Below are 112,543 nucleotides of genomic sequence, written 5' to 3'. Positions count from 1 at the left end.
CTCTTCGTCTGCAGAAAACGCAAAGTGAAAAGTGAAAACTCGGAAAATTCATAAGAATCATAGTTTGTCGGAAAAGCCCTGCAAAAGCCTGCACTTTGGCGTATTTTTTTTTTTTCCTTTATTTTTCCTTTCCATCATAACAATACTATTCTTTCATAATGTCCATCAAGCCGACACGCTCAAGTCTCGGGCCTAAGGTCCTTGCCAGCGGGTCGCGTTCAGTTCCTGGATCTAGGGACTCTTCTCCTATTGAGATGATATCCTCCGAAATAACCATTACAATGCCCGATAAGGTCCCACAAAGAATTTTATCTCCCACTGAGGAGTCTTTACGATTAATGGAAAAGGCTGTTGAAGCACTTAATAGTGCAGGAAACTTGAGGAAAGGAATCAAGCAAGAGGTGGTTGCCTCTCTAAAGGGCCTTGACAAAATCGTCAGGCAACTAGCTGCAGAGGAAAACAGTTCAACCGCTGCCAGTTTCTCCAGCCTTGAGAGGGCTGTCAAGGACCAAACGGCAATGATATCCGCCCTTCCAACCTTGCAGGCCCTGGAAAATTTTCTCAACAGCGCCAAAGTACCACCTTCTTCTGTTATGACGCCGCCGATGCCTAAGATGAGCTACGCTCTTATCGTCAAATCCAACGATCCTAATAAAAAAGGGGAGGAAATCGAGGGTATTGTGAAACGAAGCGTGAATGTTCGTACCACGGGCATAGGCGTTTCAGGGTTTAGGAAAATTAACAACCAGCAAGTTCTTATTAATTGCTCTTCCAAAAAGGACCAGGAAAAAATGATTCATGAAATAAAAAATAAAACATCGAACTTGCTAGTGGAAGAGGGAAAGAGGAAAAAACCACTTATAGTTTTTAAGGGTCTCATAAAAGACGTCACCCAGGAGGATATAAACGAGTCTATGAATACGCAAAATGGTGGCCTGAACGTTCCAAATGGGGACCTCACGATAAAATTCAAGAAAAGAAACAGGAATGCCCTTCTTTCAAATGTCGTCTGTGAAGTAAGTCCATCTACCTGGCGAGCTATTACTCAAGCCAAGAAAGTTAATATTGGTTACCAAAGAGTTGTGGTGGAGGACGAGAGTCCTTTAGTGCAGTGTTATAAATGTCTATCGTTTGGGCACGTACGAAAGTACTGCAACCGTGAGGAAATGTGCGCATATTGCACCCTTAACCACTCCACTAAGGACTGTCCTACCAAAGAGCAGGGTCATCCTATTTGTCACAATTGTACCGTTAAAAATACTGAAAATAACAGCCATTTCGCTACTAGCAAGCTGTGCCCATTACGATCCATCATGGATCAAAGGGCAAGAGAAAGGGTGGAATACCTCTGCTAAGGGCGGCCAGAATGTGATAAATAATAATGTAATTAAAATAGTTCAGTGGAATATGGGAAGATGTAAAGCGGCGCAGGAAGAAGCATTCTCTGAAGTCGATAAATTGCCTGACATATTTTTTGATCCAAGAACCATACACAGGAAGTGATGGAAAGGTATCGATTCCTGGTTTTGTAGTTTTTCAAGCCTTAAACGAGCAAGAGAAAGTTTGTAAAGCGGCTATTGTGATTTGCAACAAAAAAATAAGTGGGTTGTTTCTTACAAAATACAGTACTACTAACGAGGTGTTCGTTGAAATAAATATCAATAGCGGAAATGTTACCACAACGAATGAGAACATCGTCATTGCGTCCGTATACGTAGAACCAACCACGGAAATAGAAAACATTACAGTTGTCTTGAAAAAACTAATAAACAAAAAAATGATCGTCGGAGGAGATTTCAATGCAAAAAATATATGGTGGGGCAGCAACAGAACTGACCGTCGGGGTGATGTGCTTGCTTCGTTTATGGCCGAAACAGATATGCATGTAAATAACATAGGTAACGATCCAACTTTTGAAACTTACAGATGTAATCGACATATATGTAGCACTATAGATATAACAATAACAACTTCAACAGCTTTGAATTTAGTCGAAAATTGGACAGTGATGAGGAATATGTATTACATGAGTGACCACAATCCAATATGTTTTAATATTATTACAAATCCTTTTCTTCCATGTCAAAATAAAACATCCATTTATTATACAAAAAAGGCAAACTGGGAAAAATTTGTAAAGACACTTAAGGAAGAATTTACCAAATCTAAAATAACTGTTGACATATTTGTAAATTTAAACGATAAACACGAACTCGAAAAAATAATAGACAAATTTCATGACTGTTTGACAAAGTCATGCCAGAAACATATTCCGCTTAGAAAAGAATCCCAACATAGAAGTTGTCCATGGTGGAATCCAAACTTAAAGAATATAAAAATGGAATTAAGAAAAACAAAACATAAATTGGAAAACTCTAGCTTTAAAAACAGGCCAGCAATACTTATAAAATATCTTGATTTGAAGCAATTCTACAAAAAAGCCATAAGTAATGCAAAAACAGAATCATGGAGGCAATATTGTTCTATTCAAAACAAAGAAACAGCATGGACAGCAATCCATAGAGTATTAACAAAACAAAGAGTAAAACTGCCTACTGCCACTCTCAAAGACGGGAATGAACAATTGGAAACAGCAGAAAGAACCGCTCAGAGGCTAGTTGACAGATTCTTTCCTGATGATGTAGAACAAGAAGATAATGATGAGCAATCAGAAATTAGAAGTTCAATAACAAACGAAATATTTTTAAATTATCAAGAAGATCCTCCATTTACAGATAGCGAAATACTAGAAATTTTTCAAAACTTGAATCCTAAGAAAGCCCCCGGACGTGATCACTTGACAGCAGATATTTGCCTTCATACTTATATGTCGAATCCTGATCTTATAAGAGAGATATTCAATGCTTGTTTACGAATTAAACATTTTCCGACGCGGTGGAAAATTGCTTTTATAGTGGTTATCCCGAAACCAGGAAAAGACGACCATTCGGACGTAAGTTCATATCGCCCCATAGGACTTTTACCAGTTTTAGGCAAAATTATGGAAAGGCTTATGATAAATAGAATCAACTGGAATCTGCATAATACAAAACAACTCAGTGATCTCCAATACGGATTCACTCCGCAAAAATCGACGGAAGATGCACTCAACGCATCAATAGAAACTTTGAAGAAAGCTTTAAGATGTAAAAAAGTAGCTGTAGCTATTTCACTGGACATCAAGGGTGCATTTGATAATGCGTGGTGGCCCTTTCTTCTTCTGCAGTTAAAAAATAAGAAATGTCCGGTGAATTTGTATATGCTTGTTAAAAGTTACTTGAAAAATAGAAAAATTCAACTCACCCATTATAATACTGCAATAGAGAAGAAAACTACAAAAGGATGTGTCCAGGGATCAGCGTGCGGCCCAAGTTTCTGGAATGTAATAATTGATGACATTCTACGAATAACGTTTGACGGCAATGTAGAAATCAGGGCATTTGCAGATGATATTTTCCTCATCATTGTTGCTGATAATGAAAATGAGTTGCAAACAAATGCGAATAAGGCATTAGAAAAAATAGTAGTATGGGAAAAGAAAACTAAATTGCACTTTTCACAAGAAAAAACCAACGCCATGTTTGTTACGCGAAAGAAAATTATACCTCCCATTATTCATATGAGAAATTGTGAAATTAAGTTTGTCGATTATTTTAAGATATTGGGGGTAACTATTGACAGAAACCTAAATTGGTCTAGGCATATAAATAACACTTGCAAAAAAATTGCAGCTTACACAAACAAATTAATCAGAGCAGCAAAACCAACTTGGGGCGCATCACCGGAAGTCATACAACAAATTTACCATGGAGCTATAGTTCCGTTGGCAACTTACGCATCTAGTATTTGGGTTGAAGCAGCGGAAAGAAAATGCAATGTTAAAAAACTAAATGCTGTACAAAGACAGATCGCAATCAGATGTTGCAAAGGTTACCGCTCGATATCTATGATTTCGGCACAAGTGCTTAGTATTTTCATGCCACTTGACATCAAGATTAAAGAACAGGCAGAATTATACAGTGTTAAACGCACGAAACAACTCAAATGCCTTCCGAATGACCGAAATTATCAAGGAGTAATTGACATTCATACACTTCCTCACCCAGCCACTCGAATAAATGCAAAATACATTTACTATGATGAAAAAATTCCAATACCAGGCCCAAATGAATTAACAATTTACACAGATGGAAGTCTATTGGATGGGAGGGTTGGCGCTGCTTTTGTTCCTTTTGAAGGAGAAAAAGAGCTACCGGCAAGGAAAATTAAGCTAGAAAATTACTGTTCTGTATTTCAAGCGGAACTTCTAGCTATAAATGAAGCAATTTTGTATGTGCTAAAGAAACCAAAAAATAGATGGGAAAATATAACAATATTGACTGACTGCAGATCAGGAGTAGACAGTTTAAGAGATAGAAAATCAACAAACCCTTTAATAGTGAGCATCAAACGCAAAGCAGAAGAACTAGATACAAGACAACAATCTCTTATAGTAGGATGGATAAGAGGACACAAAGGAATAAAAGGTAATGAAGCAGCGGATGGCAAAGCAAAAGAAGCAACAAAAAAGAAAACAGCTAGTGAATATGATAAATTTCCGATCAGCTTTGCTAAAAAGACAATAAGGCAGCGATCATTAGAAATGTGGAACGCGAGGTACATCAATTCAAGTAACGGAAAAATAACAAAATTATTTTTCAACTCTATATACGAAAGATTTAAATCTATTGGATTATTTAAACTAAATTTCGAACTAACACAAATTTTGACTGGACACGGGAGAATGAATCAGTACCTGCATAGATTTAAAATAAAAAATTCTGACACATGCCCATGTGATAATGTTTCGATCCAAGATGTTCCTCACCTGATAATTGAATGCCCGATCTTCAGTAAAGATAAACATGATTTGGAAACAATGCTGGGAGAAGATCTAAATATATCGAAATTAAATGAAGTAATTACGAATCCAGAAACTGCAGGAATATTTGTAGAATTTTTGAGGAAAATTGTAATAAAAATAAAATTCATAAATGAAAAGAGCGAAAGCCAATTTTGAAAAAGAAAAAAAAAAAAAAAAAAAAAAAAAAAAAAAAAAAAAAAAAAAAAAAAAAAAAATTAATAAATATTTGAAAAAATGAACAAATAATAAACATGAAAATAAATAATAAAAGTGCCGAAGCCTTGTACATTACACGCAAGGCGGTAAACAATAAAACCAGAAAAAAAAAAAAAAAAAAAAAACCTAACCTAACCTAACCTAACCTAACCTAACCTAACCTAACCTAACCTAACCTAACCTAACCTAACCTAACCTAACCTAACCTAACCTAACCTAACCTAACCTAACCTAACCTAACCTAACCTAACCTAACCTAACCTAACCTAACCTAACCTAACCTAACCTAACCTAACCTAACCTAACCTAACCTAACCTAACCTAACCTAACCTAACCTAACCTAACCTAACCTAACCTAACCTAACCTAACCTAACCTAACCTAACCTAACCTAACCTAACCTAACCTAACCTAACCTAACCTAACCTAACCTAACCTAACCTAACCTAACCTAACCTAACCTAACCTAACCTAACCTAACCTAACCTAACCTAACCTAACCTAACCTAACCTAACCTAACCTAACCTAACCTAACCTAACCTAACCTAACCTAACCTAACCTAACCTAACCTAACCTAACCTAACCTTAATATTAAGAAATTCACAATCACGACCCCCCGAGACGCTTAAATTCAACGGCGTTCAAACCACCTCAGCGCAGGAGTCGGCAACTGAGCTTCTTAAACATTTCTTTCCGGATGATACCACGCACGGTGAAACAAGCGAGCAACTCGAAATTAGGCAAAATATAGCAAAAAATCTACTAGCCGATAATGATATGCCTTTTACGTTATTAGAAATAAGAAATATTCTATTTAGTTTAAATTCCAGTAAAGCACCGGGCCGCGATCATTTCACTGCAGACATTTGCCAAAAAACATTCGAATGCATTCCGAACACCATTCATAGCATATTTAATGCGAGTCTGAGACTCGGCTGCTTCCCAGCACTATGGAAAATTGCCAGAGTAAAAGTAATCCCAAAACCAGGTAAGGAAGATTACGGAGACGTGTCTTCATATAGGCCAATCGGTCTTTTACCCGTATTTGGAAAGGTCTTAGAAAAACTTCTAATCAAAAGAATCTCATGGAGATTCAATAAACTTGAAAAACTAAGCCCTAATCAATACGGATTTACCCAACAAAAGAGTGCCGAAGACGCTATGGTGAACGCGGTCACTCTCATTAAAGAAGCAACAAAGAATGGTTACCATGTCTGTGCTATATCTTTAGATATTAAAGGGGCCTTCGATAACGCTTGGTGGCCCCATATTTTAAATCAATTAACAAAACTTGAGTGCCCGAAGAACATATTCAATGTCTTCCAAGACTACCACTCCGACAGGATGGTAGAAGTTAAATACGCTGGCGCATACTCAAATAAAAGTTCAAACAAAGGTTGCATACAGGGATCTGCTTGTGGACCGGTGCTTTGGAATATCGTCCTAGACGAACTTTTACAGTTAAGTTATCACTGCAATGTTCATTTACAAGCATTTGCAGATGATGTCCTAGTTTTAATAAAGCACAAAGATACGAACTTATTGGAACAAATAACAAACGAAACTCTCTCCTTAGTCACTTCTTGGGGAGACAAAGTAAAATTAAAATTTTCCGAAGAAAAAACAAATGCTCTATTTATAACTAAGAGAAAAGCACAACCTCCAAATATATTTATGAGAGGAAAAAGGCTTTATTTTGTCAAAGATTGTAAAATCCTTGGTGTAGTTCTGGACGAAAATCTAAATTGGAGTAAACACGTTGACTCAATAACAAAAAAAGCAGCGAAAATAGCAAATCGCCTAACATTCATGGCCAAACCGACATGGGGACTCAGCCCAGAAATAGTAAGAACGATTTATAGCGGGGTAGTAGAACCCACTATTACTTATGCTGCCGCGGTATGGTCAGAAGCAGCAAAGAGGAAAAATATCCAGACAAAACTAAATAGAATTCAACGGTCAATGGGAATAAGAATAAGCAAAGCATATAGAACTACATCCCTCACCTCGGTCCAGGCAATTGCAGGACTCATGCCATTGGATATTAGAATTAAAGAGATTAGCGATATCTATTACACAAAATTGAACCATACTATCATAAATGCTCCAAACGACATATTGTATCAAGGAAGGATCGCCTATACAGATCTTCCACATCCAAGCAAACAAGTGGGCTTATCTACTGGGCATCCAGAAACGTACGCCAGACTTGAATTTCCAGAGGATGAAATAGACATCTACACGGACGGCAGTAAAACTGGAGGGAAAGTGGGCGCTGCCTTCGCCGCATTTGACAATTCCGGAGAGTTGTACAGTAAGAAGCTTCCCATGGCAGACTACTGCACGGTATTCCAAGCCGAACTCTTCGCAATTGTGAAGGCACTAGAATGGGTCACTAGCAAAAAGAAAAACTGGAAGACTGTCAACTTATTGTCAGATTCAAAAAGCTCTATTCAGGCGCTAGATGATGGATCGCCTAACAATCCCATGGTATTCTGCATACAAGAATCTTCGAGAAATCTCGAGAAAAGAGGCATTGAATGCAAATTCTTGTGGATACGTGGTCATAACGGTCTCTCTGGAAATGATAGAGCTGACGAGTTAGCGAAAGATGCAGCCTTACACGTAAAAACTGTAAAGCTATACACAAAGTTTCCACTAAGCTACGCAAAAAGGGAACTAAGAGAAAAGTCTCTCGAAGAATGGGAAAACCGATACCAAACAAGCTCTACTGGGTCAGTAACTAAATATTTCTTTGAAAATTTAAATGACTGCAAACAATTTGGCAAAGCAAACAAACACACCTTTGAATTAACACAAATTCTCACAGGTCACGGTGCTACACTTTCGTATCTTCACAGATTTAAATTGAAGAGTAGCAGTGCCTGCCCATGCGATACGCTAAGCGAGCAAAATGTCCAACATCTTCTCCTTCACTGCCCAATGTTTGCGAAAGAAAGGTATGATTTGGAAAAAGAGTGCAACAAAAGAAAAATTGCAATTGAAGATTTTCGGACAGTTCTACAGCACAGCATATTGTCCCAAAAGTTCGTGTCTTACGCTAAACTAATAATAGAAAAAATAAGGCCAATGAACAAGTAATGGGGCAGGTACCCAAAACTTTTCAACTGTGATATGCATGCACTAACAATAGACATAGCTATATTTTATATTTAAATTGCTATAGTTTAACCATTTTACAGTTGTTACTGTTATTTTGTTACTTGTTGTTACTTGTTGCTTTGACTGACTCTGTAATGTAACTTTTGTTACATTATTGTTTTGAAGTTGATATGTAACTTTTGCTACATATATATTGTTATGAAGTAGGTGCGTAACTTTTGTTAAGTATCTATTGTTAAATAACTTATTGTTACAAATTATTATGTAACTTTCGTTACATTTATTGTTATTATGTTATAGAAATATAAATTTATGTTAATCCCTTTCCAGTCAAGGTTTTACATGGTTCCCTTGACAACGGTGCTGATTCCAATTCCGAGTCTCGACATGCGCACGTGTTGCTGGATATGTTGTGGTGACTAAGTTAGTGTACGCAGAGCGCACTTGGCAAAAACCGCAAGGTGACCGCCTGTGCATGAAGCGTGACACTGGACTGGGAATCGCGACATTGTTTAGTAAAACGTGGGCGGGCGGGACGAAGATGGATAGGCACTAGACGAATGTCGGAAAGTGCAAATAGTCCATGTCACAGCTTCAACACAAAACATAAACACATAAAATCATACACAAAGCACTAACAAAAATAACAGCCCAAAAATATCACCTTGTATAGTTATAAGCAAGGGATATCAAATAACACAACAAAGAAAAAAAAAAAAAAAAAACCTAACCTAACCTAACCTAACCTAACCTAACCTAACCTAACCTAACCTAACCTAACCTAACCTAACCTAACCTAACCTAACCTAACCTAACCTAACCTAACCTAACCTAACCTAACCTAACCTAACCTAACCTAACCTAACCTAACCTAACCTAACCTAACCTAACCTAACCTAACCTAACCTAACCTAACCTAACCTAACCTAACCTAACCTAACCTAACCTAACCTAACCTAACCTAACCTAACCTAACCTAACCTAACCTAACCTAACCTAACCTAACCTAACCTAACCTAACCTAACCTAACCTAACCTAACCTAACCTAACCTAACCTAACCTAACCTAACCTAACCTAACCTAACCTAACCTAACCTAACCTAACCTAACCAACCTAACCTAACCTAATCATTATTATTCTAGCATTTTAAACTTAAAAGTTTGGAACAGGACAGGTCACGACGTAACAGGACAGGACAAGACAATAAATTCTAGCCTTTTTTACTTTTATTGGCACAGAAGAAGACAAGACAAGAGACAGGACAGGACAGGACACGACGAATCAGGACAGGACAGGACAGGACAAGACAATTAATTGGTTACAATATTACACGTACAGAAAACAAAAAAAAATATATTAGGTAGGACAGTTAGAATAAATTATCATTATTTTTTTCAATTAGGTTTCTAGCATTTTTAACTTAAAAGTTCGGAACAGGACAGGACAGGACTGAAGAAGACAAGACAAAACAGTTCAGGACAGGACAAGACAGGACAGGACAGGACACGACATAACAGGACAGGACATGACAGAAGAAGACAAGACAAGACAGGACTGGACAGGACACGACGTAACAGGACAGGACAGGACAGGACAAATTGGTTACAATTTAAACAAAAAAACTAAATAAAAAGTATAAGACAGTTAGATGACAAGACACGACATAACTCTTTTACTTATATCGGCACAGGTCAAGACAGGAAAGGACAGGACAGGACAGGACACGACATAACAGGACAGGACAGGACAGAAGAAGACAATGTCTTGTCAGACAGGACATGACAGGACAGAAGAAGACAAGACAAGACAGGACTGGACAGGACACGACGTAACAGGACAGGACAGGAAAGAAGAGGACAGGACAAAACAGAAGAAGACAAGACAAGACAGAACAGGACAGGACAGGACACGACGTAACAAGACAGGACAGGACTCCTGAGAACAGGGCAGGATAGGACAGGACAAGACAATTAATTGGTTACAATATTACACGTACAGAAAACCAAAAAAAATATATTAGGTAGGACAGTAAGAATAAATTATCATTATTTTTTTCAATTAGGTTTCTAGCATTTTAAATTTAAAAGTTTGGAACAGGACAGGTCAGGACAGAACAGGACAGGACAGGAGAGAAGAAGACAAGACAGAAGACGACGGAACAGGAGAGGACAGGACAGGACAAGACAATAAATTCTAGCCTTTTTTACTTTTATTGGCACAGGACAGGAAAGGACAGGAAAGGACAGGACAGGACAGGACAGGACAGAAGAAGACAATACAGAACAGGGCAGGACAGGACACGACGTAACAAGACAGGACAGGACTCCTGAGAACAGAGCAGGATAGGACAGGACAAGACAATTAATTGGTTACAATATTACACGTACAGAAAACAAAAAAAAATATATTAGGTAGGACAGTTAGAATAAATTATCATTATTTTTTTCAATTACGTTTCTAGCATTTTTAACTTAAAAGTTCGGAACAGGACAGGACAGGACAGAAGAAGACAAGACAAAACAGTTCAGGACAGGACAAGACAGGACAGGACAGGACAGGACACGACATAACAGGACAGGACATGACAGAAGAAGACAAGACAGAACAGGGCAGGACAGGACACGACGTAACAAGACAGGACAGGACTCCTGAGAACAGAGCAGGATAGGACAGGACAAGACAATTAATTGGTTACAATATTACACGTACAGAAAACAAAAAAAAATATATTAGGTAGGACAGTTAGAATAAATTATCATTATTTTTTTCAATTACGTTTCTAGCATTTTTAACTTAAAAGTTCGGAACAGGACAGGACAGGACAGAAGAAGACAAGACAAAACAGTTCAGGACAGGACAAGACAGGACAGGACAGGACAGGACACGACATAACAGGACAGGACATGACAGAAGAAGACAAGACAGAAGACGACGGAACAGGAGAGGACAGGACAGGACAAGACAATAAATTCTAGCCTTTTTTACTTTTATTGGCACAGGACAGGAAAGGACAGGAAAGGACAGGACAGGACAGGACAGGACAGAAGAAGACAAGACAGAACAGGGCAGGACAGGACACGACGTAACAAGACAGGACAGGACTCCTGAGAACAGAGCAGGATAGGACAGGACAAGACAATTAATTGGTTACAATATTACACGTACAGAAAACAAAAAAAAATATATTAGGTAGGACAGTTAGAATAAATTATCATTATTTTTTTCAATTACGTTTCTAGCATTTTTAACTTAAAAGTTCGGAACAGGACAGGACAGGACAGAAGAAGACAAGACAAAACAGTTCAGGACAGGACAAGACAGGACAGGACAGGACAGGACACGACATAACAGGACAGGACATGACAGAAGAAGACAAGACAGAACAGGGCAGGACAGGACACGACGTAACAAGACAGGACAGGACTCCTGAGAACAGGGCAGGATAGGACAGGACAAGACAATTAATTGGTTACAATATTACACGTACAGAAAACAAAAAAAAATATATTAGGTAGGACAGTTAGAATAAATTATCATTATTTTTTTCAATTAGGTTTCTAGCATTTTTAACTTAAAAGTTCGGAACAGGACAGGACAGGACAGAAGAAGACAAGACAAAACAGTTCAGGACAGGACAAGACAGGACAGGACAGGACAGGACACGACATAACAGGACAGGACATGACAGAAGAAGACAAGACAAGACAGGACTGGACAGGACACGACGTAACAGGACAGGACAGGACAAATTGGTTACAATTTAAACAAAAAAACAAAATAAAAAGTATAAGGTCGGACAGTTAGATGACAAGACACGACATAACTCTTTTACTTTTATCGGCACAGGTCAAGACAGGAAAGGACAGGACAGGACAGGACACGACATAACAGGACAGGACAGGACAGAAGAAGACAAGACAAAACAGGACAGGACAGGACACGACGTAACAGGACAGGACAAGACAATAAATTCTAGCCTTTTTTTACTTTTATTGGCACAGAAGAAGACAAGACAGGACAGGACAGGACAAAACAATAAATTCTAGCCTTTTTTACTTTTATTGGGACAGGACAGGAAAGGACAGGACAGGACAGGACACGACACGACACGACATAACAGGACAGGACAGGACAGGACAGGACAGGACAGGACAGGACAGAAGAAGACCAGACAAGACAGGACAGGACAGGACACGACGTAACAGGACAGGACAGGACACGACGTAACAGGACAGGACAGGACAGGACAAATTGGTTACAATTTAAACAAAAAAACTAAATAAAAAGTATAAGGTCGGACAGTTAGATGAAATCATTATTAATAATTTCAATTAGGGTTCTAGCATTTTAAACTTTTATTAGAACAGGACAGGACAGTACAGAAGAGGACAGGACAGAACAGGGCAGGACAGGACACGACGTAACAAGACAGGACAGGACTCCTGAGAACAGGGCAGGATAGGACAGGACAAGACAATTAATTGGTTACAATATTACACGTACAGAAAACAAAAAAAAATATATTAGGTAGGACAGTTAGAATAAATTATCATTATTTTTTTCAATTAGGTTTCTAGCATTTTTAACTTAAAAGTTCGGAACAGGACAGGACAGGACAGAAGAAGACAAGACAAAACAGTTCAGGACAGGACAAGACAGGACAGGACAAGGACAGGACACGACATAACAGGACAGGACATGACAGAAGAAGACAAGACAAGACAGGACTGGACAGGACACGACGTAACAGGACAGGACAGGACAAATTGGTTACAATTTAAACAAAAAAACAAAATAAAAAGTATAAGGTCGGACAGTTAGATGACAAGACACGACATAACTCTTTTACTTTTATCGGCACAGGTCAAGACAGGAAAGGACAGGACAGGACAGGACACGACATAACAGGACAGGACAGGACAGAAGAAGACAAGACAAAACAGGACAGGACAGGACACGACGTAACAGGACAGGACAAGACAATAAATTCTAGCCTTTTTTACTTTTATTGGCACAGGACAGGACAGGACAGGACAGGACAGGACAGGACAGAAGAAGACCAGACAAGACAGGACAGGACAGGACACGACGTAACAGGACAGGACAGGACACGACGTAACAGGACAGGACAGGAAAGGACAGGACAGGACAAGACAAGACAGGACAGGACAGGACACGACGAAACAGGAGAGGACAGGACAGGACAAGACAATAAATTCTAGCCTTTTTTACTTTTATTGGCACAGGACAGGACTGGACAGGACACGACGTAACAGGACAGGACAGGAAAGAACAGGACAGGACAAATTGGTTACAATATAAACAAAAAAACAAAATAAAAAGTATTAGGTCGGACAGTTAGATGAAATTATTATTATTAATTTCAATTAGGGTTCTAGCATTTTAAACTTTTATTAGAACAGGACAGGACAGGACAGGACAGGATAGGACAGGACAGGATAGAAGAGGAAAGGACAGGACAGGACAGGACAGGATAGGACAGGACAGGACACGACATAACAAGACAGGACAGGACTCCTGAGAACAGGGCAGGATAGGACAGGACAAGACAATTAATTGGTTACAATATTACACATACAGAAAACAAAAAAAAATATATTAGGTAGGACAGTAAGAATAAATTATCATTATTTTTTTCAATTAGGTTTCTAGCATTTTAAACTTAAAAGTTTGGAACAGGACAGGTCAGGACAGAACAGGACAGGACAGGACAGGACAGGACAGGACAGGACACGACATAACAGGAAAGGTCAGGACAGGACAGGATAGGACAATAAATTCTAGCATTTTAGACTTTTATTGGAACAGGACGGGACAGGACAGAACAGGACAGGACAGGACAAATTGGTTACAATATAAACAAAAAAACAAAAAAAAAAGTATAAGGTCGGACAGTTAGATGAAATTATAATTATTAATTTCAATTAGGGTTCTAGCATTTTTAACTTTTATTAGAACAGGACAGGACAGGACAGAAGAGGACAGGACAAAACAGAGGAGGACAGGACAGGACAGGACAAGACAAAAGTGGACAAGACAGGACAGGTCAGTACAAGACAGGACAGGACAGGACAGGACAGAACAAGACAAAAAGGAACAGGAGAGGACAAGACAATTAATTGATTACAATATAAAATAAACAAAAAGAAATATTAGGTAGGACCGTTAGATTAAATTATAATTATTATTTTCAATAAGGGTTCTAGCATTTTTAACTTAAAAGTTTGCAACAGGACAGGACAGGACAGGATAGGACAGGACAGGACACGACATAACAGGAAAGGTCAGGACAGGACAGGACAAGACAATAAATTGTAGCATTTTAAACTTTTATTGGAACAGGACAGGACAGGACAAATTGGTTACAATATAAACAAAAAAACAAAATAAAAAGTATTAGGTCGGACAGTTAGATGAAATTATTATTATTAATTTCAATTAGGGTTCTAGCATTTTAAACTTTTATTAGAACAGGACAGGACAGGACAGGACAGGATAGGACAGGACAGGATAGAAGAGGAAAGGACAGGACAGGACAGGACAGGATAGGACAGGACAGGACACGACATAACAAGACAGGACAGGACTCCTGAGAACAGGGCAGGATAGGACAGGACAAGACAATTAATTGGTTACAATATTACACATACAGAAAACAAAAAAAAATATATTAGGTAGGACAGTAAGAATAAATTATCATTATTTTTTTCAATTAGGTTTCTAGCATTTTAAACTTAAAAGTTTGGAACAGGACAGGTCAGGACAGAACAGGACAGGACAGGACAGGACAGGACAGGACAGGACACGACATAACAGGAAAGGTCAGGACAGGACAGGATAGGACAATAAATTCTAGCATTTTAGACTTTTATTGGAACAGGACGGGACAGGACAGAACAGGACAGGACAGGACAAATTGGTTACAATATAAACAAAAAACAAAAAAAAAAGTATAAGGTCGGACAGTTAGATGAAATTATAATTATTAATTTCAATTAGGGTTCTAGCATTTTTAACTTTTATTAGAACAGGACAGGACAGGACAGAAGAGGACAGGACAAAACAGAGGAGGACAGGACAGGACAGGACAAGACAAAAGTGGACAAGACAGGACAGGTCAGTACAAGACAGGACAGGACAGGACAGGACAGAACAAGACAAAAAGGAACAGGAGAGGACAAGACAATTAATTGATTACAATATAAAATAAACAAAAAGAAATATTAGGTAGGACCGTTAGATTAAATTATAATTATTATTTTCAATAAGGGTTCTAGCATTTTTAACTTAAAAGTTTGCAACAGGACAGGACAGGACAGGATAGGACAGGACAGGACACGACATAACAGGAAAGGTCAGGACAGGACAGGACAAGACAATAAATTGTAGCATTTTAAACTTTTATTGGAACAGGACAGGACAGGACAAATTGGTTACAATATAAACAAAAAACAAAAAAAAAGTATTAGGTCGGACAGTTAGATGAAATTATAATTATTTATTTCAATTAGGGTTCTAGCATTTTAAACTTTTTTTTAGAACCAAATTCATGTGTATTGAAAGCAAAATACAAAACTATTGTGTTTTTGAACACTGTTTTTTTCTAATCAGTGTGAACTCGGATATGAAACTAGAAATAAAAATGAAGTAAGGCTGCCATTTAGCAAGAAAACGAAGACACAGAACTCGCTGGTGCACCGAGGTGGACAGTTTAAGGAAATACCATTAGAAATAAGAGAACAAAAAAATCATTTTATTTGCATGTAAGTTAATAAAACATGTGTGTAGCAGATAAGTTTTCTCTTTAAAAGTAATTGCATTCGAGTTGGTCTTGAAGAAGTTTTATTTAGGTGTACGAATGTTGTTTAGAAATGTTAATAATTAGTAAATGTTTTAAAAACAATTAGATAGAGGTTAGTATATTAGCACATTCATGTATTATGTTTGTACTATTTAAGGACAAAACCAAAAAAAAACAAAAAAATATTAAAACCCATAACTTTATCAGACAAGAAAAGCACGAATATAAAAATGTAAAGTTTTGAAGTGACAGAGGCAATGTAGCATAATGTATTTCTCCATATTAAATCAGAGCTACAGACAGTATTACACAAATTAAATATTACAGTTTTGAAAAAATGCCTTAAAAGTATCGAATATTTCAATATATATATACATTTATATTTATTTTAATTTTATTTATGAAAAATATAAAAGGTACATATCTTAGATATTATACTCCTAGGAGTTTAAAAAAAACTCATTTGGGACCGTAAATAAAAGGAAACATTTTTGTGACAATACATAATATCATACATAGTGAATACATCCGAAATAGTAAGAAAACAAAAATAAACATAAAGCATAGTACTTTACACCATCTATATAAATAACATTAATAACCATCACTATCAAAAAGATTTAAGTTATATTTTTAATTGCGACACTTTTGGATTTGCTATTCGATTTTTCGTGTTTTAATATTTATTTAAAATTCGTTGAGCAAAACTTGGGTACATGAAAATTCCCTGATTTACGCGTTATTATTATTATTTTCGAAATATTATTTTATTAAATTATTTTATTGAAATACACCATTTCTTTCTCAACAGTCCCCTAGGTAAAACCTGTGTGAAGGAATATTTATTTTATTTTTTAAAAAAAAGTAATAATAACAACAAAAAAATACGAAAAATATATAATTTAAAAACACTTTTTCTAAAGAAAAATTACCAAAAAATAGTTTTCACAATAATAATAATATTTCGAGTACAATACATAAGTTTTTATGTATTTTTTTTAGTAAGTGTATACAATAATGCATTATAAGAATAGGCATATTTATTTTATATATTTTTAATTAATATTTTTCTTTCATTTTTCATTCTTCATAAACATTTTGAAAAAAAACAACGCATTAACCGAAAAATACGAAAATACACAAAATTTCAAAATTTAGAGATCGACAGGGCGGGTCCAATTACATACCACCGTTTAGTTTTTTTGTCTGTTTGATTATTTCAATAATAAATTTAGCTGTATCTGTTCTGGTATCGGAATGATTTAAAAGTTCGGATATATTTTCTGTCATTATAATGTTAGTCTTGAGTTTGTTTTCAAGGTTATATCTCTGGAGTGCATGCATTGGACAGAATATTAAGAGATGCTCCACGGTTTGTTCCGTCATGGTGTCACACGGGTAATAATTGTCATCTCTTATTTTAAATCGATGTAGATAACTACGTATGCATCCATGACCCGAAAAAGCTTGTGTTAATTCGTAAGATGGTGTGGCGCCTCCGTCATAAACAATCCTCAAGGACCTACCGAGGAGCGAAACCAGCAAGCGAACGCAGCTCGTTAAATTACCAGCCTGCTGTTCTATACCCAGCCGGAAACAGAGGGCGACCAGAACAAAGGCTATAAAAGGCGCGGAGTTCAAGGCCCGTCCTTCTCTCCTTGTCCGAAACTCGACTGCCGTACTTCCTTACATAAAATTAGTCTTCTATAAAACACGTGTTAGATATAAATTCGAAGTAAGTTAGATTTCATTAAACGTGTAATAAAATATCTTTGTATTACACGCCAGTTTTCTTATAAAATAAATAGTGTTATCCATGTAAGTAAGCCGTTCTTATTTCTTGTGTGATAATATATATGTGAATCCTTTTCCCCGCCACCTTCTGAAAAGAACGTAGTAGGGTGTCGAGCGAGAGACCATAAGGCACCGACGGGACCGATTGCAGGCTCCAGCAGGGACGCGAGGCCCCGAGCGGACGATTGCCTAATCCTACCTCCCGCACACGCCTGTGCGTATAAAAGTTACACACAGCGTGTGCAGAGAGACCCCGACAGGTAAGCCAAAGGCCACGACCCCCACAATGGTGTTACGCTTTTCCAAAATACTTTTAATTCCTTTAAACTTCTGAAAAGTTTCCCAAGCCATTTATCAGCAAATTCCATTTCATATATCTCTTGCCATTTTTGTTGAGTGTTTGAATAAAGAATTTGTTTGATGTGACTGATAGGTATTTTTTCGTATATTGGCTTAGTTTTTTTAACAGTCGCTGCCTTAGCAAGTTCATCCGCACGCTTATTTCCAACATTTCCAACATGTGCTCTCACCCAATGAAACTTAATGTGTACGTTTCGAGAACTAAGGGTAAATATGTGTTCTTGAATTCCGTTGATAATTTCATTTGTCGAAAATGCAGATCTGAGTGCCTGAAGGCCAGACATGCTGTCGCTGTGTATTGTTATTATAGCAGGATTAATAATATTCTTTTTCACCCATAATAGTGCACATTCAACTGCTACTAGCTCTGCCTGAAAAACAGAGCACTCGTTTCCCAATTTAAGTTTTTTTAAGTCAAATTCATCTGTTCCTTTATATACAACGAATGCTGCACCCACAAGTCCATTCAGCTTGCTACCATCAGTGTATATATTTATTTTGTAAACATACTCAATAAAACCTTGCAAAAACCAAATACAAGGTATAAAACATCTGTAACTATAAAAAAAAAAAAAAAAACCTAACCTAACCTAACCTAACCTAACCTAGTTGCAGTTCGACCGCCGCACCGCGAGGAGCGACTGGAGCAAAGAAGCTCCCATCGCTGGATTCAATATTAAATAAATACACGCTCGTTTGTCTACCTTTCGATGCCAAAAAGTCTTAAGTGCCATTCAGTGTCTGTCCTTCGTCTTGAGCAGTCGTCTCGTGTTTGAGAGCTCCTGTTTTTGAAAAATAATCGTAATCAAAATTACATTTTTTTTTATTTTTTTTTGTTTATTTTTCCATACTGTTACATATTATGCATGTATTAAATTACATATTTTATACATTATATTTATTAAACATTAGAAGAGAAAAAGAGAAAAAATACATATTCTAAAAATAAACATAGCCTTAAATTTGGAAAAAATGCCCACACAGACTTAAACGTCTGAGCGTGGGCCATTCCTTTTTTATTGTTTTTGGTGAATTTTTTGGTATACAAACACAAATATGACAATGCCATTAAAAATCATACAGAAATAACAGGAAAATGACATAAACAATGTAATTAAGACATCAAAGTTTAGAATATGCTGTTGTACGACTCTTTCACAATAGGTGTATATCTGTATTTTCCATGCTGATCCAAGTCCTCAAAGCCGCTTTAAACTTTGGAAGGGATTCTATATTTTGTATTTCCTTGGGTAGGAGATTAAAAGATCTTGGACCAACATGGAAAGAGTGTCTCTGTGCGAACTTAGTTCTGCATCCTGGAACCGACAGTACACTTTCTGATCTGCTACTAGTCCTATTTAAATTATTGCCAAACAATTCCCTATTTTTGTGTACATATTTTAAGCATTGTAATAAATATAACTTTTTTAGATTAAGGAGTCCGCTCTCTATGTACAATTCGTTACTAGGAAATAGTCTATGCTTTTTGTACATTATCTTAACTATACTCTTCTGTGCGATTTCTACAGGGTGACTACGTGCGTCCAAAACTCCACCCCATCCAATTATGCCGTATGTAACAGAAGACTGAATTAGAGCGTAATACAGCATTTTTAATTTTTCATAAGTTAAAATATTTTTTAATCTTTGGAAAACGTAAGATAAATATCTGATTTTGTCTGTTAATTTAGCTATATGTGTTTCCCATTTTAGCCTATAATCTATGTGGATACCCAGATATTTATAACTTTCACCTGAGCTATTTTGTAACACTTACTACAGATATCTATATTACAATTTAAATCGTGTATTTTAATTGACAAATTTTGTGAAGGGCCAGTCTTATTAGAGATTTGAAAGGGCAAATACATGGTTTTTTCTTGATTTAAACTAAGCAAATTATTTTCCAACCAGTTATTAACTATTGTTATACTTTTTGTAGCATCACTAAATGTTAACTCCCATGTTTTATTATATACTATAATAGCAGTGTCATCAGCATAGGACAATATTTCTCCGTCTACTTTTAAATCACATAGTTCGTTTAAGTATATTAAAAATAATAGAGGACCTAAAATTGTCCCTTGTGGAACACCATGTTGTTGTTCTCTTTGCAAGCTAATTTCATTTTCTATTTTTGTATTTTGTGTCCAATTAAATAGGTAACTAGTTAATAACTTATGACATTTATTTTTTATACCAATGTTTTTTAATTTATTTGATAATTTAATTAAGTTAACGGTATCAAAGGCTTTTTTAAGATCAAGGAAAATTACCAAACATTTATATTTATTATCTATTGCGGAATATATTTCTCTAGTTAATTTATAAATTGCATCATCAGTGCTAAATTTTTTTCGGAAGCCAAATTGATTATGAGAGATTTTCTTATGACCTTCTAGATAATCCATGATTCTGTTTTTTAGACATTTTTCAAAATTTTTAGATATATTTGAGGTAAGAGCAATTGGACGATAGTTATCTGTTTTAGAAGCTGAGCCATTTTTGTGAATTGGTACTATTGTAGATAATTTAAATGATTTCGGATAGATTCCATTTTCTAGACATATGTTGTAAATATATTGCAAAGGCTTAGATACATTATTTTTAATTTTTTTAAGTGTTTCTACAGAAATATTATCGGGACCTTTAGACTGGTCTTTTTTTAAATTGCTAATAATTTTTATGATTTCCTCTTCTTCGATTTTTTTAAAGCTAGAGAGAATATTTAAGTCGGGGTTATCATTTCCGTCTGTGGTATCTATTAATGTATTATTCAATTGTTTTTGTAGTTTAATGTTGGAGTAAATTATGTTATCTGCAACGCCGACAAAATAATCATTAAAAGTGTTTGCAATTTTATCAGGTTCGGTAATTTCTTCATTAGCATTTATTATTTTTTTATGGATAAACAGCCTTTAATTTTTCTATTTGTTATTTCATTGATTATTTCCCATTGTTTTTTAGAATTACCATTTGCTAGTCCAAATGGCTTAATATAATATTTTTCTTTACAGTTTTTTATAATTCGCCCGACTAAGTTTCTATAGAGATTATATTTATTTTTTAACGTGTTCTTTTCTGTAGTGTTATTTACGATACATAAGTTTTGGTATTTTTTCCAATTATTGTACATTTTATTTCTATTTTTTATGGAAATAATTAGCCCAGGTGTTATCCAAGGTTTTATTTTTTTTAATTTTGTTTTCCTAATTTCCTCAATTTTATCTTCTGAGTTTACAATGTAATTATTAAGAATCATATAAAAATTTTCAAGACTTTCGTCTGGGTTAGTATTATGAAAAACTTGATCCCACGTTTCTTGGCACAAACAGTTATTTAATTTAATATAATTTATATTTTTTCTTTCTTGATTCGTTTTATAAATGAGTTTATTTATAGTATTCTTGTGTCCATATATAGTGGGAAAATGGTCTGTTATGTCAATTTTGAAAGTTGCCGCAAACATTATCACAGTTTTTCTAGATTTCATGAATATATGATCGAGACATGTTTTACTGTTGTTATGTATTCGTGTGGGTGAATTTATGTAAAAATTGTAGCCGTTATTGTACAGCAAGTCTAGGTAATTGTTTATCTCTGTATTCTTATATGTTTCACTCAATATATCCAAGTTAATGTCCCCTATAATAAAAGAAAATATATAATTATTATTATTCTCCATAAATGATTGCAGACTTTTTATGAATAGTTTGGCATCGAGTGATGGTGATCTGTAAATTGCCAGAACTGAGTATTTTTCACCGTGTTTTTTAAATGATAAATGTGTGGTATTAGCATGGGTAATCTCATTTTGATTTATTTGAACTTCTTCTAAGTTCTCGTGAAAAAAAATGTATATTCCATCGTGTGTTAAATAAGTGTTTAGTGTTTTGTGAATTTTTCGTAAGTGAAAAATAACATTTTCTTTTCAGTGAAAAGTCGGAAAAACTTTAAGACCCCTGTTTTGTCGGAAAAGCCCGGGAAATTCTACTTTCGTTTTGCTAGACGTTTTCCATGCGAAGAGGTTTTCTGGTTGACGGCGCGTTTAAATCCTTTGAAAATAACAAAAGTGTTTCCAGTTCTGAAATTTTTAGTTTGTAGAAAGTAAAAAATTTCTTTAAGTGAAAAGTCGGAAAATTCTGGAACACCTTCTTTTTCGGAAAGGCCCGGGAAATCACCGGCAAATCTCGGGAAATTCCATTTTTGTTTTGTTAGTCGTTTTTCTCGCATTGAGGTTTTCTGCTTGCCGGCGCGTTTGAATTCTTTCCTTAAAGCATTTTGTGAGTTTACCCACTATTCAGTTTTCGGTTTTTTTTTTTTTAATTTTGTCACTTTCGACGGTGCTCAATATCACTTAACCACCATGTCTGTTAAGCCAACTCGCCCTAGCCTAGGGCCCAAGATCCTTGCGAGTGGATCCCGGTCAATTCCTGGATCAAGGGACTCATCCCCGATTTCTGGGACTTTCGTCGCGCCTGATAGGAGACCCTTTAATACTAGACAGGTTCTTCCTCCTGGTCCTGTTCCTCCTCAAGCCCAAGGTGATAGAGAATGTTACTTTTAATTTCCGATGAAGGAAATTAAAAGTAACACTACTAACCTGCTTGTGGAGGAAGGAAGGAGGAAGAAACCTCGTATTGTATTAAAGGGTCTCATTAAAGGCGTTTCCCAAGAGGATATCAACGAGTCTATGAATGCTCAAAATAAATGTCTTAATATTCCCAGTGGAGATCTTTTATTAAAATATAAAAAAGGAATAGAAACGCTCTCCTTGTTAATATTGTATGCGAGGTTAGCCCTTCTACTTGCCAAACTCTTACACGGGCAAATAAAGTTAACATTGGATACCAGAGAGTTGTAGTAGAGGACGAGAGTCCTCTGGTTCAATGCTTCAAATGTTTATCTTTTGAGCATATCCAAAAGTACTGCAGCAGTGAGGAAAAATGCGTGTATTGCACTTTAAATCATTCGACTATGGATTGTCCCACCAAAGAGCAGGGTCACCCTAAGTGCCATAACTGCATTGTTAGAAAAAATGAAAACAATGACCATTTCGCAACCAGCAAATTGTGTCCTCTTCGTTCCTTTATGGACTTAAGGGCCAGAGAAAGGGTTGATTACTTTTGTTAAGGGCGCTCTCCGGAAGATCATCCAATGTAACCTTCAACGAAGCTAGGCTGCCACGGACCAAATCATCAGAAACTTCAAGCAAGAGAATGGTGACATTATAATCGCTCAAGAACCGTATGTTGGTAGCAATGGAAAATGCAAGCAGCACGCCGGGGTCAGAGTTATTGAAAGTTCCGTTAGTTCCAAGCACGAACCCAATAAGGCGGTTATAATTGTTACCAATCCTTCTCTTTTGTGTTGGCAAAACTCCGAAATTCTGGCTGACAGAAACATTGCCATTGTGACTATTTCCTGCGAGTTTGACAAACATCTGAACATTATTTCGGCTTACATTGAGCCAAGTTCTAATGTCAACTCGGTCCTTGATGTGTTACAGAATTTTCTAAATAATTCCAAAAGTGACTTCATAATAGGGGGCGATTTTAACTGTAAGCACATGCTTTGGGGATGTCCTAGAACAGACCGTAGAGGCGGTTTTCTGGCAGATTTTATTGCATCTAACGCCCTTGCAGTATTAAATTGTGGCAAGACTCCTACTTTTCAAGTTGTGCGTGGAGGAAAAATTATCAAAAGCATTCTGGACATCACAATCTGTGCCTCTAAGATTGTTGATAAAATTAAAAATTGGAAAGTGGAACACGTGATCTCAACATTATCGGACCACAACGCAATTACTTTTTCCGTAAACACCCAACTCAAGACACAAAGTAAATCTACTACCAGGAAATATCGCATTTATCCTGAACTCTGGCCGAGATATAGAAAAACCGTGTCTTCAGAACTAGCCAAAGTTGACTCCCTTACCCCTGAAAAAAATTCAGTATCTTCTCAAAATGGACTGGAAAATGCTACATCAATGTATTCAAAGATCATTGCTAAAACTTGTGATGGGATTTTTTCGAATATAAAACAATCCTCCAAAATAAAAAACCTCCTTAGTGGACAAGAGAAATTGGAGATTTATCTAAAAAAATCACCAAGTCAAAGTGCAAAATTTCGAATGCTTCTGGCAGTAGGAAATTTTTTTTAATGAGTAATCATCAAATCTTAAAAAATGAACTTTATCTAGCTATCGACTTAGCCAAAACAAGTAGCTGGAAAGACTTTTGTTCTTCGCCCACCAAAGATGGAATATGGGGAAAATTGAACAAAATTGTGAATAGCAAAATAAGTACTAGTCTTCCTATTCATTTAACGGATGGCACCCAAATATGCAAAAGTCCCGAGGAAACTCTAAACATGCTGTTCCAAACTTTTTATCCTGCAAATGATCCAACTTCTGATACAAATCAGCAGGACTTCTTGAGAAAAGTTTCCTCTCTTCCATATGCTGGTTCTAGAACGGAGCCTGTTTTTCAAGACCATGAAATTATGACTGCTCTTTGCCATCAAAACCATGAAAAAGCTCCTGGTCACGATCAACTCACAAGTGACATTTGCCTACATGCAGTTGAAGCACATCCGGATATTTTCCTGCATTTAGTCAAAAGGTGTCAAGCCTTAGGATATTTTCCAAGAATTTGGAAAACTTCATACACCGTCATAATTCCTAAGGCAGGGAAAAATGACTATAACCACATTAGATCATATAGGCCAATTGGACTATTACCTGTGTTTGGGAAAACTCTTGAAAAAAATGTTTGCAATAGACTTATCTCGGATCTGTTACAAAGTCACAAAATTCAATTTTATTTAAAGCAATTAAAAAGTATTACGAAATGGAAAAAAATATTTATGAAGAAAAAAACACATCAAAATTTTAAATAATGGTCAAGACATATGTGATAAACAATTTATAAATTAAATATATTTGTAATGTTATTATTAGAACTCACATAACAATATGTATGATATGTGTGCCCTACTTTAAGATTTAAATAAAAAAAAAATAAAAAAAAGAAACCAACTATCCGACAAACAATTTGGTTTTTTGCCACAGCGGTCAACTGAAGATGCTGTTTATAATATTGTCCATCATCTAAATACGGTTAGAGAAATGGGAAAAAAGAAGATAGCCGTTGTCTCTCTTGATATTAAAGGCGCCTTCGACAACGCATGGTGGCCCATTCTCTTGTTCCAATTAAAGAAAATGGATATCCCAGCGGATCTAATATAATCTCTTACACAGTTATCTTACTGAAAGGTGTATTCAAATTGAAATCGCGGGAGTAAGCGATACCCGACCAAATACTAAAGGGTGTGTACAGGGGTCAATTCTGGGGCCTATTTTTTTATATATTTTATTATTTTATTTTTTTTGTTTTTTTTACAATAAACATGATAATAAAACAGAGTAATAAAAAAATAAAGCATAATTACATATCAATGAAGTACATATTAATAGAAAAATAGTAAACAAAAAAAATCCCACAAAGGCATGGCCTGTTCGTGGGTATACAAGAAAATGTTAAAGAATTTTTGCTCCTAAAGAAAATAATGGACAGTTATAATAATTTTGTATAGCATAAGAAAGAAAAAATAAAATATTCTGTGAAAGATAATATGGTATTTTTTTTATATTAATTAAAAAAAGGAAATAAAAAATATTTTTAAAAAACACAAAAATATTCCTTAATAAGGGCAACAAAATAAATCATAGAAAAAAAGAGTTCATATCTTTAGTTTGAATCCAGGATAGTGCATGTTTTTTAAAAGAAGGAAAATTTCGAAAGTTTGGAATCAATGAAATATTATCAGTAAGAAGGAATTAAAAATTTTTGGGCCTATAAAATATGCATGTCTCTGTGCGAGCCTCGTTTTACAATGTGGTATTTCTAACACACGATTCCTTCTTTGACTTGATCTAGTTGAATTACTTGTAAATAAATTTTGGTTCTTAAATATATATTTTAAACATTGAAAACAATATATTTGTGTAAGCATCTAAAAGTTTAGCTTCTTGGAACAATTGGAAAGAGGGGAAAAGTGCGATTTTTGTGAAGCATTATTTTTAATAAAAAATTTTGAATAGTTTCTAATGGTTTAATATGATTGTTGTAAGTTCCCCCCCATCCAATTATTCCATAGGAAAGCGATGACTGTACAAGTGCATAATATACCATTTTAATCGTATTTAGCTGGGCGTAAATACTTAGTCGTTTGAACACATAGGTTAAATATCTTAGTTTATTAACAATTACTTCAAGATGATTAGTCCATTTGAGTTGACAGTCAATGATTACTCCCATGTATTTTATGCACCTTTCAGACTTCATGTTTGCGCAGTTATTACATATGTCAAGATTACAGTATTTATTACGAAATATTACATTAAGGGAAGAAGAAGGGGAAGATGATTTTAAGTTGTAAAATGGAATAAACAGTGTTTTATTACAATTTAGCGAGAGAAGATTTCGATTTAACCACTCCTTGATAATAGTTATACATATATTGGCTTTTTTTAATGAATTATCCCAGGTATCACTTTTTACAAGTATTGCAGTATCGCCTGCATAAGAAACTAATTTACCAGGGACAGCTTTATTACAAAGTTCATCAATATATATAAGAAACAACAAAGGGCCAAGAACCGTTCCTAGTGGGACTCCGTGTATAACGGTCTTAGTATTACTAACATTAATTCCGATCCTGGTACATTGCAGTCTATTTGCTAAGTAACTTTCAAAAAACAACAAGCACTCATTTTTTATGCCAATTTGACGTAATTTATATATTAAAATTCTATGATTTACTGTATAAAATGCTTTTTTAAGATCTAAAAAAAATGTTAAAGTTTTCATATTCGCATCTAGACCAGAATAAGTTTCATGTGTTAATAATTTTATGTGGAACATCATTATTAACGATCTTTTGGAGCTGCTGCTGGATCCTTCTTTGATTGTTCAGGCTTATGCGGATGACATAATCGTTATTTTTGCAGAATTTTACATACAAAACCTAGTGAGAAAGTGTGAATTGACTCTTGATACTGTATATAAATGGAGCATGAAAGCTTAACTTCAATTTGCCCCCAAAAAAACGAATGTTTTATTTTTTAAACCCGGCAAAACAGTTTATCCTAAGATAATCATGAATAATATTGAAGTTAAAGCAGTCAAATACCTGAGAATACTGGGAATTTATCTAGATGATAAACTCAACTGGAACGAACATGTTGATCAAATATGCAGTAAGGCTTTAAATCTGCATAAACGGATTATTCGAGCTGCAAAGCTATCTTGGGGTCACTCTGACACAATCTGCAGGCTTATTTATGAAACACTTATTCTTCCAGTCATCACATATGGAGCAAGAGCCTGGGGCAACAACCTTAGCACATTTAACAAAAAAAAAGGTTATTGCCACACAAAGATACTTTGCTATAATGCTCTGCAAGGGTTATAGAACAATTTCAACCAACTCTGCTCTAGCTATATCTGGAATTGTGCCAATGGATATAAAAATACAAGAATTCCATGATAATTATTATACAAAGACTACTGGTGCCATCAAAGGACTACCTAGTGACCGACAAGTACAAAGGAGAGTCCCTTTTAAGCTTCTAAGACATCCAAATTTTTTTGGAACCCCATCTCGATAGTAAAAAGGTTGACTGACAAAAATGTGAATGTGAAACAAAATTGCAAATTTCTCAGATAAGTTCAAAGTCTTATACTAAGGGGTAGGCAGAGAGGATAGAACGCCATACCACTATTTCCTGGCGTACTTTTCACGCACGTCGATTAAAAAAATCTATAAAACTAAATATCCTGTTAATAATAATAATAATAATAACGTTCCTTTTAATTAAATGGAAGACCACTAAAACTACTCTTCGGTAAAGACTCAATTAGGCAATTTCAATTATTTTCCCAATTAGCATCGCGGTCCACATTCATTGCTTCCCTGAGCGGCCATATTAGGGATTATGAGATAAAAAAACAAATAACTAAAAATAAAAAACAAAATAAATAATTCAGACTGCAATTTTGGAGTTAAAAATGTAAAAGTTATCGCGATAAGCTATATTATACGTGAAAAAAAAAACACTGAGCTCAAGAATAATTTTAAATTACGTTGTTTGGGTAAGGCATAATAAAAACCGGAAGTCAACATTGTTTTAGTGATAAAACGTCAAGAGTTCTAACAACGCTGTTTTACACTAAATAAAATATAAAAATTTTAATTAGGTAATTATTGTTTTTTTACAGATTGAAATTCTCAGTTAGTTACATAATTATAATGTTTTGAAAATTAAATTCACAAAATCCTGTTTCCTGAATATTTTACTCAATTTAGTAAACTGTTTTTATTATAAACATAAAAAAAATGCAGAAAACCACAAAAAAGTCCTTACCCCCAAAAATGGAAAAGTATTTCAAAAATAATTTTTATTACTTGGTAGGTAATCTTATCCCCATATAAATGCAAAATCCGAGCAGCATGCACAGTTGGTAGTGTAGGTTGATATAACAGTGTAAAACACTCCAATACATGGGCGGAATTAGCGGTTTAAGTTCTGATGCGCTTGCGCTAACTATTTAAAATCCCAGGAGCATTTTGAGCGTATCGCATCTAATATTTTATATGCGTATCAGTTCGTCAGTCGACTGCGGTCAGCCGTGATGCGCAGTTGGTTGTTGCCGATTTTTGAGGCGATTACGTTTCATAATTACATCAATAATCTATGATTATGATGATGTTTTTTATTTTTATTATTTTAAATCTTGAAATAGGGCACACATAAACATATTCTTATGTGAGATCTAATAATAAGAGTGTACATATATTTAATTTACAAGTTATGTACCTACTACCTACATAGTTTTCCAGTATTAAAGGCACGCGCCGCATGTATCGCATGTATGGACGACACGCCACTGATAAAGTCGTATTTTTCTTGTTGTAAGGTGCATTGATTTGCACAGAAATTTATTTAGTTTGATTTTTTATTTTTTTATTTTTTACTGTTTCCATCATCTACAAAACTATTTTATAACAATATATGTATAACCTTGTGGGGAACCTAGCATGTAGGTGTAAGGCAGTTGAACTCTGCTTCTTTTTCTTTTCTTACATAAAATTATTCTAAAAGTGAAAATCTGTACATAAAATGTTATTTTTCTTGTTGTAAGGATTTATTTGATCTGTAGAGAAACTAATTTTTATTTTCATTTATTTAAATAATTTAAATATCTTAAATACTATTTTATAAAAGTGAATATATAAACCTTGTTAGGATCCAATTATGTAGGTGAAAAGCAGTTGAACTGCTCAAATCAGCTTCTCTTTCTTTTCCTATATAATATTTTTCAAAATTAATATCTGTAAATACAATGTTATTTCTTCGTTTGGTGATTCAACCTTGTACATATAAGCAGGGTAATTAAAATAAAGAGAGGGGAAAAAAAAACCTAACCTAACCTAACCCAGTAAACCTAGCCGTAAAATCGTCGTCTAGGGAAGGTCACGCTCTGTGTGCTCCGTACGCGCAAATGTTGTAAATCGCGATAAAACTAGTTTTTTCTTGGTTTTTGTGTAAGTGTTACATATAATTTTCTTTGGATTTTTAATGCGCTTCTGATGCTTGTTTTTATTTTTTTTCCAAATTCATCCATTTCATAATTTTAAAAAAGTGTTTTTTTTTTACTTAAAAGTGCCGTTTAGCGAAACGCTGCCCTTTGGGTTGAGTTTTTCTACATTCTGTTTTCTATGTCTTGTGTGTTCTGTAAATCCCTACGAAAAAGTCTGCGAGACATATAGTGTACCACCTACCGTTTTCGGAACAATCAGTTTTTTCCGTTCTACACATGTTCTAGAAAATCTCCATCTCATTTGTGATATAGCGTTCATACATATCAAATTACGTGAATGAAAGAGACAAACACAAGTACGTTTTAAGATTTTTAAAATTTCAAAGTTAAGTGACAATTTTCAAGGAAAAACTGAAAACAGCTCTTTTTTCATGAACGCTCTTCTCGTGGATAAAAATATTTTTTTTAAACCAACATCAAAAGACGCGGCTTTTAAAAACAATTAAATAAGTCCGCGACACTATATTTTTATCTTTAGCACATGCCGAGTTATCTATTATTCCGTTTCCTTTCCTACGAGCGTACAAAAGTATTCAGTGTGTGTAGTGCTCAGTGACAAAAAGGCTCGAGTGACTTGTACTCTAGGGCGCTCATCGCTGGATTTTTAATTTTGCAAGTGCCTGGAGGTTTCGTCTCGTGTGCTCTGTACGTGTACTCTGTGTCTCTCACCATGACTGATAAGAAACCTTCCTACAAACCGAGTCTTGGAGTGAAAACCACGAGTGGCACCACTCGTTCTGCTTCAAATACTCGTGATTCGTCTCCAATTTCCGACCTAGTGGCACAAGCTGTTTATATGCCACCTGAAGAGCTATCTTCTTCGGAAAATATTTTTAAAAGGGCTCGTGATCTCGGAAATAATATCAAGACAGCTACAAATTCTGGCGGTAATATTTGACATGACATTAAGGAAACTGTCTCCGCTTCGACTAAAGAGCTTCTTGAAATCATTCAAAGTTTAAGCAATAGAAAAATTAATTGTCACCAGAGAAACGTATAAAGCTGCGATATATTCAGCGAAAACATCATCGTGGACTAAATTTTGCGAGAACATTGACAAACGAAACCCGTGGAGTGGTGTTCAAAAAATTCTTTCACACGGCTTTCGGCAAACCTCCAAACATCTGATGGGTATACAAAAACCCATGCGGAAACTGCACAATTACTTCTGGATACATTTTTTCCTGACGATAATCCCAGCGAAGATACGAAAGAACAAAAGAACATCCGAGAACGAGCAAAATCCAAATGGCAAAGTGCAATAACTGATGACCCACTAATCACGGAAATGGAAATCGACATCTCTGCATCATCTTTCAATATAAATAAGGCCCCCGGGGATGACTTTTTTACTACAGACATTTGCTGTAGAGCGATTAAAATAAATATGTCTCTTTACCACAAAATGTTAAACAAATGCTTGGAAGTTGGTTATTTCCCCAAAAGATGGAAAAACGCAAAAATAATTGTTGTACCTAAGCCTGGTAAATATTCAAACGAACCAAAATCTTATCGTCCAATAGGTCTTTTACCAATACTGGTTAAAATTTTTAAAAAAATCCTATCTAAACGAATTCTCTGGCACTGTTATCATCAAAACATAATATCACGCTTTCAATTTGGGTTCATGCCACAAAGGTCAACAACTAATGCCCTTTACGAGGTTGTAACACGTATGACAAATAAATTTGAGCTTAAACTGTCAACTGTGGTGATATCTTTGGATATACAAGGAGCTTTTGATCACGCGTGCTGGCCCTATATTATTGAACGATTGAAGGAAGAGAAAATACCAAGAAACCTTTACAACATGATCCTCAGTTATCTCGGTGACAGACATGTAAAACTAAGTATATCAGATAGTGAGTGCTCCAAGAAAAACAACATGGGATGTGTCCAAGGCTCTGTTTTGGGTCCTTTGCCATGGAATTTTATAGTGAACAGTACTCTCAATGTAAGTTGTGATAATCTAGATGTCCATATTCAAGCATATGCAGACGACATTATTATTCTTGTCACATGTAATAATAGCGAAAAACTTGAATCCTTGGGAAATGCCACTCTAAATAAACTACTTGATTGGGGAAGTCGCGCTAGACTTAAATTTGCTCCGCACAAGACGAACGTTATGATTTGCACTAGACAGCATGGAATTGTGCCGAAGTACAAAATGCAGGGACAGCTACTACAGATTGTCAACAATTTTAGACTCTTGGGCATTGAATTGGATAAAAATCTTACCTGGAACGAACATATCAAATACGTTATTCGTAATACGTCACAAATACACCTACAGCTATCAAGAGCAACACGGTGTACATGAGGACTTAACCCTCATATCATCAAATGCATTTACAACACAATTATTGTCCCTATAATAACGTATGCAGTTGGTATTTGGGGATCTGCGATGAAATACAAAAACATAACGTTGCTCAGATCACATCAAAGATTATTCTAAAAAACCAAACGTATCGGAGTGAGCGAGATGCTTCCAGATGATCGCTTGATTCAACGTAGAGTTGATTATAACACTCTCCCCCATCCAGCTAAACATAATGATGTAATTGTGAAACTAGACGAAAATACAGTCTGTCACTTACACATTTTAACCATTTCAACATTTATACGGATGGTAGCAAATTAAATGGACTTGTGGGTGCGGTGTTTGTAGTATTTGTATTCCTTTGTAGGAAGAGATGAGATTGACCTACGCAAGCTTAAATTGGGAAATGAGTGTTCTGTTTTCCAGGCAGAGCTAGTCGCAATTGAAAAGGCAGTATTGTGGATTGAAAAGAATATTCCTAACCCTGCTAAAATAATAATACACAGTGACAGCATGTCTGGCCTTCAAGCACTCAGATCTACATTCTCAACCAATGCAATCATTAGTGGAATTCAAAATCATTTATATACTCTTAGTTCTCGAAACGTGCATGTTGAATTTTGCTGGGTGAAAGCGCATGTTGGAAATATTGGAAATGAGCGCGCGGATGAGCTTGCTAAAGCTGCGACGGTTAAAAAAGTTAAACCAGCATATGACAATGTATCCATAAGTCACATCAAGCACATCCTTCATTGTTACACTCAAGAAAAATGGCAAGAGATTTATGAAGTGGAATTCGCTGAAAAGTGGCTTGGGAAGCTTTTTAGAAGTTTAAAGGAATTACAAGTGTTTAAAGGAGTTAAAAGCGTGACACCGTCATATGAACTAACGCAAGCTTTTTCGGGTCATGGATGTATGCGTAGTTATCTGCAACGCTTCAAAATAAGAGATGACTACTTTTGCCCGTGTAACAACAGGACAGAGCAAACTGTGGAGCACCTTTTAATATTTTGCCCAATGCATGCACTCCACAGATATCATTTTGAATATAAACTAAAAACTAACATTTTAATGATAGAAAATATATCGGAACTGTTAAATCTATCTTATACCAAGAAAGATACAGCCAAATATACTGTAGAAATAATTAAACAAACAAAGATGTTAAACGGCGGAATGTAATTTGACCTGTTTTTCTGACCAGTAATGTGTATTTACTGATTTTAGTTTTTGTCTATTTAAGTGTTTAATTATGAAAACTTCTCATGTTCTTCTTTAAAATGATTTATTTTTCTTAAAATTCGGATTTTTAATCTTAATGTGAATACTTACTAATGATTTACGAAAGAAAGTTAACCGATCCTTCAAAATTTAAATTTTTTACTTTGCTCTTAATCTAATTTTATTATTTATAATGCCATTAAATGGTCCGTGATACGATTTGATGGAATTGTGAACAATACCATTTACTTTGTTAGTACTAAATTTTAACTTTACTCATATTTTTATTTTGTTATTTATAGTGCCCTTAAATGGTTAGTGAATACGATTTGATGCAACTGTGTATAATACCACTTACTTTGTTAATAATACTCCCATATCTTTTACTTATAAAATTCGAGTCAAACCTACACTTATAAGTGAAATTGGGACATGTCAATAAAAGTTTAAGGATGTAAATGTAAATAAAATCTCTATATATTCTTAATGTTTTCTATAATATTGTTATCCTAAGTATTTGTATTCTGGATGTATCCATGGTGTACAAAATACAATTGTAACTCAAAAAAAAAAAAACCTAACCTAACCTGTTGCAGTCTGACCGCCGTGCCGTGCAGACTAAGGTGGATCGATGTTGTATGGAGAAAAAAAAATGCATGTTATCAATTTCTACCTATGCGGAAAAGATGTTCTGTAGTATGTAGAATAAGGGAAAAATAATCAAAAAAATAAAATTTATCTTTAAAATTCGCCGCAAGGGGGTTCAATTTTTCAAAAAAAAAATAAAATGCTGTATTTTGGTTAGATGGTTTTAGAGACAATATGACTAATTTCTGCCAAATAAATATGCTAAAATGATCATTATTCATTAAAGAAAAAACTCTGGTAGTTATAATGTGTCACTTGTGCCCCCCCCGCCCTCCCCGCCCACCCCCACCCAACCCACTACCACCAACAAATTAGTCCGTGAAACCATCCTAGATTGACTCAGTTCACGCCGAACGGCCGACAAAACAACTTGCGTTACTGTTGTTCCCGCTAAATAAGTTACGTTTTTATCATAAATTGTATGTGTTTGTGTATTTGAACTTATTTTTTATTATGGCAACGTTACAAAAATCCACGATTTGTCCTATATCTGGGTCTGGTTGTGATATGCCGCTGAATGTGCTTCCTACGTTCAAAAACGTGATCAAATGCGTATTGTGGCGTTTAAAAACTAACCGTTATAAAGAAAACTTTTTTACATCATGTACGGTTGTTGCTGAAAAGTAAAGAGATCTGGAAAAGAGCTTCAATTCCAACAATTGACCATTACAGCATTGTGAGAAAAATACGAGCATATCTCGACAAGCATCATTCTCTTCTTAAATCTTATAAAGCAAGAAAAAACATTGAAAGCTATCGCAAACAAATTGATACTTTCCAAAAGAAAGCGTCTGCTTTATTTGACATATCTTTATGTTCTTGTAGTTCAATTGAATGCTGCAGCTGTAAAAAAGAACGTAAAGTACCTTTAAACGAGCAAGCGTTTCTCATAGGCCAGCGAACTGGAAGAAAAATGGTGATTGGGCCGTTGGATCATAAAATAACAGTACAAAATACTAAAGCCGCTATACGAAAAATAAAACAAGTGAAATATGAGGATAAAAACAAAACGTTGACTAACGTTTCATCCAGTTATTTCACACATTGGTGTAATATCAGTAAATGAAAGCGTCGTGTAAGTGAGAATTCTGAGTTTTCAGGACAGTCCGATCATTGCAGACGCCGCCGCCGCTACCGTCCAAATTCCTCAAGACCTCACACCTGAAGTGGCCAAATTTGCAGTCGTAGCTAGAACATTAGATCGGTACGGCATATCGGATCGAGCAGGCGCAGCTATCGTGTCAGCCACACTTCAAGATGTCGGCCTCGTTTCTCAAAGCAACGTTTCGAATGTTATTGATAGAAGTAAAATTCGGCGCGAGAGAACAAAGACAAGAACCTTTCTTTCATCTCAGCCAGCTGTAGAAGATTGTGAACAGTTTGGTTTATATTTTGATGGACGCAAAGATAAGACCATAATATTTGATGACAATAGACGAAAAGTCATAAAAGAAGAACACGTATGTCTGGTGAAAGAACCTAACTCAAATTATATTGGCCACATATCTGTAAAGGTCGGAAGCGCAAGAATAATTGGGGAACACGTACTGCGGTTTTTGTCTGACATTGATATAAATCTTACAAAGCTGGTTGCAATTGGATGCGATGGAACTGCTGTCAATACGGGCTCCAAAGGAGGTGTCATTAGAAATATTTAATTAATTTTGAAGCGCCCACTGCAGTGGCTTGTGTGTCAATTACACGCCAATGAGCTTCCACTGCGTCATCTTTTTGCGCATTTAGATGGAACTACAACTGGACCCAAAAGTTTTACAGGTGAAATAGGGAAATTGCTAGATGGATGTGATAAACAACCCATAGTTTCATACACACCAATTAAATGTGAATTCCCTGAAATAACGAATTAAAAGGATTTAAGCACTGATCAGCGGTATTTGTTAGACATGTGTGAAGTTATTAATTGCGGACATTGTAGTGAAAGTGTATCGAAAAGGGCTCCTGGAAAAATTTGCCACTCTAGGTGGCTTACAACAGCGAACAGGATTCTGAGGCTGTATGTGTCTCACGATAATCCACCCGAGGCTTTAGTGACATTGACCACCTTTGTCGTTAAAGTGTATGCACCCATGTGGTTCAATATTAAGACAAAACCATCAATCATTTATGGCGCGCAGCATTTGCATCGATCCATCATTTTATCGCGATATTTGTCCAGAGAATTGAAAAGGGTTATTGATCCTGTTATTAAAAGAAACGGATTTTTTGGACACTCCGAGAATATCCTTATATCTATGTTGGCTGATAAAATAAAACATATAAGGGAATTGGCTCTAAGGAGAGTCCTAAAATCCAGAAAATCAAATCAGAATATGGGTGAAACAAATATTAGAAAATTCAAATTACCAGATTTTGATTTTACCTCAACGGATTATGTGGATTTGATTACGTGGGATAATATTACAGAACCTCCACTGACTGCATCATTTTCAGATGAGATGATTTACGAGGCAATTGGAAATCCGTCAATCCTTCAGGAGGCCATTTTACCTTCTATCAAGGAATTTCCGAGCCACAGTCAAGCCAGTGAAAAGATAGTAAAAATCGTCACGGAAGCTTCTGCTGCTGTCTGCGGAAATCACAGAAGAGACGGGTTCATTAAAAATCGTCTAAAATCCCGCACGTTGATGCCAGTTTTTAACACGAAGTGCGATTATCGTCCACTGTGATGTAGATGTTTTTTTTGTAACATTTTAAAATGTGATTATTTAGAAACGGCTGAACTTCCATATATAATTATTTTTTATCTATTCCATTAAAGTTATTTCTATGATGTTTTCTAACTTTTTAAAATATTTTTTGCTCAAAAAATATTTTATAATTATCATATTAATGTTCAAATAATCCTTACATATTTTTTTGAGTAATATTGTATTACTTTTAAAAAACAATTTTAATAATTGAGAAACTACTCAATTAACTATATTTTTTTTGTTCCCTTTGCTTTTGTGTATTTTATTTAATAAAAAAAGAAATGATTGTAATTATCTTATAATTTGTTTAAATAAAGCATAATTTAATACTACTAAGAAAATGCTCAAAATTAGTTTTGATACGTTTTTTCAAAATATTATAATTTTGAAGCCGTTCATACCATATTTTTAAATTTTTTGTGTCCATCTTGTTTATATTTTATCTTTGCAATAAAAAAATAAAAATACAAAAAATCTTTTTTTTTAGAACAAAATTTTTGTTTTGATTTTACCATGAAAATGCTAAAATACCTAAACTTCAACAGTCTCGCGGCGAATTTTAGAGTAAAAATTTATTTTTTTACTTATTTTTCCCTTAATCTCCAGGCCATAGAACATCTTTTCCGCATAGGTAGATGTTGAAATTCCGAAAAATTTGAAATCACTCCACCTTAGTGCAGACGTCCGGAGCAAAGAAGCTCCCACTGCTGGAATTTCATATACTCCACGTCAGTTTATACTGTGTTCGGTGCTAAAAAGTCTTAAGTGCCAGTCATTCTATGACTCTCGTCTAGTGCAAATGTCTCCAGTCGGTCGCTCCCGATATTTTTTTTGTTTTCTTCGAAATCAAATTGTTTTGAAATTTTTTCAGTGTAAAAGAAAATTTGAGTGAAAAGTCGGAAAACTTTTTGAACTTGCGAATTGTCGGAAAAGCTCGAAAAAATCGAAGAAAATCCCGGAAAATCGTACTTCCGGTTGCTTGACGTTTATCCTGAGTTCGTGTTTTCCCGTCTGCCGCCGCATTGAAATCTTTTTCTTCCAACTTTTTCTATCCGGCTCCTGGGTTTTGTGCTTTCACGAGCGTTTAGTTAATTTTCTGGTTTTTGTTTTCGATTGACCTTGGTTGACTTATTTGAATCACAGACGACAATGTCTGCCAAGCCACCTCGCCCAAATCTAGGGCCTAAGATCCTTCCTGGTGGATCTCAGTCAGTTCCTGGATCCAGGGACTCATCTCCGATACCTGGGACATTCGTCGGGCCCGCTAAGACTCCCCTTAAGAAACTATCACCTACTGAGGAGTCTTTGCATTTGATGGAGAAAGCGTTTGAGGCTCTCAATTCTGCTGGTAACCTCAGGAGAGATATCATGCTGGAGGTTGTAGCATCCCTTAAGGGCATTGACATGATTGTCAGGCAACTGGCTGCCAAGGAAAATTCTGCAAACACTTCCAGTATTGAAAGCCTTGAGAGGGCTATAAAAGAACAGTCGGCGATGATGGGCGGCTATCATCGCCGACTACAGACCCTGGAGGGTTTTCTTGGAACCGTCAAAGACCATCCAACTCATGTTCCGTCTCCGCCGCTGCCCAAGATGAGTTATGCCCTTATTGTCAAATCCCAAGATCCAAACAAAAAAGGGGAGGAAATTGAGGGCATGGTTAAAAATAACGTAAATGTTCGTACCCCTGGCATTGGCATAAATGGCTTGAGGAAACTTGGCAACAAACGTGTGATCAATAACTGCTCGAGTCGAAAAGATCAACAGAAAATGATTAATGAAATCAACACGAAGACGTCCAACTTACTTTTGGAAGAGGGAAGAAGGAAGAAACCTCTTGTGGTGTTTAAAGTCCTCATTAAGGGCGTCAATCAGGATGACATCAATGGATCTACGGTTACTCAAAATGGAAATTCTAAAGTGCCTAATCAAGACTTTGTTATAAAATACGAAAGACGTAATCGGAACGCTCTTCTTGCGAATATTGTTTTCGAGGTCAGCCCGCCTACTTGGCATGCTCTCACTCAGGTAAAAAGGGTAAATATTGGTTATCAGAGTCGTGGTCTCCACCACCATCCTCCGATGAGAGTCCACTAGTTCAGTGTTTTAAATGCCTTTTATACAGCCATGTACAAAAATACTGCAACGGTGAGGAGAAATGTGCATACTGTACACTTAACCACTCCACGAAGGACTGTCCAACTAAGGACGAGGGTCACCCTATCTGCCACAACTGCAATGGTAGAAATTATGAAAATAAAGGCCATTTCGCTACAAGCGCGCTGTGCCCACTCCGGTCTCTTATGGATCCTTTGATCCAGCTCTTTAGCTAGAGAGAGAGTAGATTACCTCTGTTAAGGGTGGCCCTAATGTCTAAGAAACTTCAAGGAAACGAATGGTGACATAATAATCGCGCAAGAACCTTATGTTGGAAACACTGGAGAATGTAAGCTATACGCCGGGGTCCGAGTATTTGAACGAACCCAATAAGGCAATTATTATGGTCACCAATCCTTAGATTTTGTGTTGGCAAAATGGCGACGTATCGGCAGATAGAAATATCTCTGTTGCAACTGTTTCTTGCGGGCATGGTAAAAATCTCAACATCATATCGACATACATTGAACCTAACTCAAATGTCAACCTGGTTCTTGATGTATTGCCAAACTTTTTTAATACCTGCAACAGTGATTTTATTTTGGGAGGTGACTTCAATTGCAAGCACACTCTATGGGGATGCTTTAAAACAGACCACAGAGGAAGTTTTGGCAGACTTTATTGCGTCCAATGCTCTTGCAGTTCTAAATCGTGGGAAGTCACCTACCTTCCAGGGCGTGCGAAGAGGAAAGATCATTGAAAGTATTCTCGATATCACAGTGTGTTCTTCCACAATTCTTAATAAAGTTAAAAAGTGGAATACGAAATTTCAACTTTATCAGACCACAATGCTATAACTTTCTCTATCAATACGCAACTAAAGTTACAAAACAGATCAACCACTAGGAAGTATTGCATCAAACCCGAACTCTGGTCGAAATTTAGGAAAATGGTGACATCGGAATTAGCCAAAATCAACTCGCTTACCCCTGAAAGAATTTTATTATACTCTGAAATGGAACTTGAAAATGCTACCACTATTTATTCCAACACAATTACTTAAGCCTGCGATAAGGCCTTTGCGCCCCTTAAACAATCTACTAAAATGATGAAACCTCCTTGGTGGACCAACGAAATTCGTGACCTGTCAAGGAAACGGAAAATTTCTTATGCCTAAGGGAGAAGAAAAGTCTTCCTTTCGACCAATCACCAAATTCTGAAAGATGATCTCTATCTAGCAATTGACTCGGCAGATGTTATAATTATCCAGCAGATGACCCAACTTTAGATACGAATCTGCAAGACTGTATGAGGAAAAATTCCGTCCTTCCCTATCCAGCGCTAGAACAGAGCCCATTTTTCAAGATTTTGAAATCATGTCCGCACTTTGTCATCAAAATTCCAAAAAAGCCCCTGGTCATGATTATCTCCCCAGCGACATTTGTTTACAGGCAGTAGAAGCACGCCCGAAGATTTTCCTAAATTTGATGAAAAGGTGTCAAGCTTTGGGATATTTTCCAAAAATTTGGAAAACTTCTTATACTGTGATAATTCAAAAAGCCGGAAAAGATGACTCTACTCATATCAGATCGTATAGGCCGATTGGTTTAATACCCGTGTTTGGGAAAGCCCTGGAAAAAGTTGTGTGCAGCAGACTCATTTCGGACCTTCTGTGCAGAGACCAACTATCTGACAAACAGTTTGGATTTTTGCCTCAGCGCTCCACTGAGGATGCAGTTTATAATATTGTTAAACACCTGAAGTTGCTGAGAGGAATGGGAAAAAAGAAGGCAGCCGTTGTCTCCCTTGACATCAAAGGAGCTTTTGATAAAGCGTGGTGGCCTTTGCTTTTACTACAACTCAAAAAAATGGGTATTTCTACAGATCTGTATAAACTGCTTTATAGCTATCTTACTGAAAGAGGCGTTAAAATTGAAATCGCGGGTATAAATAATACACGACCCAACACAAAAGGGTGCGTACAAGGTTCTATTCTTGGTCCAATTATGTGGAATATTATTATAAATGACCTACTGGAGCTTCTGCACGATCCTGATATTTTTGTACAGGCCTACGCGGATGACATCATCATCATAATAGCAGAATCCAACATACAAGATTTGGTTGGAAAGTGCGAATCAACTCTGAACGATGTGCATCTATGGGGATTGAAAGCTAAACTGCAATTTGCTCCCGAAAAAACCAATGTTCTGTTTTTTAAACCCGGGTAAACAACTTACCCTAAGATTATGATGGATAACACTGAAATTATACCAGTCAAACACCTGAAAATTCTCGGAACATACCTAGATAAACAATTAAATTGGAATCAACATGTCGAGCAAACATGCAATAAAGCCATGAATTTACGCAAAAAGATTTCTCGTGCAGCAAAACCAACTTGGGGCCTCTCCACCACAATTTGTAGCCTCATGTATGAACGCTTATTCTTCCTGTCATCGGGTATGGAGCGGGAGCCTGGGGCAGCAACCTTAGCATTTTTAATAAGAAAAAGCTAATCGCCACCCAACGATACTTTGCGATCATGCTTTGTAAGGGATATAGAACTATTTCAACTAATTCAGCGCTGGCCATATCTGGAATAGTACCAATTGAATTGAATAGTACCAATGATAAAGTACAAGAATTTTGTGATATTTATCAAACCAAGATGACTGGCACTATTAAAGGATTACCTAACGACCGACAGGTACAAAGAAGAATCCCTTTCAAGCACCTTAAATACCCAGCAGAAAGAATGCCTTTGAACATATCCTTCCTGGGTAATATTGTAGAGGATGATGGCTTGGGTCTTAACATCTACACTGATGGCAGCAAAATTGATGGAAAGGTTGGAGCGGCTTTTGTGGCGTACATGGGAGGAAATGAAATAAGAGCAAGAACCTTTAAGATGGCCGATGAGTGCAGTGTGTTTCAAGCAGAATTGGTAGCTATCAGAGAAGCTGTTAAATGGAGTAATGGTTACACACCATCAAACATTATAAATATATATGGTGATAGTAAATCCGGGTTATCAGCTCTGCAAACCAACTGCTCATCTAATTTCATCATAAACGAAATACACGAGCTTTTGCGCACAATTTCCACGACACACCTAATGTGGGTGAGAGCGCATGTGGGATTGTTGGGTAACGAACGCGCGGATGAACTCGCAAAACGAGCAACCACCAAAAATCTCAACCAACTTACTCAATGATACCACTGAGTTTTGTCAAATTCCTGTACCATCAAAACTTCATGAATGAGTGGAATAAGAGATATATAGACTCTAAAAATGGAAAAATTACAAAAATAATTTATGGAAATGTCTACGATGCGGTATCAACTTTAAATAAGCACGGGAGAAGGTATTTACTAACACAAATGCTTACTGGACATGGAGCTTTTAGGCATTACCTCAATCAATTGGCCTTTGCGCCCATGCGATGGTTCCACTACTCAATCTGTGAAACATGTTTTAAAGCTCTGCCCAATGTTTGATCGGAACAGATGGATTCTTAACCCAATCCACGCGGGCGACTCACCGGTGAGCCACCGCGAACTTGCCCTGTACGCGGGCGACTCACTGGTGACAAAACATACTAGCTGAAGGCGAAACTTTGTCTCTAAAAAATCTCGAATCATCACACTACTGACATCTTGCGTCCTTTATCCAAAATATGGTTCCCAGCTAATTAGGCAACAGTTTTAAGACGAGCCTTAATTTTGATTTGATCGACAGCAGTTTTAAATCTTCCCGCGCCGTTGAGAACGTGGTGGCGTAAGTGGGTATTTAGTTTAGATAAGCGGCGGCCTGCAACGACTCCCAATCGAAGTATTCTTTGCTTTTTTGCGTATGTGAAGAACTACGTGTAATTAATCGGTTCCGTTTTATTAGTAAGTTTATTTCATTCGGTAATGTGATAGTAAATATAATACGCTAACAGTAAAAATGTGCATCCTGTTTTTAGTGTAACACGCTTTAACATAGTGAGATATTTTAGTATATATTAGTAAACTTCTATTATCGCGTTTAAAACTTTTTTAATTTTATGTACACCGCAAGACAAAAAAAATTACGAGTTTACCTGCTACCGCGCCCCTTGACTTTACTGAACCCTTTTTCTAAGAAATCCTTTATCGATACCTCTTTCTTTTGTTTAATAAATTAAGGACACTATGTGTCACCTTTCTACAATATTTACATTTTAAAATGTCTCAACAGTCTTGTTTTACCCGCGTTTGAGTGAACATAACACAACAATCATGGAAAGTGCAAAGCAAATGTCGATTGCGATAAAATCCAAAATAATCACATTGTCGCAAGAAAACATATCTAATTGTGAAATATCTCGTCGAGTTGGGTATTCAGAAGGTGCAGTGAGGTTTTTATTTAAAAAAATCCAAGAAACTGGATCCATAGAACGGAAAAAAGGAAGCGGACGGGGGCGCGTGACATCTGCCCGAGATGATCGCTTAATAAAAAAAATTGTTATGCGCGATCGATTTTTAACGGCACCTGAAATACACGCAGAGGTGCAGTCTACCAGCACATCAACATTTTCAGTAAAAACAGTGTCCAGGCGGCTGTTGGAGCATGGTTTCCAAGCACGGAGTCCCGCAAAGAAACCATTACTCACGGACAAAATGAAGAAGGCTAGACTGGATTGGGCGAAAGAGCACCAGAATTGGACCTTGGAGGATTGGCAAAATGTTGTTTTCTCTGATGAATCAAAATTCAACCTTTTTGGTCCAGACGGCAGAAAGATAGTTCGACGAAAACGTGGGGAAAGATATCATCCGTCGTGCGTCACTCGAACCGTTAAACATTCACCCTACGTGATGATTTGGGGGTGCATGACAGCATACGGTTTAGGACCTCTAAATTTTGTACAGGGTACGATGAATGCCATTCAGTACAAAAAAGTGTTAAAAAAACATATTATTCCAACAATCGAGGACATTACGCAGTATACCGCGGACCCAATTTTTCAGGACGATTCTGCGCCGTGCCATAGAGCCCGCACTGTGAGTACAAATATATATATTTTTAAATGCATTTTGTGACCACGTGATAAATAATTTATTGTTTTTTTATAGATCAATGAATTCAAGGAGAAAATTGGCTTAAAATCGTTGACGTGGCCCGGGAATAGCCCTGATTTGAACCCGATAGAAAATTTATGGGCGATTATGAAAAAAAAAGTCGGGAAAAAAAAATCAAAAAACATTGAGGAATTAAAAAAAAACTTAATTCAAGTTTGGGAAGAAGAAATAACATCAGAAATTTTAGATTCGCTTTACGCTTCTCTAAATAATAGAATTTTACATGTTATAAAAAATAAAGGTGAATTCACTAAGTACTAAATATTTTTAAATGTTATAAATATGTTTAAATGTAAAATACTTTAATTTAAAATAAAGCGATAAGAACCTACTTCTTAAATATGAATTAAAAAATAACATGTCTTTTATTATTCCATCACAAACACTCGACCATAAATGAACCGTTATGGGTCTCTAAGGTTCGGGTAATCTGATACCTGATATATAATGGCAATTTCTAAGTACAATTCATGAGTAAGATTTTTTATTTTAACCTTGAAATAACGAGTAGTCATCACATATGTCAAACAATATAAAAAAAACTAATTAAATATCAAGAATAATTCATTATATGTCAATTTTAGTTTTTTTTGAGAACTCGTAAATTTATTTGTCTTGCGGTGTATTTATATTTCTCATATTTACAAAGTGGTTTTTTTAGTATCGCTTAGTAAAAAAACTGAACATTGAAATAATATATTTAATAAATTATGGTGCGTGTTTTTTAGAAATTTTTTAAGTGGTTTTTTTAAGTTCCCAAAATTTAAAATGTCGGGTCCCGGTCTTAGCAGCGATGAAATTTTGAATAATTTAGAATTAATAGACTCTTGATTTTGAAATGACTGAGAGTGAACATAGTACTGAAGCTGTTGAACCCGATAACTATGATTCCGATACTGAAATCACTGTCGAGGAAGGTGATGACGCCTCGTGGATTGCAGGCCCTTTTGTACCTATAATACACGAATTCGATGATTTCGCATCAGGTATTAATCCTAATACAATGTTAACTGAAGATTCCGTAGAACTAGACTTTTTTGAAGATTTTTTGAATAGAGAAATTATGACAAAAATAGTTAATGAATCCAATAAGTTTTATCAGTAGAAAATGAGCACTGTCGATTTTACGGAAAAGGCGAGAATTCACAAATGGGTGGACACAACAGTTTCGGAAATGTATGTTTTCATGGCTATAACTTTCGCAATGACGAGGACTAAGCGTTTGACGATAGAAGAATATTGGAGTACAAACTTTATACTTCACACTCCGTTTTTTGGAATGACGATGCCCAGACAGGTACCAATTATTGTTGCAAATGCTCCACTTTAGTGATAGTAATGTCCAAACACCGACTGACAAACTTTATAAAATTAGATTTCTTCTTGACCATACCGGAACAATTTTTAAAGCAACTATGATGCCTCATGAAAATCTATGTATCGACGAAAGCATTATTGTTTTCAAAGGTCGTCTATTATTTAAACAATACATCCCTTCGAAACGTCACCGGTTTGGTATAAAAATGTTTGTTTTGTGCGACGTTACAACGGGCTTTATTCTCGATTTTATTATATACGTCGGAGCTGAAACTTAAATCGATAATACGTACGGTCTCGGTATTACAGGTGCTGTAGTTACCACACTGTTATCGGAATATTTTGGAAACGGTCATAATTTATGGTGCGATAACTGGTATACCAGTCCCCAGTTATTTAAGTATCTTCACGATCAAACAACCAACGCCTGTGGCACCGTCCGAAAAAACAGAAAAGATATACCAATTTTCAAAAAACTGAAAATGGAAAAGTGCAATCAAAGTCTCAGTCTCCATTACTAGCAATAAAATGGCACGATAAACGCGAAGTACACATGCTTACAACACTTCACGATGAATCTATGGCGTCATCGGGGAAAACCAATAGGACAACAGGAGAACCTAATTTAAAACCTCAATGTGTATTAGATTACAATAAAAACATGGGGCTGGTTGACAAAGCAGACATGATGCTTAGCAACTTGAATTGCATGAGAAAATCAGTTAAGTGGTATACAAAAGTTGCTTTTCATATTATCGACCTTTATTTGTTAAATGCACATATTATGTTTCAAACAGTAAAATCAAAAAAAAATAGCTTGGCTGATTTCCAATTGGCAGTAATTGAACAATTAGTAAAAAAATATCACAAAGTTGTACCCCATATTTTCCATCCTACAACATCAAGCGATAACCCACTTCGAGCATCCTCGTCAATAATGAATAAACATATACTCGTTAAAATTCTTCCCACAGAAAAAGTGCCAAACCCCCGTCGAAGGTGTCGTGTCTGTGCCACTTCTAAACTAAAACCGAAAATGAGAAAACAAACTAAATTTGTGTGTGCTGAGTGTAATGTGCCGCTGTGCGTTGACAAATGTTTTCAAATTTATCATGACAAAAAAAATACTGATTTCTCTAACAAGGTGAAATTAATAAAAGGATAATAAAATTATTTTAAAAAAAGCCTAACCTAAGGTAAAGTTTAAGAATAAAAACGCCTAATTTTTGGGCATTTTGAAGAGCTTATTTCAATAAGTTTCAGTTTAAGCCGAAACTAGAACAGAAGCTAAAATTCAGTTTCGATTTCGGCTGTCTTGATTTGGTGGGACACTACCATTTGCTTGCACTCTCTTTCAAATTCTTTCATCAGTTTGAAGTTCCTTGATTTTAAACCATTATTGACCCATGCGAAGTTAGCATTTTATTTCATTATAATTATACCAGTAATTCAGTAGATCTTTGTAAAGTTAAAAGTTACAATAAAACCTTAAGAATTCAAAACAAAACAGTGGGCCTATTTATTTTAGCAAAATAGTCCACATTCCAACATCTCTAAAAAGAAAACTATCGAACTACCGAGGGAAGTGAATTGTCCCATAGAAAATAATAATTGTAAGGATTTGCAGGATCTTTTGCATTAAATACACCTTTATTTCTGTAAAAATTTGCAGACTCATCACCGCGCTAAAGAAAGTCTTTTGTTCGAAGAGGATCACAATGATATTAATGAATAATAACAATGCTTATTTAAATAAGCTACTTATGAAAATCTACCAGTAAATTTGTATTTTTTTAGGTAATTTCCTGAGCCCCTTTTTACGACCCTTTTTTCTTAAGTCCTATTTCTTTCATACATTCTCATACAAATTTATCCCGAATTAATGTTTTTAAAAATTTTCAAAACCCCGGTTTTAGGTTCAAGAGTTTTTGAAATACATTCCTTGCGTCATAAAACTTAAGTAGGTCAACACCAACATGCCGAGTTATTGCATTATTATACCAAACACGATAAAAGCAGGTAAACAACGCAACCTTTTTAACGGAATCTATTATACACGTAACTATAGTATGAATAGACAAACATCTCCATGGTCAATAAGGGTGATTTTGCTATAGATTTCAAGGTCGTAAAATTTCCAAAATTGTCCTGAACATTCTAGAGGAAATAACAATGTTACGCAAGAATGCATAAAAAGGCTAAAACCATTGTTTGAAACGAAATTCAAAAGGGCTGTAGAGTAATCGATCTTTTTTTTTACTGTTTGGTTTATGTTTTTAGGGTCAATTTCTCATATGGTTACAACGCTGGTTCAAATTACAACTGACGCCGGACCCATGGTAATCGGATCCATGTACGTGGAACCAACCTCGGATGTTACTCCCGCTCTAGATAAACTCAGACTCTTAGGAGATGTTCCCATTCTCATAGGAGGGGATCTTAACGCCAAAAATGTGTGGTGGGGAAGCGCGAGAACGGACAGAAGGGGCGAAATAGTTGCAGATTTTTTATCTGAACTAAATCTGCACACCTTAAATGAAGGTAATCGGCCCACTTTCGAGGCCTTTCGCGGTCACCTTCACCTCAAGAGCGTTATCGACATAACATTCTGCTCTTCAAGTCTGCTAGACACCGTCGACAGATGGAGAGTGGAGTCTAATAATAACCATTTAAGTGATCATAATCCAATTTATTTTGAAATTTCAGCCAGAATATGGAACCCCACAGAAATCAAAACGGCCATTTATAACAACAAGAAGGCCAAATGGGAGAAATTCTCGAAAGAAGTTCAACGTAAATTAAAGGAACGTAAAGTATCACAGAATTCCTTCTCCGAAGTAAGCAACTCGCTGGATTTGGAGAAGAAAATCATTTTGTTGATGGAAATTTTAGACGAATCGTGCAAATCAAGTATACCAATCAGGAAACCCTTCAAAAGGCAACCCTGTCCTTGGTGGAACGCTGAGCTCGATAAACTAAAAAAAGAAGCTAGGAAATGTAAGCACAGGCTTCAGAACTCAGGTACTCTCCGTAGAGAGACTAAGACACTTCCTGAGTATCTCGAAGCCAAACAAGCCTACAAAATCGCCATTGAGAAAGCAAAAACGGAATCCTGGAAAAATTACTGCGGCTCTCAGAACAGAGAAACCGCCTGGTCTGCAATTCACAGAGTGCTGGTCAACCGGAAAAAGACCACTCCATTAGCGACGCTAAAGGATGGCAGCGAATACTTAGCTTCGGCTAAGGAAAGCGCTAGCCGTCTATTGGAGAGGTTTTTTCCGGACGACAATACACAGCAAGAGACTCGTGAGCAAATTGACATCAGGCGGATGGCGGAAATCATACCCTACACAGAAAGCGATCCAATATTTACGGTAGAGGAGATTGAGGATATAATATCAAATATCAATCCGGAAAAGGCGCCCGGTGAAGACCATTTCACCGCGGACATCTGCCTTCACTTCTTCAACGTAGACAGGTCGCTGGTACTGGGTATGTATAATGCATGTCTCAGAGTGAGCCACTTTCCAGCTCAATGGAAAAAAGCGAGGGTCATTGTCATACCCAAACCGAGAAAGGATGACCTTCAAGACATTAAGTCCTACATACCGATTGGACTCATCTCGGTATTTGGTAAAGTACTCGAAAAGTTGATGATTAATCGGATCAACTGGCATTTTCATCGCAAAGGTAAGTTGAGTCAGAAACAATATGGATTTACACCCCAGAAATCAACAGAAGACGCTCTTAAGAGCGTCTTCTGTTGATTTAACGCATCAGTCAAGATAATCAAGACTGCACTGCAGGACAAGAAAATGATAGTAGCGATCTCGCTTGACATAAGAGGGGCTTTTGATAACGCTTGGTGGCCATTTTTGATGTGCCAACTGAGCAGTAAGAAGTGCCCTCGAAACTTGTTCTTGCTAGTGAAGAGCTATCATCAACAAAGGAAAGTTGTATTATCACACTTCGATGCCACTCTCGAAAGGGTTACGACCAAAGGATGCGTTCAAGGATCCTCCTGCGGACCGAGCTTCTGGAATTAGATCTTAGATGATGTACTCCAGAAAAACTTGGGTACGGGAGTCGAACTGAAGGCATTCGCGGACGATCTTTTCTTGACAGCCGTGGCAGACAATACAACAGAACTTGAGAGGATGACATACAATGCACTGAAGATTATCACATCATGGGGCTCAAAAGCTAAACTACAATTCGCAGAAGATAAAACCAACGCAATGTTTATAACCAGAAGAAAGGACCGCCGCCAGCCAGCCATTCATATGAACGGAGTTCAGTTGAACTATGTGGACCACTTCAAGGTTTTGGGTCTTACCATAGATCGCAACCTGAATTGGTCCAAACACGTTGACGGTGTTTGTAAAAAAGCCGCAGGTATTACAAACAAACTCGTGAGAGCCGCCAAACCCACATGGGATGCGTCGCCGGAGGTTATGCAGCAAATATACGTAGGTGCTGTAGAGCCTCTGATTACGTACGCTTCAAGCGTGTGGGTGGACGCGGTCAACAGGAAAGTCAACCGGAAGAAATTGAACTCCATCCAACGACAAATAGCCATCAGGTCATGCAAGGGATACAGAACAATCTCCTTGGTATCAGCACAGGTTTTGAGTGGATTCATGCCACTCGATCTGAGGATCAGGGAGCTTGCAGAAGCATATGAGGTGAAGAGGAGCCTCACCTTGCAAAACTTGCCGCTGGACAGATTTTACCAGGGAGTGGGAGACTATTTCTCACTTCCTCATCCGGCGGAGCGCTATCCGATAGATCACGGCTACGATGATCAGGTTCTGCCTGGGACGGTGCGGGAAGAGCTGAGGATCTACACGGACGGCAGTCTCTTGGACGGCAAAGTGGGTGCAGCTTTTGTACCTTACGATGGCATCAGAGAGCTGCCGTCAAGAAAGTTGAAACTCGGCAATTTTTGCTCCGTGTTTCAGGCAGAACTTTTTGCGATCAGAGAAGCCCTGGTCTATGTTTTGAAGAAGCCACCAAACAGATGGAAGAAAATAACGATCCTGACAGATTGCAAATCTGGAGTCCACGCAATAACTGACCGAAATTCGGTCAACCCTATTGTAATGGACATAAGAACAGATATCCAGAATCTACGATGCAGACACCAGGACGTGTACATCGGCTGGATACGAGGACACTGCGGAATCCTTGGCAACGAAAAGGCTGACAAAAAGGCTCGGGAGGCTACGCTTAAGAAAACAGCCCCCGATTTCACCGATTTTCCGCTCAGTTATGCCAAAAGGAAAATAAGAAGCAGGACCCTTCAACTCTGGAACGATCGCTATTTGTGTGAGACAACCGGAAGTGTAACTAAAATGTTTTTCCCTACAATTTTTCATGCCTATGATTTCAGAAAAATGCAAAATGCTGGCTACGAGCTCACCCAGATGCTTACGGGCCATGGTGGCTTCATGAGCTACCTGCATCGCTTCAAGCTCTCAGAGATCGACAGCTGCCCACGCGACGATGAAACTCCTCAAGATGTCCCTCACCTGTTGATGCATTGCCCCTTTTTCAGCTTTCAAAGACAACAGCTGGAGGCGCGATGCAGAGGCCTGGGTGAAGATCTATGCGACATCCCATCGGTGATAGGTAATAAAGAACTCACACGAGAGGTAGTATCATACATGATAAATATAGCGCAGGAAATTGGTAAAATAAACCAAAGTAGGGAACAAAATGCCGAACACTCCTCTAGTGGAACGGAAGGCCCGTTGACTACTGCCAACAGGCCGGCTTCTCCTGAAGAGTTTTAAGTGGTTTCCTCTCCACGTGAGCAAATGCTGAGAAGTTCCTGATTAGCCCACATTAATATATCCCTCCTGATCCCAATAGTTTAGATCAATATTAAGATATTTAATTGCAGAAAAATCCACTTTTTTAAATATAAACCTTGTATATTATAAGCAAGGTAAATAATAAAGCAACTCCCATATAAAAAAAAATATTTTAAAAAAATCTCATATGTTTTAAAATGAAATTCGCCATACTGACATGTTATTTAAAATGATTTTCTGCTTGTCTGGTTAAGGACATACAGACAATTTTTAACAGATTCCCGTATGTTATTAGAACAAATTCGTCCTAATGGTATTAATTTTGTATCTGTGCGTGTTTATTTTAAAGCGTACAAATACAGCCACTGATAGCAAACGGCTTTTGGGTTTACCGAGTTTTTAATTTTTGATATGTTTATTCTCGCTTTGTTACCGCGCTTGTTGTACGTGTCGTTTTATCGCTCAGTATTCAGTCAAGTTATTTAATTTTCAAACAATTTTATTTCTTACATAGCTGTTTTATTTAAATTTTAATATTTATCTTTTGAATTTAAATATAAATTGTGATAAATCTTTTTAGTGTTTTTACTATAAAACCTTTTTAGTGTTTTTAATATAATTTCTGAGATGGATGAGAGAAAACAACGCACTAAAAACGTTATCCTTTATAATATTCCTGAAAGTGTCAAAACTATATCATCTGACTTAAGAATTGTGGAGGACAACACCAAGATTACTGTAGCTTTACAACCTATCGACGATATAATCAATCAAAATGTATTTAAGGCCTACAGATTGGGGCTTCGCAAAAAAGACGGCAATAGACCAATAAAAATACAATTTGATGATCCAATGACTGCCAAAAATATTATATCCAACAAATTTAAATTAAAAAACGGCATCAAAGCTAATAACGACTTAACTATTATGCAAAGAAATGAATTCAATATTCTACGTAACGAACTTGAATCACGTCAAAAAGAAGGGGAAACAAATATAACCATCAAATACGTAAACTCTACACCTAAAATTGTTACAAAGACTACAAAAAACTGAATAAACTAAATATATATTACCAAAACATTAGAGGAATCAAATCAAAGTTAACGGATTTCAAAATAAATGTTAAGACAACTTCATACGATATTATAATACTAACAGAAACATGGCTAGATTCAAATATTTTAACAAGCGAATTGGGACTCTCCACCTACCAAGTCCATAGAACGGACCGAAACTACAATACAAGTTCCAAATCAAGAGGAGGAGGCGTTCTCATAGCAGTCCGGAAGAATATTAAATCAAGACTTCTACTCACTAAAAATTGTGATGTGGAACAACTATTTATAATTCTAAATGACAAAACTTACAAAACTATTATTGGATCCGTATATATTCCCCCCGCATCAAATATTTGTGTATATAAAAAACACTATGAGGATGTAGAAATTTTAGCCCATAAATATCTTAATTCAAAATTTGTAATAATGGGTGACTATAATTTACCTAATTGGAATTATGCCGACGATGTTGATCAGTTACCACTCTCACTGTGTCAAAGAGAAATTTCAGATATGGCTTTATACCTTAGTTTTCCGCAAATTAATAATGTCCTTAACCATAAAAATCGATTACTTGATCTCGTTTTTACCAACATTGATTCTGCCAAAATTACTGAATCATTAGATTTTCTTTTACCTATAGACATGCATCATCCGCCATTAAACTTATTGATTATTTTTGTTAACGATAATAATCTTAAATTATCTAAGCCCAGTTTTAACTTTGCTAAAGCCGACTACGATTTAATTAACGAACATCTTAATAAAATTGATTGGTCTATTCTTAATCATGATGATATAAATAATAATGTTACTTTTTTTCATTCAGAAATTGATAAAGTTATCGGTAATTTAGTTCCTAAAACAATTTTTAAAAATTTCAAGTACCCAAAATGGTTTAGTGAAGAATTAATAAATCTTACAACCTCAAAAAAAGCAACACATAAAAAATATAAAGAGACCAGATCAGTATTTCACTATACCGAATTTAGTAAATTAAGAAAGGAATGCTGCAAACTGGCAAATTTGTGTTATAATAATTATATATACGATATTGAACTCAATATAAATAATAATATAAAAAACTTCTGGAAATATACAAATTCTCTAAAAAAATATGATTCAGGTATACCTACTTCCATGCATTATGGAAACAACAAAGCGAGTAATATTCAAGATACTGTCGATTTATTTGCTGATTTCTTTAAAAGTGTATACGATCATGACAATGATATGAATAATGTCCCAATATTCGAAACTTCCACAAATTATAATTTATTCGATGTTTACATTGATCTTAAAGACATCTCAAAACAACTTCTTCTCCTAGATCAAAATAAAAATTCTGGACCAGACAATATTCCACCATTATTTCTAAAAAAGTGTGCCCCAACTCTTGCTTATCCACTATTTCTTCTATTTAATAAATCACTTTCTTTGGGTCATTTTCCAGATCACTGGAAACTGAGTTATATCTTTCCTATTTTTAAAAAAGGTGATAAAACTGACATAATAAATTATAGACCTATTTGTTTACTTTCGGCGATTCCAAAATTACTGGAAAAGCTTTTACTGGATAAAATAATATTTACAATAACTAAATCAATAACTCCCGCCCAACATGGATTTGTTTCAAATAAATCGACACTAACTAATTTATTACTATATCAAAATATTATACCTGATGCACTATCCAAAAAAACCCAAATCGATTCTATTTACACAGATTTTAGCAAGGCTTTCGACAAAGTAAACCATAAAATTCTAATTAACAAATTAGAACGATCTGGAATTAAAGGTAATTTACTAAATTGGTTTAAAACATATTTGTTCGATAGAAACCTGTCAGTGAAAATAAATGATATATTATCATATAAATTTAAATCAGTTAGTGGAGTACCTCAAGGCTCGCATCTTGGTCCAGTGTTGTTTTTAATATTTATAAATTATGTAATTGATATATTTGATAATGTACATGTACTCATATTTGCAGATGATATGAAAATATTCAGAGATAAAACACATTAACGATTGTAACATTTTGTCCCATAATTTGTCCAAATTAAACATCTGGTGCCAACAAAATAAATTACAACTCAATATAAGCAAATGTCAAGCTATGAGATTCTATAAAATAAAATATCCGATTCTATTTAATTACATGTTAAATCAAATTAAAATTACTGATGTTTCTACCGTGAGCGATCTGGGTGTTTTGTTCGATTCAAAATTATTATTTAAAGAGCACATTATTAAAATATCTAACAAAGCTGTAAAATTATTAGGATTTGTACTTAGAACCGGAAAAGATTTTAATAATATAAACACATTAAAATATCTTTACACATCTCTTGTTAGAAGCCAACTAGATTATAATTCTCCAATATGGTCACCTTATCAAATCACTTTCTCAGATTCTATTGAGAGAATTCAGAATAAATTTCTTAGATATATTAATTTTAAGATGGGTTTTTCTACTAATCAATTAAATTATAACAAAATTTTAGACTCACTTAAATTAACTAAATTGCAAGAACGAAGAACATCGACCGATCTTATGACTTTATATAAAATAATAAAACCAATGTTTGATACCCCTGATCTACTGAAATTGATTTCATTCTATGTACCACCTAGATTAAGCAGAACATCTACAATATTTTATTGTCAAAATTCTCGAACGGTAGCTCAATATAACTCACCTATTGTTAGATTACAGAATACCGGGAATGAATATGCATCACATTTTGATATATTTAGTTTATCTCTGCCTAACTTAAAAAATAAAGTGACCAACATATTTTTATCAAAAAGAGCAAATCATCTTCAGAAGATTGGGTTGGAATAGTTATAATTTGATTGATTAATGTATTTTGTTATTGTATAATTTCTTTAAAATATGTATGTATTTCAAGTAATTAATAATGTGTATAGTACGAGTATATTAATATTTCATACTCGATTTTTTTAATTTTTAATCTTTTTATTTCTAAGCACTCTTTATACCACATATATGTAAATGGCAGAAATGCCGTATATAAATAAATAAATAAATATGTATTACTAGGGTAGTAAATTATTGTGTTTATAAATCTGTTGTATAATGGCACTTCCTAAATGGGTTAAAATCATTCATGAAAGGCAAATACGTTTTTGAAAAAAAAAACTAATTAATAACATTCTTTAAAAAAAAATTACAAGTTTACTTATATTTCTTGATGAAATCGCATATTAGTTATATAAATAAAAACAAGCATTTTTTATACATTTTTCATTTCCTCACCATAACGTTTTCCTCGGTTTTACAGTTTTTTTCATTGCTCCCTTGAAAAGTGTAAAAAGGGGGTTTTACTGTATGTAGGTACGTATTTATTTAGGAGGCTTAGAAATCTCATTGTCATCATTCTCAGAGTGTTTCTTCATTTCTTTTTCTTTCTTCTTTTGGGCATAACTTAGACCGGCTTTATCAAAGTCTAGAGGAACAATACCCAAGTCACCGCTGTAACGATTTTTGGCAACCTGTAGGAATGAAACAAATGCATAATAATGATATCACAGAAACAAATGTATAAATAACACAGTATTTGTTCAGTATTGTAATACCTGGAGATAAATAAATAGAGATATTTATCAAGTGATACCAAGAAAAAAAGCTTTGTATGCATAAGCAAAGCAATGAATAACGGGAACAAGAGGGGAAAAAAAAAAATACCTGGAGATATTTCTTGCCGCGGACACTAGTGAGTCGCTTGTCCTGAATGATGAGAACGGTATCAGCTTCTTGGGAAGCTTTGGCACTACCAAATATTGAGTTGGTAGAAAGTTCCTCTGCATCTCGCTCCTAAAACAAATTTATATTGGTGACTATTGAAAAATATTATCAACCTTTTACCGCCTACCACCTACCAAGTTCCTCTGCATCTCGCTCCTAAAACAAATTTATATTGGTGACTATTGAAAAATATTATCAACCTTTTACCGCCTACCACCTACCACAACCTACAACGCTCGGTGATGCCCGATGAGTACTAATTCGATCTTTGACCGCCAGCCGGGTGTGACGTGAGCTAATCGTTTGGAATTTAAACCAAAATGCCTGCTTGTGTCATAAAGGGGTGTGAAACCTGTTATGATAAACATTGTAAAAAGGATGGTGTAACTTTCCATTGGGTTGACAAGAAAGTAATTTCGGTTTTGTGGTGTTGGCACTTGGACTGAATCCTTTCAAGTTTCAAGTTTCAGATTTAAATATTTAGGGAGAGGGTCCCATAATAAACTCCTATAGTCTAAAATGCTTCTAATTAAGTTATTATAAAACAATTTCATTGTCTTCGGGTGAGACCCCTGCTAAACTCTGGAAACGGCTCTTAGGGGATGCAGTCTCTATTCGCATTTTGACACATAATCAATATGAGGCTTCCAAGAGAGCTTTCTGTCTAAAATAAGACCTAAGAACTTGACTTGGTTAGAAACAGGGATCATAACGGAGTTAGAATAAAGCTTTATGCTTGGGATTTTGTGTTTTTTAAAAAAAAATCACTATTTGGCTTTTTTCGGGGGATCATTTGAGACCATTGGAGTTCAACCATTCATTGTATCCGTGAGAGAAAGGAATTTTTTGCTGGCAGAATATAAACAATCCGCATACTGCAAGGTGAATGCCCAGAATATTTCCAAGATCAAAACCAAAAATGGTAAAAAGAATCGGACTTAAAACTGACCCTTGCGGTAGCCCTTTCCAGATTTTTCTGGAAATCGTTGAGAATCATCAATATTTATAGAGATATATCGCTCCGATAGAATATTATGAATGACTAATAATTCTATTTGGGATACCGAGTCTTATTAATTTGTTTTCTAAAATAGGAATTTGAACATAATCATAAGCTCCAACTATGTCTAGAAATACTGCAGCTGTAAATAGTTGTTTTATGAAGCCTAATCGAACATCTGTAGTGAGGATACTTAAGTTGTCGAGACATGACTTACCTCTCCTGAAACCAAACTGAGATTTGTGTAAAAGGAGATTATGCTCTAAAAACCAGTCAACAAGAGGATAAGACAATCGGGCGATATGAACTACCTAAGTCTGGGCTTTTTTCCTGGTTTAGGTATTGAGATAATAATCTGTTTTTTTCTCATGATTGCGGAATGGTTCCATATTTAAAAATTCAATTATATAAATTTAATAAGTATTTTAAGACCTCTTAAGGGAGTTTCTGAATAAAAATATATGAAATCTCGTCAATGCCACGGGCTGAATTACAATTCTTCCATTTCAAATGACAAATCGAGCCAAGATTTACTTGAAGAGGTGGAAGAGTGTAATGTAATTTTAGGTAAATTTGGAGCGTAAGGCAGAGCAAGTTTGTCTACAAACTTCCATCCAATTTCCATTCGGAGGTTTCTTTTTAGGAAGGGAGTATGAAGCCTTAAACAATCTAATACTGTCCCATACTAACAATAAGGATGATTCTGGCGAGAGAGATGAACATTAGTTAAACCAGCCTTTTTTTTTCTTTCTAAGAAATTTTTTGGCCGACGCTTGCAGCAGTTAAGAAATTTTCATGTCATATTTTTTTCGATGTTTCCTTATTGCGACTTTTCTAGTTTTTACTACATAAGTGCATTCACTATCCGACCGAGGAGCATTACGAGACATATTATGGTGGTTTGAAGAAGGCGCGCATATTTTAACTGCATATTGAATTGCTGGAAGCAATGTGGGAAAGATTTTTTAATTTCTACTATTACACTGAATAGCAAAGTGTGAAGTTTTATTGAGTCTTTGATGAGCCATCGATGTTTAGTATTGTTTTAAGAAGTGGAATAGTGGAGACTGCATATGACGTATCGGAAGAGGAAGACACGATGTTAAGTCAAATCTGAAGTAACTGAATAATAAAATCAGTCCTCCCATGAACCAAATTGGACTCTGTGGGATTGGAGCCAGAAGGAAAGTTATTTAAATGGTGTTCTAAAACCCAACCATCAATTGGCTGTGTAGCTTTTCCATTGGAGTAAGAAATAAGATTATTAATTTTATTTTGATTGATATTTTTAACGATGGGAGGTTTAATTGTTTTAAATATACAGTAAAACCTTGTGTTTACATTTTCCCGCTTTTTACACCGAAATGCTCAGGACCCAATTTTCTTCATACATTCTCATACAAATATTCCCCCCAATTAACGTTTTTTACATTTTTCATAACCCCGGTTAAGTCGATATTTGTAAAATAGTATCAAAGAAAATAGAACTGACTAGAGTCATGCTGTCTTACAAATATTTTGATCAAATTAATAACATGGAATGCTGGCACAAGTCGACTTGCTCCCGCAGTGATATGACATGATATTGTAGAAGGGCACTAATTTTATCTCTGGTCGATGTCATCGTCAAACCTGAAGTCAGGTATAATTGATAAAATTAAGAAACGGTCTCTTAGATCGTTTGGTCATGTAGAACGAATGGATGAGAAAAAAATGTGAATGTTCTGTGAGATTAAGTAATGGTACATAATATGTTTAAGTATATCAGTAAGAGCCGGGGGAAGATGAGAGCCGAGTAAACGCGGTCGAAATGCGATCTCTTAGACGAATGTGTGGGAAAACAATGTAAGACAGGGTTACAAATGATGAAATCAGGCGAGAATGTAAATCTGACGCAAGGCGCTTGCTTTTGCAGAGCAATTCGCTGGTCTAAATTGTCTTTAAATTTGCAATGTAACCATACACGATCGTATTGTTTGTTTACATATTGCTGAACCGTAAAAATTTCTTCATCAGAAAAGACCAAATTTTCTAGCTCGCCACCAACGTGCAAGTGTTTGCTTGTCAACCTTTGCTCTTGCTAGGCGAACTGCCTTTTGTGCAGACGTTATATCTGGCACTTTTTGTATTTTGTAGGGCTTCAATGCTAGTTCATTTTTTAATATGAGAAGTAATCATTTACATTTCGTAGCTCATTAATAATGGCTGGTTGCGATTTTCACTAACACTTACGCACGCCTACCCCTGTAGTTTGAGACAATAATTTACCCATTTTTTATTTATCAAGATCAAGCAAGCTTTTCTTCTCCATTTTGGAAAAACACTCTGCGTTTTTTGACACATCGAATGAGTTTAAAAAAAATTTCAACGTAAAACCGGGGATATAAAAAAAGGTAAAAAACCTTAAATTAGGAGAAATATTTGAATGAGAATGTATGGGGAAAAATTTGACCTGAATATGGACCTGAAGCCAGTTAGAGTATAACTCTACAATATGGACTCCTTGCTACAACTGTCACCAAAATTCTCTTGAAAGAGTTCAAAAAAAATTCTTACAGTATATAAATTTTAAACTTAGAATAAGTCATGAATTTTTAAATGACGATATTTTACTAAAAACATTAAATTTGTTAAAACTTAACGATTGAAGAAAAATTATAGACCTTTTAAATTTATTCAAAATTGTAAATTCAATATGGGATTGCCCTGAACTATTATCTCTCATCAACTTCAGGGTGCCTGGAAGAATGACTAGACAGGTGCCACCGTTTTGTAACAACAATTCTCGGACAGTGTATACTTGTATTATAGAATTGGCTACTTTAAATGAGCTCACCATTGGTGGTACTATATTTCCTCATAAGAACATTCACAAGTATACATGGACCTCGCCAGATGGACGCACAAAATCGCAAATTGACCACCTACTCTGCAGCTCAACACACAGGCGGGAATTGCTTGACGTTAGGGTTTACCGCGGAGCCGATTTATACAGCGACCAGGAGCTGCTCGTTGGGAAAATTCGCCTTAAGTTCCACCGCATGGCTAAACCAAATATGCTGAAGCCCATCGATATCGAAAAGCTGAAAATTCCCGCCATCGTACAACGTTTCAACAGTAGTGTTCGAGCAAATCTAGAAAACACAATTGGTGGTCACAACTCTTTACCTCCAACGGACTACATTGAGAGTCAGTGGCAAACTCTTAAGACCTCAATTATGCTGTCCGCAAAGTCTGTTTTAGGAGCTAAGGACAGTGTGCGTCCGCGTTGGATGTCAAATGATACTTGGAATGAAATTGAAAAGCGAGCAAAACTGAAAGTATTGAAAGACAGTGAAACAAACCCCGACCAAATTGTTGCCATAAGAAACAGCTACCGATGCCAAGACAAAATTGTCAAAAGATTTGCTCGCACGGACAAGCGTCGCTTCTTGGATTCGCAAATAAATGCAGCAGAAGAGGCATCTCACAGAAATAACTCTAAAACACTATTCAAAATCACTCGCCAAATATGTGGCAAGACAACACCGTCCCCGGGTCCTGTTCGCAATCCCAGTGGGGTGGTCGAGTCTGATGTAGAGCGAGTGTGCGACATCTGGAAGAATCATTTCTGTGGGGTCCTTAATCGCCCACAAAACAAACAAATCCTGTCCTGACCCTGATCAGCCTCTCTATAATAATGGACAGAGGATTGAGAAAGTTGACAGCTTTAAATACTTGGGAGTACACATAACTGAGGATGGAAGCATGCATAAAGAGCTCGCAACCCGCCTAGAAATTGCTGGAGCAACTTTTAACATGATGCGTGCTGTATGGAACTCTAGTTAATACTCGGTCAAAACGAAATGCCGATTATTCAACTCTTGTATAATGCCAGTTCTCCTATATGGGTGCGAATCTTGGCACCTTACCAAAGCTCAAAACACTAAACTTCTGAGTTTTGAGACTAAGTGCTTGAGAAGAATATTAGGTATAAGGTGGTTCGATTTTATAACAAACATTGAAGTCCGAGAACGGACGCAGCAGCCTCCTATAACGAGCGTCTTGAGGATGCGGCGGTGGACCTGGCTTGGACACGTGCTGCGCATGCCTCAGGAGAACCTAAACCCTAGTTGCCTCTTCTTTAAACCTGCGGGATCACGCCGTCCTGGAAGGCCGTCAATGGCCGATCAATGATCTTTAGACTTTATTCGGCAGAATTAAGGGGAGCTGGATTGACATGGGAAGAAGCGAGAGTGCTGGCTGGCGATAGGGTCTCCTGGAGGTAACTGGTGATGTCCACATGCTCCACTTAGGAGCGGATGTGGAAAAGAGAAGTATACTTGTAATGCCGTATTAAATAGAATTCATGAACTCGGCAATAGTTATTCCCACGTATCTGATATATTTAGTGTAGGATATTGTTCCTATAGAACCAACCTTTTGAACTTTTTCAAAGATGGTGAATGGTAATTATATTTATTTATTCGTGCATTTCATAATATTCACAGTTTTTTGTTCACTTTGCCCAGCTGTATGAAACAGTACTTATGATTTTCTTGTTGTATTACTGTAGAATGTTTTATTATTTAAACTTTCCACTGAATATGCTGTATAATTTTTAGGTTAACTTTTTAAATATAAATCTTGTATAATTTTAAGGTTTAATTTTTTTTTTATAAATCTTGGGTTTAAGCAATTTAAGTTTTTTTTTAAAAATTAAGCCAAATATGTAGTATTATAAATAATGTTTGTAAAAGGCAGATTTGCCGTTTGTGTTAATAAAATAAATAAATATATGGGTGTAAAAATGGAAAAAAAGGTATTACTTTAGTTTGGTCGGTACTTTTTACTATCAAGAGATAAATGGGAGTACCTTTCTGGGATGCATGACGAGTGTGACATGGCAGTTGTTACGGGTGGCGAAGTTGCGGAATGCGGCGATGACAGCGTCCTGGCGCCAGTAGCGGTCCCCGGAGCGCGTCGTGTCGTCCCCCATCCCGAGCATGAACTGCACGTTGTCCACCACCACGTGCGCTATGTCGTGCACGTACGACGCGTGCTCCACTACCTGAGGAAGGAGCCCGTTACGGATCGTCAAGATATAACACATTAACATATTACAACAGAGATGAAGAACATTTAAGAGAAGGTAATATAGAAGTATAGGCATCTACAGGGCTTATGACCTGTCAATGGCTGGTTTAAGTGGCCACTTTACACACTGTGTAACATTCACCATTCTGCTTATATTTGAACATCTATATTCTTTCAATTCTTTCATCTGTTGATGTTTGTGAAGTTAAAGAGCTGAAACCTTTATTTATGCGGGTGAGATTCATCTAATTGAATTATTTAAAGAATAATTTATTAAAAGAATTGAAGCAATGTAGATGTTCAAATATAGGCAGAATGGTGAATGTTACACAGTGTGTAAAGTGGCCACTTAAACCAGCCATTAACAGGTCATAAGCCCTGTAGATGCCTATACTTCTATATTACCTTCTCTTAAATGTTCTTCATCTCTGTTGTAATATGTTAATATAAACAGCTCCCCAGGGAGTTGAATCCAGTCCTTGTCTACAAAAATTTGGACAAACTCAAAATATTGTTTATATAACACATTGTTATTTATTCTGAAATAAGAAAACATTACTTTACCTCCATAACTTCCTTTATCGATTGCTGACCATGAAAAGTGAGAAAGTGTAGTGGAAGCTTCTCAAACTCATCTGCAAATCTAAAATACATTTTGCTATGAAACCATTTTCATGCAACTTCTCCTACAATATTAATAAATTGCGCATCGGGGGACTTATTATAGAATTGTAATTTTGCATGTGCCAATATCTAAAAACCATGAAATATTTTAAATTCACTATCTTGACTTTGGGGTCGGTGAACCAAGTAAACATGCATTTTTGCTTGTGTAATGACGCACATTTGACTGATTTATATGAAACGTATTTGCTACGAACGAGTTTATTTAAGATTTGAATGAATCGTACCTACCTACATTTACAAATAGTAAAATAAGGTGATTAGCCAGTTAGTACTTAGGTTCAATTGTTTTCTGATTCATGTTCAAAACATTAAAAATACAAATTGTTCAGGAGAGAGAAGAAATATACAGGTGTTCTTTTAAACCCTGTCACATCCGAAACCACGATGATCAGTATGGGCAAGAAAACATATTAGCATATTAAAAAAAATATTTAGAACAAAGATTTTTTTTTAAATAAAATATTTTAAAAAACAAATGGTTGGTTACTTCTGCAGGGGCAAAGCGAGGGGGGCGTGGCCGCGCGGTCTATCAGACTCTCCCCCCCCCCCCTCTCCTCGTTTCTCCCCTGCAGAAGCAAGCAACCATTTGCTTTTTGAAATTTATTTTAATGTGCCAATATGTCTTCTTGCTCATACTGATCACCGTGGTTTCGAATGTAACAGGGTTTAATGAACATCCTGTTTATATTTTTTTAATTTAAAAAAATATATATATGAATAAGTTTTTGTTAAATAATTTTTTTTCAAAATATTCTATTCACAAATTAAATCTCCTAAACAATTTGTTTTTTGTCGCTAACGCAGTGTTGAATGAAATGTTTTCCCGCTATTCCTAATAAAAAAATGACAATTCCCGCAGTTCATTATTAATGGTGATGATGATGATGTTGATTCAGTGCGTAAACAAAACTCTGAAGTAAAAGGTCCCACCGCAGCTATTAATCACAGTAAGGTTCATAAATAAGAGTTTAAATTACACATCGAAGAGATGAATATTCTCATGAAGAGAAACAGCGGCTAGCTGCTGCAGCATAGTCCGGGCGAGGCGGGAATTACTTATCTCGAAGCTTCCCCATAAGGTCACAACTCCCTGCATGGCGAGGTCCAGGGAGTACTCGCTGCAGAAGGTCGTCTTCCCACAGCCCGTGGGGCCCGTCAGCACCGTCAGCTCCCCGCGCCGGTGGCCGCGCAGCAGGCGGGACAGCGCGGGGAAGCGCTTCCACTTGACCCCCTCCACCTACGCACAACACACACGTACAGTCGCGATCGACGCTCACCGAGAGACCTTACACTGGGCATGCGGGGAGCCGGCACCTTATCTATGTTGCGAAGGTCGGCGAAGATGTCCTCGCGCAGGGTTGAGAAGGAGGTGATAGCCTTGTGCCACACGGGGCGCGCCGCCAGCACGAGGCCGCGCACGTCCGTACCCCCGCGCGACGCCCGCAGCGGGGGCTCCGCGCCGCGCACCAACAGGCAGCGCCGTTCGCCGAGCTTGCGGGCCGCGGCGCGCGCCTGCTCCGCCATCTCGGCCGGCGGCCACAGCACGAGCCGCGGGAAACGCTCCAGCTGGGGAAGAAGCTCCTGCGGCAGCAGCCGGAAGCCGGCAGGGACGCATAGGGCGGCGCCGGGGGCGCGCGCCGCCATCAGCGCCAGGGCGTCGGCAGCCGAGCCTACGAGCGTGGCAGCGGGACCCGCGCCTAGCTGCAGCAAGCCCTCCCCCTGGCAGCGCTCGTCGGGAAGATCCTCGGAGGGCGTTCGCTGCAGGATACGCATTCCCGTCACTCTCCCGGACACGTCCCGCAGAGGAAATAGAAGTCTCTCATGGTCCTCGCTTACCCTGACATCTTGGAGTAGTTTGGAAGCGTCTCGAATTACCTAAAATAAAATAATATCCTTATATATTCTTGTAATTTATACCGATACATACATTATTTTTATTAGATATACCAGCAACTTTAGACTGATGTGTGTACATCTAAAATGTGATCGGAAATGGGAATCCCGTATTATTAAAATTGTCAAAAGTACCATATTAAAATATTTATTTATGATAATAATATCTCAGTTAATAATAATTAGTTTATTAGATAAACCTACTTGTAGAAATTATAATGATACGAGTATCCGTAACGACACAAACCTTTTTACCTTTACCTTTAGCCCTTCCAGGAATAAGAGAGGTATCTAGATACCCTGGGGTCCCAGGGATCCCCCAGGTAGCATATTTTTACAATGACTTTTTTGTTAGTAATCATATTGATTTCATTTTTTGCATGACGTACCCCACAATGTTAAGAGAGTATAATTTCTTTTTGCAGAATTCTTTTGATAATTCAATTCACATTTGTGTATGCTTTCCTCCGTGCAAACAGCAAACATTACTATTTTTCGCTTTACAGTTTCTTTTCACTTTACCACTTTGCAATAGCTTTGGTATGTTGGTGCATATTTTCAGCCATTACCACAAAAATTCGGATTTCGTGCTTTAGATTGTACATGCACTCCTCCTAACTCCTCACTGTACCGCTCCGCTTATGCGATCAAGATTTTAGATCAGCGCTGTTCAATGTATTGGAGAGAAAGCGGAGCAATGTCTTACAGTATTTTATGATAAAATTTATGAATTTCGCAGAAAACCCAGAAATATTATGAAACCATTCTATAAACAGTTCTGTGACATTTTATTTACCTTCTATTTAAGTCCTATTTATAGCATCTTAGCTGGGATATTCCCGGTGCCCCCCGCAGGAACTTAAGTTCAGGGTCGGAAAAGTTAACCTAGGATAATATTATTCGTAGCATTCATGGAGGAAGATACAAAGATGCATTTTAGTAGTCAACTTTAAAATCTCCATTTTGAAGTTAACCAGTAACAGTTTAAGTAATTACCCCGCGATATTATACGGCAGCGTGTTAATATTTTAAGAGTCATTCGTCTGTTCCACGTGACACAAACAAAAACTGCAGTTTTCGCTTACAGACCGAGGAGAATCCCGTACAGTTCTATCCATTGGACCGGTGGATTTGAATTTTATATCTCTTTGATATACGGAAATGAAAGAATAATCATACAAGAAGCTTACCGGTAAGTGAAATTTCCGCAAAATCTCTTCGCCATTAGAATCCGTTAAGCTCTGGCTGCGGCACTCTGCTTCCTTCCACGCGGAGTACGGGACCTCGGGACACTCCTCCTCGTCACACTGTGGACAGATATTGCGAACTTATTGCCTGGTGTCTGTAAAAGGATATCCGTGAACAGAATTTAGAATAATCATAATTATTATATGTATAAGATTGATATTGAAAAAATAAATCGTGTAATCGATTAGTTTAACATACAGGGTGTTTTTTTCTCGCCAGAAGTTTGGCCAAATTCGTCCAAGAACCGCGATGGCGACATCCAGAGCAGCTGAAGAATCCTGAAATGTATGCAGAGCACGGAGTTGAGTTCACGTGGCACATTCACAGATGTGAATATATTGTTTTGATTATCTTAATAAGTCGTCACGTTCTCGTGAGCCAGAATAAACGACCTGTGGTCTTGTTAATGTACAGCGAGCCGGTCCCCCGCTTCGGCTTGCAGGCTCGACAAGTGCTGAGCAGACACGCGTGGCCGTCCTCCACGGTACAGCCGGCGGCGCGCAGCTGTCGGTTCATGTCGGCGACGGGCACGCAGCCGGCACTCGCCACACTCGCGCTGCTGGTGCTGGCGCCGCGCGCTCGCTGGACAAATATCTTCAACATCACTCTTGTTACGGGCATCATATGAACACAGTTTCTATTTTCCAATATTTATCATAAGCTAATTTTTTAGCTCTGAGCGGAATAACAAAAACAAACAAGTAGGGTTATGTTTTGACGTTAACTATTTTTCTTCTGAGTCTTAAATTATTATTTCCTTTATCTATGGTCAGAGCTAAGGCTTTCACGGGGGGTAAAATAGAAATATAGAAAATAACGTTGTTTACTGGGGTAAGTTTGGTTATTGGAGAGTGGGGATGAGAGAAAATTTAAGATGAGATTTGATCATCTCGGAGGCTTTGAAAAATCAAGTTCCGCGTTCGCACGTATGAATAGACGGAAGCTGTCTCCGCTAACTGAGAGAAAGCGGTAACATCCGCCGAACGGAAACTTGAGATGAATTTGGAAGATCGCGTCTTCCTGGTGCCTCATAGGATATGTAGAATAGTAAGTTCCTTCGCCATGTGTTCCCATTTTTATTCTCCATCATGATAATATCATCCTAATTAAAACTAAATGAATTTAAAGCCCAAAAGAAAATAAAGAAAACTTAAATCTAATCTGAAAACAAATAAATTGGAAGATAATTTAAAAAGCTTGAATGTTTTATGTACCTATGTTTATTAAGCTAGAACATGGAAATAATCTTAGAACTAGTTACAAACATGAGACAAAGAAAAATGCTTGTAGATCTAGGTCCTTAACTAATGCAGTTCGTAATTGTCACTCTTCACTAATATCTTAATTCTAACGCAATGGTGGTTTCACTTATGCGGAGAGATGACGGATGGTGGTCCGGATGCTGTGTTCGGACGAACACATGCTGGGCGATGTCTTGGGCGGAGATCTGCCATGGATAGAGCCATGGGCGGCTCTCGGGATTCGGTCCCGTGGCAATGGTGACGGCGATAGCCAGCTGGAAGACTGGCCGGCCGTGGGCTGGGCACACGCGCTGGCGGTGCAGGAAACTGGCGTTCCTTTGGAGGACGATGGATGTCCTGGATGTGGAGGGACCTTCGCGGATGAAAGGTGGCCTCCGATGACCCTCGTGGAGAAGTCGGATTCCACGAGGTTTGCTACGTAGCACTGGCTACCCGTACACTCACTTTTTTATTTTTTTATTTTTTTTTATTTGAAAATTTATTTATAAACCTTTACGGATTATAACATTCATTTTACATAAAATAATATATACATTTTTCATTTATATTGTTGTTCAAAATAATATTTTTTTCATCTTTTGTAAAGTTTGTCTGAGTCTTTTGTTTAGTTTTGTCTGGTAGTTTATTGTATAATTTCAGTCCCTGGTTCATTAGTCTTGATTGTCCTTGTCTTGTTTTAGAAAGTTGTATATGGTATTTATCTGATATTCTCGTATTATGTCCATGTTGACAACAATTTTTTACTAGTTTTAGTTCTTTGTCTACAATTACATTAGTGGCTAATTTATGGATAAATTTTAATGATTCTAGTTGAAACTAGACTTCACTTCAACTTCCACGACTCTCGACATTGTATCGTCTCCGCGATCGACGGTACGATCGCGTAGACTCGACTCGCTTCCCCGACTGTCGACCGACTCTTGGTCGACTCTCCTTCCCGACTGTTTTCCGACTCGTCCTGTTCCGAATGTTTGGGGTGGTTTTATAACGCCCAAATTAGGAGATCTCTCCTTCTCTCTTTCACTTATTGCCTAAAACTCATTGTCTCTTTTCCACACTTATTAATAAACACCTCGTCACATTTAAAACTAAATATTATGTTCTGCATATTGTTTCTTATAAAACTAATTTATAATAAACTAAGATTAGAATGTTTATAATATTAAATACGTTAAAACTAATTAATTAAAATAAATATACACTAAACATAGAAAATTAAATCAGCAAACTAATTTATATTTCTGAAGATTAGAAAGGAATCATTAATTAAAAATTGGAAATGATTCGCCTCCTAATGTAGTGGTTGGCGCGTTTGCCTACCATACTTGAGGTCCTAGGTTCGATTCCTGGCAAGGTGGATGTGAAATACCTTCATACATATTATAAAATAATCGCTGATACGTTGCGATTGGCGCACTGGTGCAGCGCCTTAAGTACCACGAGCACGGATGTAAAAATGATGGCGCAAAAGTTAATTAGAGTTTTAAGTTAATATGTTGGAATAATCGGCGCGCGTACGAATGAAGATGTATGAAATTTGAAGAAGAAAGGTTTGTATGTATCACAGGAATTAATTATGCGTTTTATTTTGTTATTTTGGGGGGGGGGGAGGTGGATACCCACTGACCTTTCTTTCATCTGCTCGGTGCTGAAACTTACTTAATACAATGGCATTCTTCAATAAGGAACGAACGCTAGATTTGATTTTCTCAACAGTTCCGATATCCATTTTTCGAAGCGAGTCTCCTCTCACTAAAGAGGATGCTTATCATCCTGTTTTGCTTTTTAAGTACAAAGTAAATTCTCCAAACACACGCACCGCCGTTCCCATAACGCATATAACATCGGAAAGGGGATGGGATTTTACTTAAGGTGATTACGCTCCCTTTACGACTCCTTTTATAATGCTGATTGGGACGCCATAATAGATTTAACTGATGTTAATGAGGCTGTTCATTATTTTTATAATACTGTTTACACTCGTTTTGATGAGTGCTTTCCGAGGAAACCCCCGGCTGTGAGTAGCAGGAGATATCCGAGGTGGTTCTCTCGTGATATTATCAGTGACATCAGAAAAAAACACGGTATACCACAAAAAGTGTAAGTCTTCGGGTAATCCATATTACTACTCTCTTTTTAGTAATCTTCGAACCGAGGTTAAACAGAAAAGAAATGCAGCTTTTGACCTCTATATTTCCGGAGTCAAATATTTTGCAAAATCCCAGTGACTTTTGGCTTTAAGCGCTGTGGTGGAGAGATCATGGACTCCATGACCTGGAAATGTCAAGACGTTCGCAATGTAGATATTGTGAATGCTTTTGCTGATAATTTTTAATCTGTTTACTGTTCTCCTCCGAATGAAGAGGTGCATCTAGGTAAACAAAGCACGTCGCAAGGCTCGCAAAACGTTTCAATAGATTATTTCAGCGAAACTGATGTCTTCAAATATATAAGTTCTTTGCAGAACACTTGTTCACTTGGTCCCGATTTTGTTTCAACCGCTGTGCTTCGGGTTGTGTAAACATTAAAAAAAACTACTAACTGTTATTTTCAATCTGTCCTTTAAAACAGGTGTCTTTCCGGAGTTATGGAAGATCTTCAAAATTTCTCCAGTGTTTAAAAAAGGGAATAAATGTGGTAACAAAATGGTCTTAGGAAATATGACCACATTTCTGACTATCGTAGGCAACTGAAATGGCTCCAAATTAGACAGCGGAGAGACTATCACTCCCTCTCACTTCTGTTTAATGTACTTCATAGTCCTAACGCTCCTATATACCTGCGAGAAAAATTTCAACGCTTATCAGTTCACGGTTTACCTCTTCGTTCTGATTCTCAAGGCACTTTCTTAATACCCATCCACAATTCCTCTTTCTTCTCTAACTCATATAGTGTCCATGCGGCTCGAATGTGGAATCATCTCCCATCCACCATCAAAGATGTTACTACATTATCTCTGTTTAAATCACGTCTCAAGAAACATCTCCTTTCTCTTCCTTAACCTCTCCTCCTTTCCCTTTTCCCCTATTCTCTTTTTTCTTTTTTCCTATTGAGTAATAGTTTTGATTCAAGGTAATTAATAAACAAATACGTTTATTTCTATTTTTATATATCTTTAGCTTTTAAACCCTTTTCTCTATTGGATAAGTTCTGTAACTTGAATTATAAAAATAAAACTTTTATTTTATTGGTTAGTTGGAAGAAATTGCCATTTGGCAATAGCCCGCCAATGTACAAATGACATTACGTACAAAAAGTTAAATAAAATAAAATAAATAAATTCAACTTGTATCGAAAACTATAGACCCGTGGCAATTTTATCTGCTACTGCAAAGGCGTTTGAATAGTTGATATATCATTTTGTCAATCCCCAATTAGAACCATTCATATCAAACGAACAACATGAATTTCAGTCTGGGCGTTCAACCATTACAAATTTGATGGTGTTTACGAATTTTGTCTCCAAGTCACTCGATAAAGGTGCTCAAGTAGACTGTTCGTACAACGATTTTTCTAAAGCGTTTGATCACCAACTTTTTCTTCTGAAACATCAGAGGATTGGCTTTAATGACATTCTACTGAAGCTATTCACAAATTATCTTACAGATCGTAAGCAATATGTGTCATATGGACTGTATCGATCTGAAACATTTAATGCCTCTTCAGGAGTTCCTCAAGGTTCTAATTTGGGACCAATGTTAATTATAATTTTTATAAATGATATTGGTAAAGTTATGAAATTTTGTAATTTTCCCTTATTCGCTGACGATCTAAAAATGTTTTGTGAAATACTGACTTCTTCAGATTGTATTAAACTTCAGTGTGACATTAAAAATATAGTTCATCGGAGCAAACAAAACGAATTATTCTTCAATGTTTCCAAATGTTTTGTAATGACACACACAAGAGCACCCAAAACAATAAACTACCGTTATTTCATAAAGGCTTGAAAGGGCTTCAACGTCCAGAGATCTCGAGGTGTTGTTTGACGCTCAGTTATCTTTTAATCTTCATATAGTTAATCTATGTAATGACTCCCTTAAAATGCTTGGTTTTGTTCTTAGAAATGCCAAGATATTTTTTAACACTCAGATTATGAGGACATTGTATAATTCCTTGGTAAGAAGTCGTTTGGAGTTTAGTACCATTATTTGGTCGCTACATACCCGATACTCTTTAATGGTGGAGAGAGTTCAGAAAAAAATTGTGCGCTATCTGTATCTAAAAGAGTGTGGATATTAATTGAATCGGGTTGTGGTCCTGTGGCTAGTGTCTCGGACTCACGGACCAAAGGTCTGTGGTTCGAATCCCACTTTACCCCAACTTGATTCCCATTTTCTAATAGTGAGTTATTTACAACTCGTTGAAAATGGCCCTCAAAATTAAATATTTGGGTAAATCATAAGAACGCAAATATTTCTTTTTTTAAAAAAAAAAAAAAAAAAATATCCTTGGCTATTCCCAACTGACTTTTTACTGGGGATGCTAGGCTATCAGCCATTATGGAGGCGGAGGGACGTTCATTTGGGTGTTCACTTTTTCCAGGTGGTTGCATATATAGTTCAGAAATTCTGATGGATGTAGGTCTGTTCGTACCTGATAACTATCTTTGACAAAGACGGCATCGATTGGTTTACCTACCACGACGCAGAACCAACCTGTCATTGGTTATGCTGGTTGGTAGAGCAATCTTGCTACTTAATCGCATCGCCTCGGAGGTCAAAATATTTCACAATAGTGGGCCTTCCCTTAGGAAAGCACTTTCTAACTTTTAATTTCTCTTTTTCCATTTTGTTATATTATTTTAATAACATAACTCTCTACTGTAATTTGTGATCGTTTATTGTATTTAGAATGAATTGGGTATTTTTTCTGTAATGTTCTAAATATCTGAATAAATAAATAAATGAAAAATACTACCGGCCTTACATCTCTAGCCACGACACGACTCTAGTAGATATTGACACGACACTTGACAGCGTTCATCCAATATCCAGTAGAAGAAAAAGAAGGTTGGTGTTGGTTCATCTGTCATATGTGTCTGTGCTTTTGACATTGACGTTCAGTATCTAGTTCTGATTTCTAATTTAATTCTTATTTCAGAAGCAATTCTTGAAACGAAACGTTATTTTGCAATTAGAAGTAGGTTTATCAGTTTTTTCTGAAATATAGTTAATTACTTTGAGGTAAATGTAAAAAAATCTGGTTTATCAGTAGTGTGCAATGAATCAGTGAAATATTACTATTACTTAATAATTTATTTTCCAACATTCTAGGTTCCTCCCTCAAATTTTCACATTCTTAGTCGTTAGATCTCAATATCTAATTTATCAAAAAATATAAAAAAATGTTTATTCATATTATAATTCCCCCTTTTTATAATTCTACAAAAGTTGTATTCTATAAAAATGTTTTTAGGATGCATCCAATACATAAAAATAAACCGAACTGTTAATTTGCTATGTCTATAAAGAGTCCTATCGGATGATTTTAGATGGTAATGTTTATTGTAATTTTTTTAAACTTAGGTACATTTTATTATAAATAAATCACCCTGAAGTTTTTTGAATAAGTAATTGTCCGCCTCGTAATCAAATAGTCAACGCGTTTGCCTACAATGCAAGAGGTCTCGGGTTCGAATCCCGATATGGTTGACACGAAATATTTATTGAACAAGGTGTTTTTACACTAGAATATTTCACGGTCCTCGGACAGGCACCCGAAGGGTAAGACTGATCATCCTACCCCCACGTAACAAATACGATACACTGCGGTTGGTATTTATTAACATAAATAACCAAAGCACTCCTATAATATTAATGTTAGCTCCTCTCAGATTGAATGAATTAAACGTCGATTTATTGATGCAGTGCGTTTAGTAAATCGTATTAAAATATTTACATACTTCGCTGCTTTTCAATCTTTTATCTTTGTTCATTCTGATTAATATTTGATAATTTTCTCAGAATCCTGTTAAATTGATTTCACGTTGATGTACTTATATGTGTACAATGAAAGCATCCACCCCTTTCCCGAAACTGTTCATAAAGACTTGAGTCTTTCTTCAGTTTCACATATCAATATCAATTTTTTTTTTTAAACTAATTAAGCGAAAATTTAATATTTCTTTACAATCAAACCGCGAAAATAACAAAACAAATAAACTTTAAAAACTTTCATTGTACCCCTCACTGCAGTATTGTCAGTTTGTGATCAATCAAATACACATGGTCAGCACAATCACCTTTTTCTAATTTCCCAGTATGACAGTGGAGGAATACAGTGTTAGTTCCAAATTGAGACCGCGGCCGCACGCTCCAGATCCCGCCTCGGAAAGGAAGAAGAACGTAGTAATACAAACAAATCAATCAAACGACACGAAACCCAAATACATATAGAAAACATTAGAATAATTTGCCCTATACAACTTGCACTCAATCAACAGAAGAAAAACAATACGTATCTATAAAAAATCACAGTGGAACTTCAAATTATCAAGACACTACCGGCAAAATCCTAACACAGATCCTAAATATATGTACTTATATGTGTAATGTACTTATATGTGTAATGTACTTATATGTGTAATAGAAATCAAATAGAGATGTCCGCCTTGTAGAGTAGCGGTTGGCGCGTTCGCCCACACGCTTGAGGTTGGCAATATTTAATCATTCTTTACTTTTTATGCATAAAAACACCGCAATTGGAGTACCACTGGGTGCGGATGGCGAAACGATGATCACGTGTGGACAGTATAGTCAGAGACACATTCCGGAAGCATATTTTATCCAAATACACTGAAAGAGATCAGTTTGTATTTTCCCAATAACTATACTAGAGCGATATCTCATACACTGTTTTACGCACCCAGAACTAGGGCAATAGTTTAGCAGCTATCTACTTTCTATTCATTAACTTGTCACTTGTAATGTTATTCCGCCTGTTGTTCGCAGTCTACATTACGTAATCGGTCAAATAACCCGTAAAGTAATGCTGACTGCGATAATTGTTGAATAAAAATTGGATACATACACACCCCGTCCCGTGCGCTGGAGCCGGTACCTCGGTAGGCGAGTGAGTTACGAAATGTTCGCTTGATGCTTCCAGGATATGTCCTCCCCGGAGAAGAGCGTGCGGGTGGGGCAGAGGGTGCGCGTGGAGGGCAAGGGGGTGTCAGGCGTCGTGGCCTACTGCGGATACCCCACCTTCGCCACCGGCCGCTGGGTGGGCGTCGTGCTGGACGAGCCCAAGGGCAAGAACAACGGTACCATCCGCGGCCACGCTTACTTCACGGTGAGTGCGCTGCGCTCTACACTGCGCGATCTCCCCGCCTGTTAGCCGCTCATAACTAACCGTACGCGTCTTGCAGTGCGAGGAGAACCACGGAATGTTCGTGCGCCTGACGCAGCTCACGCTGCTGGATGACGACGGGAACCCGCTGGAAGGAGCCACCAGCCCGGAAGACACCCGCCCTCGTCTCTCGAGGTACTAATTTACCCCGGATGTATATTCGGGTTTTGTATATGGTTGTCATATTTGGCGAATCTCGCTTTCTGGGATGGGAAGATGTAGTAACCGAAAAGGTAATTTTATAATGAATCTTTTAAAATATAACAGAAATATTTTTCTTACATTTTATGTGGTGTTTCTTGGGGAAGAAGTACTCGCTGACCATACTTTTCTGATGATTTTACCTTTTCAAGCGGTTCTTTTTGTTTTTTTTTTACATATCTGTAGAACTTTGTGCAAGTCATCTTAATATTAATCTAATACTGCAGTATTGATTCTGCAGTACCTGGCAGCGGACGATTTCTTTCCTCGGTCCACTGGGCCAGCATCAATGATATTACTCTTCCCACTTACGCGTTATGGGCAGGAATTGAAAATAAATAAATACTTGCATAATTTCAACTGGCGAAAATAAATTCACTTTTCTTTCGAAGAATCTATCGACTACTACTATATCGAGGCAAGTTCGGCCTCTATGAAATCCTTAAGATCCATAAATTGCTGATAGCATTTGCCACCCGATTTACTCGTTCGTAGCTAGTTTGGTTGTTGAAGATTTTTGTTAGTCAACAGCATTGCTGCATTGTGCAAGTTTAAATCGGAACATTAAAGGTTTTGTCGGGACAGGGCTCAATAATCGGCGACATTCCCGATATATTGGGATGGATAGCGATCCTATTTGTGTAGCATATGCACAGCCTTCTATATGCCCGTCCTACCATCTTTCGATGGCGAGTATTGAGAATGAAATTACTTTGCTTCACACGTATTGATATTGACTGTTGTCGGTTAGATGATTATCTAGATAAAATCTTAAGAGGTACTTGTCTATGAAGATTTGGACTAAATATGTTTCAGAATGAACATACTTCTTATCGATGTAAATTATCTCGAGCTAATCATTTCAAACTAAATTGTGAAATCAAATTATATTCAGCGAGTAGATTTGAGAAATAGTAAATAGTGTTTTTTCTTGTCGGTGCGAGTGGAAGGAGCCCCGAGACAAACACTTTAGTAATATCGGTGGTGGGTCGACTTCCTCCCACGCCGATGCACTCGTGCCGCCGATCTCCATTTAGCCGCCCTTCCAACTTGGTCACAACAGTGTTGGTCAGGAAAAAAAGCATCGGAATTCCTCGGACTGATGTCGGGTAGGATTATTTCACTACCTCTGCCGAGAGTTTGCTATAGAAGGACCTCGGTAATGAACTCGCTTTGCTGATCCCGTAATGAGTTCTGTTCCCGGTACTGCTGCGTTTAAGCTCTTTTATTTTGAAAATGCTTTAACCTTTAGATTTATTTATTTCATATTCGTGCACAAGCCCCCCAACGTGAATTATAGACTTGGTGTAAATATTGTTGTATTCTCTTTTAATATTTTATTCTACATGTATTTCTAGCAAAATGTAAATTAGTCTTGTGGATTAACATCAATCATGACAGGTGGTTATCCTTTACATCTTGTTTTATATTTTCAAACTGCGCAATTTGGTAAGCCCGTTTGCGTAATCTATAAATATATATAACTTTATTAAATTACCACTTAAAATATTAATTTCCAGTTTATCTGTTTAAACTGGATCTCTAAAACTATTGTGTCACTGTATTTTGAACCGAAGTTAATTTAATTATGAATAATTCATTCAACAGAGATAAATAACCCTTTTCCGAACGGGAAAATACAAATCTAGGCATTTTCAGGGCTTAAGATCTGTCGTTCGTGTGACCAATTTACGAACTTAATAAAATTTACCGTCTTCCCTATAACGCCCATATTTCTTCAACGTGACGATGTAGATGAGCAGAAATCATTATTATCACTTAAAACCACCAAATGACAGATCATGCACCCTGTAAATGCCTATACTTCCCTATCAACTTCTGAAAGCGTTCTCTAGAGGGTAAAATCCAGTACTTGTATACAAATATTTGGATTTACATAATTTGACGAGTAGGAATGTCTAATTGTTAATTGTGTGTCCATTGTTTCCAATGTCGCCCCTTCGTGGAATAGTGTAACCCCGGCGCAGAGATCTCGACCTACCACGTGAGTAAATTGCCACAGGAATACTCTTTATGTACTCATTTTATATAAACTTCTTTCCCTTGAAAATAACTGATTACTTAAATTTAATTTTAAAATATTATTTTGACAAAATAAGGTAACATTGTAAGTGGCAGTTGTTTAAATATGTCTGTATTAACTCTATGGACGCGGCTTCCGGTACGGACCCTCCAGAGTGAGAAGGAAGACATCCCCGGCTCCCTCTACCAAACCTGTCTCTCTCTCCGTGTCCAGGTACCCCATTGGCCAGTTGGGATTTATCTCAAGTTTGAGCTACTATGTAGTTGCATTTGCGGACTCTATCTGCACAAAATACTCTCTTTACTATCCGGGACATTTGGTTATTTCTCAGCCATAACTGATTTTGCTTATATCATGTTTTTTTGCATATCTGGAAAAGTCAGAAACACCTCGGAGACTATATTAAACATTACAATAAAACTAGTTAATCTAATGCAGTTTATTATATGTATAACATTTTAGCATTAAAACTGAATATCTGATTCTGATTCTCACATATCTCGAATGCAAAAATAACTACAACGTATTTTTATGCTTGTAAATACCCAGTACTGTCTTCCTCCGCACGCGTTTCATCCGTACTGGCTTTGCACGTCTTGTGGCTCGCGAGGGTATTTTCGCTACACTCACGGGTCGAATGATTGTTTCAGTTCTCGGCAATCCCTCGCCGACTCCCGCCAGTCCCTCGCCGCCGCCCTCCAGTCTCCCGGAGACCGTATCGCTACTCCGGAAGCTACCAATAAGAGAGCCGCTTTTGTGGAGGTAACTCGGTAATCATCGTAGATCGCTTCGTTATATTTATTCTCAAACTCTTTCATAAATATAAAATGGCGCATCGTTGCAGACTAACTTTGTGGAGACGCTGAATCCGCAGTTCACTCCGGGCCAGAGCTTGACGTCTCCGCAACAGGGACTCTCGTCGCGCAGTGACGCCGCGGAGGATAAAATCACCCTTCTGCAAACCCAGCAAGAGGTAATCCCCCCCACCGTAGTAATCGCGCGACAACGCCGCCCGTATGTAATGGCCATTTCGTATTTCAGGTTGTGGAACTGAAAGCTACAGTGGAAGATCTGACGGAAAAGTTGGACACTCTCCGGTTGCGCAGGCTCGAGGACCGCGAAAAACTGAAGGAATTGGAGCGGCTGCGACTGCAGCTGGATCAGATGACGGAGTTCAAAGTCAAGATCATGGAGTCTCAAGCCGCTCTGCAAAGGGACCTGCAGAGGGCCCGGATTGAGGTGAGAATTTTGCGGAGGTGATGTTTCGTATTTGCATTAGCTCAGTATAACACGATCTCCATTGTAAAGGACTAAATGTCCGCAGACACGAGAAGCGCAGGTGGCGCGCGACGCGCACGCAGAAGAGATGGCAGAATTGGCAGAGACAGCGGAGATGGCGGCGCTGGACCGAGAGATGGCCGAGGAGAAGGCGGAGACTCTGCAGCTGGAACTCGACGCGAGCCGCGAGCGCCTGGAGGAGGCGCTGATCGACCTGCAGCTGCTTCGTGCCGAGCTGGACTCCGCAGGTACCTACCGTTCCTTCTTTTTTATTTTATAATAATTATTTTTTTTTCACTATTGGAAAGAGTTTTGCCTTTGCTTTGCCTATACATACTTGTGTGTTTTTAATATTGGATCTTGTAGACAAGTTGTTTAGAGGAAGAATACACTCCTCCAGACTGGAGAAGGGCTGTTGTTATCCATCTATACAAGGGAAAAGGTTCTAGGATGGAATGCGGAAATTATAGAGCAATCAGCCTTTTGAGCGCTGTTGGCAAAATGTATGGAAGAATACTGACTGAGAGAGTAAGAAAAGTTACTAAGGATAGAGTGTGAGATATTCAGAGCGGTTTTATGAATGGAATAGGATGTATGGATCAAATATTTGCTTTACGAAACATGACAGAGAAATTTCTTGCTAAAAACCAAAAGCTTTTCTATGAATTCGTCGATCTGCAAAAAGGGTTTGATAGAGTTGACAGAAAAATTATTGAAGATGTTATTCATTATTGTTATTCATATTATTTACAGTGGCGGCAAGCTATGATGGGATTTTCGACGTTTACACCCAACTCCGCGCTCATAATTTCTATTAATTTAAAAAAGCAATTCTTTTTCGCTTTTTTATTTTAACAACTTTTTATATATACATATTTCCTCATGAAATTTTATTATTATTTTATTTTAATAAAATTTTATTACAATTTTGTGCTTTTTATCAACTCTACATAAATTTGGCGAAACTATAATTTAAAAAAATTTGAAATGCTACTGCACTTTTCAGTTATTAGATACCTTATCATGGATCATTAATTTTTCAACATTTATAAAATAAATATTATTTCTTTAATTGGTCTAGGTGTTGTGAAGTGTTTTCATAAACTCTTTACATATCCCACCATAAATAAAAAAAAATGTTTTGTGTCATATTTTTCTAACCGAATAAATTAATAAAGAAATTTCCAATATAATAATAAAAGTAATGGGATTTTCTGAAACGCATTATTAGAATGCACTTAGGGAATTTACTATAATGTATTAATTTAATGTCGAAAAATTCCAAGAAATTTTATCAAGCTAATATTATGTTTATGAGCTTTCAGTTCAGATAAGGGTAATTAGTGGATACTTCAGCAAATAAAGGATTAAAAAGGAAAACATTGCAAAATATATTATTTTATAAGCTAATGTGTATTTATTTAAATAAACAAACATTCCGTTATTGCTTTGCAAAATTATGTGTAATTAGTGATAAGAATTAAAAACGAATCGAACGACCGATTCACGGAATCATATTACGGATTTTTCGAAATGAGCATCAATAATAATTGAAGTACAGTCATTATGCATTTTTCATTAAAATCTATTAAAATTAAACAATTTAAAGTTAATTTAAATCCGTCCCCGAGTTCTATAAAACATGCACGATTGTAATTAATAAATCAGTTTGCCTCGTGCCTTCACCATATTTTGATCATTTTACTTCTTTCACTCGCGATTATTTATATGTGATAATATGTGATACATACTACAATTCAAAAAGTTAAAAGAAAAAATCGAAATAAAACAATTATTGTTTATATAATTATGTACGTTTTGTTATTTTTGTTACTATGTTTATCGTCTGTCGAATGTTATCCTGTTGTAATAACTAAATAAAACTACGTGGAAATTAAGTCCTACGAATTTTTTTTATTAAAAATATTTTCTTATACGCGGTAAAAATTAAAGCATTAAATTTTACGGCGAAATTTCATAAAAATGCAAGAAAAAAAGATTTTAATAAAAACAAAATATTTCAAACTTCCTCGTTACTATTTTTATCTTTAAAAAATCTTTTGTGTAAAGCTGTTTAGTCGTATATATGAAAACCTGGTTCTATTCACGCTATTTGACAAATTATTTGAAAATAAAAAATCGACATCGTAATAAAGACTGCCACAACACTATTTTCAACTGTCAAAAATACCTTCCAGGATTGATTCCACTATAGTAATACATTGATGCAAAGACTTTATTCTTCCTAAACATGCGGCAACTGCATGTCACTACTTAGAAAAATGACAAAATTATACACTTCAACAAAATAGTCAATTACACTGCACCTACTTTGAATTTAGTTTGAGACAATAATTTACACATTTTTTTTATTTACCTCGATTTTATTCTCCATTCACGCGGTGGCGCGCGGCTCGTCTTTTGACAGATCGAATGAGATATGAAAAAAATTCGACGTAAAACCGGTGTTATGAAAAACAGAAAAAACGTTAATTGGGGGAAAAATTTAATGAGAATGTATGGAAAAAAATGGGACCTAAATATTTCGGTGTAAAAAGCGGAAAACGTAAAAATGAGGAACGTAAAAACGAGGTTTTAGCGTATATTAAAACAAGTAGAGGAATTTGTGTATCTGGGAAGTATGTTCACTAGGGATGGAATGACTGAGAAAGATATTGAAAGGAGGGTGAGTGCGGGGAACAGAGTGAACAATGCACTTACATCAACCTTGGCAAATAAATGTCGGTCGCAAGAGGCAAAATGAGCAGTTCACAATGGAGCCCTGGTCCCGACCCTTATATATGGGAGCGAAGTATGGACTTTGAGAAACAGGGATAAAAGTAGGCTGAATGCTGTCGATATGCGATCTCTCAGGCGAATGTGTGATAAAACTATGTACGATAGATGCACAAATGTTGAGATCCGTACATTATGTAAGGCTGAAATAAGCATTATCGACAAAATCAAGAAAGGAGCTCTGCGCTGGTTTGGACATATAGAGTGAATGGACAGCGAAAGAACGGCTAAGAATATTTACAATGCAAATGTTGATGGATACAGAAATAGAGGAAGACTGAGAGACATGGCATGACCAAATCCAACAAATACTCGAAGATGAACATGTCAAAAGTCGGAATAATCGGCGCACGTGCATGAGAAGATGTGTGAATGTAGAGGAAGCGAGATCTGTATGCAAAGATAGAGTGATGTGGCGTTCTATCCTATCTGCCTACCCTTACAGAGAAACGGCTCGATCGTTTGTTGTTGTTGTTGGCAAAAAAGTATAGCACTTGGAGCTTGAACATTTTCAACACATAAAGGTATCGTAGTGTGCTATCGAAACTGGCATTTAACTCATTTTTAGTGTTTTGAGGGTTGGACGCTTTCTGCATAACTGCGACCTATTACCAACTTTCTGTTGAAGTAAGGTTTCATAATATTTATTAAAATCTACTTAGAATTATGGATTATGGAGGCTACCTTTTTTGGGATTGCACGCGTAGAGAACACGAGTTTTCTTGAATCAGCTCGATATTCTTAGGTAAACATTAGAAATATTTTCATGGCACTTTTGGGGCCCATATCACATTGGGAAAAATAATTCAAATTACAAATTTCTTGATGGACGCTCATTGTAAATCACAAAATAAAAAAAAACAACGAATGACAGCTAAATTCTCAATCTGTCATCCATTAAAATAACATTTAATAAATTTTAAGGGTGTAATAAATTTACCGAGTGTGCTTTATACTTAGGCATTTACTTTGTCAAAAGATGTTTGATCGTACAGATGCCTCTTCACTGTATTATGATCATGATCACTGTAATCCTTCGCTCGTCGTCGGTCGGTACTTGGAAGAGTGTTTCGGTAGAACCAGGATTCGTTGTTATATTCCCGGTAAAGATTGTCCTAGAAGACTAATCTCTCAGTTTCTGGAGCGATCCGAGGAGCGAAGTTGTTTGTAATGTCCGGGTAGTTGAGGTGTTCGAGGTCGGAGGAGACTTGTGGCCATTTGAAGTCAAATTTGTCCTTGCCACCGTAAGGAGTTGGATCTCTGAAAGATTTTAAAAATATGGGTTACAAAACGTAATACAATAATAAATGTCTAAATCTATAACTAATAATTAACCCTCTTAGGGTATCCCAATAGAGACGAAGGAAGTCACTTTTATAGGTATCTCAGCTGAGATGAAAGAATAATTGGCAAATGTGAAAATCTAGGCTTTAAACCCGTAATTGGCTGGTTGGAGTGATAACTTTAGTCTTTACACCCTGTGTATTTACCATTTTGCCTAATCCTGTGACATCTCCACAATTAAAAGGCTCTGCCAAAAAATTACTTTACCTGCTGTGATATAACATCGTGTTACCTTAAGCAAGACTGAATATCAGACATTTTTAATAATCTACATAGTACACATTTTTATTTCGCTGTAGGTACATTGTTTTAAAAATCATCCAAGTAGTTTAGAAATTTGCTGACCATAGTAGAATGAACAACTGTGTGAACTTTACAACATTTTCCATTGTATGAATCCACTCTACAAAGGGAAGCTTTCAATTGACTTCCCGATAAGAACACAATAATTCAATGTTATTTTTCTCAATCCTGGGTATTCTGCGCTGTAATTCACCACTTCAATTGGGCCTGCCGGCCTGTTGTGATCCAAAATTGTATTCTTTTTTTTAGTTTATTCAGATGAAAAATATAAGTACAATTTATGCATAAATTCAATACGTATTAAAATATTTACATTAACGTTTCCCATTACGCAAAAGAAAAAATAAATCTTGTGAACATAATAGGGAGTGATGTTTTACAATAATTTGTTCATTTTATCTTTAATTATTAATATTTTTAGTATAACATAATATATTATAATATCTCTTACAAATGTAGAAATTATTTGCTGAGCAAACCTTTAATTTAACTCCTTGTAGTTTTCTGAAGGCAAACTCCCATAGAAATCCACCAAGTTTACAACATTTTAGAGAAGGAAATATGGAAATCTAGGTATTTACGGGACTTGAGTTTCAGTCACTAGCCGGTGTGGCCACTTTACACACTGTGTAAAATTTACCATTTTGCCTACATTTGAACATCCATGTTTCTTCAATTCTTCCATCTGTTGATTTTAGTCAAGTAAAAGAAAAGAAACCTTTATTGTTGAAGAGATTCACCTAATTTAATTTCCAATTTTTATGCTTCTTCTTGGACCAGTCGAACCAAATGTTTGTGGACGAAATACTGAATTTCACCCCCTGGAAAGTTATGATCCATCTCTCTAGTGATTTGTTTATTTTAATCACCCCCTAGGGGTTGAAATACAACATTTGAACAAACTCAAAATATTGCACCAAGTTCACATTATCGATATCCACTGTGAACAGATTTTTGAAATCAGCAAACTGGTTTTTTAACTCAGTTTGAAGTTATTTGTGAAACAAAACTTACCTCAGCTTCTTCTACTGCTCTTTTGCAATTTAAAAAAATAGTTTAGTTTTCTTTTATCGATAGGTATTTTTATGTCACGTGCTTTGCAGCAAAAACCTTGCGGGCCGCACATTGCGAGTGAAAAGCACCCAGGGGCCCGCCGGTTGCAAGCCACCACTTTAAATGAAATTACTTCTCGTGATTTTTAATCTACAATAATTTCAACCTTTGATTTACTGTTTTATAGATTATATGTTAACAGGTAAATAATTTGCAGCACTAACTTAATAGAGAAATAAATATGGGCTGTCGCGTGTTATAGGGGGAAAGGAGACAGGAGGTTCCACATACGAGCTGCGCCAGATGGAGCAGCAGAACGCGCGACTGCGGGATACGCTGGTTCGCCTGCGCGACCTCTCGGCTCATGAGAAACATCACATGCAGAAGATGCAAAAAGTACAACTTTTATTTCACTAAGATACCTTTCAGTATGTGCCCATTAGGGTGTCTTTATTTATATTCGGTCAAAATAATTGTAAATAAAATTTTATGGTATTTGAACAATGGCAACACATGCCGACTTACATTTAAACATAGTCAGTACTTGTTTGCTTATGCAAGCGCTCGACCACATGTCAATGAATGTGCTTATAATTTCAAGTTTTTTTTGTAAGTAAATTAATTTTTTTAAATTAATAAATGAAGATGACAGTGAAATCACATATGTAGTTCCAAAAAATAAATAAGTATATTTTATATGGTATGCAACACATCAAATAATGATTTAAAAACATCCATCTAATGGACGAGTTCTCGCCGTTTTGATTTACAATATTCGAGAAATTAATTAACTGCAAATGAATGTTTGAATTTCACTATTCGCGAGAGAGTATTATCATTTGAAAAAAGGCACAAATACCTACCGGATCGTTGCCGAGTTGTGTAAAAAAACTTGTAAAGTTATTTAAAATTCAGAGAGACTTGTCACTTCGGTGGAATGGATAAAAAATTGACTGACAAAGAAGGATTTTGAGCTGCTGAAGAAGAAAATCAGCAAATCATCTATGTTCCCGCCTCAGCATCTTCTCAAAGTATCTCGCAAACTGCTTTACAGATGTAAGGCCAGCATTATGGTATTTGACTGATGAAGTAACCGTCTTGTCACTTTTTAATGACAATGTATACCAAGGAACAAAAATAAAAATGTATAAAATTTCTCGACTCATTAGAAGTGATACATTCCATCAAAGGAAGAACTTTGTGGTTCATCATATAGTTAGTTTGGTAGTTTTTTGTTAAGTCATTTTTCTCTCGATTTAAAATTGATGACATTTTTCTTAACAAATGTCCTTACATTCGTTGGAGAAGGCTTAATGGGCGAATAATGCTTTGTTTCTTGGCCCCAAAATACAATCTCAATCCTTAGAGCAGTGAACAATAAAGCTAAAAGAGCATTGAATTTGATACGAGACTTCCATGATTTGATTTCAGTTGAGGAGGAACAAAACTACGTTTTTGTTACGTCGCATGCAAGAACGCAGTTCTATCCGGATTGTATAAAGCAAACATTGCAAATAAATAGTTTATTTATTTAATAAACGCCCAGAGGGCTCTTACCGTATACAGTTAAAAGTACATGAAGTATTATAGAAAATAACATAAAATAAAATAATAACCATTGCACTAAATATTTAATTAATTCTAATAAAAAAAGGAAATAATGTGAAGATGAGAGAAAAATTTCATTAAAAAGAGAAATACTGGGGAGATGGCCATTCGATGAATATGATATGGTGGAGTAGAGTGGGGCAAGTCCAACAGCTCGGCATAATTATATACAATACTGTTTCTTTAATGTGAAATCGTAATAAATATTTACATTGAATAAATTGATGATTTATTTACGAAAGAAACATATATTTCAAAATCATTCCCAGTACAAATTCTCAGGATCAACTTTGATCTCAAGTCGGCATGGGTTACCGTTATCTTACTGCAGTAATACTTTGTATTTATATAATTGTGGCCAGGTAAAAAAAAATAGAGGGTGGCATCTTCGATTTTGCAAAAAAAATATCCTTATTGGGACGCCCTATTTATCATTCCGCTAATGAGCCATTTTTATTTCATATTTTAGAGTGACAGCGAGCTGTCCGTTACCAGTCAGGTTGGTTTTTACACTTAGACTGCACTGTTTTCCTTACAAAGTATATTTATTTATGAACTTTTTTATTTTTCTAAACTAACAATTTCATTGGCTGTAAATGCCCATTGATTGTAATGCATCGTGTCCGATAGATTTATAAAAATATATTTTCCATACTTTTGTGAAACAGAAAAATATGTAATTCATCACAAAGTCTTATTATGTTTTTCCTAGTATGTATTTTTTAATGTTTCCTCTTCTATCCTCGCCCCGTTTTGCCATTTATAAGAATTTATTACAAAATATATGTAGATATGTTAAATCAAAAAGAAAATCTTGCATCTGAAAACATAAAATCACTCATAAACATGCGCTACCATATTATTGTCCCACTAAATACAATGAGTGATTTTTTTAAAGATCTTAATATTCAGTGTTATGCATTATTTTTCACGAGCATAAGCATGGTATCGTCCAACTTGGTGAGACTTTTTGTAATCGGTTTAAATTAGCCAATTCACAAAAAACTGCTAGACATTAGTGTAATGATTTATTTGTCATTTTTGTTAGGTTATTTAAATAATTACGATGAACGAGATACTGGCATATGTATCGGTCTAAAGTTTTTAAATATTTATATTTTTCATTAAAAAATCACGATGAACTTCGACTATTTTAAATCTATTCTAAATTTTGAGTTAACAATTATTTTATAACAACACGATGCCAGCGGTATGATGAGTGTGTTGATGCATCGGCGGTGTTATGACGAAAAATGTAACACAACTCTTACTCTCTACACTTGTACTTATATTTGTAGGACAAGGAAAAAAATTAATATTTGTATATTTTGAATTTCGTCAGTTCATTGGAAATTTTATTTTCCACTTAGTAAAATAGGAACAATTTGTCACTTTTCTGTTAAGGCGGTTCGTACAGTAAAAAGTAGACTAGTACATATTATAATATTTTCCCTTAGAATCTAACAATATTTTGTGTAAAGGATCTGGACCAGAAGAAGTCTGAGATTGCGGAACTGGGCAGAACCAAGGAGAAGCTGAGCTCGCGAGTTGAAGAGCTGGAGGTACAGATTGTGGATCTGCAGGAGCAGGTATAATCTTCTGACACTACTATTATATTTCTACTTTCTTCTTCATCAGGCCAGGCGCAGACTTGTATAAATTTTATGTTTCTATTCTCTTTTTGAACAATGTTTGTATATATATATATATGTATAGATTTAATTAAACTCAAGTTCTACTGAATTGCTAGCGTGCAATTAGTCGACAGGTTCTTTTTATATCGGATACTTAACGCAAATATTATATTTAACATATTTTATTTCTGAATAAATGTTTATCGCAGGAAGCAAAACTATCAGTTCGCAATAGAGTTCTAGTGCCGACCCTAATGTATGAGAGTGAAGTATGGAATTGGAAAAATAATTATGAAAGTAGGTTGAATGCTGTCAATTTTTTTTTCTGTGTGAAAAAGACAACTGCATGTGGGACCTTTTATGGCTAACTAAAATATACAAAATTGATGTTTCGTTGTACTGTTTTCCGCACTTCAAAACTAAACCGATTTTCTTACTTTTTTAAGACAGAGTATCAGAATGAAATTTTCTTTTTCATTCCTTTTTGCGTTTTTCAAGAGTTGATATTATTTTAGCAAGTTAAGTGTTCGTGTTAAAAAGTAAACAATAAAAAAATTAAACAGATAAAGAACCGTTTTAACATCACTAATAACAAAACAAGTAAAAATATCCAAAGGGCAGCTTTCATAGATTTTGGGTAGTAACCGTTGCACGTGTGGCTAACAGACTGTTTGCTAATCCCTCGAAGATGGTTGATGCCCACGTGTCGTTAAAAGAGGAGGGATGATGCTTTACTATTTACATTTGTGTATCTGGGAAGTATTTATTTATCAATGAGGAAATTCAGTTTTTAAATATTTTTTTTGTTCATAGACAATCAAACCAAAATTTTTTTTGTATCTTATCTACAGTTACAGGATGGAATGTGGATGGGGTGGTGCTTTTAAAACAAATATTTTACCGGTTGAAGTCCTGGTAAACAATCAATAAATCATTTACGCTCCTCACTATTTTTCTACTTAAAAGATTGAAGATTTTAAAAACTATAAATATGCCTATTACAAAGTTCATCATTTCGCTGAAAACCACACGTAAATCGGTTCAGTAGTTATTTAGTTTATCGAGGACACACATATGAACATTGCCTTTTATATGTATAGATGTATGTATAAACATTCAAATTCAAAAGTCTATATATAAATGTTGCAATATGAAAACTAATTAACTTTTTCACTGCAATTATTTATATTTTTTTTTTGTTTTTGGCTTTACATTTAGAATAAGTTCAGATTATTATTTCAAATTATTTTATATTTCGTCAACTGGTGGAGTCTGCTCTGAACGTGTTAATGTACTGAGCTATAACCCTTTGCAATTGGCGATTTTTTACCCCACTAAAGTTTTTCATTATAATCCCGTCAGAAATGAAAATATAGAAATAAATCTTTAGTAATGTCTGCTAATAAACATTAATGTATGTTGCTATAATGTCTGTCAAGGAACATTAATGCACACAGCTATAATATCTGTTGATGTACATACATGTATGGCTATGTGGCCCTAATGTCTTTTTATGAATTTCCACTACAGAAATGGTTCATTATTTTTATTTTTTAGTTTTAGCAATTTTAGTAGTGCAATAACCTCATAGAACATCCAGGATTCTTGACCTCGCCAGGAATCGAACCTGGACCAGAAAGCAAAGTCTCGGCTTTTCGGAACATGGGAGGGCGCTTTCACTATATTTTCACTTATATTGCGAGTTTTGTCATTCCTTATCTTTTTATAGGAGTGTTGTAATACACCTTTTTTAAAATTAATAAAATATTTATTAGAATGAAATTATTTGAGTAATGAAAAATAATAGTGATTGGAAAAGTTAATCAACCAAAAAAGTAACTAAATTTTTAAAAATGTAATCGTATTACATAACCAAATATATTTAATATAACGACTACCCATTGTTACTGAATCACATATTTATACCCGTATGCAGAGACAAAACTTAAGGTGAGGAAAGTACATTCTAATTTCAAATGCAGAGAATAACCCAAACGTGAAGACAATAGAATGTACTTTCCTCACCTTAAGGTTTGTCTCTGCATACGGGTATAAAAGTACATTCTAATTTCAAATGCAGAGAATAACCCGAAGGTGAAGACAATAGAATGTACTTTCCTCACCTTAAGGTTTGTCTCTGCTTACGGGTATTAATCTGAAAAAAAAACAACAGTTAAATTTCCATACACCATTTACAATAGTTTTCAATTGAAAACAAAATCCACGAAATATAAAGATCTTAATATCCATAGTAATATTCTAACACTTTGTGTATTTTCTGTTCTCTAAAACGTTCCGTATCGGAAGATCGAACTGAACGACGTAAGTTTTCACTTTCTTTTAATTGGCTTATTAATTTGGACTGTTTGTTGGACATTTTGCTGATTATGACGCGCGATCGATGGTTTTTGTTTTCAATGCAATTTACTGCCGTAGATGCTTTGTTTTACCCCTCGCAACTTGCAATATGTAGGTTTAGCGCATTCATCGCTCTAGAGAATCCAGTGGAGCATACAGTGGAATCTGTTCCAGAACCTTACTCCAAATGTGAAATACTCGGGCGTTTATTTTCAGGCGTTACCTAGTCTAGTATGTAGGTGAAAGAATGGAAGGAATATGGATGTTCAAATATAGGCAGAATGGTGAATGTTGCACAGTGTGTAAAGTGGCCACTTAAACCAGCCATTGACAGGTCATAAGCCCTGTAGATGCCTAGACTTCCATATTACCTTCTCTTAAATGTTCTTCATCTCTGTTGTAATATTTTAATATAAACAGCTCCCCGGGGAGTTGAATCCAGTCCTTGTCTACAAAAATTTGGACAAACTCAAAATATTGTGAAATACTCGTCGAGCGAAACAATTGTCTCTGTATCAATCGTTTTGTTTATTAATTTGAACAAAATAATACATCGTCATTATTTTGATACCTAATTCTTTTTTTACTAAAAAGCTGTCTAAAGACATTTGATTTTACCGACGCTTCAAAATTTGGCAAAAATGCGACACGGCATTATCATAAAATAAATCATCATACAGCTCGCATACCCACTGCCCTGTTGGGATGATGCTTCGCAATGAATGCTTTCAGAATTTCTCTTATTGCGCCAGTGTCGGCTCCACTATCAGCTCTTCCTCCTCCGACAAATTCTCCTCAGCTTCTCGCCGTGAAATACGATGCGACCGATATCATCGCTGCCTACCGGAGGTGTCCGGTACCATCATGTCGGCCCGAGACACGATCTAGTCGATCACATGCTCAACCCGAACCGAACTGTCTCCCTGAACTGAACCCTTCGAGTCGCGTTCGACAACACTGGTCGGCCAAAGTTTCTCTCGAGGTTTTACTTACGATTTGTGACATTTTCTCTGTCAATCGTTATGCGAAACAATGGTCGCTAAGCGAGTCTTTTCTTTTACAATTCGTTTAGCTTATTGCGCAAATTACTCATTATGAAGGTGCTCGTTAAGTGAGTTTCCACTGTATAAATATTAACAATATTTTGGGTATGTCCAACTCTTTGTAGACAAACCCTGGACCTTTTTCTGACGGAATTGACATCAGTATTACTCTATATATATATATATGTATATATATATATATATATATATATATATATATATGCTTTTAAAAGTGTTTGTGTATTACAAAATAGTATTTACCATCAAAAGTTTGAACTCACCCGTATGATTTGTACAAGATCCATATATAAATATGCATAAGAAACGACTTAAAGTTGAAGCAGCATTTACTTTATAAAATTTCATGTTTAAAAATACAGTAAGTCATTTATTCGTCAATATATAAACAGAATCGATAATTGAAATAAATTAAAATAATGATAAATGTATGGAAAGCATATAAGTCATACTATTATCTTCTCTGATAACTATCGGATCACCAAGATTTTTCCCATCATATTTAACTTCACCCTTAATCATATCTTGCCATATAATTGGAGTATATAGAAGTTATAAAAATAAAACTGCTTTTACGGATGTTCAATGACTACCATTCAAATACATATATCTTTGTTCATTCTTTTTTCGTATCATTAAACACCTTTAATTGGCAATCTTTTCTTACATCGTGGTTAACCAAGCAGAAAAGTCATAGATTTCACCTGTCAGTCATTAGTTTTTTTACTTTGAGCTATTACATTATGTCATTTCTTTTTTATCCATTTGCGTTACGTGTGTAATGTCCGAGTTTTTATTTTCTATACTGCCTGCACTTGATGGATTTGGGAGGATGCCCGAGATTTTGAGATGATTTAATGACAAAAAATCCACAGCGTTACTGATCGTATTATCATCGAGATCAATCGATGATTGTACAATCATCAATAGAATAGTGGGTTGAAAACTGCAAGGCTTAAGCGATACCAGGTCACAGACACTTATGTTGAAAAAATCGTTACCGTGCTGGCTGCTTTGTCTCCTCACGTGCCAGAGCTGTCGGACTCTGGTATCCGCTCAAAGAAGGCGGCACCGAGTCGATGCCGCTGAATTTGAAATAGTAGAGATAGCAAACCGGGCAAAAAGTTCATTATCTCCAAGCTTGACTCATCGATGTTGCTGATCGTCTGTCATACCAGCAGACACTTTCAGAATGACATCTACCGGAATCTACTGCCATTGTTTTCAGCAAGTAGAATAGAATTCCATCGATTGCTTTACATATTTTCCCGTTGTTGTCATGCGACCCGGACCTTCCCACTACCTTGTTTTATCCCATGAGCTATAAGACATCTGATAGAAGTTCAGGGAATCCACTTGATAGTAGTTACCGGGCGATACAGTCCATTTTGGAGATGAGATTTCATTAGATCTGCCCCTACAGTCTAGAGCTTTTGAGAATTTCGGAAATGATCGCAAATCTCCCCCAAACAGACACCATTATTAATCTTCAAATTCTCGGAATGTAGGGGGGTTACATCAGCAGAAGCAACTATTCCAAGGGGCTCGGTGCGGTCGAGTCGACCTATCTTTAGGTCGACTTCTACCGATCTTCTCAGCTTGCAAGCAGTGACATGCGTGGGAACTAAATAAGGAATCCACCTTCAATAGCTCCAGTTCAACTCATGACCGAAGCTTCACAAAAAAATATGGGTTCCTACATTTTTTAATCCACACCTACAAGACCGCCTAATTTTTCTTGTTGGTTAAGCATTCAGTTAAGCTAAGGAAGCTGAAGGCTAGCAGACTATACAGGATTCTGGTAAAATCCATATTCTCCAAGTAGCTCTCGAGAGTATCCGCTCGCCAGTGGCGTTTCTCAAACAATTGCAAAAGCACGGACTCGATGAGGTAATAATATTATTACTATCTGGTAGAAGTATATTGGAAAAATGCAAATATTTTTAATTCACTGTCAGCCTACTGTCTTCGATCGTACCTTTATTTCATCCTTCTCCATCTTCAGCCTAATATTCACGTACGTGTGTCTTACATTTGGTCACCATGCGATAACAAAAAAGTCACATTACGGCTTTGCTATACAATAAAAAACGTTTGATCTACGGCAAAATGTAACCTTTATTTAGTTTTATTAAAATCAGATGAGACTAATTAATAACTGACGAGTCAAATCCATTGTCAAAATCTATGGCTTTTCTGCTCGGTAAGGAAAGGAAAAGTTGCCAGTTGAATGGAGTTTAAATGACATGGAAAAGGAAGTTATGTTATAGAGGTTTTGAAAAGGCCGAGGTACATAATATATGAGCCCATTCCCGGTGAAGTGAACTCACTGACAAAATGGTCAAACTTTTGTATTCAAAGTTTTGACTCTTGCGAGCTTTTTACTAAACTATTTTGATATTTTTAACTAACACGGATGTTCTGTACATAAAAAACCAGGAAAAAGTATTTTTGTATTTTATATATGTTTTTGGATGTAACGTAAGCAATGAGTTTATTTTCGTCTTTAAAATATCAGTTACTTCACTTTACCGGCAATGGACTCGTAATGTTTTAACGATAAGTAAAAGTTTTCTTTTATTTCTACAGATATTCGAACTTATTCTTAGGAATATTGTTCAATAAAATATGATATTTAAAATTATGCATACACAATATAAACTTAATTTTTTGGTTCTCGTACATTTTTGACATATAATTATTATGAGTCATACTTGAATAACTATAATCATCTGTATTATCACTGGCATGTGTAGTTTCTTTGAAAAATGTTTAGCTTTGCTAAACTTTTAGTACCTAAATAATGGTAGTTAAAAAGCGTCTCCCATACTTCCCACTAAAGGTCTGTCACACATCATGCGCATCACTACAGCTTTTCAGTTAATGCTTGGTATGAACATTTTATTTCTAATTGTATCTATGCCTTAAAATAAAATTATCAAATGATAAGAAGTTATGTATCATATTGAGCCATTCTTATATGGCTGGGTGAGGGTTACACGTATTTACATTATGGGGATTATACAATTTCATCGACTTAAGAAGTAAATTAGTGTCATTTCTATTTCAATGTAAGTTTTCGGCAAAATTTAAATTTGCAGGTTGACGCCGCTTTGGGTGCTGAAGAGATGGTAGAACAACTGGGGGAGAGAAAAATGGCGCTCGAAGACGAGGTATGTTTTGTTTGTTATATCTTTAGTTTACTATGTAGCTGTGTGTTTCAATTTATATTATTTATTGTTTCAGCATTTACTGTGAGGAAAAACATTTGAAATATTTTAAACACTTAATAATATAAGAGTTATAGCACCCGCTTTTTCCCTATACATTTTTTCGCATATTGTTATCCTTTTCTTACGAGATAGTTACGTATAAACAACTCCTCTAACATCCCGTACAGTCATATTGTACTGTCAACCCTTGCTAACCTAGTTGCTTGCCTTATTTGGCTCATCCGGGTTCTTTGGTCAGACATATAATTTGATTAATCGAGATCTTGTACAGTCATATTATACTGTCAACCCTTGCTAACCTAGTTGCTTGCCTTATTTGGCTCATCTGGGTTCTTTGGTCAGACATATAATCTGATTAATCAAGATCCTAGTAATTGATTACGAGTACCTAAAAATGCCTTTCTAAAGGCAAACATTAGTCTCGTTTACAAAAATGCCTTTTTTAAGGCAGTCCTTAGTCTCGTTTACAAATGCCTTTTTTAAGGCAATCTTTAGTCTCATTTACACAAATGCAAATCCCATTTTTAGGGCAATAATTGGTCAAACGTCTAGCTTCAGGCCCTTTTTGAGGCCTGTAACACAAATTTCTACTCTACAGTACCCCGGTATCGCTAAAGTCAGACCCGAAAGTGGAATATTCATCCTTTATTGTAGGTCCAACATTTAGCCTACAGATACCGGGGGCCCTAACTATATTATTGCATATTTTATTCATATTTCTAACCGTCCGTTACAGGCAGTGTGTATTATTATGTACCAATTACGCAATTACTTATATATTAATTGCTTCCCTAATCAAAAACCCCATCGCACGCCCCCCGCTGAGTACTAATCTGTGTAGATATTTTAGTTTAGTTTATATTTACACCCGATGAGTAGTGTTATTATATTAAACTCTTATATAAATAATATAAATTTTAATCTATTTATTTGATACATTCATGGCGTATGACAAAATGTAACATTCTTATCAAACACTGTCGGTTTAAGGTGTCGCGGCTGAAAGAGGAGATGGCAGACATGGAGGCCCTGCAGGAGGTGCACGAGCAACTAGTGGAGTCCAATCACGAGTTGGAGCAAGACCTGCGCGAGGAGTTGGATCTGGCGCACGCCGCCACACGGGAGGCAGCGCGGGAGCGAGAGGCCGCGCTGGAGACGCTGCTGGATCGCGACAACACCATCGCTAAGTTCCGGGAGCTAGTCGGCAAGCTGAATGACCAGTGCCAGGAGTATAGGGATCGGCTCAATGACAAGGATTCTATTACCGGTAACTTGAAAATCATTATATGTTTAAATAATGTCAATACATAAAAAATAAGATTTAAAGCTGGAAGCCTCGAGAACAACGAAGCGAAAGAAGAGGGCACTTTATTCTAACGGTCTCTGCGCACGATATTATTTTGTGATTGCACTAGATCACATTACAGGAACTCTATCAGAACAATGGTTTTATTACATTATTTGTGTTCATCAGGCCCTGCGGAACAGCAGCAGCAGCTGGAGGCGGCGACCGGGGAGCGGCGAGCCAGCACGCGCGCCGTGGATCTGCAGCTGCGCGCGCTGCAGCTGCGCCAGGCGCAGGAGCACGCGGCGATGCTGCGGGAGTACATGCCGGCGCAGCTCATGGCGCGCGGCGCGGACCACGACGCCATCCTGCTGCTGCTTCTGCTGCCGCGCATGCTGTGCAAGGCCGACATCCTGCTGGGGCAGCTGCGCGAGAAGTAACCACCCTTTACCGTACGCCGGAAGAACGGCACCTTCTTCTCGCTCGGCTGAACCAGGCGCAGGCCCCTTTTAACCGCCAATAAATATTACCTTCCCTCGCCATCGCCGAACCACTTTGGAGACGACCCGAACCTTTACGGGACACGGAGCTATGAGCTACCTACGTAGGTTTACCGGACACGGAGCCGTGAGTCAGGAACCTGCATAGGTTTATAAAGGGAATTATGACTTTTGTCGATGCAATAATATTTGCTCACAGAGTATTTTCAACTTGCAATGCCATTATCTTGAAGCGGAATGCGGGAAAGATGGAATATTTGAATTTTTTTATGGTATCCAAAATAAAACACTTTTATAGGATTTAATTCTACTTTATTTTGTAAAAAATATATGAGACGCATTTTGTCTCATCAGGACATTATCAAACTAACTTAAATATTTACAAAAATAATAGCTGTTTAAAGATATAGGTGTATAATCGGCACGGGACACCCCAGTGAGGGAACATTATCTATATAAATAAAAGGCAATGTTCGAATGGTTGTCCTCGATGGACTGAATAACTACCGGACCGATTTACGTGCGGTTTTCAGATAAATGTACATCTTTGCCACGAAAAGGTCATCTTCAATTTATTAAGTACAAAAAAGTTAGGAGCGCAAATGTTTTTTTTTATTCATCACCAGGGTTGCATTTGCTGAGAATGCTTATACAAAAAAATTGATGGATGTTGTTTTTTTGTGTATAAAAAAAAGTTTGTTTTTCAATGTTTACAGACAGCATTTTTATGGATCCCAATCAGATTATTTCATCGAATTCCTTATAATTTCTACCCATTTATTTCTTTCTACTGGATTTTTGGTTATACTAAAATAATATCAATTGATATTCTATACATTTTTGAAAATCGCATTCCTGACTCAAGTGCATCCCTGAGCAGAGTTTGGCATTTGCTAAAAGAATTCTTTATTTGAAAATAATTGATTATTTTCTATTTTGGAATTCAATCATAAACAAGTACTTAAGTACCTACTTAAATTCAATTTTTGAATTTCCATTATTTTTAGATTTGAAATTCAATCATAATAAAGTACCTAGGTACCTACTTACCAAAATCGATTCAGTTTTGAGGTGCAGAAAATGGGACAGCGAAACGTCAATTTTGTCTATTCTAACAAAAGGTCTGAAATGCAGTTGTCTTTTTCGCACAGTATCGGGGAGGCATCTGCGAGACAGTGACAGGAAAACAATGTTCGAATACCTATTTATCAAAATTCTCGGTCATCATAATTTATGTTAACCTAAACACAAAAATAATAATGTATACGTACATATCTAATCTGGACTAAATACAATAATTGATATAAAAAACAAACAAAACAAACCATCACGCCGTTTCTCCATTAGGATAAGCAGATAGGGTAGAACGCCACATCACTCTATCTTAGTATACAGATCTCGCTTCCTCTACAACTTCTCACGCACGCGCGCCGACTATTCCGATTTTTAACATGTCCATCTTCGTGCATTTGGTCATGCCATGTCTTTCTCGGTCATCTCCTGTTTCTGCGTCCATCAATATTTGCGTTGTAAACAGTTTTAGCCGTTCTTTCGCTGTCCAAACCGACGCAGAGCTCCTTTCTTGATTTTATTGATAATGCTTATCTCAGCCTTACATAATGTACGGATCTCAACATTTCACACATTCGCCTGAGAGATCGTATTTTGACGGTATTCGATTTGGTTAGTTTAATCTACATACGAGTATGAACACAAATCTAGCAATTGCAAAGCATCGCCGGGTTCGGTTCGTAGTTAATAAGTACCGAATGACAATTCTACACAGTGCTTCCATTTTATCAATTTTAGCCAAAGTTACAATTTTCTCTCCCCATTTTCTACAGCATAGGCACAGCGACGCAAATAGAGATATTCAATTAAGCAATGCGTTTTCTCGGAAAATGCACAGTTGATAAACTATTTTTATTTACTCCCCTAATAATTATTATCAGACAAAGCCTCAGCAAAGCGTGGCTGGGTTCAGCTAATTCTGTATAAAAAAAGAATACAAGCAATGTAAAAATATAAATAAAATAAATAAATAGTTCCATATAAATAAAATTTAGCAATATTTAGGGTAAAAATGGTTGTATGCATTTTATGCAAATTGAAATTTTTATTTTCAATTAATTATTCGTGAATTAATTATTATTCAATATATTTAGTATAGTCTTGTACAATAATTATATTTTAATGAAGTTAAATGTTTTCCATACATTATTCATTTCCTCAGTTTTACACTTTTTATTGCTACTCCCTCGAAGAACGTAAAACAGGGGTTTTACTATTATTATTTTTTTTTAAAGTAGAATTAAATCCAATAAAAGTGTTTTATTTTGGATACCTTACCAAATTTTAATATGGAATTCCACCAATTATCTGCGTTAAAATAAGATGGAATATCCCCAACTGACATTCATTATTAATTGTCACTAAAAGTAGTTATCGTACACTATTGTTCTTGGACTTTGCAGCAATGATTGGACTAAAGTAATTAACCGGAATGATCAATCTTCTCACTTTCGAGATAGTAAATTTTTCCACCGTACCGTAGCCTCGTACGTGACATGTGAGGCCACTCCTTCCCTTTGCAGGTTCCCGGCTGTGCCCACTTTGGATCGCGACGCGGTGGTGAAGAGCCACGCGGCCACCCAGTTCAGCTTCCGCTGCCGCATGCACTTCCAGCTGCACATGCTGCTGGTGAGTATGTCTGTAATCTGCGCGCGCCGCTTGCGGCGGGGAGTGTAGCGACGGAACTGTCAACACTGTCTGTTGTCGGTATTGCAGAGCGTCCTGCAACAGTACAGTGCCGGGCTGCAGGACGGTGGCCCCGAGGGGCTTCTGCGCGCGGCCTCCGCTCTCCCGGAGCTGTCGGCGCAGGAGCGACCGCTGGACGCGGCGCTCGAGCTGCTACGCACAGATCGTCTCGACGAAAACTACTCCACGGCTGGTAACTATTTCCCGATCAGCTTCTTACGATTTTAATGAGGAAGTTCCTTTTTTATTTATATTCAAATCACGTATGAAATGTCACTCCCTGAATATTGGAGTTTTTCCTTTCTCCTCCATTTTCCTTCCCTCTTTACCGTGGAAGTGCTTTAATGCCTTCCGATCACCGCCGCGCTCGCACATGCTCGTGAGCACTTACGACAACGACAAAGCGCGGTGCTCTCAGCATATGTGAGCCCCCGGTATTCAAGATTCTCTATTGACCTTGCGATCAGTTGTCTCTTGCACACGATGCATGACACAAACATGACTCGAGCGCGTATCTTTCCGTTTCATGGTTGAATTGCATTTGCACTGTTTCATACTATAATATTATTTTATAACTGTTTTTTTTTTAAATATAAAAATTCGAATATAATTGTAAGAGACTGTGAATAGTGATTCTTATTTAGTAATTGGGAAAATTTAAATACGTATTTATTTTTATCAATTGTAACATTTTGTAGGAGCTAAATAAAAAAATGCTTATTATTTTTTTAACTTATTTTTTGGTAATTATTAGCTAGCTGTAGAATGGTTGAAGACGATATTACTGCAGCAGTATTACTCCAACCAAATTATGCGATGAGTGAAAGTGATAATGATTTAAAATTTATATGTGAAGTGCTAACTTTTTGGTTATTCGTTATATGATTACTAACACGAATTTAGATCAACTAGATCTCCTGCAACAAATCTCTCTCTCTTGAATATTTCAAACCATATTCAAAATTCATTAGAAATTTTTTCAAGTCTCGATGTTGTATATACTGACTTTGAAAGGGGCTTTTGATAAGGTAGATCACGATATATTACTTGAAAAATTAAACAAATTTGGTTTCACTTCCAACCTTTTGACATTCATATCAAGTTATTTACATTATCGTCGACAGTATGTCACCTTCGGGAACCAAATATCTTAAGAATACAACACAAATTCTGGAATTCCCCAAGGATCCAACCTGGGCCCCCTTCTTTTCCTTCTATTTATAAATTATATTGGTTACTCGATCAAAACTCCGACTATCTTCTCTTTGCTGACGATGTTAAAATTTTAAAATCTATTAAAAATGCTGACTCATCGACTCATCTTGCCTCCAAAATAAAATAAAATTGAGTAATTTATGGCATTGGTCTGTATCTAAAAAATTACCTTTCAGCATACCAAAATACTGCGTTATCTCGTATACTCGCTCCAAAGAAACGTCTCTATTTCCTCACAACATGAATAATGTACTTTTACCCCGCTATTACCAAACTAAAGTTCTTGGTAATATTTTTGAAGCAAATTTCATGTTTAAGTACCATATTACTACTGATGTTGTAGATAAATCTAGTAAAATGCTTGGATTCGTACAGCGAGATCTCATGCACTGTTTTACACACCCAGAAGCCGTGCTAATACAAGTCAGAGTTTACCCATGAATAGGGCAATTCGCTTGCTGAATATGGCTTCTGGATCAATAGGGTTGTTGATGGTTGGAATAAGCTGCCACAAGAGCTGATCTCGATGTGTAGTCTCAATGGGTTTAAAAATGGACTAGATTTGTTTGGGAAAAATTAAAGTGCGCCAACAACTAACTTTCGTTGAAATAGATTTAAGCATATCAGCTTTAAGCTGCTCGCTTAAAGTTAATAATAAATACGTAGTGTTTAAATCTGTCTGAACATTTTGTTAATTATCGCTGTATATTCTATATAGTCTTCTTTGTATATTCTCACATGTAAAAATAAATAAAAAGGTAATTTGTTAAGAGTCGACGTACGACGGGTAACCCGATGAGGTCACATTATTTTTATTATTAATAATTGTTTAAAGTGGAATTTTTTTTAATGAAATGAATGAATAAATTAATATTCTTGATAAAATTTAAAAGAAAAGAAATTATGACAAAACAGGGAGATAGTGGGAAGGGAAAATAAGGAAAGTGACAAGGAGTGGTAGAGGATGAATGAAGGAATGATGCTGAGAAATAAAGACCATAAAAAAACAAAATCTATTCTCTGTTATTCTGGATCAAGTTTGTTGGTTCTTTACTGTACTTACTAAAATATGTTAGATATATCTAGACTATTAAAAATCTCATTAAATGGTAGGATGTTTCCCGTGATTCGTTTTAATGTGAGGAATATAGAAATGATCATGCCCCACTATTGTGTTTGCAGACCTGGAGAAGTCATATGCCGTCCTGTTCACTATGCTCCCTACTCTCCTCGGGCCTCCCCCCGTGGACCCTCACACTCCCGATGGACAGAAGATTACCGGTACGTCTGATACGCTCGACAACTAGACATCGGGAAATGTCACGGTCATATAATATATAATGGCCGTAATATTGTTCATGTTACAGAGCCCGGGTGGTCGCGGCCCGGAGAGTCCCTGGGGGTGCGGGCCTGGTGCGCCGCGCTGGGGGCCGCGCTGGAGGGTCTCGCCTGCGACGGGGCCGCACTGGCCACGCTGCTGCCCCCCGAGTCCGAGCCCGATGCGATCGAGCTGCGCGCGCTGCAGCAGCTGCTGGCCGCCAGCGCCGACACGCTGCTGCAACAGCTCAAGGCCATCCGGCGCCGCCTGCCCGTGGACAGCGTCTCGCTGGGGTTGGAGCCCGAGGTACGTTGCCCCGCATCGCCGAGAGAACTGAAAACCCACTTCGTACATAGTAAAACTCCACACACAACGTATAACTAATAATATATAAACGATAAAGGTTTCAGCTCTTTTACTTCACAAAAGTCAAAAGATGGAAGAGTTGTGAAAATGTATGTTAAAAGATAGGCAGAATGGTGAAGTTTACACAGTGTGTAAAGTAGCCGCAATAAGCCCTGTATATGCCTAGACTTTCATTTTCCCTTACTTTATGAACAGCTTCTCGCTCTTGCAGTGGTGGGAGACGGTGGGGGTGCCCCTGGGCCGCGCGGCGTGGCGCGCCGCCAGCTGCTGCGCGGAGGCCACGCGCCACGCCGCGCAGGCCGCCGCGCTGTGCGAGCCGTCGCGCCTTCCCGCGCCGCACCTGCGCAAGCTGTGGGCCGCGGCCAGCGACCGCCACTACGCGCAGGACGACCAGGGCGCACTGGGCTCGCTGCGCGCCTCGCTGCAACCGCTGCTGCGGGAGGTGGCCCGCCTGGCGGCCCACGCGCAGCAGCGCGAGTACCAGATCCACGGCACCTTGAAGCGCGACACCGAGCCCGTATCGCCCATCGTGCAGCGCGCCCTTCTCGTGAAGAAGCAGCTGGAGGAGACCAAGAGCCTGACCCTGAAGCTGGAGAACAAGGAGGCTGACCTCAGAGAACTCAAGAAAATACTCAAGGTAAACAAACCATCCTCTCAAGCTAACTTAAGAAAAATCCACCATGCGTGTTATAATATACATGTTTGGCCGGAAAGTAATGTCAGTGAGTTGATTTTATTGAACTTTTCGTTACAATACATTAATATTTTTCAAAATAGGCTCCTCCTGTGTTGATGCATCGGCTCCGGCGATTCTCCCAGACAGAATGGGCCGCAGTAGGCATCCTCCGGAGTGCTAGCCGCTTGGATCCCCTCGACTTTCTGGCAACTCATTGAACATGTTTAGACCTTCGTAGTAAAGGTTGTTTCGAGTTCCCCGCCAGTCTCGCCTGCGGAAATCCTCAGTACCAGAAGCTGTCCATTTTTCAACTTGTAAATAAAAGTCAGGGTATTGAACAGAATTCTCTTTTTAATACCCAGGATATTTTATTTCTCTAGTGTAAATTTAATTTTGGTATGTGAACCATACTTCATTACGACTCTCATCACCTACTCTGTAAAACTTTAATTTTTTTCAACTTATTGAGTTGATCAATTTTCCGCTAAACCATTTGGAAATTTAAAAAAATTTACAACTTTTATAAATATGTTCGGGTCTATACATCGCATGGAAAGTTGACGTGATCATTTTGTATCTTAGAGTAAACAAGATGAGATGTCGGAGATGCAGATTCGCAAGGAATTGGCTGAGAAGAAACTGAGCAGTGCCGCTCGCGATCAGGAGCTGCAGGTGGAGAAACTGAATAGGAAATTAGAAGATGCTCACAATCAACTTAAAAGGTTAGCGATTAATTGTACATTTTGTTTAAATTAGTGCGGTGCCTGAAAGACCGGTAATACAAGAAAAAGAAAGGAAGATGAACATAATAATACAAACAAAAACCTCCGTTGTTATAAAGAAGATACATATGACACTATTTGGGAATGGTCGCATTCAAGTAAGTGTTAGTGCAGTGTCGTGAAGCCATCTAGTAGTTCAATTATAAAGCTACAATTATGTCTAATTTTTAGCAGATTAGAGTGCTTTTATAACTTAAGCTCCCGCAGTGCAATACGGCGTGAGCAAATGCCATGTAGGCGCTGTTATTGATAATCCAAGTGTAATGAATATGATTCCAACACTCATTTCTTATTTTAATTTTATTTTACATGTACAAATTCGCCGAAGAGGCTAAGCTTTTTTTAAAATAAAAATATGACAAACTGAGATAACTAACGAAAACGATATAGATGAAGATGTACATCTCATCAGGAGCAATATAAATAAAATGGTAAAACAATACAAAAATAGTTCCAGTGTTGACCAAATAAACATTTTTATTAAATAGATCAACATCATTGCGTACCAAATTATAATTTCTTCGGATGCGGTCCAAAGTATTATAAAATTATTATCAATTACTTAATATGTTCAAAATTAGGAATGATAAATTGCTGTGGTTTTTTTGTTCTCTGTTCTGTACCATTGTCAATTATTTTAAGATTCTCGTTTCTTTGATATTTGGTTAACGGGAAACATAATTATTTATTTCCATCATAAATATAGAAAAGAGAAAGAATTCGAAGAGACCATGGATCACCTGCAGCAAGACATCGACTCGCTAGAGCTGGAGCGCGGGGCCCTGCGGGACAAGCTCAAGCTGTATGGAAAGAAGGATCGCGGCGGCGAGGGAGGTGCAGTGGCGGAGGGCGTCAGCGTCGGAAGCGGCGGCGGCGGAATCGCGGCGCGTGAGCCGGAGCGCGCGGCTGGCGAGGGTCCCGAGCTCGCGCTGCTGGCCGCGCAGCTGCGGCGCGAGCGGGCGGCGTGCTCGCGCCTACAACGCCGCGCGGCTGCGCAATCGCTGCGCGCGCTCGCGCCTCTCCCTGCGCCGCGCGCTCACGCCGCACCACGGCACGCCTCCATCAGGGAGAAGTTTGCCAAGTTCCAATATGTAAGTTGTATCATCATCATCACTGGGTCTCGGCCTCCTCCGACATTTGTCGCCATCTCCCTTTATCCTGGCATGTACTCCTCCAGTCCTCGAAGCCGACAGCATCCGCATCCCGCTGCACTCCATTCGGCCATCGGAGTTTGGGTCTGCCGGCGCTAAGTCTGCCTCGGAGGTTTGTGAGAAGACCTGTACATAATAAGCCTAACATATCAAAGCAAAAGCAGCGTCGCATAATTAAGTTGACTTACCTCTATGCGCAGCTGACAGAGTCCCCCACAACTCGGGTGGATGGTGAACTTTTGGATCTCGGACATTCTAATTTTGGCTGTCCCATTTTTTTCCATACCTTCTCATTCAAATATTCCACTCAATTAACGTTTTTCATAACCCCCGGTTTTACGTTGAATTTGTTTCATAACTCATTCGATATGTCAAAAGACGAGCCGCGCGTAAAATTACGTAATTTTACCAAAAGGCGCGGTAAAATACCGTAATTTCACGGTAATTTTGAATTTGACGTACTAATTTTTATTTTTCAAAGATATTTCAAATGCGAGTAGCTTTGTTTTAGGACACTTTACATGACTGCGAAAACCAGTTTTAGATCCATCGGGTGGTTGTCGAGATTTATTATAAGTATGGGACGTTCAAGGTCATTTGGTATGTACTTTTTTAACTTTTTTTTATAAAAAAGGTTTTTATGTTTTGAAACTTAACAGGATCGGTGGACATAGGGTCCTTAGTAAAACCTTATGTTTGTGACCTTGAACGACCACCGCTCATGCCGCGATTTTGAAAAAATATATTTGATGTTCAAACATGTATCTTGGAAAATATTGGTCCAAAGAAAAAAAAAATTATTACGATTTTTAAGTCAATTTTATTTTCTCAGTCTTTTGTATATTTTTTTCTATAAAACCTTCAGGGATGTTTATACACAAAAAAACAGATTTTAAGCACCATTTTTTCAAAATCGCAGCATGAGCGGTGGTCGTTCAAGGTCACAAACTTAAGGTTTTACTAAGGACCCTATGTCCACCGATCCCGTTAAGTTTCAAAACATAATAACCTTTTTTATAAAAAAATGTTTAAAAAGTACATACCAAATGACCTTGAACGTCCCATACTTATAATAAATCTCGACAACCACCCGATGGATCTAAACCTGGTTTTCGCAGTCATGTAAAGTGTCCTAAAACAAAGCTACTCGCATTTGAAATATCTTTGACAAATAAAAATTAGTACGTCAAATTCGTTTCTTACCTAAAATTACCGTAAAATACCGTATTTTACCAAAATCTGGTAAAATTCTTTGCCTCACATCTCTACGCATGAATGGAGAATAAAATCGAGGTAAATAAAAAAATGTGTAAATTATCGTCTCGGACTAAATTCAAAGTAGGTGCAGTGTAATTAACCATTTTGTTTAAGTGTCTAATTTTGACATTTTACTAAATAGCGACATGCAGTTGACGCATGTTTAGGAAGAATAAAGTCTTAAAATCAATAAATTACGATGCAGAAAGTTTAAAAAATCGACATTAGAAATATTATTTGATGTTATAAACATAATGTGAAAAGGAGATAGTTTAAACAGTTATCATAAAAGTGTGGAACAGTTTTGCCGCTATGTAAATGACAGTTGAAATTTTGTGGTGCCATACTAAAAAAAGTGATACCGTATAAATAAAATTTCCCAATATTTAAAGAAAAAATCATTGTATGCGTTTTATGCAAATTCAAATTTTGATTTTTCTATGTACCTAGATAAAATTATTTATGCGTGTAATTTCAATAAAAACTAACACATTGTAGTAATTTTTGAAAAAATACAAAACATTTTTAATTATATCTTTGGTCAATATGAATAATCCCATAATCCCCAATCATGACAGTTCTTACAATTTTTCTGCAGTATATTTAGTATAGTCTTGCACAATAATTATATTTCAATGAACTTTCATTTTTTCCATACATTTTTAATTTTCTCGCTTTAAAGTTTTCCTCAGCTTTACACTTTTTTTGTTGCTCCCTTGAAAAACAGAAAACAGGGGTTTTACTGTATATATAAATTTATCAAAAATTGATAAAAATGACATAAATATTTTTTATAATCCCCCTTCGCTTGAATCAGACTCCTCAATCTGCGGGCCATGCTCTCTATACGTTTAATGTGTTTTTTCTTTAATTTGTGGGTTTCTACGACACCCTTCGATCATCTTTTAACGAGAAACAATTTGTAGAGAAAGAAGAAGAAAGAATTTTCAAAATTTCCCGTTTTAGGAGCTCTCGCAAATTTTCTATAGGGGTTCAGATCTGAAGAGTTTCTAGGCCTATCGAGCACTTTCATTTTTTGCTTTTTGTGATCCTTTTGGCTTCGTGGCATGGAGCTAAAAATCTTACATGAAGATAAAATGTCCACCTGGAAACCATTTCCGGACGGGAGTGTTCTGATCTTGCCCCATTGTACCGTATGAGGCAGACCTGTACCTTGTCCGCTTATTACGAACCATGAACTATTTTTATTAGATGTTTCACTCGTTTATTTATTATACAAAAGTCATCTCATCTTTATTTTCACAATTAATAATAAAAGAATGTCACTCGATGAAAAAATAGTGAAATTATTACAATACAAAAATAAAAATAACGTTAATTCCAAAGCGTGACTTGACACTTCTACGTGGCGACCGGGTGTCGAATGGACATTTTTAACAAGATAGCATCTATAATTAATTTAGTATTAATTGATTCCATCTTATTTTTATTTATAAATGTTTAAAATTATCTAATTTATGAATTGATGGAAATACACATTGTCATAAACTTAAAACTTGGCTTTCATTATTATTTTTTTTTAAAATTTAATTTAACAAGAACTGTAGTTTAAACATGTATTTTTAAGTCGAATTAATTTGAATAGTATAATATTCCATGCGAAATTATGTGAATATTGTTTTTGTAGGATTGGACAATGTTCCTGGCAAAGTCAGGAGTGTGCCACTTTCCCGAGAATCCAGCAGATTATGAGAAGGTATTGATGGAGCACAAGGAGGCACAAAAAGTACAACGGAAACTTCTCATGGTAATTTACTGTACAATATTACAACTGATAACAAATAGCAGTACACAAGATATGGGCGCATCAACAAAGGGTGCCTGCCTATAACCAGTAATAATAATAATTATTATTATAATATAATATTAGGGGTACCCGTAATGTCGTTTTTGTCGATGCACCGTCTTTTAAATAATCTCCTCGGCGTCTTTTGGTGCAACGCTTCATTCAATCTATCCAACTGTTTACAGTATAACTCTGCCGACACTGTCTGACCTTATGCCAACAGTTTTAAGTTAATTTTTCTGTTAAAATCCCACCATGCACACAATAACAGTTTTAGAATGCAATGACCATTTAGGCATGAAAAAGCCTTTTGTCTGCGTTTTAACAATTGTTTTTTTTTCGTTATGTTTGAATAGAAAACCCATTTCTCATCACCAGTCATCGAGTCACAAAGAAATGGGCGTAATTGTTCGTTTTCTTGCACTCATCTGCTAATGCTGAGCCGTTGATCCATGTTGCGGTCGGTCAATGCATGTGGGACCCAAACACCTTATTTTGAAACTTGCCTGATTTCTTTAGGATCCTCCGAGTACTGGACCAGGATATACTGACCTTTTCCGATAACTTTTCAAAGGTCAGCATCGGATCGTCTTCAATTGCAGACTCCAGGGCTCATCCGCCTGGACGGGTCGTCCACTTCGAGGCTTGTTTTCCAAAAACAAATCATCAGATAAAAAGTTTTTGAACCATCGTTGACATTTTCTGACATTCATGTCATGTCGCCGCAAATTGCGTAAATATCCTTCGCAGCCTCTGTCGCTATCTTTTCCAAATTATATTGAAAAAGTGTACAGCTCTGCACATGTTGTTCCAACAGACACGTCTCTCCATTGTCTTCAGAGGGAGAGAAGAACCTTTTTTTATTATCTCAGAGCCACGAGCAGGTAGCCCCTACACAAGATAAACTCATAACATGTCCTTACTGCCTAGCAGACTAAAGGAGGCTATTTAAAAAATAGCGCATTTACAAAAACGACATTACTTATGCGTACCTTTAATGTATTACTTTCCTTTTGTAAAACATGTATTTGTTTGCTATATATGTATCAAGTATTTTATAAATATATTTATTTACTTTTATATAAATTGTCTTTTGTATGCTGATGATGCCGTGCTTCTTTCTAACAACAAAGAGGAACTGCAATTCTTGGTAACAAAGGTCTGCGATCCGTCGATGTATGCGAGGGAAGCAATTTGATGATGAATGTTGATAAATCAAATGTGATGGTTTTTGAATGAAATGAAAGTATGACTAAATGTGAAATCACTGTGAATGGGGTTATACTAAAACAAGTAGAGGAATTTGTGTACATATGTTTACTAGGAATGGAATGACTGCGAAAGATATTGAAAGGAGGGTGAGTGCCAGGAACATAGTGAACAGTGCACTTAAACCAACCTTGGCAAATAAATGTTTGTAGCAAGGGGCAAAATGAGCAGTTCACAATGGAGTCTTGGTCCCGACCCTGATGTATGGGAGCGAGGTATGGACTTTGAGAAACAGGGATGAAAGTAAGCTGAATGCTGTCAACATACGATCTCTCAGGGGAAATGTGGTAAAACTTTGTACGATAGATGCACAAATGTTGAGATGCGTACATTATGTAAGGCTGAGATGAGCATTATCGACAAAATCAAGAAAGGATTTCTGCGCTGGAATGGACAGCGAAAGAACGGCTAAAAATATTTACAATGCGATTGTTGATGGATCCAGAAATAGAGGAAGACCGAGAAAGACATGGCATGACCAAATCCAGCAAATACTTGAAGGTGGACATGTTAAAAGTTCGCTTCGAGACCTCGCTTCCTCTACATTCATACATCTTCCCATACACGCACGCCGATTATTCCTACTTTTGACATGTCCATCTTCAAGTATTTGATAGACTTGATCATGCCATGTCTTTCTTGCTCTTCCTCGTTATCTGCATCCATCAACATTCGCATCGTAGATCCTTTTAGCTGTTCTTTCGCTGTCCATTTGCTCTACATGTCTAAACCAACGCAGCACCCCTTTCTTGATTCTGTCGATAATGCATGTCTCAGCCTTACACACTTCACAGATCTTGACGTTTGTGCACCTATCATACATCGTTTTACCACACATTCGCCTGAGGGATCGCATTTCGACAGCATGCAACCTACTTTCATCATCGTTTTTTCAATTCCATACTTTGCTCCCATACATTAGAGTTGGCACTAGAGATCCACTGTGAACTGCTAGTTTAGCCTCCTGCGATAAACATTTGTTTGCCAAAGTAGATTTCAGTGCACCGTTCACCCTGTTTCCAGCACTCACCCTCCTTTCAATATCTTTCTCGGTCTTTCCATACCTAGTAAGCATACTTCCCAGGTACACAAATTCTTCTACCTGATTCAGAATATCTCCGTTCACACTGATCTCACATTTAGTTATATTTTCATCCCTTTAGATTTATCAACATTCATAAGCAAATCGCTTTTCTTGCGTACATCGTAGACTTTTGTTACCAAGAATTGCAGGTCTTCTTTGCTGCTAGCAAGAAGCACGGCATCATCCGCATACAGAAGACAGTTAACAGTATAATGAAGTGAATACATATTATTGGATGGCAGGCCCTACTATTTTTATAGATACATTTTTATAGTTTCTATTTATAATCATTTAACCTGTACATCTGTTTGTATTCTAAATAAATTGATATACACATTTTGTAGAGTTGACGTTGATGTCATTTTAGATGTTAGATGTCATTGAATTCCCGAGATCCTTGTATCTCATGCAACTATTTGGTTTCCACTGGTTACATATTCACGTTAGCGTTTATTGCACAATGATTTTCACATATATAAAAATTTAGCGCAAACAATACTGTTTACCTCTGTGCCTGAGCCGTTCAGGCATACTATCAATATAGAATTCGAATTGATATCTCTAAAAATAACCGGAATCCCGGGTGGCTGACTTTCAACTCATTGACTACTCTCGGTTAAAATTTCAAATAAGAAAATTGAGTGGAGGTAAATTCAGCCTACCATATTTGGGGTCCCGGGTTTGATTCCTATGAAACTGTGAACACCGCAATATTTCTAGACTGGCACAGGAGGCGTAAGGCTGATCACCTTGCCTTCTTGTTATGGATGATCGATGTGAGCTGCATTAGGTGTACTATGCACCATCGGGCACATACAGGGATATCATATTGTCTCTCTCTTCCCCGAGAGTTAGAGTTAGCAACAATCATTAGAATATAGAATAATTTATCGACTACAATTGAAAATTATACTGATTTTGTCAGATGCGGCTGGAAGATATCCAACGCGAAGCTTGCGACGAGTTTCTCTCGAGTCGGCCGTGGCGAAGCATCGACACGCCGCTCGCCGCCTTTCCCAGCGCGGAGCTAGCGCGGGCCCTGCGGGGAGCCGGGGGCGGTGGGGGGCTGCGGCTGGAGTATCCCGTGGCGCGGGGGGGCACTGCGCCTGCATCCCTGCGACTGGACCGCACACAGCTCGCCGCACTGCGCAATGCGGGCGCCACGCTCCACATGGCGGCCGCCTAAAGCTTCTTCTGACAAACATTCCGCATTGTTTCCTTCCCTTATTGCAGCTGACATGTGGTGCAGTGATGGGGAACCTCAAAAGGTTCAGCACGCAAAGCTCAAAAGCTTGGCGTGTCAAAATTCAGAAAAAACCTGGCTCGATTCGAGTGCCGTGTCAAATCTAGGAATATCAAATAATTTTTGTAGCCCTAGTTTACTAGTTCATTTATGAAGAGAAACACACCAGTTCCGTAAATGACGCGTTTAACGGGTTACCCATCACTAATGCAAGGAGAAACATCTAACTGCTAATTGGCAAATGACAAAAAAGCTCGCTTTAATAAATATTTATTCATAAAAATATTATACACTTTTCGAAAATTAAAAAAAAAACAAACATATTTGTCTTTTCTTTAATAAATATATATTGTAATCAAAGACATTACTTTGCATGTAAAAAAATAGATGAATTGTATACTTTTGTACTATAGTGAATAAAAATATAATTTAAATTAAGTGAACTGTTATTTTATTTTTTTATTGAGTCTTTATAAAATACACACATCATTTCTTTTAATTAGATAAGCTCAGACATTAGAATCAAATTGTTTTTGATGCTTTGAAAAATTAAAAATATTATTAAGAAGAGACAATAGAAAAAACTCAACAAAACCAGATAAAATGGTTTAAAATATATTTTTTTAAAGTAGGAAAATAGAGAGAAGTAATACAAATAAAATTAAAGAATAGCTATTTATTCTAATGCATTTTAAACATAGGAATATATATATATATATATAAATAGTGTGTGTTCATAAATGTAACTAAAACAAGATAAAAAATAAAACAAAGTAAATTGAAAATTTCAATTCATATCAACAGAAAAAAAAGTACCTATGAGAATTAGGATCTAAAAAATGTAAATAAAATAAAGAAAAGGATAAAAAGAAAATAATAAAAATGTATTTAATGAAAGATAAAGATAATGAAGACAAAGAATGTTTTACAAAAATAATAAATCAGTATAGAAACGTTCTGTCAGTAGACAGTAGTTAGTAAACCACTTTCGTAATAAAAAGATAATTTTATTTTTATTACGACATGTTTTCAAGTCAAGTGGCAAAATATTAAATATTATATTAAAATATAAAACCACAGGGATGCTATCACCTCCCTCCCTATTCAAAGATTTTCTTTAAATGTCATATTTTGGGACTGAACCTCAGTAAAACCGCATAGTATTTTATTGAAATATTTGCACTATTTTTTCATTCTCAAAAACATCACCTTACACATTGACATATTAATTTACATAGACATGCCCCGAGCCCTCAAAAATGATAAGGATTAACTCATCCCCAAACGCTCAGTTATGCCCAATGTGTATTTAGTCATTCTTCAACCTCCAGCCAGACGTGATGTTTAGGATCAAAACCAAAACGTTTGCTTGTGTCATGAAAATGTGTAAAAAAATGTTTTCCAATAAATATTGTAAAAAGGATTGTGTAACATTTAATTGGAAAATATTTGTCGACGAGTGATTCACAAAGCTTAAAACAATTGATATTCAAATATAAATATTTTTTTGTAAACGTCAAACTACGCCTAGCGGCGCAATTGCGAAGCTTAGTTACAGGGGTGCACTTGATAGAAGTCCTTTTTAAAAATATAATAAAAGTGAGATAATATTATTTTTGAATTCCCCAAAATAAAGGTCGAAATTATAAGGAAAGAATCTGATTAGAATTTACTGAAAACTATTGCGGATTGTTGTTAACGTTAAAATACAAACTTTTTTTATACCGAAAATAAGTATCCTCCAAATGTTGGCAGCATACGCATGCTCGTTGATTGCAGCCCTGGTTTAAATAAACAAACTCAATAACTATGGGTACATTTTTGAGTAACTACTTTTAAAAATATTTTACTCTATAGTATTAATATGTCAATGGACTTTCAATTCAATGTTTCGAGCACAACATGTGTGTACAAAACGATATTTTTTTACTTCTAAATGTTTCTTAATTTTGAAACTATGAAATTAGATCTTTTCTCAAATTACTTTTATGATTTTTCAATTCCCAATTCACAATGTCATGCGACCCAAGCATCCCATCCCACTTTGGTCTCCCTTTTGATGATTTTGGGACACCATTAAATTCCAATTGGTTTAATTACATGCATAGTTTACCTATTCAATTGTAAAACACACACAATGCGGACAATTTTCAACAGATGTGCGACACCTTGTTTAGCTGTCCTGAAATTTCATTTTGCGGTACAACTCATTCACATCAACTTGCTGATAAATACATATTTATTATGTTTACAAAAATGGAATGATTGTAAATGGTGTTTGGACCCGATTAAAAAATAATAATGACAAAAAACGCAAATTAGTGAGGTAGTTCAGTGCAATGGAAAATTGGATACCAAAATGATTTCTCACAAGCGGTAACACTTGGAGCATTTAATTGTATGGTGAAGTTTCTCGAAAATGCATGAAAATATTCATTAAA

The 112,543-nt window shown here is 36.6% G+C and overlaps 4 protein-coding genes across 9 annotated transcripts; 3 read left to right on the top strand and 1 right to left on the bottom strand.

Moving 5' to 3' along the window:
- Positions 1 to 16,613: 16,613 nt before the first annotated feature.
- Positions 16,614 to 66,806, bottom strand: mtDNA-helicase (mitochondrial DNA helicase). Of its 3 annotated transcripts, XR_015823331.1 has the most exons (10): positions 66,260 to 66,592; positions 66,066 to 66,145; positions 65,810 to 65,926; positions 64,041 to 64,601; positions 63,704 to 63,963; positions 62,604 to 62,682; positions 61,819 to 62,013; positions 55,904 to 56,032; positions 55,475 to 55,710; positions 16,614 to 19,004 (listed from the first exon to the last, which is right to left on the bottom strand). XR_015823331.1 is itself a non-coding variant. In XM_088232169.1 (9 exons), exons 1-9 carry the CDS (start codon positions 66,489 to 66,491, stop codon positions 55,561 to 55,563), a joined length of 1,803 nt encoding a protein of 600 aa, XP_088088295.1. In that variant the 5' UTR covers positions 66,492 to 66,806; the 3' UTR covers positions 53,366 to 55,560. The 3 variants fall into 3 exon arrangements, 2 of the variants coding, with proteins under 2 accessions (XP_088088295.1, XP_088088296.1); XM_088232169.1 differs by lacking the exon at positions 16,614 to 19,004 and having other exon boundaries at positions 53,366 to 55,710; positions 66,260 to 66,806; XM_088232170.1 differs by lacking the exons at positions 16,614 to 19,004; positions 66,260 to 66,592 and having other exon boundaries at positions 53,366 to 55,710; positions 65,810 to 65,961; positions 66,066 to 66,194.
- Positions 37,372 to 40,348, top strand: LOC148277927 (uncharacterized). Its single transcript, XM_088232173.1, has one exon. It carries the CDS (start codon positions 37,944 to 37,946, stop codon positions 38,889 to 38,891), a length of 948 nt encoding a protein of 315 aa, XP_088088299.1. The 5' UTR covers positions 37,372 to 37,943; the 3' UTR covers positions 38,892 to 40,348.
- LOC148277926 (uncharacterized) lies at positions 41,650 to 42,108 on the top strand. The gene has a single exon (XM_088232174.1). The coding sequence runs from the start codon at positions 41,650 to 41,652 to the stop codon at positions 42,106 to 42,108; it is 459 nt and encodes a 152-aa protein (XP_088088300.1).
- Positions 66,807 to 72,162: 5,356 nt separating the features above from the next.
- Positions 72,163 to 110,537, top strand: DCTN1-p150 (dynactin subunit 1). Of its 4 annotated transcripts, none has more exons than XM_088232195.1 (21): positions 72,163 to 72,271; positions 74,237 to 74,422; positions 74,499 to 74,614; positions 77,375 to 77,486; positions 77,569 to 77,697; positions 77,766 to 77,963; positions 78,049 to 78,250; positions 83,761 to 83,894; positions 86,588 to 86,695; positions 93,261 to 93,332; positions 94,383 to 94,659; positions 94,867 to 95,113; positions 97,772 to 97,877; positions 97,965 to 98,127; positions 100,332 to 100,430; positions 100,517 to 100,773; positions 101,045 to 101,470; positions 102,092 to 102,231; positions 102,998 to 103,382; positions 106,348 to 106,467; positions 109,785 to 110,537. In XM_088232195.1, the coding sequence occupies exons 2-21, from the start codon at positions 74,240 to 74,242 to the stop codon at positions 110,043 to 110,045; spliced, it is 3,735 nt and encodes a 1,244-aa protein (XP_088088321.1). In that variant the 5' UTR covers positions 72,163 to 72,271; positions 74,237 to 74,239; the 3' UTR covers positions 110,046 to 110,537. The 4 variants fall into 4 exon arrangements, with proteins under 4 accessions (XP_088088321.1, XP_088088323.1, XP_088088324.1 ...); XM_088232197.1 differs by having other exon boundaries at positions 72,163 to 72,315; XM_088232198.1 differs by lacking the exons at positions 102,998 to 103,382; positions 106,348 to 106,467; positions 109,785 to 110,537 and having other exon boundaries at positions 101,045 to 101,072; positions 101,132 to 101,470; positions 102,092 to 102,230.
- The last annotated feature ends 2,006 nt before the right edge of the window (positions 110,538 to 112,543 follow it).

Source organism: Micrasema longulum, unplaced genomic scaffold (assembly GCF_059751315.1).
Source record: "Micrasema longulum isolate JH-2025_06_02 unplaced genomic scaffold, ASM5975131v1 h1tg000955l, whole genome shotgun sequence".
NCBI classification, from domain to species: Eukaryota; Metazoa; Arthropoda; class Insecta; order Trichoptera; family Brachycentridae; genus Micrasema; species Micrasema longulum.
This window is presented reverse-complemented; position numbering and strand designations above follow the sequence as displayed.

Bases quoted from the DNA above. Each gene is read 5' to 3' on its own strand.
- LOC148277927 (XM_088232173.1), top strand. From the start codon at position 37,944: ATGTCTGCCAAGCCACCTCGCCCAAATCTAGGGCCTAAGATCCTTCCT.
- LOC148277926 (XM_088232174.1), top strand. From the start codon at position 41,650: ATGCCTTTGAACATATCCTTCCTGGGTAATATTGTAGAGGATGATGGC.
- mtDNA-helicase (XM_088232169.1), bottom strand. From the start codon at position 66,491: ATGATGCCCGTAACAAGAGTGATGTTGAAGATATTTGTCCAGCGAGCG. The intron at 65,927-66,065 runs GTATGTTAAACT...ATCTGTCCACAG, and splicing joins TGGCGAGAAAAAAACACCCT to TGTGACGAGGAGGAGTGTCC. The intron at 56,033-61,818 runs GTACTCCCATTT...AATTTGTTTTAG, and splicing joins TCGTCATGCATCCCAGAAAG to GAGCGAGATGCAGAGGAACT.
- DCTN1-p150 (XM_088232195.1), top strand. From the start codon at position 74,240: ATGTCCTCCCCGGAGAAGAGCGTGCGGGTGGGGCAGAGGGTGCGCGTG. The intron at 74,423-74,498 runs GTGAGTGCGCTG...CGCGTCTTGCAG, and splicing joins GCGGCCACGCTTACTTCACG to TGCGAGGAGAACCACGGAAT. The intron at 77,698-77,765 runs GTAATCCCCCCC...TTCGTATTTCAG, and splicing joins TTCTGCAAACCCAGCAAGAG to GTTGTGGAACTGAAAGCTAC.